The sequence below is a fragment of the Equus caballus genome, chromosome 1, assembly GCF_041296265.1.
Source record: "Equus caballus isolate H_3958 breed thoroughbred chromosome 1, TB-T2T, whole genome shotgun sequence".
In the NCBI taxonomy this organism is placed as follows: Eukaryota; Metazoa; Chordata; class Mammalia; order Perissodactyla; family Equidae; genus Equus; species Equus caballus.
The window spans coordinates 67,566,421-67,706,527 of record NC_091684.1 but is presented as its reverse complement, the minus strand read 5'-3'; the positions used below and the strand labels follow the sequence as shown (position 1 = coordinate 67,706,527).

General features: G+C 39.8%; 3 protein-coding genes, 1 long non-coding RNA gene and 1 pseudogene across 11 annotated transcripts; 3 read left to right on the top strand and 2 right to left on the bottom strand.

Annotated features, from left to right (window-relative positions):
- Positions 1-57,309: 57,309 nt before the first annotated feature.
- Positions 57,310-79,091, bottom strand: LOC102150428 (cytoplasmic polyadenylated homeobox-like protein 2). 2 transcript variants are annotated; one of them, XM_014733209.3, is made up of 3 exons: positions 78,505-79,091; positions 62,188-62,384; positions 57,310-59,612 (listed from the first exon to the last, which is right to left on the bottom strand). In XM_014733209.3, the coding sequence occupies exons 1-3, from the start codon at positions 78,536-78,538 to the stop codon at positions 58,722-58,724; spliced, it is 1,122 nt and encodes a 373-aa protein (XP_014588695.2). In that variant the 5' UTR covers positions 78,539-79,091; the 3' UTR covers positions 57,310-58,721. The 2 variants fall into 2 exon arrangements, with proteins under 2 accessions (XP_014588695.2, XP_005602642.2); XM_005602585.4 differs by having other exon boundaries at positions 78,875-79,076.
- A 53-nt stretch (positions 79,092-79,144) lies between these two features.
- TMEM254 (transmembrane protein 254) lies at positions 79,145-87,839 on the top strand. 3 transcript variants are annotated; one of them, XM_001503153.6, is made up of 4 exons: positions 79,145-79,278; positions 81,580-81,683; positions 81,861-81,920; positions 85,511-87,839. In XM_001503153.6, exons 1-4 carry the CDS (start codon positions 79,189-79,191, stop codon positions 85,629-85,631), a joined length of 375 nt encoding a protein of 124 aa, XP_001503203.2. In that variant the 5' UTR covers positions 79,145-79,188; the 3' UTR covers positions 85,632-87,839. The 3 variants fall into 3 exon arrangements, with proteins under 3 accessions (XP_001503203.2, XP_070120102.1, XP_070120108.1); XM_070264001.1 differs by having other exon boundaries at positions 79,273-79,630; XM_070264007.1 differs by lacking the exon at positions 79,145-79,278 and adding an exon at positions 79,397-79,574.
- LOC102151008 (uncharacterized) lies at positions 82,680-129,573 on the bottom strand. Its single transcript, XR_011437640.1, has 3 exons — positions 125,258-129,573; positions 114,979-115,164; positions 82,680-83,762 (listed from the first exon to the last, which is right to left on the bottom strand). It is a non-coding gene; the product is annotated as an uncharacterized lncRNA (long non-coding RNA).
- On the top strand, positions 109,343-110,447 carry LOC100073026 (small ribosomal subunit protein eS1-like; annotated as a pseudogene).
- PLAC9 (placenta associated 9) lies at positions 121,222-133,667 on the top strand. Of its 5 annotated transcripts, none has more exons than XM_001503144.7 (4): positions 121,222-121,534; positions 130,870-130,967; positions 132,242-132,365; positions 132,904-133,667. In XM_001503144.7, the coding sequence occupies exons 1-4, from the start codon at positions 121,471-121,473 to the stop codon at positions 132,942-132,944; spliced, it is 327 nt and encodes a 108-aa protein (XP_001503194.3). In that variant the 5' UTR covers positions 121,222-121,470; the 3' UTR covers positions 132,945-133,667. The 5 variants fall into 5 exon arrangements, with proteins under 5 accessions (XP_001503194.3, XP_014588696.2, XP_005602582.2 ...); XM_014733210.3 differs by having other exon boundaries at positions 132,242-132,378; XM_005602525.4 differs by having other exon boundaries at positions 121,225-121,534; positions 133,183-133,667.
- The last annotated feature ends 6,440 nt before the right edge of the window (positions 133,668-140,107 follow it).

The following is a 140,107-nucleotide window of genomic DNA, read 5'->3' as shown; positions in this document are numbered from 1 at the left end:
GTCCTTGGGGGTGATGTCAAATACCTAGGCTGGTTAGCCTTCACAGTCCTTGCCAGGCAGTTTGAGATTTATAATAGAAATAACTTTAGGTGGTGGATTGAGTCAAAGAGGTAAAGCACATGTTGCACAACCCAGGAAAACATTTTTAAGAAAGATTTGATTTTCCTGCCTTCTGATATCTGAAAATGATTTTGTATAAAAAATCATTTTGTGTTGGTGTTTATTTCTAGTTCACATTACTGTTTGGAGAAGCAAGCAGGCTCCTGCTTTTCATTTGCATGATGGCCAGTTTCCACTACTTGAGCCTCTGTTGAAGTCATAAATTTATAATGATTTATGAATTATAGTAGTTCAACAATAGAAACTGTCCATTTTTCTATTACACTTTCAAATAGAAAACATTGGTAAGATGGGAAAACTTTAATTATAATGGCTTAAAAAATGTTCAGATTATCTTTAAATTTCTTTAAATTTCTAAAATTTAAAACTCATAGATGATTCATACATTATTACTGTTTTCAAAGCTTTCATCACATTTTTTAAAGCCTTACTTTCCTTTTAATATGTATATTTATTTTCTTTAAAGCAGCTATTCCCCAGCCTGTGACTTTGGAGATATATCCATAAACCAATACAGCAGCAGGGTTATTGAGTCAGCTTTGGGTCTCAAGAGTTGCTTCAGATGTACACGTTTGTGAATTTTATTGTATTTGTAGAATACAGTTTTTGTTTAAAGACATAGTTCCATCTGTTTCTCAAGACTGCTTTTCAGATAGAGTGAAATATCCCAGGATGACTGCTTCTAATTGTGTCAGTTGCACTTGACACATAACTGCACAAATAAACAATGTACGCTTTTGGTTGTGCATTAACTTACATGTACAACCTTTGGCATCTGTGTTCACAAATGCATGTTTTTGCAAATCACCTTTCTTTATAAATGACAATAATTGAAGTTAAGGACACAAAGAAACTTGCATTTGTAGTCCAGAATTTTAAGTGGTCCATAATACGATGTATGGAAATTGGAAATGTGAAGGACAGTTTTGTATATTTATTACTAACTCAGATGATTAAAATGAAAACAATTTTTTAAACAACAAAATCACAATGTTTTGGGGTTTGGCTTTTTTTTAAGAATTGAAAACTATTACCCAAAAGCATCGTCATGTTATAGATTCCTCACATAACACTCATCATCTCACAGGGTCCTAAACCAGTTACTAGATATGAGTGCTATAGGGCCCACCCATCTTTTTCTCAAATGGTTGTGTCAACATTTGATGAAATATACAGCCTCAGCTGACAATAACAGAAAATACTTGAGTTTCTATGTTAAGATACAACTCTTTTAGCCCTTTTCCACCCATAAAGAGGTATAAATCCACTGTCACTTTACTAATTTTTATTTGAAAATACAGACAATCCTCCACTTTAAACGGTTTGACTTACAAGTTTTCCTCTTTATGATGGTGTGAAAGCGATACACCTTCAGTAGAAATGGTGCTCAGAAGTTTGAATGTTGATCTTTTTCCAGGCCAACGGGATGTGCACGATCCTGCCTCGCGATGCTGGCAGTGCAGGGAGCCTCAGCTCTCAGTCCCTCCGGCGATCACGAGGGTGGACAGCCGAGACGCTGCAACCACTCTGACCCCAGTCACCCGTTTTGTTTCCCACTTTCAGTGCAGTATTCAATCAGTTACAAGAGATACTTGACACTGTATTATCCAGCAGGCTTGTGTGAGACGCTTCTGTCTGACTGTGAGTGTCACTGTAGGCGAGGCTAAGCTGGGACATTTGCTAGGTTTGATGTACCGAATGTATTTTTGACTTAGGATGTTTTCAACTTAAGATGTTTTATTGAGACATAACCCCATCGTAAGTTGAGGAAGATCTGTACTGCAAAGTTGGAAGTAATTTCTAATAACTAGATTTTTTTTTTAATCTATACAAGCTATTGAGTAGGTAAAAAGGAGTTTGTCCTGACCCTTTCATTTTCAGAATAATAGCATTTTGCCTTAACTTTCTTATAATATCTTTAAATATTAAATATTTCAAGTAATAATATTGTCAGCATGTTTGTTGTGTTTAGGTTTGGTGTAAAAGCACTTTTCATTCCTTGATTAATTGTATGCAGTTCAAAAATCTTTAATCAGTGATCTCTATCAAAAAAAATATTTTTGAGGAAGATTAGCCCTCAGCTAACTACTGCCAGTCCTCCTCTTTTTGCTGAGGAAGGCTGGCCCTGAGGTAACATCCGTGCCCATCTTCCTCTACTTTATATGTGGGATGCCTACCACAGCATGGCGTGCCAAGTGGTGCCATGTCCGCACCCGGGATCCGAACCAGCAAACCCCGGGTGGCCGAGAAGCGGAACGTGCAAACTTAACCCCTGCACCACCGGGCCGGCCCCTCAAAAAATATTTTAAAGTTCTGTAACATCCTTGTTTTGTTATCCATTGGTTGCTGAAATTGCTGTTCATTTAAGTATTTTCCACAAAATAGTTTAGAAAACAGTCACTATTCAAATTACCAGTATGCAAGCCTAAACGATAGCCTTGATCCCACACTGCTTTGTCAAGGTCTTGTGCCTCAGAGAAGCTCTAAACGCAATTATTTAACCTGACTCTTCTCAAGGAAGATGTGAAAGAGGGTACTTCTACTCTTTGTTTTCCATGTGGAAATGTTTTTATTACCAGAAAAATAAAGTGACTCCTTCGTGCTTTTTTAAAAAAAGTCATAGAATATAAAAAAGTGTAAAGAAAAAGGTCTAAACCACTCTACCAAATCTCGACACCAGCCTAAAATATGCTTTCAGTCTATGGAAAGGGTACAAGATTAGGTATTAGGAACTGGTGGTGTGACTTGAAGTAAATTCTAGATTTCAGAGATGCCCATGTTTAAATGAAAATTAAAAGGCACGTTTCAAAGTGAAATAGAAAAGATCTGGATTATTGATCATGTTAGGTTATGTATATATCTGTTCAGTTAGCATGAATAATTTGGTGCTGGCAAGTTTTAAATAAAAGGAAGATAAAATTACCTGTTAGTCTTTTGTTAACCTTATCTATTTTGTAATGTTAATCAGGAGTCTGCAAAAATAACTTATGTTTTACATATAATTTACCTGTGATGTGTGGAGAGCTTATTGCTTTCTCTCACATCCATTATAGATGTTCTTTTAATTTAGCTCCTTAAAGTATTTAGAATAAGGCAACAGTGAAGATCATTTAAGACAGAATAAAAAATAATGGAGATGGTAGAAATGTTTTTCTTAAATTGCAGCCAGTTATCTTTGTCCTCTCGTTACCCTCTTCACAAGCTTTCCATGGCTTTCATTGCCTTTAACCCAAACTCTGTCACAGTGTGCAAAGCCCTTTATGAAATGTCTCTCCTTAACTTCCCTTGCCCTTCAGGAACTTCTTTAAATTCCTCAAATGTGTGTGTGTGTTTTTGCCTCCAGTCCTTCATGTTCCCTCTGAACTGTTCCTTCAGATTTCACTTTAATATCATTTCTGTTGAACTCGATTGGATGCCCTGTGACTCCTCCAGTGCAGCATTTACCACACTCTGGTGGTTGCTTGATGGCTGGTCTCTTTTGTGCTCCATCTTATCTCCTAATGAGAGGACCCTTGGGTGTTTTCCTCACCATTGCATTCCTAGCATCTAGTGCAGTATCTGATCTCATTAAATATTTGCTGAATAACTGGATATATGAAAGGAGAGTTACAGGGACCATTAAAAAGGTAAAACAGGAAAGTATTCATTGCATTTTGCAATAAAGGCATTAATGACCTTAGCAATAGTAATTGCAACATCAGAAGAAAATGGCAGTACCAAGAGTTTGTATAATGCAAAAATTGCTGGTATTTTTAAGAAAAAGTGGAATGTGGTGGCTACCATTTTTTACATTTTGTCCTCATATGCAGAGAGAGCCCTGGTGCCAGGAATTCACATTTCTCTTATCTTTTGGGCTGGAGACTCTCCAGCTAGAATAATCAGGGAAGAAAGTCCTAGTTAAAGTTGGTGTTTCTGTTAGATGCATTCATTGTGAGCAAAGTCCTCTGGTGGGAGAGTTCATTTACTGGGGAGGATCAGGAAAGGCTTCATGGAGGCCGTAATGATTAAGCTGAACCTCAGAGGTCAGGAGGACTTTAACAGAGGTGGATGAGCAAGACGGCAATATATTTAGTTTGTATCAGGAGAATGGTGTCCGCTTCTGTTCTGCCACTAGCTCTATTCTCAGGCATGTCCTGTGACACTTAATCTGGATCTGTTTTCTCATCCTGAAAATGAAGCAATAAATAAAGTTTTAAGCTATTAATGTTCTTTAATTCTAGATAGGGAGACTGGAATGTTGGAAGAAATGCCCAGTGGTTCAGTTTGGCAGAGCCTAAAGAGAGAAACAGCAGAAGAGTAAGTATGGAAAGGCCTTACTGCATTATTTACTATCTTGTACTAACTTGCAAGACTTTCAAAATATTTAAGCAACTAATTTGTACACTCACCCCACCATCAGCTCTTAGTGCATCTTGTGACGGTAGTGTGAGATTAATTAGAAACATGTCTGATATCAGCAGTCAATTATGAAGTATTTAAGGACTGTAGCCAAATAGTCTTCATCTGTCTCCAACAGCATGGTCTTGTACACAATAGGCACTTAAAATGTATGTGTTGAGTAGATAGTGAATAGATAAATGAGGGTTTATTTGGGTACGGGTTTGGGTTCGGGTTAGGGTTCGGGTTGGGGTTCGGGTGAGTGTTCGGGGTTAGGGTTCGGGTTCGGGTTAGGGTTCGGGTTCAGGCTAGGGCTAGGGCTAGGGTCAGGGTCAGGCCTAGGGCTGGGGTTGGGGTCGGGGCTGGGGTTGGGGCTGGGGTCGGGGTCAGGGTTGGGGTTAGGGTTAAGGGTTAGGGTTGTGGTTGGGGCTAGGGCTAGGGCTGGGGTTAGGGCTAGGGGTTAGAGCTAGGGCTAGGGGTTAGGGCTAGGGCTAGGGGTTAGGGCTAGTGCTAGGGCTAGGGCTAGGCCTAGGGCTTAGGGTTAGGGCCAGGGCTGGGCTGTGGCTAGGGTTAGGGGTTATGGTTAGGGCTAGGGTTAGGATTAGGGCTAGGCCTAAGGCTAGGGTTAGGTCTATGGCTAGGGTTAGGGTTAGGGCTAGGGCTAGGGTTAGCCTTAGGGCTAGGATATGTTTAGGGTTACTGCTATGTTAGGGTTAGTGTTAGGACTAGGGTTAGCGTTAGGGTCAGGCTTAGGTTAGAGTTCAGGTTCGGTTTCGGGTCCGGGTCAGATTCTAATTTAGGGTTAGGGTTTACGGTTAGGCTTAGGGTTTAGGGTTAGGGTTATTGTTGTGGATAGTGGTTAGGGTTAGGGTCGTGGTTGGGGTTGTGGTTGAGGATAGGTGTTAGTGTTGCCGTTAGGCATTAGTGTTGGGTTTGGTGTTAGGGTGAGCGTTAGCTTTAGGGTTAGGGTCTTGCTTTAGCTCTTTTGGAAGCCGAGAAAGAACTCGCTTTCCACAGTGCTCTTACAGCGAACCGGGAACCTCTCCTACAAAGGCGGCTGAAATGCCGTTTCTTTCCAGCCCCGATCACGCCGCTTTATAACTTCTGCTTCCTCCACATTTCCATCTTGCGAACCCTGCTCTCAACAAATGTCTACTTCTTCCCCTTAAGCAACATGGGCGAAGCCTGAAGGATTGTGTTTCCAAATGCTTAGGAGGAGAGAGACAAGAGTCTTTTAACCACCCACCGTTGTTCACTGGTGGAGACAGTGTCATAAAGCACCTATAGCAGAAAGGCCCCTTTGCCCGCAGCCGTGCCCTACATTCCTCGAGAGCTGGAAGGCACAAAGCACTGCTTCTGTCCCTGAAGGGGAGACAAGCCACAAACCTTCTTGCTTCCAGCTCTTTAGGAAAATGAGAAAGAACTTGCTTACCACAGTTCTCTTACAGCGTACCGGGAACCTCTCCTACAAAGGCGGCTGAAACGCCGTTTCTTTCCAGCCCTGATCTCGCCGCTTTAGAACTTCTGCTTCTGCCACATTTCCATCTTGCCAAAGCTGCTCACAACAAACGCCTACATCTCCCCTTAAGCAATGGGGACGAGACCCGGATCATGGTACTTTCACATGCTCACTAGCAGAGGGACAAGACACTTTTAACCAGCCGGCCTAGTGCACTGGTGGAGAGACTGTCAGAAAGCACCTATGGAAGAAAGGCAACTTCGCTGTCAGCCATGCTGTACATTGCTCTAGAGGTGGAAGGCACAATGCACTGCTTCTGTCCCTGAAAGGGAGACAAGCAGCAAACCTTCTTGCTTCCAGCTCTTTAGGAAGCGGAGAAAGAACTAGCTTTCCACAGTGCTCTTACAGCATACCGGGAACCTCTCCTACAAAGGTGGCTGAAATGCTGTTTCTTTCCAGCCCTGATCACGCCGCTTTACGACTTCTACTTCTGCCACATTTCCCTCTTGCCAACGGTGCTCACAACAAATGCCTACCTCTTCCCATTAAGCAAGGTGGCCGAGGCTTGAACGATTGTGTTTCCAAATGGTTAGGAGGAGACACAAGAGGCTTTTAACAACCCACCGTTGTTCACTGGTGGAGACAGTATCAGAAAGCACCTATATCAGAAAGGCCCCTTTGCCCTCAGCCGTGCCCTACATTACTGTAGAGCTGGAAGTCACAAAGTACTGCTTCTGTCCCTGAAGGGGAGACAAGCCACAAACCATCTTGCTTCCAGCTCTTTAGGAAGCTGAGAAAGAACTAGCTTTCCACAGTGCTCTTACAGCGTACCAGGAACCTCTCCTACAAAGGCAGCTGAAATGCCGTTTCTTTCCAGCCCTGATCTCGCCGCTTTAGAACTTCTGCTTCTGCCACATTTCCATCTTGCCAAAGCTGCTCAGACCAAATGCCTACATCTTCCCCATAAGCAACGGGGCCGAGGCCCACATCATTGTGCGTCCACATGCTTACCAGGAGACAGACAAGAGGCTTTTAACCTGCCGGCCCAGTGCACTGGTGGAGAGATTGTCTGAAAGCACCTATGGAAGAAAGGCAACTTCGCTGTCAGCCGTGCCCTACATTGCTCTAGAGGTAGAAGGCACAAGACACGGCCTCCAGCCCTCAAGGGTAGACAAGCCACAAACCGTCTTGCTTGCAGCTCTTTGGGAAGCTGGGAAACAACTCGCTCTCCACAGTGCTCTTACAGCCTACCGGGAACCTCTCCTACAAAGGGCTGTGAAACAAAATTTCTTTCCAGCCCTGATCTCGCCACATTAGAACTTCTGCTCTCAGCCGTGTCCTACATTGCTCTAGAGGTGGAAGCCACAAAGCATGGCCTCCATCCCTCAAAAGGAGACAAACCACAAACTGTCTTGCTTCCAGCTCTTTGGGAAACTGAGAAACAACTTGCTTTCCACAGTGCTCTTACAGTGTACCGGGAACCTCTTCTGCAACGGCAACTGGAACACCATTTCTTTCCAGCCCTGATCTCACCGCTGTAGAACTTCTGCTTCTGCCACACTTCCATCTTGCCAACCCTGCTCTCAACAAATGCCTACCCCTTCCCCTTCAGCAACACGGCCGAGGCCTGAAGGATTGCATTTCCAAATGCTTAGGAAGAGAGAGACAAGAGCCTTTTAACCACTCACCTTTGTTCATTGGTGGAGACAGTGTCAGAAAGCACATATAGAAGAAAGGCAACTTCGCTCTCAGCCATGCCCTACATTGCTCTAGAGGTGGAAGGCACAAGGCACTGCCTGCAGCCCTCCATTGGAGACAAGCCACAAGCTGTCTTGCTTCCAGCTCTTTAGGAAGCTGAGAAAGAACTCACTTTCCACAGTGCTTTACAGTGTCATGTGATTAAAAAGGGAGCATAAATGTGGTTTTTTTCCAGCTTCTGAATCACAGCTATCACGCTGCTGCTTGTGCCACATTTCCATCCTGCTAACCCTGCTCAGACGAAATGCCTACATCTTCCTGTTTGGCAACAGGGCCAAGGCCAGAATGTTGGTGCTTCCACATGCTTAGGAGGAGCGAAGCAATATGCATTTAACAAACAGCCCTTGTGCATTGGTAGAGAGAATCTCCCTCTCCCTCACAGAGAAGAACACTTTCTCCCAGCAGGGCAAATCAGCAGCAGGAGGGAAACCATCTCACAGGCGACCTAACAAATCACTGTAGAGCCAAGACACGTTGTGTCTTGCTTGCTATCCATGAGATCACAAGCAGGAGAAACACTCTTGCTTTTGGCTCTTGGAAAGACTGGATGAACTCCTGCAGCATTGCAGTTGCTTTCCTTCAGGGAAGCATCCCTGGCAAAGAGCAACTGAATTGTCCACAGGTAGTCAGAAAGCACCTATCTCGAAAGGCACATTTGCTGTCAGCTGTGCCCAACATTGGTTTAGAGCTGGGATGCACCAAGCATTCCATCCATCGCTCAAGATAAAAAAAAAAGCCACAAATTGTCTTGCTTCCAGGTCTTTAGGAAGCTGAGAAAGAACTCTCTTTCCACAGTGCTCTTACAGAGTCATCTGATTGAAAAGGCAGCAGAAACGCGGTTTCTTTCCAGCTTCTGAATCACAGCTATCACCCTAATGCTTCAGGCACATTTCTATCTTGCTAACTGTGCTCAAATGAAATGCCTACATCTTCCCCTCAAGGAATGGGGTCGATGCCAGAACGTTGGTGCGCCCACATGCTTAGGAGGAGTGATAAAATATGCTTTTAACAAACAGCACTTGTGCAGCGGCAGAGAGAATCTCCCTCACAGAGAATAACACTTCCTCCCAGCAGGGCTAATCATCAGCCAGAAGGAAGCCGTGTCCTAGGCGACCTAACAAAGCAGTGTAGAGCCAAGAAACAATGTGTCCTGCTTGCTCTGGGTGAGATCACGAGCAGGAGAAATTCTCTTGTTTCTGGCTCTTCCCAAAACCTGGATGAACTCCTGCAATATTGCAATTGGTTTTGTTCAGGGAATCGCTCCCCGGCAAAGAGCAACCAAAATGTCCACAGGCAGTCAGAAAACACCTGTCTCAAAAGGCACATTTGCTGTCAGGCATGCCCTTCATTGCTATAGAGCTGGGACGCTCAAAAGCATTCCATCCATCCCTCAAGATAAAACAAGCCACAAACTGTCTTGCTTCCAGCTTTCTAGGAAACTGAGAAAGAACTCCCCTTCCACAGTGTTCTTACAGCGTACAGGCAACATCTGGTTCAAAAGGCAGCAGAAACATAGTTTCTTTTCAGATTCTGAATCATGGCTATTGTGCTACTGCTTGTGCCATATTTCCATCTTGCTAACCCTGCTCAGACGAAATGCCTACATTTTGCCCTTTAGCAACAAGGCTGAGGCCAGAACACTGGTGCTTCCATATGCTTATGAGGAGCGAAACAATATGCTTTTAACAAAGAGCCCTTGTACACTGGCAGAGAGAATCTCCCTCATCTAGAAGAACTCTCCTTCTCAGCAGGGCAAAACAGCAGCCAGAGGCTAACCATGTCACAGGCCAACTAACAAAGCAGTGTACAGCCAAGACAAAATGTGTTTTGCTTGCTCTCCATTAGATCACAAGCAGGAGAAACACACATGCTTCTGGCTCTTAGCAAGGCCTGGATGAACTCCTGCATGATTGCAGTTGGTTTCCTTCATGGAGGCGCTCCCCATCAAAGAGCAACCAAAATGTCCAGAGGCAGTCAGAAAGCACCTATCTCAAAAGGCACATTTGCTGTCTGCCACCCCAAATCTTGGTGTAGAGCTGGGACGCACAAAGCATTCCCTCCGTCCCTCAAGATAAGACAAGACACAAACCGTCTTGCTTTCAGCTCTTTTGGAAGCTGAGAAAGAACTCGCTTTCCACAGTGCTCTTAGAGCTTCCCGGCAACGTACCAAATGAATATTACCTTCAAACGATGAAAGAATTTTGTGCTGAACTCTGCTTGCAAATAGTTTTTCAGGAACATTTCCATATAAGACATCGACCATTTCACTTCATGCATAACAGAGTATTTATTACCTGCATTCAATGAAAGAACACTGTTTTGAAATCAGCTTGCTTTTAGGTGTTATGTAACATCTTCATATAAGTCATTTCAAGAATTTGGGTATATCATACTGAACAGCTACCACTTTCATACAATGAAAGAACATCATAGGTAGCTGTTTAGGAACATTTTCATGAAAGACTTATCATACACGTCACTGCAGGCATGACACAATATCCATTCATTCAATGAAAAACACTATTGTGAAACCAGCTTTCTTGTAGCTGATTGGCAACATCTTCAGATAAGGCCTTTGTACTTTCAGTATATGCCATACAGAATGGCTAATACTCAGACATCACTTTCCTAAAATTAAAGAACGCTGTGCTGAATCCACCTTGCAGGTAGCTGTTGAGGAACATCTTCATGTAAGACTTATAAAACATTCACTATAGCCATGACAGAATATAAGATATATTTACTCAAATGACAATGTGGTGAAACTAGATTGCTTGTATCTGTTTGGAAATATCTTTATATAAGGCTCTTCACATAAGTGTATGCCATAAAGAATGGCTATCAGGGGCCAGTCTGGTGGTGCATTATGACAATGAAAGAACACTGTGCTGAACACAGCTCACAGGTAGCTCTTTAAGAATATCTTCATATAAGATTTATCTAACTTTTCACTATAGCCATGACATGATATCTATGACATTCATTCAAAGAAATAACACTATGTTGAAAAAGCTTGCTTGTAGCTATTTAGGAACATCCTCGTATAAGACATCAAATATTTCTCTTGAGGCATGACAGAATATATTGCTTGTAGCTGTTTAGGAACATCTTCAAATAAGTCCTATCGAGCATTTCACTACAGGTGTGACAGAATATCTATAACATTCACTTACTGAGAGGACACTGTGGTGAAACCAGCTTCCTTTCAGCTGTTAAGGAACATCTTCATGTAAGTTTTTTCTAGCATTTCAGTATGTGCCATACAGGACTGTTATACTTTCTTACAATGAAAAAACATTGTACTTAACTCAGCTTACAGGTAGACTTCTAGGAACATTTTCATATAAGGCTGAAAATTTCACATGTGTGAGAGAATATCTATTACATTAATTCAATGAAAGATCATTATTGTGAAACCAGCTTGCTTGTAGCTCTTTAGCAACATATTCATATAAGAGTTTTCTGACATTTCAGTATATGCCATACAGAGCAACTATCACTTTATTATAATGAGAAATCAGTGCACTGATCCCAGCTTGCAGGTAGCTGTAGAAACATTTTCATATATGACATAAAACATTTCACTTCAGCTATTGGAAAATATCTATAAGGTTATTCAATGAAAGAACACTGTGATGTAACCATGTTGCTTGCAGCTGTTTGGGATGATCCTCATATAAGGCTTTTCAAACATTGCAAGCATGTGCCATTCAGAAAGATTATCACTTCCATAAAATCAAAGAACATTTTTAGGAACCTAGCTTGTGGGTAGCAGTTTAGAAATATCTTTGTATAAGTTTTAACAAATATTGCACTACACTCACGCCAGAATAACTGTAATATTGATTCAAAGAAAGATCACTGAGCTGAACCCTTGCTTGCCATCTGTTAAGGAACATCTTCTTAAAATACTATGAAACATTTCATTACAGATGTGACAGAATATCCATAAGATTCATTCACTGAAGGAACTCTGTGTTGAAATGAGTGTGCTTGTAGCCATTTAGGGACATCTTCATATAAACCATTTCAAACATTACAGCACATGCCCTATCAACTGGCTAACAATTTCTAAGAATAAAAGAACACTGTACTAAACGCAACTTGCAGGTAGCTCTTTAGGAACATGTTCATATAAGACAAACATTTCACTACAGGTAGGAGGAATACCTATGACATTCATTCACTGAAAGAAAACTGTGGCGAAACCATGTTACTTCCAGGCATTAAGGATCATTTTCATATTAGTGGATTCAAGCATTTAGGTATAGGCCTTACTGAATGAAATCCCTTCAAATAACGTAGGAATATTGTACAGATCCCAACTTGATAGTAGCTGTTTTGGAACACCTTTATAACACATTATAAATTTCACTGCAGGTGTGACAGAATATCCATTGCACTCATTCAAAGAAAGAAAAATAATGTAAAGCCAGCTTTTTTGTAGCTGGTTAGGAACATCTTGATATAAGACTTTTCTAATATTTAAGCATATGCCATACAAAATGGCTATCGCTGTCTTACAATGAAAGAACACTGTACTGAACCCAGCTGCAGGCAGCTGTTTAGGAACATCTTCATATAAGACTTATTAAACATTTCACTACAGGCATGACAGACTATCTATAACACTCGTTCACTGAAAGAACACTGTGGTGAAGCCAGATTACTTCTGGCTGCTTAGGAATGTCTTCGTATAAGGCTCTTCAAACACTTCATTATGCCTACAGAATGGCTATCACTTCCATATCCAGAAAGAACGTTCTGATGAAACCAGTAGCTCTTTATGAGCATTTCATTTATGTCTTATCAAACGTTTCTCTACAGCCGCAACATGATATCCGTAACATTCATTCAAGGAAACCACACTATGTTGAAAAAGCTTGCTTGTAGCTGTTCAGGAACACTCTCACATAAGACATCAAATAGTTCTCTTGAGGCATGACAGAATACGTATAAAATTCATTTTCTGAATGAACACTGTGGTGAAAACACCTTGCTTGCAGCTGTTTAGGGGAATCTTCAAATAAGTCCTATCAAACATTTCACTACGGGCATGATGGAATACCTATAACATTCACTCATTGAAAGAATGCTGTGGTGAAACCAACTTCCTTGTAGCTTTTAAGGAACATCTTCATGTAAGTCTTTTCTAGCATTTCAGTATGAGCCATAGAGAACAGCTATACTTTCTTAAAATGAAAAAACATTGTACTTAACTCAGCTTTCAGGTAGACTTATAGTAACATTTTCATGTAAGATTTATTGAAAATTTCACAACATGTGCGACAGAATGTCTATTACATTAATTCAATGAAAGATCACTATTGTGAAACCAGCTTGCTTGTATCTCTTTAGAAATACACTCATATAAGTCTTTTCTGACATTTCAGTGTATGCCATACAAAGTAACTATCACTTTATTACAATGAAAAGTCAGTGTGCTGATCCCAGCTTGCAGGTAGCTGTAGGAACATTTTCATATATGATATAAAACATTTCACTACAGCTATAGGAGAATATATATAAGGTTTATTAAATGAAAGAACACTGTGGTGTAACCAGATTGCTTGTAGCTATTTAGGAGTATCTTCATACAAGTCTTTTCAAACATTTCAGTGTATTCCATCCAGAATGGTTATCACTTCCATAAAATGAAAGAACAATGTTAAGAACCCAGCTGGAAAGTTGTTTTTTAGAAATATCTTTTTATAAGTCTTAACAAATATTGCACTATGGTCATGACAGAATAATTTTAATATTCACTCAAGGAAAGAAGGATGAGCTGAACCCTTGTTTCCTAGTATCTGTTTAGGAAGAACTTCATAAAATACTTAAAAAATTACACTACAGACTTGAAAAATATCCATAAGATTCATACACTAAAGGAACTCTGGTGAAACAAATGTGCTTACAGCTGTTTAGGGGCATATTCACATAAGACATTTCAAACATTTCAGTATATGCCCTACAGATGACCTATCAATTACTAACAATGTGAGAACACTGTTCTAAGCCCAGTTTGCAGGTAGCTGTTTAGGAACATGTTCATATAAGACTTAAACATTTCATTGCATGTGGGACAGAATATATATAGCATTTGTTCACTGAGAGAAAACTGTGGTGAAACCATCTTACTTGCAGCCATTAAGGATCATCTTCATATTAGTCATTATAACCATTTCAATATTTGCTGTTCTGATTGAATATGAGTTTCAAACAATGAAAGAAACACTGTGCTGATTCCAGCTTGCAAGTAGCTCTTTAGGAACATATTCATGTAAGTTTTAACTAACACTTCACTACAAGTGTCACAGAATATCTGCAATATTGTTTCACTGAAAGAACTCTGTGGTGAAAGCATCTTGAAGCTATTATTAGGAACATTTGTATTTAAGACATTTCTCACATTTCAGTATATGCCATAATGAATGGGTATCATTTTCCTACAATGAAAGAACACTGTGCTAAATACAGCTCACAGATAGCTACCTAGGAACGTTTTTACATAAGACTTATCAAACATTTTACAATAGTCGTGACAGAATATACATAACATTCAGTCACTGAAAGAAAACTGTGGAGAAACAATCTTGCTTGTATATATTTAGAAACTTCTTCATGTTCACCATTTCAAGCGTTTCCATATAAGACATACTGAATGAATATCACTTTGAGACAATGATATAATGTGCTGAACCCAGATTGCAGGCAGCTGTTTAGGAACCTTTTCATAAGAGACTTATCATACATTTCACTACAAAGTATCTATTACATCCATTCAATGAAAGAACACTATTGTGAAGCCAGATTGCTGGTAGCTAATTAGGAACATCTTGATATAAGGCTTTTCTAATATTTCAGTTTATGCCAAACAGAATGACTATCATTTTCTTAAAATGAAATAACACTGTGTTGAACTCATCTTGCAGGAAGCCATTTAGGATTTCTTCATACAAAACACCAAACATGTCACTACTGCTCTGACAGAATCTCTGTAAGATTCATTCACTGAGGAACACACTCTGGTGAAACCAGATTGCTCATAAGTTTGTAGGAATATCTTTATATAAGGCTATTCAAACACATCATATGCTATACAGAATGATTATCACTTCCATTAAATTAAAGAACATTGTGATGCAACCAGCTAGCACATGCTATTTATGAACATTTTGTGTGTGTCTTATCAAACGTTTCTCTGCAGTCACAATGTGATAATTATTACATTCATTCAATGAAGTACTGTGTTGAAAAAGCTTGCTTGTGGCTGTTTAGAAACATCTTCATGTAAGTGTTCATGCAAGTCTTATCAAACATTTCACTACAGGCATGACAGAATATCTATAACATTCAATGTCTGTAAGAACACTGTTGTGAAACCATTTTGCTTGTAGCTACTTAGGGACATCTTCATAAAACTTATCCAGCATTTCACTACAGGTGTGATAGACTATCTATAACATTCATTCACTGAAAGAACATTGTGTTGAAAACACCTAGCAAGTAGCTCTTAAGGAACATCTTCACATATGACATTTCAAACATTTCAGTATATGCCACATGGAACAGCTATCACTTTCTTACAATGAAAGAGCATTGTGCTTAATCAAGCCAACAGGTAGCTGTTTAGGGATATTTTCACATAAATCATATCAAACATTTGACTACAGATGTGACAATGTCTATAACATTTGTTATCTGAAAGAAAATTATGCAAAAACCATCTTCTTTTCACTGTTTAGGAACATCTGCACATAATACACTTCAAATACTTAAGTATATTCCACAAAGAGCGACTATCATTTTCACAAAATGAAAGAACACATGCTGAATCCAGTTTATAGGTAGCTGTTTAGGAACATCATATAAGATATCAAATATTTCACCACAGATGTGACAATATCTAGAACATTCATTCACTGAAAGAACACTGTGAAGAAACCATCTTGCTTGTTAGCTGTTTAAGAATATAAATAAAAGGCTCTTCAAACATGTCACTTTATGCCATACAGAATGGCTATCATCTCCATAGCCAGAAAAGAACACTGTGATGAACCCAGCTTGCAAGTAATTGTTTATTAATACTTTGTTCAAGTCTTATCAGACATTTGCCTACAGTCATGACAGGATATCTTTAATGTTTATTCAATGTAATAACACTATATTTAAAAAAATTTCCTTGTAGCTGTTTAGAAACATCTTCATGTAAGACTTATTAAACATTCCTTTGCAGGAATGACAGAATCTCTAAACATTCACTCATTGAATGAACACAGGGATGAAAGCAGTTTTCTTGTAACTGTTGAGGAACACCTTCATATAAAGCTTTTCAAGCATTTCAGTATATGGCATACAGCATGGCTATACCCTTCTTACAAGGAAAGAAGGTTGTGTTTAATAGCTTTCAGGTAGATTATTAGGAGTATTTTTATATAAGACCTATTGAACATTTAACTAGAGGCATGACAGAATATCTATTACATCCATTCAATGAAAGAACACTATGGTGAAAGTGGCTTGGTTTTACTGTTAAGGAAGATCTTCATTTAAGTCCTTTTCAGCATTTCTGTATATGCCATACTAAATGGCTGTCACTATCTTATGATGAAATTATGCTGTCCTGAACACATCTTGTTGGATTCTATTTAGGAACATCTTCATATAAGACCTTTCTAACATTTAAGTATATGCCATACAGAATGGCTCTCACTTACTTACAATTAAAGGACTCTGTGCTGAACCCAGCTTGCTGGTGGCTGTTTGAAACCTCTTCCTATAAGACTTATGAAACATTGCACTATAAGCATGACAGGATATGTATTATACTTATTTAATAAAAGAAAGTTATTTTTATTCTAGTTTGGTTTTAGCTGAATAGGAACACCTTCATATAAGGCTTTTATAATATTTCAGCATGGACAATTCTGAAGGGCTATCACTTTATTAAAATGAAAGAGCACTGTGCTTGACCCAGCTTATGGGTAGCTGTTTAGGGACATCTTCATAAAAGACTTATCAAGCACTTCACTACAAATGTGACAGAATATCTATAACATTAATTCATTGAAAGAACACAGTGGCTTTAACAGTTGTCCCAAAGCAGCAGAATACACATTCTTCTCAAGTGCACATAGAACATTGTCAAGGATAGACCATATGTGGGAAAATAAAGCAAATCTCAAGAAATTTAAGAAGACTGAAATCATATCAAGCATCTTTTCCAACCACAATGCTATGAAACTAGAAATCACCTACAAGAAAAAGGCTGGGACAGTCACAAGTAACTGGAGACTAAACAACATGCTATTTAACCATTGGATCAATGAAGAAATCAAAAGAGAAATTAAAAAATACCAATAGACAAATGAAAATGAAAATAAAACATACCAACTCTAATGGGATGCAGGAAGAGCAGTTCTAAAAGGGAAATATATAGCAATACAGGCCTACCTCAAGAAATTTTAAACAACTCAAATATGTAACCTTAAACCACATCTAGAAGAACTAGGAGAAGAAGGACAAACAAAGCTCAAGAAAGCAGGAGATAAATAATAAAAATTAGACCAGAAATAAGTGAAATAAATAAACAGTAGAAAGTATAAATGAAACTGAGTTGGTTCTTTGAGAAGATAAACAAAATAGACAAACTTTAGTCAGACTCACTAAGGAAAAAATAAATAGGGTCAAATAACATTAGAAATGAAAAAGGAGAAGTTACAGTGGCTACCACAGAAATACAAGGAATTATAAGAGTATGCTATGAAAAAACTAGTGTGCCAACAAATTGGACAACCTAGATGAAATGGATAAATTCTTAGACTCATACCACCTCCCAGAACAAAATCAAGAAGAAATAGAGAATCTGAATAGACCAATCACAAGGAAAGGGATTGAAACAGTAATAATAATAAAAAAAACCTCCCAGGGCCAGCCCCATGGCCTAGTGGTTAAGTTTGGCTTAACCACTGTGGCAGCTCAGCTTTGGTTCCAGGGTGCAGACCTACACCACTAAACCACTCATTGGCAGCCATGCTCTCATGGTGAACCACATGCAAAATAAAGGAAGATTGGCACTAATGTTAGTTCAGGGCAATTCTTCCTCATGAAAACAAGTCCTCCCATAAAACAAAAGTCCAAGGCCAGATGGCTTCTTTGGAGAATTTGACTAGACAATCAAGTAAGGTTTAATACCTATCCATAGCAAACTTTTCCAAAAAGTTAAAGAAGACAGAACACTCCCTAACTCATTCTATGAGGTCAACATTACCATGATACCAAAACCAGAAAAGGACAACACAAATAAGGAAAATTACAGGCCAATATCACTCATTAACGTTGAGGCAAAAATCCTCAACAAAATATTGATGAACTGAATATAGCAATACATTAAAAGGACCATACATCGTGATTAGGTGGGACTTATATCAGGGATGCAGGGATGGTTCAACATCCTCAAATCAATCAGTGTGATACATCATATTAACAAAATAAGAAATAAAAATTACATGATCACCTCAACAGATGCAAAATAGCATTTGACAAGACCCAACTTCCATTTACAACAAAAACTCTCAAGAAAATGCACATAGAAGGAAAGTACCTCAACATAATAAAGGCCATATATGACAAACCTACAGCCAACATCATACTCAATGGGGAAAAAACTGAAAGCCATCCCTCTGAGAAGAGGAACAAGACACGGATGTCCATTCTTCCCACTTCTATTCGAGATAGTACTAGAGGTTTTGGCCAGAGCAATTAGGAAAGAAAAAGAAATAAAAGGTATCCAAATTGGAAAGGAAGAAGTGAAACTCTCATTGTTTGTGGATGACAAGTTTCTATATATAGAAAACCCTAAAGAATCATTCAGAAAACTATTAGAACTAATCAATAACTACAGCAAAGTTGCAGGGTACAAAACCAACTTTCAAAAATCAGTTACATTTCTATACTCTAACAACTAACTGGCAGAGAGAAGTAAAGAATAAAATCCTATTTACAATCACAACGAAAAGAAAAAGTATCTAGGAATAAATTTAACTAAAGAGATGAAAGATCTATACACTGAAAACTATATGGCATTATTCAAAAACATCAAAGAGGACTTAAAGAAATGGAAAGAAATTCCATGCTTATGGATTGGAAGAGTAAACACAATTAAAATGTCCATATTACTTAAAGCAATTACAGATTCAATGCAATCCTAATCAGAACTGCAATGACATTCTTCATGGAAACAGAACAGAGGATCCTAAAATTTATATGTAAAAACAAAAGACCCCGAATAGACAAAGGAATCCTGAGAAAAAGGTCAAAGATGGAGGCATCACAATCGCCGACCTCAATATGTACTGCAATGCTATAGTAATCAAAGCAACATGGTACTGGCACACAAGCAGACACAGAGATCAAAGGAACAGAATTGGAAGCCCAGAAGCAAAACTACATATCAACACAAAGCTAATATTCAACAAAGGAGCCAAGAACATACAATGGAGAAAGCAAAGTCTCTTCAATAAATGGTCTTGGTAAAACTGGACAGCCACATGCAAAAGAATGAAATTAGACCACTGTCTTGCACCATACTGAAAAATTAACTCCAAGTGGATTAAAGACTTGAATGTTAGACCTGAAACCGTACAACTGCTGGAAGAAAATGTAGGCTGTACACTCTTTGACATCAGTCTTAGCAGCATTTTCTTGAATTTCATGTCTACTCAGACAAGGGAAACAAAAGGAAAAACTAACAAATGGAACAACATCAGACTAAAATACTTCTGTAAGGCAAAGGAAATTATGAACAAAATGAAAAGACAGCCCACCAAAAGGGAGGAAATATTTGTAAATCATATATCCAACATGGTACTAATTTCCAAAATATATAAAGAACTCATTCAACTCAACAACAAAAAGATCAAACAATCCTATCAAAAAATGGGCAGAGGATATGAACAGATATTTTTCCAAAGAAGATATACAGATAGCCAACAGGCACATGAAAAGATGTTCAACATCACTAATTATCAGGGAAATGCAAATCAAAACTACAATAAGATACTGCCTTACACCAGTCAGAATGGCTAAAATTACCAAGACAAAGCATAGCAAATGTTAGAGAGGATGTGGAGAAAAGGGAACTCTCATACACTGCTGGTGGCAATGCAAACTGGCTCAGCCACTAAGGAAAAGAGTGTAGAGATTTCTCAAACAATTAAAAATATGAATGCCATACAATCCAGATATCCCATTGCTGGGTACTTATCAAACAACTTTAAATCAACAACTCAAAGAGATCTGTGTATCCCTATATATTCATTGCAGCATTATTCACAATATCCAAGACAAGGAAGCAACCCATATGCCCACCAACTGGTGAATGGATAAAGAGGACATGGAGTACATATATAAAATGGAATACTGCTCATCCATAAAAAAATCAATATCATTTCGTTTGCAACAACATGTATGGTCCTAGATGGTATTACATTAAGCAAAATAAGCCAGACAGAGAAGGCAAAAACCATATGATTTCTCTCATTTGTGGAAGATAAACAAACATATGGATAAAGAGAACAGAGCAGCGGTTACGAGAGACAAAAGGCACTGTGGGGAGGGTGAAAGGGATAAAGGGCCACATATGTATGGTGATGGATAAAAATAAGACTTTGGTGGTGAACACGATGCAGTCTACAGAAACTGATCAACAATAATATACACCCAAAATTACACAATGTTATAAACCATTATAACCCAAATATAATAATTTTAAAAAATACTATTTGTTAAACTGAAACGCAATAAATTTACCTTATTTCAAAAAAAAATAGAACACTATGATGAAACAAGATTTTGTAGCTCTTTATGAACATTTGCATATAAGACATCAAAAATTTCCCTACTGATCTGACAGAATATCTATAACACTCATTCAGTGAAAGAACACTGTGGTGAACTATCTCATTTGCAGCTGTTTAGGAACATCTTCAAATAAGTCATTTCAAACTTTTCAGGCTGTGCCGTACATAAAAGCTATCACTTTTTCTTTAAAATGAAAGAACACTGTTCTGAACCTAGCTTGCCAGTACCTATTCACAAACTTCTTTAAAAACTTATTAAACATTTCACTACAAGAATGACAGAATTACATATAACATTCATTAAATGAAAGAACACTATTGTGAAGCCAGCTTGCTTGTACCTCTTTAGGAACGTCTTCATATAACACTTAAACATTTCCCTACAGACATGACAGAATATCAGTAACATTCATTCACTCACAGAACACAGTGGTGATACTGGCTGGTTTGTACCTGTTAAGGAAAATCTCCATTTAAGCCTTTCAAGCTTTTCAGTATATGTTGTACAGAATGACTATCATTCTCTTGCAATGAAAGAACACCGTGCTGACACCAGAATATCTACAACATTCATTCACTGAAACAACATTGTAGTGAAACTTTCTTGTAGTTGTTTATGAACATGTTCATACAAGACAGTTCAAACAAATGTATATGCTGTACAGAATGGCTATCAAATTCTTACTGTGGAAGAACACTATTCTGAACCAAGGTAGCAGGTAGCTATTTATGATCATCTTTATATGACTTAGCAAACATTTCGCTAGAGACATAACAGATTATCTATAACCTTCTTTCACTGAGAGAACACTATAGTGAAACCATCTTGCCTGTAGCTGTTTAGGAATATCTTCCTATAAAACATTTCAGACTTTTCAGTATAAGCCTCACAGAAAGACTATCGCATTCTTACAGTGTAAGTACACTGTGGTTAAGCCAGTTTGCTTGCTGCTCTTCAGGAACATCTTAATAAAACACAACAAATAATTGACTACAGGCATGAAAGAATATCTAACATCCATTCACTGAAATGACACTGGTCAAATCATGTTGATTGTAGCTGTTTAGAAACATCTTCTTATAAGACATTTCAAACATTTCTGCATATGCCTTACAAAATAGTTATCATTTTCTTACAATGAAAAAACACATTGGTGAACCATCTTGCTTGGAGCTGTACAAGAAGTTCTTCATAGAAGATAGCTCACACATTTCAGTATATTCCCTGCAGAATAGATGTTACTTTCTTACCTTGATTGTACACGCTGGCTGACAAATCTTAAGTAGATGTGTAAGAAAATCTTCATATAAGATGTATGAAACATTTCACATAGGCAGCACAGAATATTTACAACATTCATTCATTGAAAGAGCATGCTGTTTAACTGTCTTTGTTGTAGCTATTTCAGAATATCTTCATATAAGACTTACCAACATTTCACTAAAGGTATGAGAGAATTTCTATAACATTTATTCAATGAAATAACACTGTGGTTAAACCATCCTACTCATGGCTGTTTAGGAACATCTTCTTAGGAGACAATTCAAATATTTCAGTATAAGCCTTACAGAATGCCTATCACTTTGTAGGAATGAAAGAACACTGGAGTGAAAACATCTTGCTAGAGGCTGCTTAGGGTCATCTTCATATAAGAAGTTTCATACATTTCAATAGCTGCCTTTCACAACGGTTATCATTTTCTTAGAATGAAAGATCATTGTGGTGAAACCATCATGCTCATAGCTGTTTACGTACGTTTTCATATAAGACTTATCAAACATTTCAATCTATGCATGAATGAATATCTGTAACATTCATTCACTAAAATAACACTTTGATGAAACCATCCTGCTTGTAGCTGTGTAGGAACACTTTATTGTGAGGCAATTCGAATATTTCAGTATATGCCTTATAGAATGACTATCATTTTCTTACAATGAAAGAACAGTCGTGAAAATATCTTGCTTGAAGTTGCTTAGGAACATTTTCATACAAGACATTTCAGTACATTCCTTACACATCAGCTATCACTTTCTTACAATGAAAGAACACTACAATTAAACCACCTTGCTTTTATCTGTTAGGAACATCTTCATACAAGATCTGTCAAACATTTCACTATAGGTGGGACAGAATATCTATTACATTGATTCATTGAAAGAATACTCTGGTTAAACCGTATAGCTTGTAGCTGTTTAGGAACATATTCCTATAAGACATTTAAATCATTTCAGTATATGCTTTAAAAAATGGCTATTACTTTCTTAAACTGAAAAAACACTGTGTGAAACCATTTTGCTTGTAGTTGTTTAGAAACATCTTCATAAAAGAGACTTCAAACAGTTATTATATGCCTTACAGAATGGCTATCACTTTCTTACACTGAAAGAACACTCTGGTTAAACCGTCTTGCTTGTGACTGTTTAGGAACATTTTCATATGAAATCACTACAGACATGAGGGAATATCTATAACATTCATTCACTGAAAGAATATTGTGATTAAATGATCTTGTTTGGAGCTGTTTATGAACATGTTCATATGACATAAAACATTTCATTACAGAACTGAGAAAATATCTACAGCATACATTCACTGAAAGTACACATTTTAAACCATCTTCCTTGTAGGTCTTTAGGAAAATCTTCATACAAGACATCAAACATTTTACTACAGGCATGAGAGAATATCAATAACATTCATTCACTGAAAGAACACTGTGGTTAAACTATTCTCGTAGCTGTTTGGGAACATCTTCTCATAAGACAGTTCAAACAATTCCATATATGCCTACAGAACAACTATCACTCTCTTACAGTAAAGCAACACTGTGGCAAAACAATATAGCTTGTAACTGTTTAAGGAAATCTTAATATAAGACATTTTGAACCCATCAGTAAATGCCTTACATACAGGTATCATTTTTTTTTACAATGAAATAACTTCTCAGTTAAACAGTCTTGTTTATGGCTGTTCAGGAAAAAAAAATCATATGACTTATCAAACATGTCACTACAATTATGAGAGAATATCTGTAACATTCATTCACTGAAAGATCATTGTGGCTAAACAATATTGCTTGTAGCTGTTTAGGAACATCTTAAGAGAAATTTCAAATATTTCAGTATATGACTACAGAACAGCTATTACTTTTGTAAATGAAAGGATGCTGTGATGAAACCAATATCTGGTAGCTTCTTAGAAACATCTTTATAGAGGACAGCATCAAGATGGTGACATAGGAGGACTCTGAATTCACCTCTTCCCATGGACAGAATAAATTTACAACTACTCTTGGAACAATTATTATTAAGAGAGAACAGAAAACTGGCTAAATCAAAATTCCAGTGAGATACTACCTCACACCCATCAGAATGGCTATAATTAAGAAGTCTTGGAGAGGATGTGGGGAAAATGGAACTCTCATACACTACTGGTGGGAATACAAACCGGTGCAGTCACTATGAAGAACAGTATGGACATTCCTCAGAAACTTAAGAATAGAACTTCTATACAATCCAGCTATTCCACTTATGGGTATTTATCCAAAGGACATAAAAACATGAATGAATAAAGATATATGCACCCTATGTTCACTTCAGCATTATTCACAATAGCCAAGACTCGAAAAAACACTTAGTGACCATCAAGGGATGAATAGATAAAGAAGATGTGGTCTACGTACACAATGGAATACTACCCAGCCATAAAAAAGGGTGAAATATGGTGATTTGTGACAACATGGATGTGCCTTGAGGGTATTATACTAAGTGAAATAAGACAGAGGGAGAAAGTGAAATACCATATGATCTCACTCATTAATAGAAGATAAAAACAACAACAAAGTAACATAGAGACAGAGATTGCATTGATGGTTACCAGAGGGTGAAGGGAGGGAGGAAGGTGAAAGGGATGATTAGGCACACGTGTATCATGGTGGATTGTAGGCAGTCTTTGGGTTATGAGCATGATGTAATCTACACAGAAATTCAAATATAGTGTTGAACAACCAAAGTTTGTATAATGTTATAGACCAATGTTACCACAGTAAAAAACAAAGATGAACCAAAATTGAATAAATAAATAAAAAGAAACTCTTTATATGAGAATTATCAACATTTCACTACAGCAGTGAGAGAATATAACATTCATTCACTGAAACCACACGGGTTAAACCATGTTGCTTGCATTTGTTTAAAAATATCTTCTTAAAACACATTTTTAAAACTTCAATATATGCCTTGTGGAATGGCTATCATGTTTTCACAATGAAGGAACACTATGGTGAAACCACGTTGCTCAAAGTTGTTTAAGAACAACTTCACATAAGTAATTTCAAACATTTCTTTACAGGCCTGAGGGAATATCTGTAATATTCATTCACTGAAAGAACAATGTGATTAATCCATCCTCCTTGTAGCTGTTCAGGAGCTACTTCTTATGAGACAATTCAAACACTTCAGTGTAGTCTGGAAAAAAGGCTATCAGCTTCTTACAGTAAAAGAACACTGTGGTGGAATCATCTTGCTTGAAGCTGTTTACCAACATGTTCATATAAGATACTTCAAAATTTCAGTATACGCCTTTCAGAGCAGCCTTCATTTTCTTAGATTGAAAGGAAACTTTGGTGAAATCTTGTTGCTTGTAGCTCTTTAGGAACATTTTCATATAAGACTTATCACACATTTCAACATATGCATGAGAGAATATCTATAACATTCATTAACTGAAAAAACACTGTGGCTAAGACTTCCTGTTTGTAGTCATTTGGGAACATTTTCTTAGAGACAACTCAAACATTGCATTACATGCCTTATAGAATGACTGTTACTTTCGTACAATGAAAGATCACTGTCATGAAAACATCTTGCTTTAAGTTGCTTAGTAACATTTTTATTTAAGACATTTCAAATATTTCAGTGTAGACCTTACAGAGTGGTTGTCACTTTCTCAAAATGAAAGAACACTGTGGAGAAACCATCTTGCTTGTAGCCGTTTAAACACATCTTTATATAAGACTTATCAAACTTTTCACTACAGATGTGAGAGAGTGTAACATTCATTCACCAAAAAAATACTGTGATTAAACAACATTGCTGGGAGCTGTTTAGGAACATATTCTAATAAAACATTTCAAATATTTCCGTGTATGTGGTACAGAATGGCTGTCACTTTCTTACAATGAAAGAACACTGTGATGAATCTATCTTGATTGTTGCTGTTTAGGAATATCTTCACTTAAGGCATTTAAAACACTGAGTAAACGCCTTACAGAGCAGGTTTCCATTTCTTTCAGTGAAAGAACACTGTGGTTAAACCATCTTGCACATAGCTGTTTAGGAACATCTTCATATAGGACTTATCAAACACTTCACTATAGGCAGGGTGGAATATCTGTAAAATTCCTTCACTGAAAGATAAAACTTTGGTTAAACCATCTTGCTTGCAGCTGTTTAGGAACAGCTCCCTATAAGACCTATCAAACTTTTCATTACAGGTATTAGAGAATATATATAACACTCATTTACATAAAGAGCCTTGTGTTTAAAAACCATCTTCTTGTAGCTTTTTAGGAAGCTCTTCGTGTAAGCATTATGAAATATTTCAGTGCATTTGTGAGAATATGTCATAACACTCTCACTGAAAGAACACTATGGTTAAACCATCTTGCTTGGAGCTGTTTAGGAACATCTTCATATAAGAGTTGCAAAACATTTCAATACAGGATTGAGAGAATATCTGTAACATTCTTTCACCGAAAGTACATGTGTTTAAACAATTTTCATTGTAGGTGTTTAGGAACATCTTTGTACAAGACTTTTCAAACATTTTACTACATGCATGATAGAATATCAATAACATTCATTCAATGCTAGAACACTGTGGTTAAACCATGCTACTTGTAGTTTTAGGAACATCTCATAAAACATTTCAAACATTTCTGTATGTGCCTTATAGAACACCTAACACTTTCTTACATTGAAGAAACACTGTGGTTAAACCAGGTTTATTTTAGCTGTTTGGGAACATCTTCTTATAAGACATTTTTTAAATTTCAGAATATATCTACCGAATGGATCTTTCTTTCATGAATGTTAGAACACTGTGGTGAAACCATCTTACTTGTAACTGCTGAAAAACATCTTCATATAAGACATCAAACATTTCACTACAGATGTGAGAGAATGTAACATTCATTCACTAAGAGAACACTGTGGTTAAACAATGTTGCCGGTACTGTTTAGGAACATATTCTAATAAGACATTTCAAATATTTCAGGATATGCCTTACAGAACGGATATCACTTTCTTACAATGAAGGAACAGTGCGGTGGCTCAATATTGCTTGTAAGTGTTTAGGGACATCATAATATAAGATATTTCAAACATTTCAGTAAATGCTTTACAAAGCCCCTGTCAGTTTCTTACAATGAAAGAACACCAAGGTTAAACCATCTTGCTTGTAGCTGTTTAGGAATATTTCCATTGTAAGACTTATCAAACATTGCACTATAGGCATGAGACCATATCTATAACATCCATTCACTGACATAGTACTTTGATTAAACCATCATGCTTGTAGCTGTTTAGAAACATCTTCTTATAAGACAATTCAAACACAGCAGTTTATGCCTTATTGAACGACTATCACCTTCTTACAAAGAAGGAACACTGCTGTGAAAACATCTTGCTGGAAGCTGCTGAGGAAAGTCTTCATATGAGACATTTCAAACATTTAAGTATATGCCTTGCAGAGTGGCTGCCACTTTCTTACAATGAAAGAACACTGTGGCAAACCACCTTGCTTGTAGCTGTTTAGGAACATCTTCTGATAAGACATTTTTATCATTTCAGTATCTGACTTACAAAAAGGTATAACTTTTCTTTTGCTTTTACTGTACTTTTTAAAACTGAGGTTATATTAGTTTATAACATTTAAATTTCAGGTGTACATCTGTATATTTTGATTTTGTGTATATTACTTCATCTTCACCACTCAAAGATGAATTACAATCCATCAGCATACACACATGCCCAGTGATCTCTTCCTCCCTCCACCCTTCCCCTCTGATAACCAACAATCTAATCTCTGTATCTGTGTTTGGTTGATGTTGCTATTGTTGTTTTTATCTTCTATTTATAAGCAAGGTCATATGGTGTTGGACTTTCTCCCTGTGACTTATTTCACTTAGCATAATACCTTAAAGGTCCATCCATGTTGTCACAAAAGGCCACATTTTATCATTTTTTATGGCTCCATAGTATTCTACTGTGTATCTATACCACATCTTCTATATCCATACGTCCCTTGATGGGCACTTAGGGTGTTTCCAAGTCTTGGATATTGTGAATAATGCTGCAATGAACATAGGGTGCATCTATCTTTACACATTCATGTTTTCCTATTCTTTGGATAAATATCCAGCAGTGGAATAGCTGGATCATATGGTACTTCTATTCTTAATTTTTTGAGGAATCTCCATGATGTTTTCCATAGTCACTACACCAGCTTGCATTTCCATCAGCAATGTAGGATACTTCCCTTTACCTACATCTTCTCCAAGACTTGTCATTTCTTCTCTTGTTAATTATAGCCATTCTGATGGACATGAAGTGATATTTCATCGTAGTTTTGATGTGCATTTCCCTAATAATTACTAATGTTGAACAACTTTTCATGTTTCTGTTGGCCATCTGGATATCTTCTTTGGAAAACTGTCTTTTCAGATCTTCTCCCATTTTTAATTGGGATGTTAGTTTTTTTGTTGTTGAGATGTATGAGTTCATTGGATATTTTGGATATTAACCCCTTATCAGATATATGGTTTATAAATGTCTTCTCCCAGTTGTTAGGTTGTGTTTTTGTTTTGTTGATGGTTTCCATTGCTGTGGAGAAGCTTTTTAGTTTTATTTGGTCCCATTTGTTTATTGTTTCTAGTGTTTCCCTTGCCTTGTCATACATGGTTCTTGAAATTTACTGATAAGACCAAAGTCTAAGAGCATACTGCTTATGTTTTCTTCTAGAAGTCTTATGATTCCAGTCTTACAGTCAAGTCTTTAATCCACTTTGAGTTAATTTTTGTGTATGGGGTAAGATAATGGTCTAGTTTTATTCTTTTCATGTGGCTGCCCAGTTTTCCCAACACCATTTATTGAAGAAACTTTCCTTTCTCCATGGTGTGTTCTCTGCTCCGTTGTCAAAAATTCACTGTTCATAGATGAGTGGTTTTATTTCTGGGCTTTCAATTCTGTTCCATTGATCTGTGTGTCTGTTTTTGTGCCAGTGCCATGCAGTTTTGATTACTAAGGCTTTGTAGTGTATTCTTAAATCAGGGAGTGTGATGTATCCAGCTTTGTTGTTTTTCTTAGGATTCCCTTGGCTATTCAGGGCCTTTTGTTGTTCCATTTAAATTTTATGACTCTTTGCTCTATTTCTGTGAAAAATGTCATTGTAACTTTGATAAGGATTGCATTGAATCTGTAGATTGCTTTAGGAAGTACGGACATTTTAACTATGTTAATTTTTCCAATTCAAGAGTGTGAAATATCTTTCCATGTCTTTGTGCTTTCTATTTCTTTTGACAAAATTTTACAATTTTCAGTGTACTGGTCTTTCACCTTTTTGGTCAAGTTTATTCCTAGGTATTGCATTCTTTCTGTTGCAATTGTAAATAATATTGTATGCTTAATTTCTCTTTCTACTACTTTATTGTCACTGTATAGAAATGCAACTGATTTTTGTATGTTGATATTGTATCCTGCAAATTGACTGTATTCATTTACTATTTCTGGAAATTTTTGTTGAATTCTTTAGAGTTTTCTATATATAAAATGATGTCATCTGCAAATAGTCATAGTTTCACTTCTTTTCCAATTTGGATTCTTTTTCTTTCTTTTTCTTGACTGATTGCTCCATGTAGGACTGCCAAGGCTATATTAAATAAGAGTGGTGAAAGTGGGCATCCTTATCTGGTTCCTGTTCTTAGATGGATAGTTTTCAGTTTTTCTCCATTGAGAATGATATTAGCCGTGGGTTTGCCATTTATGGCCTTTTTATGTTGACTTGCTTTCCTTCTATACCTATTTTATTCTGAGTTTTTATCATAAATGGATGCTGTATCTTGTTAAATGCTCCCTCTGCATCTATTGAGATGATCATGTGATTTTTGTCTTCCTTTTGTTAATGTGGTGTTTCACTTTGATTGATTTGCAAATGTTGAACCATTTCTGCATTCCTGGAATAAATCCCACTTGATCATTGTGTATGACCTTTTTAATGTATTGTTACATTCAATTTGCTAGTATTTTGTTGAGGATTTTTGCATCAATGTTCATCAGTGATATTGGCCTGTAATTTTCTTTTTTTGTGTTGTTCTTGTCTGGTTTTGGTAGTAAGGTAACGTTGGCCTTGTAGAATGAGTTAAGAAGATTCTCGTCCTCTTATTTTTTGAAAGAGCTGGAAATTGATAGGTATTATGTCTTCTTTTAATGTTTGGTAGAATTCACCAGGGAAGCCATGTATTCCTGGACTTTCATTTTCTGGGAGGTTTTTGATTACAGTTTCCATCCCTTACAGGTGGTTGGTCTATTCAAATTTTCCATTTCTGCTTGATTCAGTTTTGAAACGTTGTATGATTTTAAGAAGTTATCTATTATTTCTAGTTTATCCAATTTATTGGTGTATAGCTTTTCATATACTCATAATCTTTTATATTTCTGAGGTTTTCATTGTAATTTTCTCCTCTTTCATGTCTGATTTTATTTATTTGAGCATTCTCTCTTATTTTTATGATGATTCTGACTAAGGATTTGTCAATTTTGTTTACCTTTTCAAAGAACCAGCTCTTATTTTCATTGATTCTTTTCTATTGTTCTTTAGCCTTTATTTTATTTGTTTCTGCTCTTATTTTTATTATTTACTTCCTTCTACTGCTTTTGGGCTTTGCTTGTTCTTCTTTTTCCAGTCCTGTTATGTGCACTGTTAGATTTTTTGAGATTTTTCTTGTTTGTTTAGGTAGGCTTGCATTGCTATAAACTTCCCTCTTAGAACCACTTTTGCTGTATCCCATAAATTTTGGCAAGTTGTATTTTCATTTTTATTTGTCTCCAGGTATTTTTTTATTTCTCCTTTGATCATATCATTATTCAGTAGCATTTTGGTTAATCTCCACATTTTTGTGGTTTTTCCAATTTTCTTCCTGTAGTTGATTTCTAGGTTCATACCATTGTGGTCAGAAAGGATGCTTGGTATTATTTCAATCTTCTTAAATTTATTCAAACATTTTATGGCCTAAGATGTGATCTATACTGGAGAAAGTTCTATGTCCATTTGAAAAGAATGTGGGTTCTGTGGGTTTTGGATAGAATGTTCCATATATACCTACTAAGTCCATCTGGTTTAATGTTTCATTTAAGGCCAAAGTTTCATGATTGATTTTCTGTTTGGATGATCTATCCTTTGATGTAGGTGGAGTATTAAAGTCCTTTAAAATTATTTCGTTGTTGTCTATTTCTCCTTATTTATGCTAATAATTACTTTATATATTTAGGTGCTCTTATGTTGGATGCATAGACATTTACCTGTGTTGTATCCTCTTGTTGGATTGTTCCCTTTATCATTACATAGTGCCCTTCTTTGTCTCTTGTTACAGTTTTTGTTTTAAAGTCTCTTTTGTCTGAGATAAGTATTGCTACCCCAGCTTTCTTTTCATTGCAATTTGCATGGAGTATCTTTTTCCATCCCTCACTTTCAGTTTATGAGTGTCTTTAGGTCTGAAGTGTGTCTCTTGTGTGCAGCATATATATAGGTCTTGTTTTTTATCCAATCAGCCACCCTATGTCTTTGATGGTAGCATTTAGTCTATTGACATTTAAAGTACCTATTTATAAGTATGTACTTATTGCCATTGTGTTACTTTTTTTCTGGGTGTTTTAGTTATTCTCTGTTCCGCTCTTCTTCTCTTGCTCTCTTCCCTTATGGTTTGATGGATTTATTTAGTATTATGTTGGCTTCCTTTCTCTAAATTTTTTGTGTATTTATTATAGGTTTCTGGTTTGTGATTACCATGAGGTTCATATATAATAATATATGTATATATAGCCATCTATATAATGTTGATGGTCTCTTAAGTTTGACCTCTTGCTAAAAGCTCTACTTTTTACTCCCTTTCTCCTACATTTTATATTTTTGCTATCATATTTAACCCCTTTTTTGTGCATGTGTATCTGTTATCCTCTTATCATGGAAATAATTTTAGCAATCTTGTCTTTTGACCTTCATGTTCACTTCATAGGTGGTTGATCTGCTACCTGTATTGTATATATGCCTTTAACAATGATTTTCTTGTTTGGTTTTGTTGATAAATTTTTTTATTCCTATCTGTGGTTTTTGTCTTTTCCACTTAAATAAGTCCCTTTAGCATTTCTTGTAAGACTGGCTTATTGATATTAAACTCGTTTAGTTTTGGCTTGTCTGGAAAACTCTTTATCTCTCCCTCCATTCTGAATGATAACCTTGCCAGGTAGAGTATTCTTGTGTAGGCTTTTTCCTTTAAGCACTTTAAATAAATCACATCACTCCCTTCTAGCCTGTAAGGTTTCTGCTGAGAAGTCAGTGGATAGACTTACGGGATTTCCTTTCTATGTAACTTATTGCCTTTCTCTTGCAGCTTTTAGGATTTTCTCTTTGTCTTTAGTTCTTGTCATTTTGATTATCATTTGTCTTGGTGTGGTCCTCTTTGGGTTCTTCTTGTTTGGTGCTCTCTGTGTTTCCTGTCTCTGGATGTCTGTTTCCTTCCTTAGGTAGGAGGGTTCAGCAATTATTTCTTTGAATGGCTTCTCTACCTCTTTGTCTCTCTTCTTCTCCTTCTGAGACACCTAATAAAGAAGTTATTGCACTTGATGTTGTCCCAGATGTCCCTTAGACTGTCCTCATTCTTTTTCTTTTTTCTGTTCAGCTTGGGTGATTTCCTCTGGTCTTTCACCCAGCTCACTGATCTGTTCTTTTGTATTATCTATTCTGCTATTGATATCCTCTAGTGAATTTTTCCTTTCCTTTATTTTATTCTTTAGTTCTAGTTGGTTCTTTCTTATATTTTCCAATACTTTGTTCAATTTTTCACTATGTTCTTCTATTCCTCTTCCAAGATTAGTGAGCATCCTTATCATGATTAGTTTGTACTTTTTATCAAGTAAGTTATTTGTCTCTGTTTCATTTAGTTCTTTTTCAGAGGATTTGTCCTGTTCCATATTTGGAAGATATTCTTTTGTCTCCTTATTTTGCCTATTTCTCTGTGCTTATATCTATGTTTTAGGTATATCTGCTATGTCTCCCAATCTTAGAGAATTGGCTTTATGTAAGAGATTCCTTATGAAACCAAGAAACATGCTTCCCTGTCATTACCTATTCCAGTGTTCCAAATGTGTCCCCTGTGTGGGCTGTATGTGTCCTGTTGTGGCAGGGTGGCTCTTACTGCAGGTGTATAGGAAGGCTACTCTGTCCCTGGCTAGCTGGTTGTAAGGCTCAGCTGCATGTGACTTCTATGGTCCCTTCAGTCACTTTATTGGGCAGGGGATACCAGAATTGTTGGCTGAAAAGTCTAATATGACAATCCTCCTGCAGTTTTTCTGTTAAATAAGGAGGTATCCAGCACGGCTGGTTGCTAGGCTCAGGGACTCACACTTGCTGTAGGCATCTACCCTGCAAGGCTGTTGTCAGCTCTCTCAGGAGAGTAGCTGGGTGGCACTGGTCCCTGGTGTGGCAGCAAACAATTGTTTCAGGCATTGGAGGTGGGGCAGATCCCCTATGTGGTTATTTGAAAAGCACAAGTTTGCTGCAGCTGACAAGCCCCACCACCCTTGGGCCCATCCAACCCATCTACACAGTCCTGCCCTGAGTGCACACCCACCACACTGATGTGGACCCACTTACCCTGCTGCAGAGTTCCCACACACTCAGACACCCCAGGCCCACCCCTCATGCACTCTCTGTCCCATGAAGGCAGACCCATCCTCCCCACTGCAATGAGACCACACATCCCACATATGCAGGCCCACAAGGGCTTGCTGGTCATGGGGCTCACCCCTAGGGAGGGCTACCTGCCCTGAGTAAGCTGGATTAAAACAGTGCTCTAGTGGTCAGGGAAAACTCCTAACATGCCAGTAACTCCAATGATGTCTGCCAGTATCTGTGTTAGTATGCCTATTATAGGTCACAATCATGGCTGCTGCCAATGTCTCAGTCCCTGTGGAGGTGGTCCCAGCTGCCTCCTTCTTCCTTGAGATGCACCCAGGGCCTATCATGTGAGTCTCTTTGCACCAAAGAGCTGAGCATCTTTCTTTCTGGTGATTTTGTGTTACTTTATGAAATGAGTAAATTTTTCATGGGCTTGTTAGGAGCAGGATTTTCTTTCTCTTATGTTCCATAGCTCTTCAGGGGGTATTCATCATTGTTTTTAAGAGCCAGCAAAGCCAGATACTATGACATTCATCTCGGTGGTGCTGAGTTCAAAAGCTACTTATTGTGGTTTAGCTCTCTGTGCTCAGATACCCTCTCCTCAAGGGAAAGCTTTGGACCTTAAGATTGCAATTGACTATGAAGCACCATGACCAGAATGTGTTTTTTTCTTCCCCAGAAAGATATTTCTTGATCTTTCACCTTAGTTAGCACTGTCCCTTGTTGTAGGGGTTCTTTTTCTCCAGTTTCCAGTCGTCAAGTGTACTTGTGCCAAGGGTAACTGTAAATTTATTTGGTTCATGGGAGGAGGTGAATTCAGAGTCCTGCTATGCCACCATTGTCTCAGCATTCCCCTGATAAGTCACATATGAAGATTTTTCTAAATATTTACCTTCGAGCTGGGTTCAGCACAGAGTAATTTCATTGTAAGAAAGTGTGTTCTGTAAGGCATAACATGAAATGTTTGAAAAGTCTTATAAGAAGATGTTCCTAAACAGCTACAAGCAAGAAGGTTTAACCACAGTGTTCTCTCAGTGAATGAAAGATATAGATAACCATCACACCTGTAGTAAAATCGTTGCTAGCTCTTATATGAAGATGTTCTTAAACACCTAGAAGCAAGATGGTTTAACCAGTGTTCTTTCAGTGAATGAGTGTTACAGTTATTCAGTCACACCTGTAGTGAAATGTTTATCATCTTATATGAAGATGTTCCTAAACAGCTACCAAGATATGTTCTGCAGCATTCTTTCCTTGTAAGAATGTGACAGCCATTCTCCACAACATATACAGAAATACTTGAAAAGTCATACAAGATGTTCCTAAAGAGCCACAATCAAGATGGTTTAACCACAGTGTTATTTCAGTTAATGAATGTTATAGACATTCTATCCTGCCTCTGGTGAAATTTTTGATGGCTTACACGAAGGTGTTTCTAAACAGACACCTTCAAGCTGGGGTCAGTCAGTGTTCTTTCATTGTAAGAAATGATAGCCATTCTGTAAGATCTAACCAGAAATGTTTGAAATGTCTCATAATAACATGTTCCTAAGAATCTATAAGCAACGTGCTTTAACCACAGTATTGCATCGGTGAAAAATGTTATATATATATTGTCATACCTGTAGTGAAATGTTTGATAAACCTTATGCAAGGATCTTCCTAAACTGCTAACTAGCAAGATCGTTTAACCAATGGATATTTTCAGTGAATAAACATTCTAGGTATTCTGTAATTCCTATGGAGAATACTTGATAAGTTGTATATGAGGATTTTCCTAAATAGCTATCTACAAGTTGGATTCAACACAGTGTTAATTCCATGTAAGAAATTGATAGCCTTTCCTTAAGGCCTAATCTGAAATGTTTCTAACATCTTCTATGAAGGTTCTCCTAAACAGCTACAAGCAAGATGGTTAACCTCTGTGATTTTTCAGTTAATGAATATTATAGATAATCTATCCCACCAGTAGTAAAATTATGTTATGTTCTATGAAGATATTTCTAAAGAGCTACCTTTTAGCTTCATTCAGCACAGTGTTCTTTCATTCTAAGAAAGTGATAGGCATTCTCTAAGGCCTAACCTGAAATATTTGAAAAGTCTTTCAAGAATATATTCCTCAGCATCTACAAGTAAGATCATTTAGCCACAATATTCTTGCAGTGATTGAATGTTATAGATATTCCCTCATTCCCGTAGTGAAATGTTTTATGTGAAGATGTTTCAAAACAGTTACAAGTAAGAATGTTTAACTACTGTGTTCTTTCAGTGAAAGAATGTTACTTATCTTATGTATTATCTTATGCTTGATGTGAAATATTTGATAAGTCTTATAAGAAGATGTTCCTAAACAGCTACCTGCAAGCTGGCATTCAGCGCAGTTTATTTCCCTGTAAGAAAGATCATTCTGTATGCCCCATGTAACAAAAGCTTGAAATTTCTTGTAAGAAAATGTACCTAAAGAACTACAAACAAGATGGTTCTCCACAGTGTTATTTCAGTGAATGAAAGTTATAGATATTCCTTCATGCTTGTAGTGAAGTTTACTATGTCTTATATGAACATTGCCTAAATAGCTACCAGCAAGATGGTATCATCAGAGTGTTCATTCATTGAAAGAAAGTGAAGCCATTCTGTTTGGCATATACTGAAATGTTTGAAAAGCCCATATGAAGATGTTCCAAAAGCACCAAGGAAAATGGTTTAAACAAGGTGTCTTTTCAGTGAATGAATGTTATAGATATTCTTTCACACGTACTGAAATGTCTGATAGGTCTTATAGGAAGATGTTCCTAAATACCTACAAGAAAGATGGTTTAACCACAGTCTTCTTTCACTGAATGAATGGTATAGATACTCTATCCTGCCAATAGTGAAATGTTTGTTAAGTCTTATATGAAGATTTTTTCTTTTTGAGGAAGATTAGCCGTGAACTAACTACTGCCAACCCTCCTCTTTTTGCTGAGGAAGACAGGCCCTAAGCTAACATCTGTGCCCATATTCCTCCACCTTATGTGTGGGACACCTACCACAGCATGGTTTTCCAAGTGGTGCCATGTCCACAACTGAGATCCAAACCTGTGAACCCCAGGCTGCTGAGATGTGGAATGTGTGCACTTAACCACTGCACCACCAGGCCAGCCCCTATGAAGATGTTTCTAAACAGCTACAAGTAAGATGGTTTAACAGATTTCTTTCCCTGAATGAAAGTTAAAATATTCTCTCCTGCCAGTAGTGAAATGTTTGATAAGTCATAAATTAAGACATTCCTAAGCAGCTACATGCAAGATGGTTGAAGTACAGTGTTCTTACAGTGAATGAATATTATATTCTGTCATGCGTGTAACGAAATTTTTGATAAGTCTTAAACGAAGATATTCTTAAACAACTACCTGAAAGTGGAATTCAGCACAGTGTGTTTCCCTGTAAGAAAGTGATAACTGTCCTGTACAGCATTTACTGAATGTTGGAAATGTCTTGTAAGAAAATGTACTTAAAAGGGCTACAAGCAAGATGGTGTAACCAACATATATTTCTGTGAATGAATGTTATAAGTATTCTGATCTGCCTATAGTGGAATGTTTGATAAGCCTTATAAGAAGATGATTCTGGACAACTTACCTTCAACCTGGGTCAGCACAGTGTTCATTCATTGTAAGAAATCGATAGCTGTTCTCTAAGGCGTAAACTTAAATGTTTGAAATGTCTTATAAGAAGATGACCCTAAAGAGCTACAAGCAAGATGTTTAAACAGTGTTCTTTCAGTGAATGAAAGTTATAGATATTCCCTCACATTTGTAGTAAAATGTTTGATAAGTTTTATGTGAAGAAGTTCCTAAATAGATACCAGCAAGCTGGGTTCATCACAGAGTTCTTTCATTGTAAGAAAGTGATAGCCTTTAAGGACTAACCTGAAAAGTTTGAAATGTCTTATAAGATGTTCCTAAACAGGTATAAGGAATATGGTCTCACCATAGTGTTCTTTCAGTGAGTGAATGTAATAGTCTGTCACATCTGTAGTGAAATATTTGATAAGTTTTATAAGATGTCCCTAAATGTCTACATGCAAACTGGGTTCAGCAGAATGTAGTTCCTATAAAGAAAGTAATAGCATCATGAATGGCATATGCTGAAATGCGTAAAATGTCTTGTAAGAAAATGTACCTAAAGAGCTCCAAGCAAGATGGTTTAACCACAGTGTTATTTCAGTGAATGAGTGTTATAGATATTCTGTCCTACCTGCAGTGAAATGTATGATAAGTCTTATGTGAAGACGTTTCTAAACAGCTACATTCAAGCTGGGATCAGCACCTTGTTCTTTAACGTAAGAAAGTGATCAGTTTTCCCAAAGCCCTAATCTAAAACTCTTGAAAAGCCTTATAAGAAGATGTTCCTAAACAGCTACAAGTAAGATGCTCTAACCACAGTGTTCTTTCAGTGAATGGAAGGTGCAGATATTTCCTCACAGCTGTAGTAAAATATTTGATAAATCCCCTATAAAAGTGTTCTTAAACAGCTATGTGCAAGCTGGTTCAGCAAGCTGTTCTTTCCTCATAAGAAAATAATAGCCATTCTGTTCAGCATATACACAAATGATTGAAAAATCTTGTATGAAAATGTTCCTTAAGAGCTACAACATAGAGAGTTGGACTACAGTGTTATTTCAGTGCTTGAATATTATAGATATTCTATCACAGTTGTGGTGAAATATTTGAAAATCTTACATGAAGATTTTTCTAAACAACTACCTTCAAGCTGGATTTTCATAGTGTACTTTCATTGTACAAAAGTGATAGGCATTATCTAAGGCATAACCTGAAATTTTTGAAAGGTCTTACAGGAAGATGTTCCTAAGCAGCAACAAGCAAGATGGTTTCAACACGTCTTCTTTCAGTGAATGATAGTTACAAATATTCCCTCAGGCCTGTGGTGAAATGTGTTTGATAAGCCTCACATGAAGCTGTTCCTAAAGAGCTACAAACTGGATGGTTATCTACAGTGTTCTGTCAGTGAATGATGTTACAGAAACTCAGTGACACTTGTAGTGAAATGTTTCTTATGTCTTACATGAAGATGTTCCTAAGCAGCCACCTGCAAGCTTGGTTCAGCACATGATCTTTCCTTGTAAGAATATGATAGCCATTCTGTACAGCATATACTGAAATCTTTGAAAATCTTATAGGAGGATGTTTCTACAGCTACAAGTAAGATTGTTTAACTACAGTGTTCCTTTAGTAAATAAATTTATAGACATTCTCTCCAGCCTGCAGTGAAAAGTTTGATAAATGTTGTATGAGGCTGTTTCTAAATGACTACCATCAAGCTAGTTTCAGCACAGTGATCATTTATTGTAAGAGTGTGATAGGTGTTCCATAAAGCATAACTTGAAATGTTTGAAAGGTCTTAAAAGATGTTCCTAAATAGCTACAATCAAGACAGTTTAACAGCAGTGTTATTGCAGTGAATGTATGTTATAGATATTCTGTTACAACTGTAGTGAATTCTTTGATTAAGTCTTATATGAAGGTGTTTCTAAGTAGCCAGCTTCAGGTGGGTTCAGAACAGTGTTCTTTCATTGTAATGAAGTCATAGTCATTTTATAAGGTATAATCTGAAATAATTCAAAAATCTTATAAGAAGATGTCTTATAGAGCTGTAAGCAAGAAGGTTTAACCAAAGTATTCTTTCAGTGAATGAAAGTTATAGATATTCACTCATGCAATAGTGAATTTTTTGATGTCTTATATGAAGATTTACTAAACAGATGCAAGAAAAATGCTTTAAGCACCATGCTCTTTCAGTGAATGAAAGTTATACATATTCTGACACGCCCATAGTGAAAAGTTTGATAAGTCTCACATGAAGATGTTCCTAAACAACTATGTGCACTCTGGGTCAGCACAGTGTTTTCCTTGCAATAAAGTGAAAGTCATTCTATAAGGCATATGCTGAAATATTTGAAATATCTTCTAATAAAATGTACCTAAACTGCTACAAGCACATTGGTTTAGCCACAGTGTTGTTTCAGTGAAAGATTATTATAGATATTCTCTCACACCAATAGTGAAATGTTTGATAATTCTTATATGGTGTTCCTAAAGAGCTACAATCAAGACCGTTTAACACAGTGTACTTTCACTGTAAGAAAGTGACAGATGTCTTTAGGGCATATAAGGAAATGTTTGGAATGTTTTGTATTAAAATGTTCCTAAACATCTACAAGCAAGATGGTTCACCACAGTGTTCTTTCACTGTAAGAAAATTACAGTCATTATGTAAGACATATACTGAAATGTTTGAAATGTCTTACATGAAAATGTTCCTAAATAGCTTCAAACAACATGGTTTAACCACAGTGTTCTTTCTCTGAATGAATGTTATACACATTATGTCAAACATTTCAGGTTAGGCCTTACAGAACAGCTATCAATTTCTTACAATGAAAAAGCATTGTGCTGAAAGCAGCTTGAAGGTAGCTGTTTACAAATGGTTACACATAAGAGTTAGCAAACATTTCACAACAAGCAGGACAGAATATATTTAACGTTCATTTAATGAAACAATAATATGGTTGAAATATCTTTTTTTAGCTCTTTAGGAACATCTTATATTAAGACTTTTCAAACTTTTCAGTAGATGCCATACAGAATGGCTATCACTTTCTTACAACAAAAGAAGACTTGGGTGAAACTATGTTGCTTGTAGGTGTTTAGGAACGTCATCAGAGAAGGCTTACATACAGTTCAGTACACCCCTTACAGAATGAATGTCACTTTCTCACAATTAAAGGATGCTGTGGATAAATGACCTTGTAGCTGTTTAGTAACATCATGATGTAACACTTCACTATTGGTGTGAAGGAATATCTATAACTTTCATTCACTTAAAGAACACTGGAGTTAAAAAATTTTGTAACTGCTTAGGAAAATCTTCTTATAAGAATTCTGAAAGATTTCGGTTATGCTTTGCAGAACCCTATCAATTTCTTGCAATGAAAGAACACCATTCTGAATCCATTTTAAATGTAGCTATTTAGAATCATCTTCATATAAGACTGTTCAACATTTCATTACAGGGGTAACACAGTTTCTATAAAATTAATTCATTGAAATAACAGCATAATTAAACCATCTTGCTTGTAGCTGTTTATGGATGTTTTCTTACAAGACTTCTCAAACATTTCACTACAGGCATCAGGGAATATCTATAACATTCATTCTCTGAAATAACACTGTGGGTAAACCATCTTGCTTGTGCTGTTTAGGAACATCTTACAAGATATTTCAAACATTTCAGCTTAGACCTTACAAAATGCTGATCACTTTTATACATTGAAAGAATACTGTGCTTAAGCCATCTTGAATTTAGCTGTTTAGGAACATCTTCACATAAGACTTATCAACAACTCACTGCATGTGTGAAAGAATATCTATTACATTCATACACTGAACCAAGACTGTGGTTAAACCATCTTGCTTGTAGTACTCTGGGATGATCTTTTTATGACTTTGTAAACATTCCAGTATATGCCACACAAACAGCTATCACTGTCTCACAGGGAAAGTACGCTATTGTGAGCCCAGTCTGCACATAACTTTTTAGGAATATACAAATGCAGGTTAAAAAACTTGTCACTACAGGCATGACAGAACACTTACAATGTTCATTCACTGAAAGAACATTGTGTTTAAATTGTCTTGCTTGTATTTGTTTAGGAATATTTTCTTATAAGACTTTTCAAACATTTCAGCTTATACCTTACAGAATGCCTCTCTTTCTTACAATGAAAGAACACTGTACTGAACCAGGCTTGAAGACAGCTGTTTAGAAACATCTTCATATAACTCTTAATGAACATTTCACTACAGGCAGGACAGACTATCTTAACATTCAATGATGAAATAACACTCTGGTTAAGCCATTTTGCTTGGAGCTCTTTAGGAACATCTTCATATATGACTTTTCAAACTTTTGACTATATGCCAAACAGAATGGCTAACAAGTCCTGACAAGGAAAGAACACTGTGCTGAACCAAGCTTTCAGGTAGCTGTTTAGAAATATCTTGATATAATACTTAACAAACATATCAATAAAGCTGTGGAAGAATATTTATAGTGTTCATTCACTGGAAGAACACTGTAGTTAAGCCATCTTGCTTGTAGCTTTCTAGGAAAATCTTTGTATAAAACATTTCAGACATTTTAGCTTAGGCCTGACAGACTGCCTATAACTCCCTTATAATCAAAGAACACTGTGCTGAACCCAGCTTGCAGATACCTGTTAAGGAACATTCACATATAAGAGCTAACAAACAAGTCACTCCCTGCATGACAGAATATCCATAACATTCTTTCACTGAAAGAACACTGTAGTAAACCATCTTACTTCTAGCTCTTCAGAAACATCTTCTAATATGAGTTTCAAACATCTCAGTATATTCTGAACACAATGGCTATCACTTTCTTACAAGGAAAGAAACACTGTGTTGAACCTAGCTTGCACATAGCTGTTTAGGAACATTACCAAACATTTCATTACAGGTGGGACAGATATCTATAACATTCATTCTGTGAAATCACACTGTGGTTAAACCAACTTGTTTGCAGCTGTTTAGAAACATCTTCCTCTATGGGTTTCCAAACAATTTAGAATATGCTGCACAGGATGGTATCACATTCTTACAATGAAAGAACACTGTGGTGAACCCAGCTTGCAGGTAGCTATTCAGGAACATGTTCATATCAGGCTTAACAAACATATCAGTACAGGTATGACAGAGTGTCTATAACATTCATTCACTGGAAGAACACTGCAGTTAAACCATCTTGCCTGTAGATCACTAGGAACAGCTTCTTATAAGACTTTCAGACATTTCAGTATATGTTATGCAGAACGACTATTACTTTATCACAAGGAAAGATCACTTTTCTAAACCCAGCTTGCAAGTAATTATTTAGGAAAATCTTCATATAAGACAACAAACATCACAACCAGTGTGACAGAATATCTATAATGTTCATTCAGGGTAATAAGCCAGTGGTTAATCCATCTCGGTTGTAGCTGTTTAGGAACATCTTCTTACAAGACTTTTCAAGCATTTTAGCTAAGGCCTCACATAACACTGATCATTTTCTTACAAAGAAAGAATATTGTGCTGTACCTAACTTTCAGGAACATCTTCTGATAAAGGTTTTCAAAGATTTTATTATATGGTTTAAAGAATGGTGATGACATCCTTATAATGAAATAACACTGTGGTGAACTAAGCTTTCAGGTAGCTATTTAAGAACATCCTCATATAAGCCTTAAAAAACATACCACTCCAGTTGTGACGTAATGTCTATAACGTTCAATCAAGGAAAGAAAACTGTGGTTAATCTGTCTTGCTTACAGCCATTTAGGAACGTCTTCATATAAGACAGATCAAACATTTCACTAAAAGCATGAGGGAATATCTATGAATTTCATTCACTTAAAGAACACAGGGGATAAAGAATCGTGCTTCTAGTTCTTTAGGAACATCTTCTATAAGACTTTTCAGCAGATGGCGTCAAGATGGTGGCATGGGCAGACTCTGAACTCACCTCCTCCCATGGACAGAATGAATTTACAACTACTCTTTGAACAATTACCCCTAAGAAAGAACTGAAAACTGGATAAAAAGAACCACCACAACAAGGGATGGTGCTGATGGCAGTGGAAGAGGCAGAAATTCCTTTCTAGAGAGGAAAAAAGCCATCTTATAGCCACGATTATTCGTGGCTAGCTGGACACAACCTTAAGGTACAAAGCCTTCCATACAGGAGTGGTGAATCTGAGCAAGGGAGCATTACCACAATAAACAGCTTTTGGACTCGGCACAACTGAGGCAAGTGTCCTAATACCTGGAATACTTTTGTTGGCTATTAACTAAAATGAGGAGTATCCCCAGAAACACTATCAGACACAAAGGGAGAAAAAGAGCCCATGCACCAATTCACCCTCTTCAGAAAGCTACCTAAAATCACCAGAAGGAAGGTGCACTATCCTTTGGTGAAAAGAGACTCACCTGATAGACTCTGGGAGCATCTCAATGAGAGGCAAGACCCCTGCAGGGACTTAGACATTGGTGGTAACCATTATTCTGGTCTACTTCAGGTGTGTTGAGACAGACACTGGCAGATACCATTGGAGTTCTTCCTCTGACCTGTTAGTGCAGGAGTCTGCCCCCCACCCCCACCAGACCACCAATTTAGTCCAGCTTAACCAGGGCAGGCAGCCTGCAAAGAGCAAGAACTTAGACAACTTGTGGGTCCACATAGGTGGGGTGACTGATACAGATGCTACCAGGTGAGTGGATCTGCCTCTGTGGGGCAGGATGTGTGTGAGGGGAAGGCCTGCATTTGTGGAGCATGTGGGAATTCTGCAGTGGGGCAATTGAGTCCACTTGAGTGAATCTGGACACACACTTAGGGCAGGACTCTGTTGACAGGGTGTGTGGCCCTGTGGGTGGTGAGGACTGTCAGCTGCAGCAGACTTGTGCTTCTCAAACAGCCACATAGGGGATTGGCCCCATCTTCAAAGGCCTGAAAAACTGGGCGCTCCAATACCTGTGCTAGGCCCACTCACCTACAACCCTGAGACAGCTGACAACAGCCTTGCCGGCAGCAGGCCTGCAGCAATTGTAAGGTACTGAGCCTAGCAACCAGCCATACTGATGGCCTACTCACTTAGAAAAACTGAAACAGGAATGTGCTATTAGTCCTTGCAGCCAACTATGCTGGAGCTTCCCATGCCTGATAAAGTGACTGAAAGGACCATAACAGCTAAATGCAGCTAAGCATTACAACCAGCATGCCAGGGGGACAGCCTACACTCCCTGGGCACCTGTAGCAAGAGCAACCCTGCTATAACAGAAGGACATATGTAGCCCACACAGAGACATCCAGAAAGAGTTGGAACTGGTGATGAGAGGGAAGCAAACTGCTGGGCCTCATAAGGAATCTTGTACATAAGTCCATCTCTCCAAGATTGGGAGGTGTAGCTGACATACCTAATACATAGATATAAGCACAGAGAAATAGGCAAAATGAGGAGACAAAGGAATATGTTCCATGTAAGGGAACAGGACAAAACCTCAGAAAAAGAACTAAATGAAACAGAGAAAAACAATCTAAGTGAAAAAGAGTTCGAGCAAAGAGTAATAAGATGTTCAGATGCTCACTGAGCTTGGGAGAACAATGGATGGATTTAGTGAGAACTTCAACAAGAATTGGCAAATATGAAAAAGAAGAAATCAGAAATTAAAAATGCAACACTGGAAATGAAAAATTCACTTGTGGGACTCAAAAGCAGAGTAAATAATACAGAAGAATGGATCAGCTGGATGAAAGACTAGAAGAAATCACCCAAGCAGAACAGATAAAAGAAAAAAGAATTAAAAATAATAAGCACATTATAAGGGACCTCTGGAACAAGACCAAGTGCTCTTACATCTGTGCTACAGGTGTCCCAGAAGAAGAATATGGAGACAAAGGGGAAGAGAATCTATTTGAAGAAATAATACCTGAAAACTTTCCTAACCTAAGGAAGGAAGCAGACATTCAGGTACAGAGAGCACCAAACAAGATAAACCCAAAGAGGCCCACACCAAGACACATTATACTTAAAATGTCCTCTAATTAAACATAACGAGAGAATCCTAAAAGCCACAAGAGAAAGGCAACAAGTTATGTACGAAGGAAACCACATAAGGTTGCCTGCTGACTATTCACCAGAAGCTTTACAGGCTAGAAGGGAATAGAGTGATATATTTAAAGTGCTGAAAGGAAAACACCTGCAGCCAAGACTACTCTCCCTAGCAAGGTTATCATTAGGATGGAAGGAGAGATAAAGTGTTCCCCAGACAATCAAAAACTAAGGGAGTTTATCACCAAGAAACCAGATTTACAAGAAATGCTAATGGAACTTAAGTGGAAAACAGAAGACCATAAGTAGGAATAGGAAAATTATCAAAAAAAGCAGTAAAATCACTGGTAAAGGCAAATATACAAGAAAGATCAACCACCTATGAAGCTAATATGGTCAAAAGACAAAAATACTAAAATTATCTATTTCCACGATAAGAGGGCAATGGATATACAGGAACAAAAAAGAGGTTAGATATGATATCAAAAACATAAAATGTGGAAGGAGAGGAGTAAAGGAGTAGAGCTTAGCAACAGATCAAACTTAAAAGACTATCAACTTAATATAGGTTGTTACATACATAGGTTATTTTATATGAACCACATGGTAATCACAAAACAGAAACTAATAATAAATACAAAAAAAATAAGAGAAAGGAACCCCAACATAATAAAAAAAAAAAAAAAAGAAAGCCATCAAACCACAGAGAACAGAGCAAGAGAAGAAGAAAGGAACAGATTAGAACTACTAAAACACCCTGGAAAAATTAACAAAATGGCAATAAACACATTCTTACCAAGAGCTACTATAAATGTCAATGGAGTAAATGCTCCACTCAAAAAGCATAGGGTGGCCAATTGGATAAAAAAACAAGACCCATATATATGCTGCATACAACAGACATACTTCAGACCTAAAGACACTCATAAACTGAAAGTGAAGGGATGGAAAAAGATACTCCATGCAAATGGCAAATGAAACAAAGCTGGGGTAGCAATAGTTATCTCAGAAAAAAGAAACTAAAACAAAAACTGTAACAGGAGACAAAGAAAGGCACTACATGATGATAAAGGGAACAATGCAACAAGAGGATATAACACATAAATATATCTGCAACCAACATGGGAGAACCTCCATATATAAAGCAGTTAATAAAAGACATAAAATGAGAAATAGCAACACAATAATAATAGGGGACTTGAACACACTACTTACACCAATGGATAGATCACCCAAACAGAAGATCAATAAGGAAACAGTGATCTTAAATGACACATTAGACCAATGGATTTAGTAGATATATACAGAACATTCCATCCAAAAACTGCAGAATACACATTCTTTTCAAATGCACATTGGACATTCTCCATAATATATCACATATTAGGCCACAAAACAAGTTTCAACAAACTTAAGAAGATTGAAATAATACCAAGCATCTCTTCTGACTACAACAGTATGAAACTAGAAATCAACTAAAGGGAGAAAATTGGAAAAGCCACAAAAATGTGGAGATTAAACAAAATGCTACTGAATAACGATTGAGTCCATGAAGAAATCAAAAAGTACTTGACAAATGAAAATGAAAATACGACATGTCAAAATTTATGGGATACATCAAAAGTGGTTCTAAGAGGGAAGTTTATAGCAATATAGGCTTACCTCAACAAACAAGAAAATCTCAAATAAACAATCTAACAGTGCATCTAACAGCCCTGGAAAGAGAAGAACAAAGATCAAAATCAGTAGAAGGAAAGATATAACAAAAATAAGAGGAGAAATAAATGAAATAGAGTCTTAAAAATGGGGGGGGGAATCAATGAAACTAAGATCTAGTTTTTTGAAAACAAAATTGACAAACCTTTAGCTAGACTCACCAAGAAAAAAAGAGAGAAAACTTAAACTCAGAAATGAAAGAGGAGAAATTACAATGGATACATCACAAATACAAGATTGTAAGAGAATACTACAGAAAGCTATATGCCAACAAATTGAATGTTCTAGAAAAAATGGATAAATTCTTAGAATCGTGAAACCTTACAAAACTTAATCAAGAAGAAATAGAGAATTCGAATAGACCAATCACCAATAAGGAGATGGAAACAGAAATCAAAAAAGTCCCCCAAAATGAATTCCAGGACTAGGCATCTTCCCTGGTGAATTCTACCAAACATTCAAAGAGACACAATACCTATCCTTCTCAAACTCTTCCAAAAAATTGAAGAGGAGGGGAGGCTTCCTAATTCATTCTATGAAGCCAACATTACCCCGATACCAAAACCAGGCAAGGACAACACAAAAAAAGAAAATGATAGGGCAATATCACTGATGAACATCAATGCAAAAATTCTTAACAAAATCCTTTCAAATCGAATACAACAATACATTAAAAATATCATACACTGTGATCAAGTGGGACTTATTTCAGGGATGCAGGGATGGTTCAACATTGGCAAATGCATCAACGTGATACACCACATTAACAGAATGAAGAATAAACTCTCATGATTATCTCAATAGATGAGGAGAAAATATTTGAAAGATACAGCCTCCATTTACAATAAAAACCTTGAATAAAATGGGTATAGAAAGTACCTCAACATAATAAAAGCCATATATGACAAACCCACAGCTAATATCATTCCCAATGGTGAATAACTTAAAGCTATCCCTCTAAGAACAGGAGTTAGACAAGGATGCCCACTTTCACCACTCTTACTTAACATAATTTGGAAGTTCTAGCCAGAGCAATCAAGCAAGAAAAGGAAATAAAAGTGATCCATATTGGAAAGGAAGAAGTAAAACTGTCACTATTTGCAGATGATATGATTTTATATAAAGAAAACCCTAAAGAATCCACCAAAACGCTTTAGAAATAATAAATGGGAAAATAGTAAAGTTGAAGGGTAAAAAATCAACATAAAAATCAGTTGTGTTTCTATACACTAACAATGAAGTAGCAGAAAGAGAAATTAAGAAAACAATCCCATTTACAATTCCAACAAAAAGAATAAACTACCTAGGAATAAATTTAACTAAACAAATGAAAGACCTATACACTGAAAATTGTAAAACATTGTCAAAAGAAATAGAAGAAGACACTAAGAAATGGAAAGATATTCCGTGCTCTTGGAATGGGAAAATTTAACATAGATAAAATGTCTATACTCCCTAAAGCAATCTACAGATACAATGTAATCTCTATCAAAGTTCCAAAGACATTTTTCACTGAAATAGAAACAAGAATCCTAAAATATATATGGAACAACAAAAGACATCGAATAGCCAAAGGATTCCTGAGAAAAAAGAACAAAGCTGGAGGTGTCACACTCCCTGATTTCAAATTATACTACAAAGCCATAGTAACCAAAACAGTATGGTACTGGCACAAAAACAGACACACGGATCAATGGAACAGAATTGAGAGCCCAGAAGTAAACCCACACATTTATGGACAGCTAGTACTCGACAAGGGAGCCAAGAGCATACGATGGAGAAAGGAGAATCTCTTCAATAAATCGTGGTGGGAAAACTGGACAGCCACATGCAAAGGAATGAAAGTAGACCATTCCCTTACACCATGCACAAAAATCAACTCAAAATGGATTAAAGTCTTGAATGTAAGACCCAAAACCATGAAGCTTCTAGAAGAAAACATGGGCAGTATGCTCTTTGACATCGGTCTGAGCAGCATATTTTCAAGTCCCATGTCTGACCAGGCAAGGGAAACAAAAGAAAAAATGAATGAATGGGACTACATCAAACTAAAAAGCTTCTGTACAGCAAAGGAAACCATCAACAAAACGAAAAGACAACCTAACAATTGGGAGAAGATATTTGCAAACCATATATCAGATAAGGGGTTAATATCCAAAATATACAAAGAACTCATACAGCTTAACAAAAAAAGAACCCCAACAATCCAATTAGAAAATGGGCAAAAGATCTGAACAGAGATTTCTCCAAAGAAGATATACCAATGGCCAACAGGCATATGAAAAGATGCTCAACATCATAAGCTATCAGGGAAATGCAAATCAAAACTACAATGAGGTTATCACCTGACACTGGTCAGAATGGCTATAATTAACAAGACAGGAAACAACAAGTGTTGGAGAGGATGTGGAGAGAAGGGAACCCTTGTTCACTGCTGGTGGCAGTGCAAACTGGTGCAGCCACTATGGAAAGCAGTATGGAGTATCCTCAGAAAATTAAGGATAGATCTCCCATATGATCCAGCTATTCCACTGCTGGGTATTTATCCAAAGAACTTGAAAACACAAAAGCATAAAGATACTTGCACCCCTATGTTCATTGCGGCATTGTACACAATCTCCAAGACTTGGAAGCAACCTAGGTGCCCATCAAGGGATGAATGGATAAAGAAGATGTGGTATATATACACGATGGACTACTACTCAGCCATAAGAAATGACGAAATCCAGCCATTTGTGACAACATGGATGGACCTTGAGGGTGTTAGGCGAAATGAAATAAGTCAGAGGGAGAAAGTCAAATACCATATGATCTCACTCATAAGTAGAAGATAAAAACGACAAAAAAAAAAAAAAACATCGCATTGGAGATTGGACTGGTGGTTACCATTTGGGAAGGGGGGGAGGGCAAAAGGGGTGATTAGGGTCACATGTGAGGGGATGCACTATAATTAGTGTTCGGGTGGTGAACATGATGTAATGTATACAGAATTCGAAAAATGATGTACATCTGAAAAAAATAAAAATTAAAAATTAAAAAAAAACAAAAATAAATTTAAAAAAAATTTTTAATTGTTAAAATGGTAAATTTTATATTATGTATTTCTTACCACAATTAAAAGTTTTAAAAAAAAACCAAATAAGCAAAGATGCAACCTTTATACTTCCAAGTGGTTTATGTTCCTTCTTGCCCCCAAACATGATGTGTCTCTCATTCATCCACCTTAAATCACACTGATTCTGCATCAAAGGAAAGGAGGCATGGATCAAGATTGTGAGAATGATGCTTTCCTCCTACTAAAGCAGAGGCCCTGATGAGCTTTGCAGCATGTGGAGCAGAGCTTGAAAATCTTCACTGAGAGGTTGTTCAGGTCACAAATGGTCCTCTGCTGATAGATATGGATTCAGAAAGATTGTCTTTTCCTGAAAATGTGGTTGACAAGAGTTGATGTAAAATGCTTGAGGTTTCTACAGAGAGCTAGTGTGGTTGGTCAAATGGACAAGATGGCTCTTCAGGTAGCTGGCCCTGCTGCTTCAGAAAAGTGTCTCAGTGTGTCCAGGCAGCTGAAGCATCCCATCATAGGTTTCCCATTCAGCAATCACAGACTGGAATGACTCATTCCAACGCTGCATAAAGAGAGATATGTTTCACGGACCCAGATCATGCAACTGTCACTGAGGACTGTCAGGGTCATGCTGAGGGGAGTCTTGGAAGGACAGAGCTGCCATGCCAGTGTGCTCATGCTCCCAGTATTTTCCTTGATATGGGGGCTAGAGAGGAGGGTGAGTAGGTGAAGGATGCCCCTCACTGTTGGTCCTGTTGACAAGTCACTCATAAGTGTCTGAGGAAGGTGAGAGTTCCCTCCTCCCTTCACAGCCTGAGAGGGCTGGACCACCATGGCCTCCAGTTACTGGCCCACATGGCCCCCAGAAAAAATCCAAGGAACAAAAGATGTGTGGAGTGGATAAAGAGTCAGTACAGGTGATTGTTTGCTGATGAAATAATTGAGCATAGGAAAGTGATGAGAGCTGCCTGGGGCAGTGTGCAGGTTGCTTTGCTCCAGCTGAACAGCCAGATAAGGTCTCCTACTTGGGGTCTTTCTGCCAGGAAATTCACAGCTTCACTTCTACTCTGCCCTGGGTGCTGAGCTCTTTGGTTCTGAAACCATATCTAGGACGGATAAAGGGAGATACGGATATCAGAGCATTCAGCTCTATCTTTCCTGAATACAGGAGAGGTAGATGGCCATGCATGTTGGCCTAATCTCAGGGGGGATTCTATCTATACCTTTCTTCTGGTCTTTGAAAACTAGGTACAAATTCAGGGTAACTACTGAGACCTGGGTAGGAGTGGATCCTACATTTATTGGCTGGAATTATGGGCCTTTCACACTCTGCCCAGGAACTCTCTTTCTCTTCATTTCCTGGAAATCTATACCTTAATATCAATCACCTTATGAGTTCTAGGGCAAATATTTAGATATGCACCTCTTCTTTCCTACCCATAATACTCCAAGTCCTCAAGTATATATGCATTCCTCGGAACCTTTTGTCTGTTTGCTAATGGCTGCAACCCAAATGGAAATCACCTAATCTGGCTCAGAGGTTATCCCTTGTTCAGTCATGGGTTGAAATTCATGCCTCTAGCCCATGTGTATAGTTGATATGTATACAAGCACATCTATTATGGATGGAGGTCATGACAAAGGTAGCCACTGAATACAGATGGAAAAGAAAAATGGATCTAGAATCAGCCCAGGCTGGATCAGGAACGGAGCTCTCCTGACCAGCTTGAGTTTCATAGATAAGAACACAGGGCTTCTGAATGCATGTTCAATTAGAATCCTAGGTTCTTTGATCCAAATGAGAGTTTCCATCTTGATTTACCCAAGCACCTGCTTCATAATTCACAAACATTTAACATACATGAAACCACTATCCTCATGACTTATGTAGAACAGTAGTTGTCCAGTAGGGGTCACTGTGCACCCATCCCCACCCCAGGTCATTGGCAATGACCCTAGATGCTTACAATTAGGAGAGGGGTGGGGTCAGGGCCTCTACTGGTGTCTAGTGCCTAGGGATCCAGGATGCTGATGAACATCCTCCCACACAGGAAAGCCCTCACAACAGAGAACTAATTAGCCAAACATGATAGTACTGCCGGGGTTTGGAAGCCCTGCCACAGAGTATGTTCTCAAAATAAGTATCAACTTTCACTTTTTTCCACTTTTTGTCCTACTATTGGTTCTAAATGCATATGCTCCTGCCAATTTGATTTGAAAATATGTCCTTTTTCCAGACTCAAACTCACAATGTCAGGTGTTTCCCATTATATATTTTTACGCTAGATCACTGGGATAACCCCAAATAGCCCTCATTTCTTCATCAACATCTCAGGGGGCATACCACTTCTAGAGAGGACAAAATTGTGTGCCACAGACAACTTATCCGAATTCTGGGTTCTGGAATGTCTGTTTGTCTAGCTAGTTCTTCCCTGGTGCTGATACCAGGAAATCAATTCCTCTCAAAGGCTTGAACAAGTTGGTGATCCAGTGATGGATGTCTCCTTTTGTCTGGCTTCTTTTGGTAAGCATTGTAAAGGAAAACTCGAGAAGAAAAAAGGGCTTTTAGGCGATCTTTCACATTTAACCTCAAAACAGAGATTTCTAAATATCATTCTGACAACCTTCACTCCCTCTTATTTCCCCGAGGAATTCATCAACAACTCTTGGCCCTTGGATAAAATCCCTGAGGTGACAGAAGAGCAGGACACTGCACTGCTTAGCAACAGCAGAAACAAAGTCCAAAGGCTTTCTTGCTAAGAACCTGCCTTTCCCAGCAAACAGTGGGATGATGTTTATATCTTTGACACTAGGATGCCCCAACCATACTATTATTTTTTCCTGTTCTGTGCAGTTGTTTGCAGAAAATTTGGGCACAACATGCAGAGTTGTTTATCCTCTCAAGGAGATCTATTACTGAACTGTATTTGGACTGCTGACTTCTTACCATGAGTCCTAAGATGAGGCTTATCCCATCCTTGGGTTTGATAGTCTCCTAAGGAGCATTCAGATCTCAGCCATCTCTATCTAAGCTGTGGTTTTCAAACCAAATCTAAGTGGGAAAAGAAGGTGTGAGTCATGTCACTCAGTCTATATCACTCCAAACATTGATCCAATTGAACAACGCTGGTTTGGCATCTGCTGGTGGAGTATTATCCATAAGAGAAAGGCAACGTATTATTCTAGGAATGTTATTATCTCAAATATTAGCAAGAAGTTCAGGACAGCACTCGATCCACACTCAAATTAGCATGTCTTCTATGATCATTCTCATAGTATCCAAAGTAAATTTCCCTCGTTCAAAACACTGCTATGTCTCCTCAAAGAAATCCCTCTCTCTGTCTTTCTGTCTCTCTCTCTCTCTGACAGCCAAATCTCTCTGACAGGTGTTTCCACATGAATCACTTTCATTACCAGAGTTTGAGTAAATACTGTCTTCCCTATCCAGAACAGATACATAGAGAGATAAGAAAAATTTCTTCTTTTCAGCATCCTCCAAGACTGAGGTCATTCTAGCCAATTGTTAACCTGAGACTACATAATGCATACAAAACCCTGAACTCATTTATCTCTAAAAAGACATTTTTACTTATCTTCATCAGTTTAAATACTGCTTCACCTGGTATAATTATATACATCTATCTCTTTAATGATTAGGAGAAATTCATCACAACAGCAGTTGTTTCATTTTTACATCAACAATTTTATTCAAAATAATTCAATACAGAACTTTACTTCCAACACTCTTTTGTGTATGAATCACATTTCAGACATTAACTAAAGATTAGCCTATGAATTGGCAATTTCCATGAATTCTTACTCCACAGTTTTCTCTAAATTATATGTTACTGTTTTGCTGTATTTAATCCAATAACTAAAGGCACCATATCATTATCATACTGATCCAATTCTGTACTATATTCTGTAAATCTCAAAATTTGCTTTCATTATCTCCTATGCAGAAAGCCTGAGCCAGTACATCATCCTTCCCCCATCAGTGAATACACACAACCAATATTTCCACTGTTAGTAAAAGTTATAAACAGAATTCTGTATTTGTGTTATTTTTCCATTATACAACAGGAAAAATTTCTTGGCAAAATACCTGATATAAGAGAATTGCTCAAAAATGTTTAGCCTAGCTTTTCTTGTTACTTTGACTCTGAGAGAGAATGAAATAGAAATTAATGCCAACCGTTATTCTAGGTTCTAGAATGTCAATTTCTTTGGTCAGTTGTTCCCTGGTAGCTATTCCAGGATAAGCATTCTGTTCAAACCATGATTGGAGGATATCCTTTTCACTGTGGTTCAAAACAAGCCTCCTTTGTTGGGCTCTCTTTGTAGTGAGCCTGATGAAAACAAAAAAGGGATAGGGAGCATGAAGGATTGTGGTGGGAGCACATAGTTTTTGTTTATTCCAGGTTGAAAGTCTGTACATTCAATGATGACTATATATTTTTACTTTAGGGACACAGATTAAGCCATGCTACTATGGACACAAATAGGTATAAATATATATTTTAGAAAGGATGATAATCAATGATCGAAGTATACAAAGCAAGAGTTTACAGAACATCCATGACATTACCTGCAAAGAAAATAGGAAGGAACAGAACCTAGGAAAATTCCTGAAACTAAATGAAACAATATCATGAAAAAATTAAAAGTTTGAATAAAATCATAAAGGTGGTACTGTGGAATAAATGACATATTTTGATAAAATTAAATATATAATGTTAGGAATTCCTTGTGTTTTGTCCAACTAAAATGTTAACTTTAACACTTCAGGTAAACAACTCATGTGTGGTACCCCTGGTTGCCATCTTAAACTTGAAATTACAGTAAGACTTTTCAAAAAACACCGTCCTTGGATCCAGTTTATCACTGGGTCTCCTCCAAAAACATATCCCTCCAATCATGGTGATAATTTAAACTTTCATAAACTCTGGAAAATAAATTAGGCTTTTGTTATTATAAAAGAAAACAGTGAAGAGGTTGATGGGAACTTATCACTTGAAATGCTGATCAAATCCATATTGGGAGAGTCACCTAGCTTCCACAGAGACTGCTGGCCAATTTAGCAAATCCCAGAGACACAGGATTTATCAAGACCTAGGGTGGCCCACCTATTTCTTAAATATCTTTCTATTTAATCATTTCATTAAATATTTAATGCCTTTACAAAGGATTTCAAAGCAATCAGATTAAGAGGAAGTGAAAGTAAAGATTACAGTAGGTAATTTTGCATCTATCATAATGCCTTTCCAAATATGACTTTGGTTCTGTGCTCTCTAGTTTATACATATATAAACATGTTGTTCTTTACTATGTTCAAGTTCTCTTGTTTCTTAATTATCTTGGCTCGGCCATTTTATTTTATGTTGGATAGGCTTTTTTTTTTGTGAGGAAGATTGGCCCTGAGCTAACATCTGTTGCCAACCTTCCTCTTTTTGCTTGAGGAAGATTATCCCTGAACTAAGGTCTGTGCCAGTCTCCCTCTATTTTGTATGTCGGATGCCACCACAGCATGGCTTGATGAGCAGTGTATAGGTCCGTGCCTGCAATCCAAAACTGCGAACCGCAGACTGCTGAAGCAGAGCACGTGAACTTAACTGCTACACCACCAGGCCAGGCCCTGGAGAGGCCTTGTAATTTGTGCAGCGTTCATGCATTCTCCACAGATTTTTTTGATCAGATCTTTTCTATTGAAAGCAGGTGTGTCATTTTTCAGCTGAGAACATTTTCAGTGAGAGACAGACAATGCCCCAAAGAGGTCAGGGTGTGGTTCTGAGAGGCAACTTTATCCACCATTCAAGAACTTTACAATGCTTTTTGCTAAATATTTTCAATGAGAAAGAAGTATTTGCTTATTTTGCAACTGCAATTCAAATATTTATTATAGAGTATAATGTAGAAAGAAATGAATAAACCTTTGTGCAAATGTTTGCTCCCCAATTCTTTCTTTCCATCTATCTGTCTTTGTCTAGGCGATTATAAAACTCAGTTTGACTTCCAAAAATTGCAGAATGGACATGCTGATAGGCAGACAATCTTCATGGGACTTTTCCTTGGGGTGTACCTCAAAAACTGTGTTGGTTTCTCCTATTCTTGAGGAAATGAAAGGAATATTCTGTTCATTCTGTAACTATCTCCCATCTCTTACTACAATAGTAATTGCCACTCAGTGTAGTTTCTGCCATGTCAACCACTGTTGTGATGGGCTACCAAGGACTTGAAGTGAATTAAGATATAGGATCCAGATGCAGCACTTGTAAGGAGATAAAAATACCTGTGGTATTTCCTATAGGAATTCATTTTGACCACATCTTATCTGAGACAAGTAATAACACACTTTAAGAGGTTTAATACTCTTTTCACCCAAAAACTTTGCATACAGCTACCAGCCATTTGACCTCCACCCATGCCCCAGCCAAGAGAGGTATCAAAGGTACAGTTTGGCTCCTGCCTGCCTGGAACACATGAAGGCTTTTAAGGAGAGGCCCCTCAGTGACTGGGGACTATCTGAATCCCCACAGCAGTCTCCCCTCTGTAGCTGGCCAGTTGCCTGACACTCTTCTTTTCTTCTTCAACCTTGGTTCTCCACTGGAGCTGGTTGGGGAGCAACAGGACTGCACCTGACTCCCTGGGAAACTCTTCAGGGGTACAAAGTCCTTTGTTTAGGGCCAGCCACAAATTCCTGACTCCTGACTTGCACAAAGTACAAACTGGCCAGGCCAAGGAATGAGTCCCAACTCTCCAGCAAGAAACAGCACTTGGACCCTCTTCAGAGCCTAAGATCTGACCTAGACTGCTAACGAGTAAATCCCAACTCCCCTTTCCAGGTGCTAAATCCTGCTCCAGAGGCAAAGGGGAGGCTTTTTGCACCTGAGGATTCCTCTCCACTTTAACAGATGTTCCCCTGGAGGAGACTGTCAACTGATGGGAATGGACCAGACCTGACAGAGGCCTTCATGGGCAAGGTGACAAGATGTAATCCACTGCACAGGTCTGCATCCTGAGGCTTCTCTGGGCTGGCCTGGCCGGGTCTTTCCAAACCTCTGCCAAAGAAAAAAGGAAAGAATAAAAAGTACAAATATAAATTGTAAAATGCAATATACATTACTACATATGCTCCAGGCACATCAGTTAAGAGGATATTTCCAATGACTTTATAGCAATAAATTTGAGAACAGAGATGAAATGGACATATTCTTGGAAAAGTTCAACTTGGCAAAAATGACTCAAGGAGAAATGGTTGTCCTATGATCATTTAAAATATGGAATTAGTAGTCAAAAATCTTCCCATAAAGAAAACATCAGACTCAGACGGATTGACTAGAAAATTCATTTAATGAAGGAATAAGTTTTTACACAAGATTTTAGAGAATAGTGAGAGAGGTAGCAAACCTAATTCATTCCAAGGCTGGTTTAACATGATCCAGACCCCTAAAGATAGTGCCAGTAAAGAAAATGATTAGAGGCCCACTCCTTTGTGAACATAGATGCTATGATTGTAATCAAAATATTGGAAACTACAACCCAAAAATACGTAAGAAGGATACATCATGACATAGTTGGGTTATTCCAAAAACATGACATTCTTTGATATAAGAAAAATCTATTTAAATCACCACAGGAACAAGTTACAAGAGAAAAAAAATTATATAATTGCAATCAATGAAAAAACATTTAAGTGCTTCAAAATCCATAGAGAGGGAAGAAATAAAGAAACTGAACAAATTAGAAATAAGTGGACTCCTTTTGCAGAAATTGATAATATGCAGTATAGTAAATGCCACATACTAAATATGAAACTGGGAAATACTGACAACGATGTCACCTCTCACTCTGCTGATTCAATGTATTACTGCAGTTTTCAGCCAACACAGTAAAAGGAAAATAGAATAAGGATTGTATAGAAATACAGGTGCCATTACTGGCAGATGAGGTAATTGTGTACATATGAAATAATGTAGCATTCAGATGCTCAACTGGGTACTCTCAGATCTTGTGACATCTGCTTTATGCACATCCACAGGAGACTTGGTCACAACACTCTGGGTTCCCAGGCAGCAGCTCTCAGGTAAGGGGGATGGTGGGGGCTGCACACCTGACCCAGCACAGGATCCTCCTGGGGCTCTTCAAAGGGCAACAGCTGGGCCTGCAGCTCCACTGAAGTTCTTGCCTTAAGTGGGGAAAACTTGGGTGGCCTCAACAAAGGGGCTGCCTTTTAGATGTATGGAGACCTGGCTGATGTTTGGATGTCTCTCACAGTAGGGCTTCAGTGAGGCTGCTGCAGGACATATGGCTACTGCGGTGGCTCCATGGTGTAGGAACATGGCAGTAGCAGCCTCATAGGCCTCTCATCCAAAGGCTGCTGCAGTGGGGTCCTTCGGATTCTTGTTGGCTATCTCCCCTCTGAGGGGCAGACAATATCTGAAACAGGTACTGTGCAAGGGCCTCTTTCTTCTGAAGCACAAATTGCTTTGGATTTGGCAACTGCTGTTTGCTGGTTGTCTTGCTATGTTTGTGTTTGTTGGTTTTGTGCTCCATCCTCTAGCCCAGCCCTAGAGGGCACTATAAGCTGTATGATCAGGGGCTAAAACACTGGTGGACACTGCTGCCCAACCAGAAGGGATCAACAGCTCATGGAGCTTTCCTCAAGACAGTGTTTATGTTCAGACTCTGGAGAGGTGTTCGCCTTGATCTGCTGTGTGGATTACTATTGAATGTTATATGGTTATTATTTCCTGTGGCCACAATCTCGATCCCAGCAGTGGACCTTTGCAGACCCCTCATCCCAAAGATGATGCATTTCAGAATGGGATTCCTCGGCAGCTCCTTGACGCATACCTTGCCCAAGAGGCATTGGCCGAGACTTGACCACCATTTGTAGAGGTGTATGCTGCAGCTGAGAACACAGGGGCTCTCCATTAGTTTGAGAAAACCCCCTCTGCTCTTGTGATGGAAGGGAAGGCACCTGCTGCCCTAAATCCCCACAACTCAGGTGCATTAGATACTGAGCCTGGAAGAGCAGATTCTCTTGATAATCCTGAAGCTGTTGAGGCTGCTGTAAAGGACATCTGCAACCATTAGCCTGCTGTCCTTGAAATAGTGAGTGATGACAATGGGCCTTCTTCTCCTGTTGCTGTTGCCTCTCTCCCTGCACAGTAGAAATATGGTGCAGAATGAAGGGCCTTGCATGCTGGCTTTCTTCTTTCTCAGGCCCATCCCTCTCAAAATACTGCACAGAAGATGTAGGAGGATGAAAAAAGAGTGCTGATTTGTAGCTGGAAAATGGATAGGCAGGACAAAGTTTACTTCTCGTATCACCTTGATACTCCAAAGTACAGCTTGGTTCCTTTACAATGCCTGGGACCATAGTGTCACCTGGGCCATCCTGTTGACTGGGAATTTCCTGTGTCTCTAGAGAAGAATAGCCAGCTCTCCCCAGTACAGCCTCCTCAGTAGAAGAGAGGTTGTGCTCAGTGGTGTAGTTGGGAGATTCTGCCTGAGTATCCTGGAGGCTTAAACATGAACGACCTTGAATAGGGAATTCATGTAGTTTCCAAATAGCAAACATTCTGTGTCTCTCTCTGGGTGGCAGTCGGGCTCTTTTATTCTGGAACCAGTTCTAAAGAGAAAAAAAGAGTAGTGTTTTATCAAATTGACTTATCTGGTTATATTCCTCAGTATATTTCCATAATGTAGGAGAGAATTTTGTAGTTAAGCCTAGTCTCAGCATTATCACTGACTTTCCTCCTGACCTTGTACTCAAAAATAAAGGCAATCTTCCCTGGGGCTACACGTGTGATTATGGAAGTCATACAGTACACAATTCCAAAACTCCAACCACCTTCAAAGTCTGCACTGGCCCTTCTGTACATTCAAACCTAAGCCTTTCAAAATCTGCCCCTAATCTGTTTGCAATCCTGTGTTTAGACAGAACCTACTCCCAGCTGTTCCCTAAATACACTGAATTTCTCCCACAACGTTAATTTACTCAAGCTGCTGCATAAGAATGAATTCATGGCTCAATGTATTCTAAATCATGTTCTTAAATTCATTGTTTTCAAACGTTATACATAAGCAAGAGTTTAAGTCATAACTTTACTGTATTTTATACGTGTCTCTAAGCATTTCATTTTAACACTTCTAGTCTCCATTGTTCATCCTCCCTAAAATGAGGATAATTATACATGCCAACCCATAATCCCCAGGACACTGGGTGAGCTGGAAATGATAAAATGCTTTTGCAGACAATCCATCCTAATAAGCCAGGGTTGCTGTAGACAGTTAGAGTCATGCAGCCTAAGCAACAGTACCTGGGGGCCTTTTGCCATCTGCTCACTCCTGGAACTGCCCTCTGGCTCCAAGTTCAGAATAGCTTTAGGCCATTAGTATCACTAAAGCTAAACGGATCTCTGATCCCCTCATGATGATTGTTTAAAACAAAATTCTGACTGTGCACAGTGACCCTGACACCTCCAAACACACTTTCTCATTTTTTCCTCACAACTCCACAACATAGATAATTTTACAGAAAGCTGAGTTACAAGAGTCAGTTTGTCAGAGATTATAGGGCCAGTTTGAATGTCGATTTCACGAAGACCCAACCAGAAAACAAGTGCTCACTTTCCCTAGTCTAGCAGCCTGCCCTGATCCTCCCCCAACTGTGTTTGCTTCCTGATCACATCATGGACACTCTCTCTAAGCACATGCAGCTCAATTCAGTGCAAGGCAATTTGAATGGCCATATCTGTGAACTTCATGTTATAAAACTGTCCCTGTGACATGTTTGGAGGATTAAAAAAAAAAAGACTAAAAAACAGTTTGAACTTGAGAAACCCAGTGGTCATGAATCCAGAAATGTAAAGAAAATACAGTATAAAAATGTTTTAAGTATTTGACCAGTCTCTATTGTTTCCTGGCTGTTACCTTTTTCAGAGTTTCTACTTAGTTATATGAAATCATTAACTTGTATTTTTCTTGAAATGTTTCCAACTCATGAAACTCTTATAATATGATGACATAATTACTTACATAGTATTTGCCTATACTTTTATCCTCCAAAGCTACTCTTGCATTCCCTTTCTTATTTCCACCAAGATAATTTCCTCCTATTGTCAAACAACCAATAAATTCAAAGATCTATGGACAATTACAGGACAAAGAGAAATAAGAAAATCTTCCTAATTGTGTGTATGGCACAAAAAGTACAGCTCTAATAAAATTTCATGGAGCTATTATCAATCATTTCTAAAAACAATCATATGAGAGATTCCCTGGACAAAATTTGGTTCACACAACAAATGGTTATGAAGCACCTGCTATAGCTGTGATGTATTGTGCCAAGTGATGGGACACTATTGAGCCAAGTCCTTTCTCTTGCACTTCAGACTTGGATATCCAACTATTTACTTACTATTTCCACTTGGAGGTTTAATTGGCATACTGAACTTAATATGTCCAAAGTAAAGCTCCTAATGCCTCTAGCATAAAACCACTCTATTCCAGGCCTCCCTATCTTAAAGGCAACTCTAATCTTCCACTTGCTTAGGCCAAAATTTTGGATCCCTCTTTATTGGATATACAGTGAGAAGATGCAAAGACCTCTCAGCAAACTATTGGCTCTACCTTCAAAATAATAGTTCTCTAGGTGCCAGCCCAGTGGTGCAGCAGTTAAATCCACACATTCTGCTTTGTTGGCCTGGGATCCACTGGTTCAGATCCTGGGTGCAGACCTATGCACTGCTTGTCAAGCCATGCTGTGGCAGGCGTCCCACATATAAAGTAGAGGAAGATGGGCACCGATGTTAGCTCAGGGTCAATCTTCCTCAGCAAAAAGAGGAGGATTGGTGGCAGATGTTAGCTCAAGGCTAATCTTCCTCAAAAGTAATAATAATAATAATAGTTCTTTATACTTCTACAGTCAGCAACCTAATCCAAACCATCATTGTCCTTATCCTAGATAATTACAGCAGAATCTTAACTGGTCTCTGCTTCCAAACTTGATCCACAATAGTCTATTTTCCATAAAACACATACATAACATATTCATGCCCACATTGACATAAATAAGAAAAGTGACAAGATGTCAACACTTTGTTCTGTGTGATGAAACACTATGAAACTTTTTCAGAATTCTTTACATTTTATATTTGTCAGTAAAAGATATATGAATGCAAAGACTTGAATATTTCATTTACATCAATTATATATACTTGACAACGCAGTTGTTTGGCCAGTTCTTTTCGAGTGGTAAAATCAGGGTAAGGAGTCTCTTCAAATGTCTGATTAAGAATGTACGATTCATCCGTAGTAAATTTATGTCGTTGTTTTCCCTTTCCTCCTCTCCATTTTGTTCCTTTAACTTCCTTATGACCATCTTCTTCGACTGGAGATCCTGAAAAATATATAAATGGAAAGGGAAATGCATCGAGGAATACTGATAGTATCTAGAAAAAGAAAAGACTGTTCACTGACTAACCATTCATAAAAGATTTTTAAAAAGTGGAACCCCACCTCACACCTATTTACAATAATAATATTACTAATAGGTTAAAGGCCTATCTTTAAAATTATGAGGAGAAAATGAGATTTATGACCTCTAAGGTAGGGAATCAACTCAACAGCACTAGCAACAAGGGTAGGGAAGGATTTCTTTAGTTTAATAAGAAGTCACACATTATAAAAGAAAAGGCTGATGAAAAAATGCTCAGCCTCATTAGTAATTGAAGAAATACAAATAAACCAGCTCACACCCATCTGATAACCAACTTAAATGTATGGGACTAGAGTAGGGGAAGAATGATAAAGATTAAAGAAAATAGGAAATCAGAAGCAGGGTTGGTATAAGTATAAATTCTTAGAACCACCTTGGAAGTAATTTTATTATATACAATCAAATTGAAAATGCACATATCCTTCAACACAGCAATCAAAGGACACTTGAAAACAGTAGGAAGGTTTTGTAGTGAGGTTACATGAATGGTAAAAACAAGAACAAAACAAAAAAACAAGGTTTAACTATACACTGTCTATGAGAGACTCATTTTGGACCTAAGGACACATATAGGCCAAAGAGTGAAAAGATGGAAGAAGACATCCCATGCAAATAGTAACCAAAAGAAAGCACAGGTGGCTATACTAATATCAGGCAAAATATACTTCAAGTCACAACTGTTATGAGACTAAGACATTATATAATGACAAAAGGATCAATTTACCAAAGAGATACAATAATTTTAAGTATGACAGACCAAACCTCAGACCTCTCAAATATATGAAGCCAACATTAACAAAATTGAAGGTAGAAATAGTGAACAACATAATAATAGTAGGAACATCAATGCCCCACTTTCTATGATGGATAAAACAACCAAACAGAAGATCAATAAGGAAATAGAGGACTTGAACAAAAGTATAGACTAATTAGACATACCAGACATATACAGAACACCCCACCTAAATGCAGAATATACATTCTTCTCAAGTGCACATGAAACATTTTCTAGAAGAGACCATACATTAGGCCACAAAAGCAGTCTTAAAAAATTCAATATTGAAATCACACAAAGTATATTTCCAATTACAGTGGAATGAAATTAGAAATTAATAGCCAAAAGGAAGCTGAAAATCTACCCATCTGTAGAAATCAATCAACATACCCTAGAACAATCAATGGGTCAAACAAGTCACCATGGAAATTAGAAAATACCTTATGACAAGTGAAAATAAAAAACATAACACCAAAACTTATGGGATGCAGTGAAAGCAGTGCTAAGAGAGAATTTTTTAGCTGTAAGTGAGTGCGTTAAAAAATATATCAAATCAACAACCTAACCTTAGACCTCAAGGGATTAGAAAAAGAACAAACTAAATCCAAATAGAAGACAGAAGGATATAATAAAGATTAAAGATTTTTAAAAATGGAGAATAAAGGGGCCGGCCCCATGTCCCAAGTGGTTAAGTTTGAGTGCTCTGCTTTGGCAGCCCAGGGTTTTGCCAGTTCAGATCCCGGGGGTGGACATGGCACCACTTGTCAGGCCATGCTGAGGTGGCATCCCACATGCCACAACTAGAAGGACCCACAACTAAAAATACACAACTATGTACTGGGGGGCTTTGGGGAGAAAAAGGAAAAATAAAATTTTTTTAAAAAGTAGAGAATAGAAAAAAACTGAAAAGATCAACAAAACTAGCAGTTGGTTTTTCTAAAGGATCAACAAAATAGATAGATCCTTGTCTACATTAAGTAAGAAAGATTCAAATAAAAATCAGAAATGGGAGCATCACACCTAATACCATGGAAATAAAAATGAGTACAAGAGAATACTACGAACAATTGTGAAACCAAGAATGAAAAAGTTAAAAAATCTCCCCTAGAGCAGAAAACTTTGAGATAAGCTTTGCTAACTCCAGCTTTGCATAATCAACTATTGTTTAAAACTAACCAGATTTTGATGTCCCTCCTTAGTAAAGGAAGGAGCTGTCTTTCCCAGGAACTCAAGACCCAGATGTCAAGATTCAGCTTCATAAGGCCAAATGTAGGCTGAAGATGAAAACTAAACAGAAAAGTCCAGTCAAGGGAAAAGAAATTCAGTCTTCAAGGCCAAATGCAGGCTGATGAGAAGGTACCAACCAGCAATGCATTATGCTCCCGCTACCCCTACTTAACACTCCAGCACATGCTCTCCCTTTCCTACCTAAAACCCCAGATAAAAACCCCTCCCTTTTTCCCTTTAAGAAGGTGAATCTGAGTTCTAACTCCCATGTCCTTGTCTGACTGCCTTTCAATAGTAAACCTCTTTCCTTGCCACAAGCCTGACATTTCGCTTATTGTGCCTACAATGCAACAGGTAAATGAACCTGCATTTGTGTTTCATAACAACTGTATACCAACATATTTGATAACCTAGAAGAAATGGAAAAATTTCTGAAAACAATCTACCAAGACTAAATCATGCAGAAAAAGAAAATCTGAACAGACTAATAACAAGAAGACTGACTCAGTAATCAAAAACCTCCCAGTAAAGAAAAGCGTAGGACAAGATGGCTTCACTGGAGAATTCTACCAAACATTTTGAGAAAAATTAATGCCAATCCTTCTCAAATACTTCCAAAACATTGAAGAGAAGAGAATACTTCCAAACTCATTTTATGAGTTTTACCCTCCATTATCCTGATAACAAAGGTAGACAAAAATATCATAAGAAAACTACAGAACAATATCTCTGATAAATATTGATACAAAAATCCTTAACAAAATACTAGCAAACCAAATTCAACAGCACATTAAAGTGTTTATACATCATGACCAAGTGGGATTTATACCTGCAATGCAAGGATGGTTTAACATACAAAAATTTCAATGTAACATACCATATTAACAAAAAGCACAAAAACCATATTATCATCTTAATTGATGCAGAAAAAGCACTGGACAATTTTCAACATCCATTCAGGATAAAAACACTCAACAAACTAGGAACAGAAAGAAAGTACCTCAACATAATAAAAGCCATTTTTGAAAGACCCACAGCAAATATAATACTCAGTGGTGAAAGACTGAAAGCCATTCCCAAAGCACTTGCTTGGAGGACTTCACATCCTACAGGCACTGTGATTGAGCCATCATTGCTTTGGAGTCTCTCTGTTGCAGATTTTTGCCTCGAGACAGAGATGGTGATGGGAGCAGTGGACTCCTGGGTCCACCATACATAGTTCAGGAGCCTCTGACAAATGAGTCACATATTATTCATTGAGCACAACACCAAAAGATATAAGACACAGTTGGAGCAGACCACAGAGCCTTCTCTCCTCAGTTAAGGTTCTTCTAGAAAAAAAATCAAAGCCAGAACACTGATATTTTGTGATATCTACCTTCTCAAAGAACAAGAGTGTCAAGTCTCTTTCATACCCCAAGCTTGGAAAGTTCCAAGTTATTTTGAATTGCACAGAATATCAAATCATTTGGGAACCAGGGGGGAAAAAAATCCCAGGACCACTTCAGCAATTCTTCCAGGATAGCTCTTTAGGTTTGGGAAGGTTTTTTTTTAACTTTTTACCCTGTTAACTTTTAAACATGCATGAAAAGTAAGAGAGAAGAGAGTAATGAACCTGATGATCCTATCACTGACTCAAATAAATGGCACTACATAGCCAGTCTTATTTCATCCACTCACCTCCTTGACACCCCTTCCCATTACTCTGAAGTGAATCCCAGACATACTGTTTCACCCAAAACTACTTCAATATATATCTCTAAAATATAAGAAATATTTTTTATAATGAGTTCCATATGTTGGATATTTATTTAGGTTTGTTCTCATTTCTCTTTTTTATTCCAGTTTTATTGAGATACAATTGACAAGATATCCCTTTTAATGTAATCAAAACTTCATTTTCAAATACCTGAGCCTCTCAGAAAGTCCTAGCACCCAATTCCACTGTTCGGCAACCACAGACAATTACATCAGTGACATGAGCTGTCCTCAGCCTATAAACCTGCACTTTTAAAAAATGAAAGCTCAATCCCTCGGAAAGCACTAGTACATCAGGTAGGCTGCCTCCCACCAAAGAAACTCACTGTTGGAAGACATGTTGAATCTCTAGTCCAGGGTCTTTTGGAGTGACAAAGTGATGAGCTCTGGAGCAGCAATAATATAGCCCTGAGGTGCCCACCCTAGACACACCTTAGACACAGCCCTAGACATGGCTCCACCCTAGGTGGGGCTCCACCCCAGATACACCCCTGGATCACCTTACCTAATCCACCTCTTCAAAACCTGGCTTCCATTCATTGAGCACCAACTGAATCCAATTTTCTTATTTATCTTTGTAATACCCTGACAAAGTAGGTACTATTTTACCCCCAATTAGTCTTAGAGGACACCAGGGACAGAGAGATTTAGACCATAGAGGAAGCCTCTGACCCAGACAGTCTGATCTCTGACCTCATGCTTGTCACTATCATCCTATTATGTTATAGACTGCAGGATGTGTGAGTATGGAAGGCTTGTCAGGCTCACAGAGGATCCACATTGCTTGATATATCATTCGACTAAGGAATACTGAGATTGGGAGCAGAAGAGACCAGAGACTAATATTGAATAAGGATTACAGACATTAGATCATTTGCTAATTCATCTTATCCTTGAAACAGTCCTTGAGATAACCAAACCCTCCATTTTACAGATGAGGAAACTGCAGGCCATTGGAGTTTTCTTCACAACTCTAGGACTTTTTACCTTCCCAAATGTGTGGGAGAAGGTTTTTGTATACTCCAGGTCTGAAAAACATAACACATGCTTGACAGTTCTTTCATATTAATTCATCTGAATTCAGAGGGATCCACATGTGCCCCTTTCTATTTAAAAAAATTGCTACAAATTTATGTGACAAACCCAAAGAATTGATCTCTCACACATTATATTACTTAAGTCTTGTAATAGCCCTACGTGGATATATATTACTCATACCTGTGATACATATGAGGACACTGAAGCCCAGAGAGATGAGCTAAATTGCCTGAGGTCAAACTCTAAGAAGAGGAAAATGCCTAGAGGAACATAAAGCAGGTGGAACTAAGGTTTAATTAGGCATGTTAATGGCAGAGGCGCAGGCAGAGGGAAAGCCCGTGTTTCTGACTGGATTTCAACATAGATCACACCTTACCAACAAATGAAGATAAAGCACAAGGAAGAGACTTGGTGGGCAGATGAAATCATGGGAGGTCATGTTAATGAGTTATGACTGTAGATGGGTCCTCTGCTGTCTGCTTGGGGTCAGAGGCACTGATAGCCAAGCCAGTGCATTTGGGCAGTACCAGGTACTCTGAGGTAGTTGAGGGGAATATTTTGGGAACTGGAAGTGTTGGAGGAGTTTGGAGGCTAAGAGAGCAGAGCAAACCAAGATAAGGTTGGACCTAAACTGATTTCTCTGCTTTTTTTTTTCTTCCCAGTAATTCAAAGTTCAAATCAGCTATTCTTGGCTGTATTTTTTCTCTCAGTACCTTGAATTCACACTAGGTGGTGACCTTCCCTGTGCCTCCTCCATCAAGCTGCTTCCAAAATACATTCTGCCAGACACGTTCACTTCCTTGCTTCAGGTTCTTTCCCTAACTCCAGTCAGTCCTGCCTCTGGTCCCATTCCATCATTCAGATGTCACTGACAAAGGTCAACAAATCAGCCTCTAAATTGCCTAATAGTATAGTTAAACTTCCTCCCTAAGGCATCAAACATCGTTGGCCAATCCTTTTTTTCTTGAAAACTCTCTTACTTCAGATTCTTTATATTGATAAATAAATGGCAAGCAATAGGATATTGGAGTATATGAGGAAGCCATTTGGTGCAAAACTAATTTGGCCTAACCTTGTTTTTTCCCAAAAGGGCCTGAGGTGGCCATTGAGCATACATTGTATATCTGCTTTAAGCATCGGCTATGTCCCAAAGACAAGAAAAAATGCCCTTGAGATAAAGATGCACCTCCTGGTGCATTGGCATTTCCTTAAGGATAAGCATCTCTCCCTAGACTAGGAATTGATTGCTGCACCCACTTGTCACCACCCAGCTCAAGACAACATACCTGCTACTTTCTGTGTCCACCAGTCATGACAGGGCAATCTCATCACTATTGTAAAAGGGGCATTTCAATCATATTGATGTGGATTAAGGCTGCCCCAGCTAGAGAAGCCCAAGGTGACCTGGCCTACATGCCAAACTATACGACCCAGTGGACTTTTTTTATGGTATGAATTAGGACCGCCCCAGGGAGAGAAGCCCAGGGCATCCTCACCTACATGCCGATCTATATGGCCAGATTCGTATCTAAAGTTATATGACCGCACAATAACCAGACCCCATCTGCACTGAAATCATTTAATGACTTTTTACATCATCTTTTCTTTTCTCCAGTAAAAATAAGTCACGTACCCATGCCTTATAAAATTAGCCCTAACCCTCAACTCGGGGCAGCAGCAGGAGCTCTGACCGCCCGTGGGTCCTGTCCCCACGCACCAGCTCTGCCTGCCCATGGGTCCTGTCCCCATGCCAGCGGGGGGAGCAGCTGCTCTGCCTGCCCATGGGTCCTGTCCCCATGCCAGCGGGGGCAGCAGAAGCGGCAGCAGCAGGAGCTCTGACCGCCCGTGGGTCCTGTCCCCACACACCAGCTCTGCCTGCCCATGGGTCCTGTCCCCATGCCAGCGGGGACAGCAGAAGCGGCGGCAGCAGAAGCTCTGACTGCCCATGGGCCCTGTCCCCATGCTATTCCACACTATTCTCTAAATAAAAGAGCACTACTGCCAGATCTTGAGAGTCTAAGAAATCTTTCTTTCGACTCCTCAGCTCACTGACCCCGCATCAATATGACACATATTTTCTGGTGGTACACAACCAACTCTGTGCACACCTACTTCTGTGGAGTGTGATGAGGGTTTTTAGGCTGCTTAATTTTAAAATGGTTTATGATGAGGATTTTAGGCTGGTTACTTTTAAAACTACAGATGAGAAGCAGGATCCGAGGACTGAAATTTTGCTTGCCCTTTTGAGAGACATTTGCGTTTGTGAAGGAAGGGGAGATGACCTTGTAGGGACCTGAAATTGGCCACCCCAGGATATGTCTCTTTGGCATCGGGATTGTTTGGGGCTGATTGCTTTCTATAAACTGGGACAAGGAAGGAGGCTCTGGGGAATGGAACTTGCCCTTGTTGGGACACATTTACATTTGTAAGGTAAATCTCTATCTGTAAAAGGTGCCTCCCTCTCTGTACCAGGAAGAAGAAGAGAGATGACCTCATCCCTAGAAACTCTTAATGGGGAAGGCAAGAACTTAAGTTGGTTACTGTCTGGCAATCTCATGTAACTGATGTAGGGTGGTGGCTTCTGACCTTTACTTAATCCGATTTGATTCTTGTCTAAAAGTCATGGGATCACCCAATGACCAGACCCCACCTGCACTGATACCATTTTAACTTTTTTTCATGTTCTTTCCTTTGTCTTCATAAAGAGATGACTCACATACCTATGCCTTAAATTTAGCCCTAACCCTCAACTCGGGGCAGCAGCAGGAGCTCTGACTGCCCGTGGGTCCTGTCCCCACACACCAGCTCTGCCTGCCCATGGATCCTGTCCCCATGCCAGCGGGGGCAGCAGCAGCCACTCGGCCTGCCCATGGGCTCTGTCCCCATGCCAGCGGGGCAGCAGAAGCGGCGGCAGCAGAAGCTCTGACTGCCCATGGGTCCTGTCCCCATGCTATTCCACACTATTCTCTAAATAAAAGAGCACTACTGCCAGATCTTGAGAGTCTAAGAAATCTTTCTTTCGACTCCTCAGCTCACCGACCCCGCATCAGAGTGCGCCATTCCTTTGTGGAAGGACTCTCCTGGGCTATATGGCCCTCAAATTCTGGCTCATAATAAACTCACCCCAATTTTGATTTATAGATTGGTTATGGATTATTTGCATCAACAATATTAAGCTTGGCTTCAAGGAATATCCACTTGAGTCCTTTATGCTTTTTAAAAATACCTCATAACGTGAGAGCCCAACGTAGACCAGGTCCTGTGTATTGAGCCCTGTGACACAGCTGTGCAAAAGCACAAATGCAGTCTCTGCTCTCAGAGAAGCAACATTAGGGTGAACTTTTAGAAGTACTTAACTCCCAATTGTCACCTGCAAGGAAAAGCCAGAACTTACTAGAATGCCTAATAAGGAGTTTCATGACCTGGCCACTACTTCCCTTTCAGCCTTGCCTTTGAGACTCTGTGACTTCCTGCAAACTCTTAGCTCCAACAGGCTAGGCCACTTCCAGGTACTGAGATACTCTCCGCCCTCCTGGCCTGTACATTTTGACAAATAAAAATGGCAAGCAATAGGATATATTGGAGTATATGAGGAAGCCATTTGGTATAAACCTAATTCACCCTGACTTCTTTTTTTTCCTCCAAAATGGCCTGACTGGCTATTGAGAACGCATTGCATATCTGCTTAGACATTTCCTATGGCCAGAACAAAGGCCCTTGAGATAAAGATGCAACTTCCCCCCACATTAGCATTCTTCCTTAGGCTAGGAACTGATTGCTGCACTCACCTCCCAGCTCACCTGTGACCACCCAGCTGGAGACAACAGACTGCCACCCTGCTGTGTTCACTGAGACAGAAGACCTACCTGCTATTTCCATCAATCGCTGTGCCGACAGAGCAGTCTCGCGACTATTGTAAAAGGGACATTCCAATCATATGTGAAACATCCTCTTTGAGGGTATATAATGACCCTGTATACCCCCCCCAACTCTTTGGAGTGTTCTGTTCCTTTGTGGAAAGACTCTCCCGGGTTATAATCCTCAGATTTAAGCTCAGAATAAACTCACCCAAATTTTCATTTATAGATTGGTTATGGATTATTTTCGTCGACAATCTGCTTCAGGTGCTGCAAAGAAAAGTCCCAGGTGACATTAGAAGAAAATACTTTAACCAAAAGCAAGTTGATCAACATGGCAATTTGATTAAAATAATCATCTGGTTAAAAAGAAAAAGGCAGCAATAACAAGTGATTTAAGAATTTGGTGCTCTGTAATTTTGTTTTCCTTAAGTGTTTTCCTCTGGGTTTTTCCCTGCCTGCAGAATTTGGGGATGTTTCCTCTACTTTTTGCATCCAGTGAATTTTTAATTCATTTTCCCCATTGTTTTTGTGATGTTAAAATTTAAACCATAAATGCACAAAAATGTGGTTAGTCCTCAGTTTGCCTACTGCAAAAATATAACATTTGCCTTCTACACAGATGTTGGAAACAGAATATTTCATTCATTCACTTATTAAATAAATATTTCTGAGCCCCTCCCGTGTGCCACAATTGTTCTATTTAGCGATTAGCAATAATGTGTTTGTTATACCAAAGTTTGGGTCATTTTTTCATTGTTTTTATTTAAACAAAGCCTTTGGCTTCACCTTTAAGTGATACTTTTCTTTCTGTTTTTCAATGTACATGCTCAAAGGGAAATTATTCAGCATTGTGGACAGATTTTTGGGACCTCTCTCCATAGTATAATAGGTAAATCTAGCAAGCAAATTGCATGGGCTTTAAGTCAGTACAATAACGTCTGTGCTGCACTGTGAAACAGCTGTGCAGGCCATCTTCAGCCTGTGTTAAAATGACCTTGCAACCCCACACCTCATGACTGAAGATGCCAGCTGGACAGATCCACAACAGGAAAAGAGAAAGGGGTACCTCACTCTCACATCTCCCAGCTGCATCTTAGAGATTGAGGGAATAATTAATGACCCTGGTCCTTGCCTCCCTCCCCACATAGATAATGTCAGTATCTCTGAACTTGTTTGATATATAATCAAGACATTCTTGTTTATGTTACCTTTATTATATAATCTAGAGAAAAGCCGCGATGTGCTCTATCCCTTTTGTTAAGATATGTGAACTCTAGTTGTAAGGGGTTTTTTTCCTCTTCCCTGCATGTACACTGTTTGTGAAAGAGACATAAGCCTGCACTTAATCTCATACCCCTCAGAGCAGTTCCATCAGAGCACTCTCTTGAACTGTTTTCCTGGGGTCTGAACTCCTCATGCTGATTATTGAATAAACTCCTTCTCTAATATCACCTAGACTCTTTATTTCAGGCAACAGTAGTTTCACTTCCTTCCATCCCTTACCCTATGCTGAAATGTTGGTTATTCATGAGGAGAAGTTGATCTCTGTCTATGCAATGTGCCACAGTATTCCAAGAGGAAGAGTAAAATTATTCACACAGGCTTAAGGATGCCTGGGAGGGTTAACCACAAGTCCACAAGCCTAGTGCAAGTAAACTGAGAACAGGCCAAATGTCCTGATGGGGTTCAAAGCAGGCTGCCCCAGCATATGCCACTCTGTTATGCAGATTATTTTGAGCTGAAGACAATAAAGATTCAGAAGACTCAGGAAGAACATTTCACCTTCCCCCAAACTGCCTAAAAGGATTTAACATAGAAGGCCTGATCCAGGAAGCAGCTAATACCATGAGATAACTATAGTATAATGGAAAATAGGTGTGATAAGAAAGGCACCAATAAGCTCATCTTATCAAAATTCTGTCTCTTGGGCCACATTCTCTATAGGGGGCCCAGCAAACAGATGTCTAACAAACATTTGCTTTCCATTTCCATGTGAATTGTCTTCCTCCCCTTTGAAGTCCCAAACTGATACCCCCAACATCCTCCTTTGCCTTTAGCTGAAGATGATATTTAAGGTGACACCTTTGGCCATTCTGGCAAGTTGTTCAGTTTTCCTGGGTTTCTCCCATGTACATGTTATTAAACTTTGTTTTACTTCCTCCTGCTAACCTGCCTTTTTAATGTTTTTTTAAAAGATTTTATTTTTCCTTTTTCTCCCCAAAGCCCCCTGGTACATAGTTGTATACTTCTAGTTGTGGGTCCTTCTAGTTGTGGCATGTGGGACGCCACCTCAGCATGGCTTTATGAGCAGTGCCACGTCCACATCTAGGATCTGAACCAGAAAACCCTGGGCCACCCCAACAGAGCACGCAAACTTAACCACTTGGACAGGGGGCCGGCCCCCTGCCTTTTAAATTTTTTGACCAGCCATAAGAACCAGAGGGAAATGGGTATGGGGGAATTCTCCCTAACCCCCTACAGGCTCTATGGGGACCCCCAAACTGTTACTGGCTACAAACATAGGTTCTTTACCCACCACACAAGAGGGGACAAATAAAAACTGGAATGCCAGGCTTATGGCAAGGAAAGGATTCTATTTTGGGTAACGTCAAGCTGGGAGTTGAGACTGAGCCCTCAAATTCATCTTGTTTTATCTCATCGCCCCAAAAGATCAGAGGCAAGGGGTTTTTAAAGGTTGCAAGGAATGTGTCTGTTTGTGGGTGGGGGGAGTCAGTGGCCTTGCTGGTTGGAGCTTTCTCACCAGCCTGCATTCAGCCTCAGGAAGCTGTTTGCAGGGAGGAGAAAGAGATGACAAGGAATGCAGGTGGCTGTCCTTGGTTGTCTGCCTCAATCAGTGATGGCGGATTCTGGTGCCAGGAAGCCAGGGAGTAAGCAGGGAATAAGTGCTTTGCTTTTAACCCCATATATGCTTGGTTTAATGTAGGGAAACTGATATCAGGGCCAGTATCAAAACTAGCCCTAGAAGTCAACACCTGGATTTGTGGGAGGAAAATAAAAGTCTAAAGCCATATGTAATCCTAACTAGTACAATACGCTATCTGAAAACTTGGCTCAGAAATCCTTAAAAATTCCAAAGTTCAACAAAACAGGAAATGACATGTTAAAAGATTCACAAAATATCAATATAAACAGAAAAGTTACTCCATGACCAAAAGTAAACATGCCTGACAAAGCTATATAACATACCTATTGAAGTATTAAAGCTACACTCCATAAATCTGGTGAATTTGGCAAACTGACAATTCAAATTCGCTTTGAGCACTTTGGGTTTTGTTGAGATGATTTTATGTAAATTGCCCATTCAATGAATTGTATTTTCTCAAACTGAATTTTATCCATTTGCTTGCCTCCTCCTCCCATATCACAGCACTCAGTTCATGGAAGTATAAACAATAGTAAGAACAACAGCTAACATTTATTGAAGATTTGCTTTATGCCACTTCTAAACTAACCATTTCCCAAATACACATAATAAATCAGTGTCCTATAGGCCAAAATCCTGCACAAAATCTGATTATCATCATCGTCATCATCAACCATCATCATTGTTTGAATTTGAAGATTTTTAGGCAGGACAAACCCACCTTGGTTTCCCCAGAGTTTCACCACACCAAATTGGATCATCCCTATCCCTTTCATTCATTTGTTAATTTAATGCCCTGAGGACATTTCTGTTTGCAACCCATGAATGTAGGATCTCATACCTTAAGGTCAAATGGTCAGTTGTATTAAAATATTAAGTTATGCTGCCTCTAGTAAATCCCTATTGATTTGCCTGTCATCAGAACTACACTGTACCCAACCTGAAGCCTGGACTGTATTTGTCTTATTCACAGCTGTATCTCCAGGACCTAGCACTGCACCTGACACTAAATGAGTCCTCAGAAGGACTGACTGAATATTTGAGTGAATGACACAACCTTTTCTCCATTCACATTATACTTTGTCAACCTTTCATCTTTCCTAGTTTCCCTGATTCCAATTTAACTCCATCCAACGTACACCAGACATTTTCCCCTCACTGATTAAAAAAAATAAAATTGGGGGGCCAGCCCCATGGCGTAGTGATTAAGTTCACTATGCTACACTTCTGCATGCCAGGTTCGCAGGATCCCCAGTGCAGACCTACACCACTTGTCAGGCATGCTGTGGCGGCAACCCACATACAAAATAGAGGAAGACTGGCACAGATGTTAACTCAGGGCTAATCTTCCTTGAGCAAAAAAAAAAAAAGTTTTTACTGACTTACCTTGGCTAAGGGATCAAATCAAAACTACTTAGTTTGATACCTAATGACATTCATGATCAGGACCCTACCCACCTTGCGAGCCTCAACTCCCTTCACTCAACTTCACAATGTTCCCACATTGTTCCTTCTTGCAACAACAAATTGCTCTTAATTTTCTGGACACAATGCTGTATCCAAATTCCCATAAATTTGTTTAGATTGCTCTCCCTTCCTCACTCCCCCATGATCCTGGAAAACTGGGTTGCTATATTAGCACATGCCCATCCTACACTACAGCAATCTCATCAGAAATCCCCTAGGGGTACTATTATCTCTGGACGTCATGATACGGCATTATTGGTATACTTGTGTTGGGGGAGGGTAGAGTTTAAAATATTTTTTCCCAAATAGATAACGAATCATCATAAAATAATTTAATGAATAGTTCATTCTTTCTTCCTTAATTTGAAATGCTACCTTTATCATAAATGCTTGTGTATATGTCAGATCTCTGGAGTATCATTTTCCACTGATTTATTTGATTTACATATCAAATATCAAATGTTTTTAATTATTATAGCTCTTTATAGTGTGTCTCTATACCTGGTAGACCAAGCTTATAGGAAAAAACTATCTTTTTTTGCTTTATTTTGCACATCCCAAATTATCATTAAGGTTGAACGTCTTTTCATGTTTCTTGGCCATTCAAGTCTTCTCTTTAACAGATGTCCAATTCATATCCTTCACTCATTTGCCTATTATATATATTGAAGAATTTCTTCTTCCAGGTCCTTCAATGTTACTTATGGTGCCTTTCATAAGAACAAAGTTTTTCATTTAGATGCAGTTAAATTTTTTATCTTGCCCTCTATGGCTTTTCATTTTCATATCTTGCTAAAGAGTTTCTTTCCCCTCTCTCAAAGGTTGTAAAACTCTTCTCCCATATTTTCTTCATTGTTTTCAATGTTTAGGTCATTAATCCATCCAGAGGGGAAAGAAAGAGATAAAGTGTAAAAGGGTAAGAGATTTCTTTGCCAACCCAGAGGGGATGGCAATATAGGATACAGAATTTAGTTGGGGGGCCAGCCCCATGGCTGAGTGGTTAAGTTCATGTGCTCCACTTCGATGGCCCAGGGTTTCAACAGTTCAGATCCTGGGCATGGACCTAGCACCGCTCACCAAGCCATGCTGAGGCAGCATCCCACACAGCAGCACCAGAAGCACCCACAACAAGAATATACAACTATGTACTGGGAGGACTTTGGGGAGGAAAAAAAAGAAGACTGGCAACAGATGTTAGCTCAGGTGCCAATCTTTAAAAAGAAAACAAAAGAATTTAGCCACCTCTGTCACGTGTGGAGAGGGTAACTTAGGTAGAAGAGAGGAACCCCCTCCGAATTTCCAGTTGACTGTGAGTTCCTTGTGGATTGACATAAACTACTCATATCTGAGTAAAGATCTTCTGGTACCTTCTGAACTCCTTATATGTGCATGACAGCCTAACCATAAAAGAGAAATACTGAAAAATAGTCTAAAATTAGAGAAGTTCTTGAAAAGTTTTGTTAAAGGCTTAATCAGCAGTGTACTTGAGGAGAGTTACCCTGTCATTTGTAGGACAAATTCGATAAATGGATTGCATGTGGGTTGTTGAAGTAGTAGAACGTAGGAAGGAATGACCCAGGGAGGCAACAGAAATTAAACCACAGTTTAATTCAGAGGATGAGATATCATGTTAATCAATAGAACACTTGACAGCAGACTAGATATGAGAGCAGCCCAAGGGGGGAATCTGGGTACCTGGAAGAAGGAAGATGCTATTAAAATAAATAGGGGAGCCTTGGTGAGGACTGACTTGGTGGATAACAACAGTGGACTTGTCTTTGAGGTGTGGTGCGATACTTAGTGAAAGTTACCAGCAGGAAAGTGAGAGAGGCTAAGGCTGGAGAGATTGTTTTAAAAATATCCAGATAGAGGTGAAATTGAATCTCAAAGATACTATAAACACAGAGAGAAGACAATAGGGAAAACCTGTATCTAGGGGACAGGTAAAAGGAAAGCTGAGAAAACAGGTATTCAGAGAGGGAGAACCAAGAGGGTGACAAATAAAAATGACAAGCAATAGGATATATTGGAGTATATGAGGAAGCCATTTGGTATAAACCTAATTCACCCTGACTTCTTTTTTTTTCCTCCAAAAGGGCCTGACTGGCTATTGAGAACGCATTGCATATCTGCTTAGACATTTCCTATGGCCAGAACAAAGGCCCTTGAGATAAAGGTGTGACTTCCCCCCCCCAACATTGGCATTTCCTTAGGGATAAGCATCTTTCCTTAGGCGAGGAACTGATTGCTGCACTCACCTCCCAGCTCACCTGTGACCACCCAGCTGGAGAGAACAGACTGCCACCCTGCTGTGTTCATTGAGACAGCAGACCTACTTGCTATTTCCATCAATCGCTGTGCCGACAGAGCAGTCTCACGACTATTGTAAAAGGGACATTTCAATCCTATGTGAAACATCCTCTTTGAGGGTATATAACCACCCTTATACCCCCACTTCTTTGGAGTGCTCTGTTCCTTTGTGGAAAGACTCTCCCGGGTTATAATCCTCAGATTTAAGCTCAGAATAAACTCACCCAAATTTTCATTTATAGATTGGATATGGATTATTTTCGTCGACAAGGGTGATATGATGAAGAAAGATCATGACTAAGACAAGCTGTTTAGCACTGGTAACCCTGATAGTGACAGGCACTGTGGTTTACCTGGGAAAAGGATTTTGTCACATATTCTGGAATTCATTAAGACATAACCGAATATACTCATGTAAAAACTAAGGAAACAGAACCTTAGCTGTTTCCATGTCAACTGAAGAAGTTCTGGAAATGTGCCACACCTCATATACCATGGTCCTTAAGAGGACCAGAGCATTCGGCTACCACTGGCTTCCAATATCCCTACCCACTTGCAGGACTTTAGGCACCTCTCTGTGCTGTCTCCTCTTCTTTCAAATGAAGGACAATAGTCTACTGCATAGAGTTGTTTAACAGTACTTTAAACAATGTCTTGAACGTAGTAAGCACTCGATAAATATGAGCTATTGTTTTCACTCACTTTTAAGGTCCCGGTGAAATGGTCTTCCTCTCATGAAGTCTGAGAACACACTTCTGTCTGATATGTCTCCCACTGCGCACTGATGACATAGTGCTTAGCACAGGCTCGGCACACACGTCGAAGGCTCAGTAATATTAATAATAACCAAAACTTATAAAGCACTAGGGGCCAAACACTTTTGTGAGTGTAATACACGCATAACTCATTTAATCGACCCAAAGCCCCGGGGTAGAGAAATCAAGGCACAGACAAAAAGTTAATGGCAGAGCCAGGACTTAACCCGGGTGTCTATCCCACAGCCCCTGTTCATAACTGCTGTGTCCTAGGGTTCGATACTTCACTAATGAAGAAGCATGGCATGATTTCTCACCGAGCATGGCAGAGCTGAAGTTCAAAAATTAGACTCATGGTTATTAGAGGCGGAAAGCACCATCTATTCCAACATCTTTTTCTTAAACCCAGGAAAGTGACACTGAGAGAGGGGTCTCCCCTGCAAGATGACCAGGGCACCAGACCAGAGCTCTGCAAGATTCGCTCCCCAAAGTTCCGAATCCTTAGACCTTCACCTTCCCGGAGGGAAGTGGAGAAGGAAGGGCGGTCGCCGAGGCCCCGCCCCGGGTCCTGCCTCCAACCTCCAGCGGAGCAGTGCGCCCCGGCAGCGCCTTCCGGGGATGTGCTGCAACGATGGAGAAGGCCGCCGGCGACGAGGCGTACTTCCAGAGGAGCAGTCTGTTCTGGCTCACCGTCATCACCCTCTCCTTTGGCTATTACACCGTAAGGGCAACGGCCTAGCGTAAGATCCGCGCCTGCGGGCGAGGAGAGTCCGCGCAGGCACATTCCGGCTCTCAGGGGCTTTGAGCCAAGTGAAAGGGGTGCAGGCCGACAGGAAGACGCAGGCGCACTCCTCTGCCCCTGCCCGTCGCCGGGGCTCGAGGTCCTGAGAAACCGGCTATTCAGGCTTTCCCTCTATGGGGGCGGGGACGGCTTCCCACCCCATGACTCAGCGTCTAGCTCTTTCAAGATGGTGGTGGCGAAGTCAGAGGGCAGCAGAGCTGCTACGGCCTATTTCCGTACGTCCAGAGCCTTGCCCTCGCTGGTCACGGTCGTGGGGCTGGGATATTTTGCGGTGAGGTATAGGGCGGGACGGGGCATCTATTTTGGCCTGCCAGGCCCTCGTACAGCGGAGCGGGGCGGGGCGGGGGGGGACGGGGAAGCTGTGGAAGGGAGGTCTTGCGCTTGCGTGCCCGGTGGTTGCCTAGGTTACTGGCGTAAGCGGAAGTTAGGTTGGCTCTTTGGACGGTTTCTGCTTTAAGAGTGTTCATGCCTTTGCGTCCTCGCACATCCACGGTTGCTAGACTAAACTGAGTGTGAGGAGAGCTGACGGAGGGGGAATCCAAGTTGGCAGACTCCCGTAGGCCTACCAAGTCAGGATAGGGCTTCCGACGCAGAATGCTTGAGGCAGTTAGAATTGCTTGGAAAATGGGAATAGACCTAAGGGATGGGTAGGATAGTTGTTAAGAAGGGATAGAAAGGATAAAAATATATGGCATAGATATGGAATCAAGAAGACTGAGGATGTCTACTAGAAGAGGAGCGACTTTTGTCTTGAGTTCCTTTAAAGGGTAACGGGATAGATGCCTGGAAAAGTAGGTTGTGGACTAAGTTGGTATAATTTTGAAGGAAGGCAAAGCTATTTGGATATTGCTCAGGAGATTGTGGTGATTGGGGATTAGAAGTGTGTTTGTCCATGTGTGTGGTGATGAATTGAAATTAGTCTTTGGGTGGTGAAGATGATGTAAGCTACACAGAAATCGAAATATATGACGATGTACGCTTGAAATTTATATAATGTTATAAATCAGTGTTACTGCAATAAAAAAAGAAAAGGAAAAAAGTAAAAGAAGTGTGTTTGTCGTGTCCACAGTGTTGATTATTGACAAATCTGACCACCTTTGTCCTGATTTCCCCATACGTAAAATGGAGGTATTGAACTGAAAACTCTTGAAGGTGCATTTCTGTTCTGTGATTCTGCATCTCTGACTAGTTAGAATACAGATGGAGGAAAGCTTTGGGGACTTCAAATTGGGATATTTTGGAACTGGCAGGTGCTGCTCCTTCTAGTCCCCTTGCTTTTGGAGGATGCAGTGATTTTTCATGCTTTATTTATATTTTGGATGTGTAACAACATGATAGGAGAGGCAGTACTGCTCCTGGCTGAGATCTGAATGGGACAATAAATTTTGGGCCTGTTGGCACATAATTGTTCTCAGAAAAGCCTAAGCTGGCAGAGATTACAACACAGAGACTGAGGGAAAGCTGATGAGATTACAAAAAGCTTATGTGATTAAGTAGTTGCTATTAGCACTTCACAAACCTGATCTCACTTATTTGCCAACTTTGTGCAGGATCATTCCCAATTTTAGAGGTAGAAAAAGTGAAATAAGATAAAGGGATTTTAAATTAAACTGGGGTTTCGGGGGCCGGCCCGGTGGCATAGTGGTTAAGTTAGTGCCCTCCGCTTGGCAGCCTAGAAGTTCTCTGGCCCAGATCCCAGGTGAGGACCTACACACCACTCATCAGCGATGCTGTGGCAGCATGCCATATACAAAGTAGAGGACGATTGGCATGGATGTTAGCTCAGTGCCAATCTTCCTCAAGCACAAAGGAAGATTGACAACAGATTTGAACTCAGGGCCAATCTTCCTCACCAAAAAAACCCACAGGCGTTTGGCTCAAGGCATGGTTTCTGCAGTAAAAAAGCTAGCCAGGGCACATAAACTCTTAAAATGTGTTAATAAACTGTATAAAATAATGTTTTTGGTGGAATTCATTAAGAAGTCATCCAACTTGGACATTGAGTCTGATAACCATCTAGTTTCCTCAGCATAAATCTCCCACTAGAATAGTGTTTAGAAAATAGAAGTAGAGAGTGGAAGCCCAGGTGACTTAATTCAGAGTTTCTTTGGTCTATAGTTGTTCTTGTGGAATCAGAATTATTTCCTAGCCTCTCTCAGAAGGGAACATTTGCTGATTTCAGTGACCTAATAGGTATTGTGTGCCTCTGGTTCTTTTCAGTGGGTTGTCTTCTGGCCTCAGAGTATTCCTTACCAGAACCTAGGGCCCCTGGGCCCCTTCACTCAGTACTTGGTGGACCATCATCACGCCCTCCTGCGTAACGGGTAAGGACAGCTGCGGAAATGGGGTGTGGACACTGCAGCTCCGGTCTCACTGTACACCAGGAAGGCCTGCAGTTGCCTTTAGATATTTAAGAGTAGTGCTAGTTCACATTAAAGCACCTTTCTTTTTGAGGTTTCTGTGATAACCATCACCTTAAACTAGGCTGACTTTTGTTTCAGGTATTGGCTTGCCTGGCTGATTCACGTGGGAGAGTCCTTGTGTGCCGTGGTATTATGCAAGTAAGTGTTTTTAATAGGTCTTTGTCACTTTTCTCTTGGTATCTAAGTTGAGAGTAGCCACATTTAAATAATTCATACATTTGTAGGCTGAGAGCACTCTCAGGGTAGAGTTGAATCCCCACACCTAATACTGAGCCTAGCTTAGAGGGAGTATTCAGTAAACATTTAATTAATGAATTCATTTCATTTGTGTTAGCTAATCAATTATTTCATTACTTAATTTGATGATTTTTGTATTTTTTTTTAAATTCTCTGTATAGCCCCAACTAGAACAAAAGATTAGGAGGCTACCTTCTAGTTTGAAGAGGGGCTAAATTATTGACTTAGGCTGATGATGCCCCATTCTAGTTTCACAACAGAATCACCTGACGAGCTTTTTCAAAATGCTTATGTCTACACGTCTGGTTTCCAGACCCAGAGATCCTAAGCTGGTAGGCCTGACTTCGGGCATGAGAATTTGTTATTTTTTCAAGCTTCGCAGATAATTCTGGGTTGCAATGCAAGTTAAAAGCCCCTTGACTAAACCCTACTCAACAGATGTCAGTGTAAGTCAATACTATGTGACAGTAATAGAAAAGATTCTCTTTACATTTGTACTTATGTAAGCATATACAGAAAGTATAATGTAATGAAAGAGATGGCTATAGTAATGCCAGACTGCTTTGCAGTTAACTTTGTTTCTGGTCAAGATTAACTGCCACCTGTGTTATTGTTGTATTACCTCTAAAAGTGGAAAATAAGATACTTTATTACCACTACTTTTTAATAATAGAAATAATATTTATTGGGTGCACCCTATGCCAGACACCACTAAGTGCTTTAAATAGATTATCTTCTGGTTTATTAAACAAGCTGGAGTTTTTGGGAGAGGAGCAGAGAGAAACTTTATTTTTTCTCACTCCTCTCCAAGTAAACTCATTCTGTGGATTATTTTCTGCCTCCCTCCCAGCCCTGCATGAAATCAGAAGCAGCACTATAGATTTTCCAGTCACTATCTGATATTATCCAGTCTAGTACAGTCTATTTATTAAAACTATAAACTTTTATCTAATTCAAAATAGCTCTTCTCATCCAGCTGGGGATCAAGAGCCTGTTGTGGGGAAAACAGTGTAGTTAGTGCCTTCTCTTATTCCACCTTTTTGCCATATTCACTAGCAACAGCTGCTTGTGCCCCTTGGGCTGGTAGGAGCAGTTAGGGAAAACAGGGCACAGTGTGCCTTGTGATCAGCAGTGAGGTGCTGTGGATGTTGCATACCCAGTGTTGGCTCTTTCTCTCCAGAGGGTCCCTGGTGGATCTTTGAAAAACCACCCATCACTGGGGATCTCCTTTGTGCAGTTCCCATGACGATTCCTTCAGGTGCCTCCTCCAGCATGCCAGTCGCAGTTTGCTCTCAGGAACTATGATTAGGGGGGAATTTCCCTTTTATTGAGAATTTTTCTGCCGTTCAGTTAGGTCTTTAGGCCCACCCGTTGCCAGCGCCCTTCCACAAGATCTGTATGGCTCACGATAACAGCTTCCTTATCCCTCCAGTGGGATAAAATCTGCAAGTGCATGCGGTTCCCAGTGCATGCACTTTAATTGCCTACCAGCCTTTAATCTTTTGAATCAAATATAAATCCCTTCCCCCAAATTGCAGGGGACTTGTGTCAAGCTCTCCAGTTGGTTCTACTGAAGCTGTTCTTTGGGCTTGATTTGTGATAGGAAATGCCACAGCACTAGCACCTCTTTCCACTGGCCTCTTCAGCCTCTCGGTGAAACCACAGCTTGGAGGTGTGTGGTCCAGCCCTTCCACTGACAGTGTTGGAGTACTTGACACCTATTTTGTCGTTGGCATTTGAAACCTGTAATGAAAACAGAAAGAATCAAATTTAACATCCTGCCATGCCATTCTTTGAAGGGTGGAGGGAGAACAGGCATAGAGAGGTTAGGTCACCACTATTGTGTTCTTGAAATCATTTGTTTATGGTCTAACGTTGCAGTGTATCATTGGTCACTATAAATCAGAATAAATATTCCTTCTGAATAATGAATTAATGAGCAAGTGTAAGTGAATGAATCAATATATGAAGACATGCAGGACATTTGTGTAGGACAGTTGGTGAATTCCTTTTAACCAGAGATAAGATTGGACTCTATGTTCTACTTTATAGACACCATAATATGTGTACGTATAAATATAAACTCTTCCATAACTTTTTCCTCGTCGTACATGCCTATTTTTCCATGTCTAGACCTATAAATTTACTTTATTCGTTTTATTAGTGCATAGTATTCTATTCTATGTATATGCCTTAATGTATTTAACAAATCTCCCTCATGATGGACTTTTAAGTCTCTGGTTTTTTTACTGTTATAAATAGTACTGCATAAACATAAATGTCTCATACATCCCGGCCCACTTTGGTATATCATTTTTTTATTGTTTGGTGGTAGAATGTATGAATATAGTCGATTTTTATCTGTTGACCTTACACCCAGTGACCTTGCTAAATTCACTTATTAAGTATAATAGTTCATCTATAGATTCTTTTTAATTTTCTAGGTACACAATTGTGTCCAGAAGTAAAGACAGTTTTATTTCTTCTTTTCAATTTTATATACCTTTTATTCCTGTTTCTTCCCTTATTGCCCTGCCCACTACCTCCAGCACAGTGTTGACCAGAAGTGGTGATAGTAGGCATCCTTGCCTTGTTCCTGATCAAAGGGAAAGCTTTCAACATTTTGCATCATGTCTTTTCTAGAATTATGTAGATTTCTTCTATCAGAATGAAGACGTTCTATTCCATTTCTATGTTTGCTGAGAACTTGTGTTAAGAATGGATGTGGAAATTTATCAAATGCTTCTTCTGCTTTTATTAAGATGATCATGTGATTTTTCTCCTTTAATCTGTTGGTGTGGAAAATTATATCATTTTTACATAGATTGTTTCTAAATTTTGTTTTAAATTAAAATTCATCCACATGAGACTTAATTATATACAAATGAGACTGTAGCAAGCCATTCACTTCTTTTGGGATATTTTCTTTTAAGCTTTGTTTTAAGCCGTTTGGTTTGAATGACTGTATAAACAGGTGTTTATTATTACTATGTGCCAGGCCCTTTACTAAGCACTTTGTGTATGTTATCTTATAAATCATCTCAAAACTTTGGTGAGATAAATACATTATTCCTGTTTTTCAGACAAGGAAACCGATTCTGAGAGAGAGTGAGTGACTTGCCCAAGGTCACAGCTGGTAATTGGCCAGTTACATCTGGTCTATCTTCAAAACACTTGCTCTGAAGCCATATCAGTGCTTTTTGACCCTATCCCCTCATCAGAATCACGTGGGAAGCAGTTCTATAACACCATGCCCTAGGCAGTAGCCAGACTGCTTCTCAGGGAAGAGTGAGTGTACCCTCCTAAATGCACAAGAAAAATGAAAATAAATGAACTAAGTATTCAAGTTAAGAAGCTGGAGGAAAATGGCAAAATAAACCCAATGAAAGTCGGTAGAAGGAATAAGTTTTTTAAAAAATAGAAGATAATAACTCCTATGAAACCACAACATTAAAATTCTGGTGGTTAAACTTTTCTTTTTCTTTTTTTAGGTCTAAAGGCATCACAGATGGTCGAGCTCAACTACTCTGGTTCTTACAGACGTTCCTCTTTGGGATAGCATCTCTCTCCATCTTGATTGCTTACAGACCAAAACACCAAAAACAAACTTAAAGAAGATATCCAAAAGCTTTCTCTTCCCTTTGATATTCAACCCCACCTTTTTTAAGGGGTGTTGTGTTTTTCTCAAACTTTCTACTTTCTAGAAAGTTAAGACCCTCTAGTTATTCATTATTCTTTCATACATTCTGGTTGAGCTTGAGCAGATAATAGGAAAAGACTTTAACTTTCCAATTCTGCAGACTGACCTGTTTGGCAGAGGACTTCTAGCTACCTTCTTGAGGTCCTTGGCTGTGTTGGTGCTCTCCCTATCGTCTGGTTTAAGCCAGGCACTAAATTTGCCTGTTGGCATACCTTTGCTCCCACCTTCTGATTAAAACACCTTACCCTTACCAGCACCATCTTTGTTCTCCTTTCGCAAAATCTTTTCCACCTTTCTGGAACAAGATAGAGTGATACTTCCACAACACATCAATTCCACATGCTTTACTAGGCACCTGTGAATCAAGATCTTATTCTTGCAAACTTCTATTTCTCACACAACCAAGAAAGATAAGGAAAATAAACAAGTGCCTGGAATGGGGCAGGCTGAGCGATTACATAGAGGCAAAGAGGACCTGCTGAGAACCAGGAGGAGAGGACTGGGGAATGCCTTCCTGATCCTTCCAGCCAGAAGTGATCCTGGCCGCCACATGGCCCCACGGAGACAGTGCTCTGTAGTGTGCAGGGGTCTAATGGCCACCACTAGATTGCTCCTTCAAGTCAGGACCACATCTTAGACAGCTTTATTTTTCTTTTAGCACCTGTCCCGTTGCCTTGCACACAGGTATTCTGTCAGTGTTTATTGAACAAAGGAGGGAAACTCTGATTTCACTTTCCACTTGTTGAGTATCATTCCAATTTGTGTGTGAAAAGTTTAGAACCCATTCAGTGCACCCTCAAAGAAAAGCACAGGACTGCTTTTGACTGTAGTCTCACCATTCTGTGGGTCCCCTGATATTCCTATGTCTTTCGCACTTTCCTATTCTGGGTCACTTTCTCCAGGCTCTCTAGATGTCTCCCTCCAGCTCTGGCTTACTCAAATACAAACATTCCTTTTCTAAAGATTCTAGCCCATGGCTTATCCAGCTAGTTACTACTACTCCTATTCACCTGGTTGTACCTTATGACTGACTGGTAGGGGCAGGAGGGTCATTGACTGTGTCCCCTGACCCTGGTAGAATGACTCTGTCACCTCTAGAAGCCATTAGGGCTTCTTTCCTGGAGGACTACCTTCTTGTTCTCTAGGCACTAGACCTTATTTTCCTTCCATGATACAGTAGGGCATATTATTTGTTTTAAGCAAGCATTTGTCAGAAACAGCCCTTTCCTCCAAAGAAAGGCCCCAAGTAAAAGCACAACAACAAAAGATTACGGACTAATGAATTGTTTCTGGTGGAGATCAATTTCTGCAAATTAATGTCGGTCTTTCCCTCTGTTTCTCTTATGATTAAGGGGTTGCTTTTTGGTAAAGAAAAAGATTTTTGATCATAGAGTTAAACATCATGGAACTCCAACCCAGATTTTTTAGAAGCAATGGTCCTCTTCAAAGAGAAATAATGAGGATAATATTAATGGTGCCAGAAACAATATGGCAGATTAGTGAGCGAAATGGACTAACTTGAATAAAATGCTGTGAATTTCTTCAGAAATGTTTCTCCAATCAAATGCTTTTTTTGTATGTCAGGTTTGATAGATTGTCACATGCTTGATTGTACTTTTTCTCAAATAGGCTCTATTATGGAACTGTTTGTACAGTTCAGGGATTTTTTTTTCACTGATAAGAAATACAGATGCCCTAGTTGTAGGGCATATGTTCCTCATTATGTTTACAGAGACGCCCATAGCGCATTTGACTTCTCCATGCACTGAGTCATGGGTGGACGTGAGTGTCTCCTTTCATTGTAGGATTGTCCTCTTGTTTTATGTTTCACTCAGCATTTGATACAGTCTACACACCAAGTGAGAGTAGTATTCTTTTTTTAAGTGCCAAAAGTATAAAATCCTCTAATCCTGTTTGGAGTATTATCATGGCTTAGAGCAAAAAAGGATCTTAGTGAGCAAATGGTGCAGGTCATTCATTTTATAGACCCATAAACTGCATCCCATCAAGGTGAGGTAACAACACCACACAAAAATAATTGAGTGTCCTGTTCTCCCCTGCCTCAGCAGAGGAGCTTAGAAGTAAGTCTGTGAAGCAAAAAATAAACAGAAAAATGGTGACATCTTGGCTTTGTTTTGCAGTCATAGTAGTGACATGGGAGAAACATCTTTATGTTGAATTTGGATGAGAAAAGGCCAGAGGCTCTTGGTGGAAGCAACTATGGAGGGCAAACAAACTAAACTTTTCTTACCCACCCCCTACCCCGACCCCGAAATATCAAAAGCATGTATAGTTTTGGTAGGACAAAAAAGAAAGAACCAATTAGGAAAAAAAAAAAAGAGAGAATGACCTCACAACCTAGTAACAGGCCAGATTTATAAACTATTTCCTGCATTCAACATGTTATGACTTCATGCAATCCAATATAAACATTTTATAAGTCATGGTTTTAAAACAAGTCTTGAGTTTAAGAGGTTATACTCCAGATGTGTAAAGAGGTTCTTTGGCAAAACAACTTGCTATCTGAGAGCCCTTATGTGTTTACATATAGGCTCTGAAAACAGAGAAGTTAGAGAACCTGCCATTGAGGTTAGAGAACAGAGTGCAATCCCATTGTTATCTTTGCATGGGCCCTTGCTGGAGCCTTGTTAATTAAAGCTCTTAGTTTAGCAGCCTGGCTTGTAAATATTTATCCTTCCCTTTCTTATCAGCACAGACCAAAAAATGCTAGTAGGACAGCTGAGTAACATATTGTTAAGTCTTTGAGACCCTTCTCTCTACAAGACTCCTTGACCACATCAAATTGGAAATTTTGGTTTCCCTTTCATCAAGGTTGGACAATGAGAGTGTATAATTATCATTTCACATTTCTCTTTATGAAGAGGAGATCTGTACTGATTTCACAGTGGACATTTGAAAGTCCTATTTTAAATACTGTGTTTGCAATTTCTATCAACAAACATTTAAGATGGCTCCTAACCTTTTGTAATAGGTTTGAGTATACCCATTGCCTCATTTCTGTTTGTAGTAAGTCATAAAGTTGGATTAGGGAATATACCTTTGGCATACTAATACTGTTCAGGGAAATAATCGTGAAAGAACTTTTACTTTTCTCTTGTACCAACACGTTGCACAGGATGTTGCTAGTAAATAAAAATTACTCAATAAAAATTGCCACTCTTGACATTGCTGTAAATGAAAGAGAAATGGCATCTATAGTATAAAGCAGTGAAGTGTTCCTTAAACCTCAAGCATGTAGGGCCCACTCATAACTTTAGTCATGTCTACACTGCACCTGAATTCACTTTTTAAAAAACCTTCCTAAGCAAGAATAACTGAAATGCCAGGCTTGGTTTGTTCGTTATATATTCCTCTAATACATATGAGAAGAGAATAAAGCATAATTATTACCTAAAATCACCATGCATACTAATGATATGTTCAGCACGCTACTAGTAATTAGAAAGTATCACAGTACTCACTGAGACTGAAGTGCGGAGTTTAACCTGGCTCTAACTACAGGATTTTTGTCACCGTCCTGGACCTCAGTTTAAACTCATCATTAAAAAGAATATAAGTAATTTTACATTGTGGCTGGGGTGAAAATAGAATGGTAAATTTAAATGAAATCATCTAGGTAAAGCAACTTTTTACACTATAACGCATTAAACAAGAGTATAGTTTTATTGGAAGGCTGGCTGAGGATGCATCCTGCACTTCTTAAACTTGACCATGCAAATGCATCACGTGAGATCTTGTGAAAGTGCAGATTCTGATTCAGTGAGTGTAGAGCATGTCCAAGTTTTCACATGTCTAGTAGGCTCCCTGGTCGTGTTAAAGCTGCTGATCTGCAGATCACTTTGAATAGCAAGATTTTTAGAGAAAATTTAGAACTAGAAATAAAACAATTCAACTCTGATTTCATGAGGCTTTGGGTTGATTTCTATGCATGCCAACATGTTTTTGTAAGAAAAACAGCTAAACACCCTCACTGGGAGCTCAGCACTTGGAGTCCTGACATAATCAGCAAAGAGCACTGTTGCAGTGCTAAAAATGCTGATGAAATTAGCCAATTGGCATATCTGCATACTCCCCCTCCTTGAGGATAAAAGTTTGGAATTGAGGCCTTTTGAAAATAAAAAACCCAATACTTTTCAAACATTTTGTTCTAGACACTGACATAAAATATGCAAAACCCACAACAATTCTGTGAGGTAACAGTTATGCCCATTTTATAGTTGAAGACCCTGAGGGGATCTCTGCTCAGATGGCTCACTAGCTCAGGCCACTGACTGCGTCTTCCAAGATCAACCCTGAAAAAACAGTCAACGCACAAGAGAAGCATGGATTCCTAAAACCGAGGAAAAATTAGGGAATCTCCCCTAGACAAGACTACTAGAATTGGTGTGGAGTGGGGAGGGGTGGCCATGGCCTTGGGCAGCAGGGAGAACTAGCTTGGAGGAGAACTTTTTACCTTCCGTTTCTGTCTCTCCCTCAAGTTGCCTTAAGACAGACAGTCATCTCTCTCTGACCCTTCAGCACAGAAGTAGGTAATAACAGTGCCCATGGCAGTGTCTGTCAATATTAGCAACACAAAACCCTCACTGGGAGACAGGGGAAAGTTCATGAAAATAGACACAGGCGTTCACTCCACCATGCTCCCAACCAAATCACCAGGATTGTGGATTATGTTGTTATTTCTTCCTAAAGGTTTAAAAGAGAAAATCTCAGGTAGAAGACTGACTGGTGGAATGGCGTCAGTTTTCATGAAGGGTTCTGTGGTTCCTGGATTCTCATCTTTAAATCTCTGATTCCAATATATAGTTAAGGCCAATTCTAATTGGTTTTAACCCTCCCCCAATGCATAGTAGCAGGCATGCTAGTTGATGCCTGAAGGGAAAATGAGCTCACAAACCAAATAACCAGACAGCTAAGGATGACACATATACACCGAGCCACACATACCATCTGAAACAAAAGCTCTGGAACAGAAAGACCTGGAATCTAAAGATGTTCCTTAAGTAGGAGACAAGGCATTATTAAAAGAAGATATTAGCAACATGAAATAAGAACAAGAAATCATAAAAAAGAAGTAAGTGAAAATATTAGACATGAAAAATAAAATAGTTGAAATAAAAACATCTAATAAGTGAAAACAGAGCAAGTGAAATAGAATGAATATAGTTGAAGAAAGAATTTGTGGACACAAGATTGTGGAAGTCTCACAGTAGGAAAACACAAAAAATATAAAATATGAAAGAAAAGCTTAGAAATGTGGATGATAAATATAGAAATACCAATGCCTGGGCAATAGTTCCAAATGTAGAGAAAAGTAAAAATGCAGCAGAGAAGATATTTGAGGAAATAGTGGAGATAAATTTCCCCTAAATAACCTTATTCGAAAGGGCTCATAAAGGGGCAGAGAACAGAGATCAGGAAAAATCCGTTCCTAGGAATAACAATAAAATTTGAGAATAATGACAAAGAGAAAAGTCTAAAAGCTTCCAGAGAGAAAGAGCAGATCACCTCCAAAGAAATGACAATGAGATGGATATCAAACAGCTACATTGGATGCTAGAAGACAGTGGAATAGTAGTTTAAAAATATTGAGGAAAAATAACTTTGTAGAATTTTATATTCAGCCAAATTATCGTTCAAATAGGAGAAAGTCATAGAAAATTCCCTGTATCCAAGGGCACAGAATGCTTGCCACACAAAGACCCACATTGAAAACACCTTTGAATGAAGTCCTTAAATAATGAAAAAAGTCAGGCAGTGCTGCAAGAGATATGGGGGAGGAAAGGGGAGAGAGTCATGAAAGAAAAATAAAAGGAGATAATGTTTTCAAAATAACCCCAAATTTAAATTATATATGTTCTAGAAAATTTCCATGATAGCATGTGTGTGTGCATGTGTGTATGGGGGAGGGAGGCAGTAGGATGAGTTAACTGGGCATGAGGGTAAGTTGAAACTGACAAGTAGAAATGGCAAGCAATAGGATATATTGGAATATATGAGGAAGTCATTTGGTGTAAACCTAATTCGGCCTGACTTTGAGTTTCCAAAAAGGCCTGAGATGGCGATTGAGCATGCATCGTATATCTGCTTTAAACATTTCCTATGGCAAGAACAAATGGCCTTAAGATAAAGGTGCAACTTCCCCCCACATTGGCATTTCCTTAAGGACAAGCATCTTTCCTTAGGCTAAGAACTGACTGCTGCGCCTGCCTGTGACCATCCAGCTTATCTGTGACCACCCAGCTCGAGACAACAGACCTGCCACCCTGCTGTGTCCATCAATCGCTGTGCTGACTGAGCAGTCTCGCAACTATTGTAAAAGGGACATTTCAGTCATATGTGAAACATCCTCTTTGGGGGTATATAACCACTCTGCACACCCCACTTCACGGTCCTCACATTTTAGCTCAGAATAAACTCTCTCCCAAATTTTCATTTATAGATTGGTTATGGATTATTTTCATCCACTAAACAGTTGCTGCCTTAGGAGGAAATATAGATACTAATAAATTTTAAAAAGCAATCAGGATGAACAAACATGAAGTGATGAATTAGGTGTGTGAAAGATGACGTGAGTGGAGCCATATTAAAACAGAGCCAGAGCAGCCATTTCAGAGGAATTGCCTTGCAACACTTGTTTTCTTTATCTTCCAAACTAGACCAAACCACCAACATTCCAAGAAGTGAGTAAGGACAAGAATATCCTGTTTGTAAGGACTGATGAAACTGGATTTTGCTGATGACCAATCATTAACCAAACAAGTCTGGCCTTTTGCCTGATGATCATACCGCAAGCCAATCTCTGAAGTACAAAGCTAGCCTTACCTTATCTAGCACAAATGAACTCTTCTTTAATACAGCTCCTCTCATCCTCCCTTTTCCCCATAAAAACCCTAAGCCCCTCTCCTGTAATTAGGACAGTATTTGGGTTTCTACCTGAATCTGTGCTCCTTGAATTGCAATTCTTTGATCCCAAAATAAACATCTCACTGCCTCTCATTTCGGCTCTTTATTTTTAGGTTAACAGGCACAACTGCCAAAAGAACAAAAATAGGATATGTAATTGTTTTTATTTGAAAATTTTCAAACATTCAGAAAAGTCACAGAGAAGAGGTTAGAGGACATCCACATACCCTTCACCTCCCAGGTTCACCAGTTAACATTTTGCCACATTTGCCTTATCACTCTCTTTTTCTCTCTCCCTATATAACTTTTTCTTTTTTCCCCCAAATCATTTGAGAGCAGTTGCTGGCACCATGACACTTCATCTTCAGTGTGCATCTCCTAAGAACACAGGTGTTGTGTTACACAACCCCCACATAAGTATTACACTCAGGACATTTAACATTATCTTATACAGTTCAGATTCAAATTTCTCCCATTGTGCTGATAATGTCTTTAGAAGCCTTTGGACTGCAGTAGTGGGGAAGTCCAGGATCCCATCCAGGATCACACACAGCATTTAGTGATCAAGTCTCTTTGGTTTCCTTTAATCTAGAAGGGTTCCCTTGCCTTTTTTGTTTTGGTTTTTACCTTTAATTACTGACATTTTTTAAAAGCCCAGGCCATTTATGTTGCAGAATGGCCCTCAATTTTGTCTGCTTCCTCATGATCAGACTGAAGTTAAACACACTAGTAAGAGTAGAGCCAGATGACGCTATGTCCTTTTCAGTGCATCACATCAAGAGCCACGATGTTTGTCCCATTATTAATGATCCTAAATTTCATCACTTGGTAAGCTGGTGTTCAACAGTTTTCTCCACTTTAAAGGTATCTCCTGAGGCCGGCCCCGGGGCCCAGTGGTTAAGTTCGCGAGCTCCGCTGCAGGCAGCCCAGTGTTTCGTCAGTTCGAATCCTGGGCGCGGACATGGCGCCGCTCCTCGAGCCACTCTGAGGCAGCGTCCCAAGTGCCACAAACTAGAAGGACCCACAACTAAGAAGATACAACTATATACCGGGGAGCTTTGGGGAGAAAAAGGGAAAAAAAAGGATATCAAAAAAAAATTACAGATATCTCCCCTCCCTTTGAATTAATAAGAGATCTGAGGAGTTATACTACAATACCACATGACCACATGTTCCCCACCAATTGTTGAAGCATCCATTGATGATTCTTGTCTCAAACAATTTTTACCACGATGTTTGTAAACTGGTGATTTTCCTATTTCTATCACTTCTTCTACATTTATCAGTTGGCATTTTTCTGCATAGAAGAGTTTTCTTCCTTCTCCTATTTTCATTTATGGGTTTGTTTAGTATTGGAGGTATCATTATGAACTTATGAATTCTTTTTTATTCAATGTGTTATAAATTGTTTCTAAGTTCATTTATTTTGCTGCTAAAATTTGGCCAATGGGAGCCCCTTCAAGGTGATTTCTGCGTTCTTTTGAAATGCTCTCATCAGTTTTTTAGTATTTTCAACAAGCTGTAATTTTTCTATGCTAGGCCTAGAATCAGCCTATTCTCCAAGCAGTTTGGCTTTCTTGCATTGAAGAAAGGTGTTTAGAAACCAAGATCTGGTTTTTTTCTTGCTGCCAAGGGTGTCCTTGCTTTAGAACCATTCAGTGGACAGAGCTAAGGACATAGATTTTTTTTTTTTAAATCATGAATTCATACTGATACCTTGTAATTCCAATTCTTTGCAACAGGGTTTTTCCTTTCCTTGTGTCTCCTCTCACAAGGAGAACTCTAGTTCAAATATCAATGTATTTACTTAATCACTCAGTCCTACAACACACACAAAATAGTTTTAGAATAGCTGACTTGTCAGCCAATATTCCTACGAAGAACAAACTTTCTTGGCAGTCCTTTTGATCCGTACAATGTATGTCATAGGAGTTATATTTTTGCCTCCTTGTGAATATGCCATAGTTGGTGTTCAGTTAGGTTTTAAGTTCATTTGCTAATTTGTATTCAATTTTCGGGTTTCCTTTTTCCCCATCCTTGTTAACGTTCTTATGTTCTTTAATATATAAGACATCAATAGGGTTCAAAAGGCAAAACTACATAAGAAGTATAATTGAAGAAGTCTCATTCCCTCCTCTATCTCTTCCAGCCCAATCCTACCCACTCTCTATAGGTAACTGTAGGAGGAAAAGCTAAAAATAAAATCTCTTGCCAACCCAGAAATCCTTTCCACAAATGGAGAAAAGAAAGAAAGCAGTTTTATTATTTAATAAGCACTAAACCAGACTATGATGTGCCTCCCAGGCAATCTGCTAACAAGATTGCAAAGACAGAAAGAAATCTCACCCTTCTAGATAGGCAAGCAGATAAGATCCATTACATACATGTTCTCAAGATAAACGATAACTAGTTTTCACGTAAGGGGACATGACAGCACCAGTTGCTGTACATTTTTTCATAGTTCTTCCTAAATTCACCTAGTAAGTAGGATGACCACCTGTATTACCTTCATCCTAAGGAAAGATAAAATTTCTCTCTCTAATGACAAGCAGGTAGCTACAGCTTGGTGCAAGGCAGTAGGCTCAATTCTCACGGTGTCAAGGTGATAGGGCCACTGTCTCCCTGGATATTTACATTTCTAAGCAATAGCTCCCAAGCCTTTAAGAAAACATTCCTGGGTGGTAACATCATCAAGAGGCTTATTTAGCTTTTACATAAGGTTTATATACATATCAAAGAGATGGGGAAAGGACTCATAAATATAGTTTACTCATAAATACAGTCATAAATACAATTACATTGTTATATATTATATATTTATTATATTATACATTCATAAATGCAATTACATGTTATATATATAGTTACATATTGTATATTTACTATATTAATTATACACTCATAAATACAGTTTCTCAAGGAAATGCTCCAAGAAAAGAGAAAGAGGAAAAGATCTCCTTCCCTTTGGGCAAGAGGGAAAATTCAATCTTATTTTTATTTACGCTTATGTAACAAATATCATTAATTCCCAGTTTATCATTTCTGTGTGTAATTTTTCGAATAAAAGTAAAGACATATAAATATTATTATTTCACTTTTTTCCTAGGTGTCAAGTCTTGTAATAGATGCCCACCATGGAGTACATTCCCCAGACAAAATGGGCAAAAGTTCTTTCACAACACACCTGGTGTGCTATTTCAGGTGCCTTGGGGCCAGCCCCATGACCAAGTGATTAAGTTTGTGCGCCCCACTTCAGCTGCCCCAGGTTTTACTGGTTCGGATCCTGGGCACAGACATGGCACTGCTTATCAAGCCATGCTGAGGTGGCGTCCCACATAGCAGAGCCAGAAGGACCTACAACTAGAATATACAACAATGTACTTGGGGGCTCTAGGGCAAAGAAGAAGAAAAAAAGAAGATTGGCACCAGATGTTAGCTCAGGTGCCAATCTTCAAAAAAAAAATAAAAAATATATATTTCAGGTGCCCATCTCTGGGATAGTGGTATATCACGTTAAGAACCAAAGTTTGAAGAACTTCCCACTTTCTAACTCTCTAGAGGCCTCTAAAAATCTCTGTGAACTGGAATTATTCACCCTGATACAACCTCAGAAACCCTGAGTTGAATTAATTTACCTTACCTTTCCTGTTACTGGAAGATGAAATCACCCAAAAAAGACAAGATCTGATAAAGACAAAGCTCCCTAAGAGGGAATCTTGCAAGAAGTTTAGTTCCAGAGGGAAAAGTAACAGCATAGCAACCCTCTGAGAGAACTGATAAATAACAAGCCGCAATTCAATCTTTTGTTGTTATTGTCGTAGTTTCCACTTAAGAGCAAAAAGGCAGCAGGATGTAGTAGAACAAGGTCCTGGCCTTTTGAGTGACACTGTGTTCAAATTGTTACCCACTGCTTACTAGCTCCATCACCTTGGGTAAATGTCATCATCTCTTTGAGTCTCAGCAACTACTCTCCTCTTGTTTTGTTTGCTTCCTTTTATCCCCCTTCCACTACAGTCCCTCCTCCCAGGCAACAATTCCAATGTGTTTGCTGTGCATGTATTCTTGCACAATGTACACTGTTGTTTTGTGAGCATGTATTTTTAATTTACATGAATAATATTTTGATATATATGACTTAAAGACCCAATCATGTTGCAATATGTCAATTGCTACTAAACTTTGGCATCTTGAAAAGGATTCCAAGGACAGTGTGAGTTTGGTAACTTAATCTGATTTTCATTTAATTCTTGACAATTTGCCAACAAGAGCTGAGTTGTCCACATTCCATGCTGCTCCCTTGGAGGGGGAAAAACATCTGTCTCTAAGACAGCATGAGAGCCAACTGGAACCCACGAGGTTTATGAACAAGACAGATAACAATAGAAAAAGAAAGTCCAGGCTGGCCAACTAGCATAGCTAATCTTGGACACCTCCACAAATCTATCTTAATTTTGCTCTACTTAGCCAGAATTGCATCAAACTACACAGGATATGAGATGAAACCATGTTTGTGGTTCACTTGTAATCAGAATGCTGGAAGGGACTGCAGAAATCTTAAGATAAACACCCCACACACATACACACCTCTTTACACTGGGAGAAACTGAGCACCTACAAATGAACGTAACCACCAATGTCACACAGCCAGTGTGGTGGCAGACCTAGGTCCCCACCTCCTCAATATTTCACCAAGCTCCCTCTCAGTAGTGTTGCACAAAACATCCAAAGTAATGTTCTCCACAGCATGCTTCACCTCCCAAATATCTTGTAAATATTATCCAAGAATGATGCATTAAGAGTAAGAATAGTTTCCATCGTTAGCTGCCATAAGCCCCTACATCCAGTTCATGTTGCTGGCACCTGCCTTTGACACTGTATCCATAGCAATGCACAAATATTGTAAACACTCTGCAGACTAGGGGTTTTTTTGCCAGGGTTAATCGTGAAGCAATAATACGTTGCACATGTACACAGAATTGGGGTATTTACAGCATTTATGAAGCTTTAACATCTGCACAGCCAGTTTGCCAGGCTTATGTTGTGGGTATTACAAAGTATTTCCTAGGAAACTGAAAATAAATATATTATGAAATTTCAATTTTCAACATGTCAGTAGTGTTGTACTGGCATCCTGTCACACCTGTTGCAAAACACACTGTTGGCCAGAGGCAGGAACTCCTTATGAAATCCCATTACATCCTTTGAATCTGCAGGAATCCCACAGAATGACTTCTATGTTAATGAAAAGAACAAACCTTAACTGAATACTCACTGTGTGCCAGGCATTATGATTAGAGCCTTGCTTGCATCTTTTCATTTAATCCTCACCTTAACCCCTAGGAGGTGGGCACTGCCATTCTATTTTCCTAATTTAAAAATTGAGGCCTAATGAAATTAAGTAGCTTGTTAACAATCAGAGCTAGTGAGTGGTAGAACCAGGAATCAAACCTGTATCCCTGTGACTCTAAATCCTGTGTTTGTAACGTGTATTCATGGCCTATTGGTTGTAAATTACAGATGTGACCATAGTATAAAATCATTCCCTGGATTCAATATATTCACAGTGAAATACATTGCTCTGTGAAATAGGTATTTAAAACAGACTCCACCATCTAATTCCCTTTATAGAAATTATTCCATTTCTACTTCAAGCAAGGGATTCATTTGAAATGCCTCTTTGAAATGGCATCTATTAAGAAAAGACATTTCCATCTGAACACGAGTCTGAGCAAGGACTGTCCAGAGCAGCCCCCTCTGAAGCCACTGAGGAACTGTGCAGCAGAGACTCAGGCCGGGAAAAGATCCCAGTGATGCCTTCTGATTTCTCACCACAACTAGTTAATTCAAGAGCCATTTGCAACAATATGGATGGACCTTGAGGGTATTATGTTAAGCAAAATAAGCCAGACAGAGAAAGACGAATACTGCATGAATTCACTCACATGTGGAAGATAAACACACACATGGACAAGGAGAACAGATTAGTGGTTACCAGACAGGAAGGGAGTGGGTGGAGGGTGAAGGGGTACGGGGGCTCATATGTATGGTGATGGATAAAACCCAGACTATCCGTGGTAAACACAGTGCAATCTATACAGAAACTGACATACAATAATGTATACCTGAAATTTGCATAATGTTATAAGCCAATATGACCTCAATAAAATAACTTTTTTCAAAAAAGGAGGAGGGGCCAGCTCAGGAACACAGAGCTGGCCAGGCTGCCCTCTCTGTGAGGCATCATCCAAGGTCGTGTCAGCAGCACGGAGGGCTTCTGGGGGTGGGCAGGGCCAGGCCCCTCTCCTGAGCATGGACATATGCCATTCTTCCATAGTCACTGTGGGGAAGAGAGCTCCAAGCAATTCAGCTGTAACTCTTTCTCCAGACTAGGTGGAGCGGGTTAGTAAATGGATATCAGCCTTCAGGGGGCCTGTGAGCCCGAGACCAGGCATCTTCAAGTGGGGTCAAGGTGGAGGTTAAGGGGCCACTGGGATTAGAGAAGGCTGGGCTGAGCCCAGGAGCAGAGTAGAGTTGAATCAGCCCTGTGACTGTGGGGTGGAGGAGGAGGATTGTCTTACAGAATGTAGCAAGGAGAATTTGGCCTTCATCACTTAGAAGTTCTAAAATGGAGGTTCTCATCATGGGTTCCACGGATGGGTCAGTGAACCTTCAATATTGTCTGGGATTAGGACTGGCCAGGTGGCATAGTGGTTAAGTTTGGCACTCCACTTTGGTAGCCTGTGGTTCGCAGGTTTGGATCCTGGGTGTGGACCTACACACCACTCATCAAACCATGCTGTGGCCACGTCCCACATACAAAATAGAGGAAGATGGACGCAGATGTTAGCTCAGGGACCATCTTCCTCACCAAAAAAAAAAAAAAAGTGTGTGTGTGTGTGTGTGTGTGTATATATATATATATATATTTTTATATATATATAATCTGGGATCCAAAGAGGCCCTGCAAACAGACAGCCTGGGGCCTCCAGGAACTGTTCTTTGGGGAGTGTGGGGGGCGTTGGTGGATGCAGTACCAAGGCTCTCAGATGCATTAAGGAAAATGGACTTAGTGAGCAAGAGCAGAAGGCAGAAGAGGGTAGCAGCTGCCACTTAACTAGCCATGCAATCTTGAGCAAATCATTCCACCTCTTGAACTTGGGTTTCCTCATGAAGCAGTTACACTTGATGATTTATAAGTTTCCAGCTTTAAAATTCCAAAAAATTCCAGAAGCACTATCTACTAGTGATAGACAATTTACTGGGAGAAGTAGTGAGTTCCCTGTCACTGGAAGTGGGACGCCTGCCACAGCATAGCTTGCCAAGTGGTGCCATATCTGCACCCGGGATCCGAACTGGTGAACCCCGGGCCACTGAGAAGTGGAACGTACGCACTTAACCGCTGTGCCACCGGGCCAGCCCCTACAAACTACATTTATACCTGTGTCAGAAACACGCAAACCCACTCCCCCATTTAAGCTTTACAACATACAAATTTCTCAATATATTTTAAGTTTTTAAGAAATAAAATCTGCAGACTGGTAGGAACACTTTAGAATTCTCCATTCATCTACCCTGTAGTCCTAGGGAATTAAGTTAAAAGCAAAATTGTTCCAGGGCAAAGATACTTGCATAGGCCTTTTTTTTCTTTATTTCTTTGTTCCTTCTTAGTCAAGTTCAGTGGTTTTCAAATTTGTGCTGCAACATTCTCAATTTAATTGTGATTTGAACGGTGTCCAAGGACTATGTAACTTTAGGCCATACTCAGGGCTCAAGGCACAGTCTGGAGCATGTTCACACTTAAGAGCAAGCTTTGGAGTCCAGGGTGACCTCGGGCAGGTTTCTTATCCATTCTCAATCCCTTTTCTAAAATGGAAGTGATGACAGGGGCTCCTTCACAGAAAACGTTTGAAAGGGGAATTCGTGACCCCTGGGCCTCTCCACCCTGCTCTCTGGCACCCACTACACTTCTCACTTCACCCTCAGCTGTAGTTAGAACTAGTCATCAGCATCATCTCCCATTGGCATCGTGGTCACCTTCACATTCAGGGACTGTGCCTTGTGCTGCAAAGCTGAGTCCCAAAGCCCTGTTCACTTTCTCGCTGGACCAGGGACACTCAGAGTTTAGGAGGCAGTGCCAAGCCCCTCCTGCTCCTTATGCTCAGTACATTTTCTATGCGTCTCCCCAGCTGGGCCTCCTCTGCTCACCTATTCTCCCTCTAAGTCCTGCTTCCTCATCGGCTCCCCTCTCCACTTCATTGCTGCTAACCTACTGCCTAAACCTGGGCAAGGCCCTTTCTGTGGGCCTCAATTTCCTTTTCTGGACAAAGATGAGCTTGGCTGCCACAAGAATTACTGTTACTGCTATCACAAATGTATCCTGTGCTTGCTGTGAAACACCAAATAGTTCAACAATGAGAAATGTCTAACATGAAGTTCCCCATTATCCCAGTACCCTCACTCTCAACCTAACCCTTGTGTAGAAAAGCAATTACACTTTAGCAGTTGAATGTGCACTTTTCTAGATATCGGCTATATATATAAAAATAGGTATGAATGAAAGAGTGTATAATATACATGCATACATACTCATAGACATACTTTTGTTTATGAATGGGATTGTATTACACACACTCTTCTGCAACTTGCTTCCTTTATTCAATGATAAGTCTAGCAAGTAATTTCCTGCTGGTATACATAGATATAGTTCATTCATTTTAACATCTGCTTAGTATACCACATACCATTTTTATACACTTGTTTCATTATGTATGGAGTAGATTCTTTTTTTTTTTCTTTTTTTTCTTTTTTATTAATGTTATGATAGATTACAACCTTGTGAGATTTCAGTTGTACATTTTTGTTAGTCATGTTGTGGGTACACCACTTCCCCCTCCGTACCCTCCCCCCACCCCCCCTTTTCCCTGGTAACCACCGATCAGATCTCCTTCTCAATATACTAATTTCCACCTATGAGTGGAGTCATATAGAGTTCGTCTTTCTCTGACTGACTTATTTCGCTTAACATAATGCCCTCGAGGTCCATCCACGTTGTTGTGAATGGGCCAATTTTGTCTTTTTTTATGGCTGAGTAGTATTCCATTGTGTATATATACCACATCTTCTTTATCCAATCATCAGTTTCTGGGCATGTAGGCTGGTTCCACGTCTTGGCTATTGTAAATAATGCTGCGATGAACATAGGGGTGCAACGGACTCTTGAGATATCTGATATCAGGTTCTTAGGATAGATACCCAGTAATGGGATGGCTGGGTCATAGGGTATTTCTACTTTTAACTTTTTGAGAAATCTCCATACTGTTTTCCATAGTGGCTGTACCAGTTTGCATTCCCACCAACAGTGTATGAGGGTTCCTCTTTCTCCACAACCTCTCCAACATTTGTCGTTCTTGGTTTTGGATGTTTTTGCCAATCTAACGGGGGTAAGGTGATATCTTAGTGTAGTTTTGATTTGCATTTCCCTGATGATTAGCGATGATGAACATCTTTTCATGTGTCTATTGGCCATATTCATATCTTCTTTTGAGAAATGTCTGTTCATGTCCTCTGCCCATTTTTTGATCGGGTTGTTTGTTTTTTTGTTGTTAAGCAGTGTGAGTTCTTTGTATATTATGGAGATTAACCCTTTGTCGGATAAGTGGCTTGTAAATATTTTTTCCCAATTAGTGGGCTGTTTTTTTGTTTCAATCCTGTTTTCCCTTGCCTTGAAGAAGCTCTTTAGTCTGATGAAGTCCCATTTGTTTATTCTTTCTATTGTTTCCCTCAACTGAGGAGTTACAGTGTCCGAAAAGATTCTTTTGAAACTGATGTCAAAGAGTGTACTGCCTATATTCTCTTCCAAAAGACTTATTGTCTCAGGCCTAATCTTTAGGTCTTTGATCCATTTTGAGTTTATTTTTGTGTGTGGTGAAAAAGAATGGTCAATTTTCAATCTTTTGCATGTGGCTGTCCAGTTTTCCCAGCACCATTTGTTGAAGAGACTTTCTTTTCTCCATTGTAGGCCCTCTGCTCCTTTGTCGAAGATTAGCTGTCCATAGATGTGTGGTTTTATCTCTGGGCTTTCAATCCTGTTCCATTGATCTGTGGACCTGTTTTTGTACCAGTACCATGCTGTTTTGATCACTGTAGCTTTGTAGTATGTTTTGAAATCGGTGATTGTGATTCCGCCAGCTTTGTTTTTCTTGCTCAGGATTGCTTTAGCAATTCGCGGTCTTTTGTTCCCCCATATGAATTTTAGGATTGTTTGTTCAATTTCTGTGAAGAATGTTCTTGGGATTCTGATTGGGATAGCATTGAATCTGTATATTGCTTTAGGTAGTATGGACATTTTAACTATGTTTATTCTTCCAATCCATGTGCAAGGAATGTTTTTCCATCCCTTTATGTCATCACCTATTTCTTTCAAGAAAGTCTTGTAGTTTTCATTGTATAGATCCTTCACTTCCTTGGTTAAGTTTATCCCAAGGTATTTTATTCTTTTCGTTGCGATTGTGAATGGGATAGAGTTCTTGAGTTCTTTTTCTGTTAGTTTATTGTTAGTGTATAGAAATGCTACTGATTTATGCACGTTAATTTTATACCCTGCTACTTTGCTGTAGTTGTTGATTATTTCTAATAGTTTTTCTGTGGATTCTTTGGGGTTTTCTATGTATAAGATCATGTCGTCTGCAAACAACGAGAGTTTTACTTCTTCGTTACCTATTTGGATTCCTTTTATTTCTTTTTCCTGCCGAATTGCTCTGGCCAGCACCTCCAGTACTATGTTGAATAGGAGTGGTGAAAGTGGGCACCCTTGTCTTGTTCCTGTCCTCAGAGGGATGGCTTTCAGCTTTTGTCCATTGAGTATGATGTTGGCTGTGGGTCTATCATATATGGCCTTTATTATGTTGAGGTTCTTTCCTTCTATACCCATTTTACTGAGGGTTTTTATCATAAATGGGTGTTGGATCTTGTCGAATGCTTTCTCTGCATCTATTGAGATGATCATGAGGTTTTTGTTTTTCATTTTGTTGATGTAGTGTATCACGTAGATTGACTTGCGGATGTTGAACCATCCCTGTGTCCCTGGTATAAATCCCACTTGATCATGGTGTATAATCTTTTTGATGTATTGCTGTAATCGGTTTGCCAAAATTTTGTTGAGGATTTTTGCATCTATGTTCATCAGTGATATCGGCCTGTAGTTCTCCTTCTTTGTGTTGTCCTTGTCAGGTTTGGGGATCAGAGTGATGTTGGCTCATAGAATGTGTTAGGGAGTTCTCCATCTTTCTCAATTTTCTGGAACAGTTTGAGGAGAATAGGTATTAAGTCTTCTTTGAATGTTTGGTAGAATTCTCCAGAGAAGCCGTCTGGTCCTGGACTCTTGTTTTTGGGGAGGTTTTTGATTACTGTTTCTATTTCCTTACTTGTGATTGGTCTATTCAGATTCTCCATTTCTTCCTGATTCAGTTTGGGGAGATTGTAGGAGTCTAGGAATTTGTCCATTTCTTCCAGGTTGTTCAATTTGTTGGCATATAGTTTTTCATAGTATTCTCTTATGATCTCTTGTATTTCATTGGTATCTGTTGTGATTTCTCCTCTGTCATTCCTGATTTTATTAATTTGCGATTTCTCTCTTCTTTTCTTGGTGAGTCTGGCTAGGGGTTTGTCAATTTTGTTAATTCTTTCAAAGAATCAACTCTTTGTTTCATTGATCCTTTCTATTGTCTTTTTTGTTTCAATATCGTTTATTTCTGCTCTTATTTTTATTATTTCCCTCCTTCTACTGACTCTGGGCTTTGTTTGTTCTTCTTTTTCTAGTTCTGCTAGGTGTCGTTTGAGGTTGCTTACGTGAGCTTTTTCTTGTTTAGTGAGGTGTGCCTGTATTGCGATGAATTTCCCTCTTAGGACTGCTTTTGCTGCATCCCAAATGATTTGGTATGTCATGTTCTCATTTTCATTTGTCTCCAGATAATATTTGATTTCTTCTTTAATTTCTTCAATGATCCATTGTTTGTTGAGAAGCGTGTTGTTTAGTCTCCACATTTTTGCACCTTTCTCTGCTTTTTTCTTGTAGTTGATTTCAGTTTAATAGCGTTATGATCAGAAAAGATGCTTGATATTATTTCAACTCTCTTGTATTTATTGATGTTTGCTTTGGTTCCCAAAATATGGTCAATCCTTGAGAATGTTCCATGTGCACTTGAGAAGAATGTGTAACCTGCTGTTTTTGGATGAAGTGTTCTATATATATCTATTAAGTCCATCTGGTCTAATTTTTCATTTAATTCTATTATTTCCTTGTTGATTTTCTGTCTGGATGTTCTGTCCATTGGTGTTAATGGTGTGTTGAGGTCCCCTACTATTATTGTATTGTTGTTGATGTCTTCTTTTAGTTCTATTAAGAGTTGCTTTACAAATTTTGGTGCTCCTGTGTTGGGTGCGTATATATTTATAAGTGTTATGTCTTCTTGGTGGAGAGTCCCTTTTATCATTATATACTGTCCCTCTTTATCTTTCTTTATCTGTTTTGCTTTGAAATCTACCTTGTCTGATATTAGTATAGCGACACCTGCTTTCTTTTGTTCATTATTAGCTTGGAGTATTGTTCTCCATCCCTTCACTCTGAGTCTGTGTTTGTCTTTGGGGCTGAGGTGTGTTTCCTGGAGGCAGCATATTGTTGGATCTTGTTCTTTGATCCATCCTGCCACTCTGTGTCTTTTGATTGGGGAGTTCAATCCATTTACATTTAGAGTGATTATTGAGACGTGGGGGCCTACCACTACCATTTTGTGTCTTGTTTTCCGGTTTTCTTCAGTTTCCTTTGTTTCTCGTCCCATGGTTTAATCTGTTCTGATGTAGAGCTGCTTCTCTCTGTTGTTGTCCTTCTACTTATCTCCTCTGCTCTTGGTTTTGTAGCCCCTTTCCTTTTTTGGATTTTTCAGGAATGAGGGTTTTCCTGAGGATTTCCTGAAGAGGAGGTTTTGTGGCAATGAACTCCCTTAATTTTTGTTTATCTGGGAAAGTTTTTATTTCTCCTTCGTATTTGAAGGATATTTTCGCTGGGTAGAGAATTCTCGGCTGTAGATTTTTGTCCTTCAGATTTTTGAATATATCATTCCACTCTCTTCTAGCCTGTAAAGTTTCTGCTGAGAAATCTGCTGATAGCCTGATGGGGGTTCCTTTGTAGGTTAGTTTCTTTTGCCTGGCTGTCCTTAATATTTTCTCCTTGTCGTTGACTTTTGCTAGCTTCACTACTATATGCCATGGAGTTGGTCTTCTTGCATTGATAAAGTTTGGAGATCTATTGGCTTCTGTCACCTGAAGATCCATCTCCCTCACCAGATTTGGGAAGTTCTCAGCCATTATTTCTTTGAATAGGTTTTCTGCCCCTTTCTCCTTCTCTTCTCCCTCTGGTATACCTATAATCCTTACGTTGCGTCTCCTAATTGTGTCTGATAATTCTCGGAGAGTTTCTTCATTTCTTTTAAGTCTTGCTTCTCTCTCCTCCTCTGCCTGCAACAATTCTATATTGCCATCTTCCAAATTGCTAATTCTTTCCTCCATATTATCGGCCCTACTGTTCAGAGCATCTAGATTTTTCTTAATCTCCTCTATTGTGTTCTTCATTTCCAATATTTCTGTTTGGTTCTTCTTTATCGTATCAAACTCTTTTGTGACATAGCTCCTGAACTCGTTGAGTTGACGGTCAGAATTCTCTCTTAACTCATTGAGAATCTTAATGATGGCTGTTTTGAAGTCATCATTTAGGTTATATATCTCATTTTCTTTGGGATTGTTTTCTGTGTATTTGTTACTTTCTTTCTGTTCTGGAGATTTAATGTATTTTTTCATATTGCTTGATGTTGTTGATTTGTGCCTCCGCATGGAGATAGAGTTTAGTTGCTCCTTTCACTTGTTTCAGCTGCTGCAGTGGGGGGAGAAGCTGTTTATACTTCACCAACCAGGAACCCTGTCCATAGTTGCTAACTGGGCCTGGGCCCCTCTTCGTAGCCACAGTGGCCCTTTGGATTCCCTCCTCTGCCGTGGGGGCCGTCACAGGGGGGCTTCAGGCTGCAGGTGCCTACTGTTGCAGCCCACCTAGATGTGCTCTCTCCTTGGGGTCTGCAACGGTGTTATGGGCTTTTCCAGCGGCCAGGGGTGGGATCACTTATATTTGTCGCTCCGTTGCTGTCGGCACCCACCGAATCTCACTTGTCCTCTATGGGTCGCAGGAGAGCTATTGCCATCTTCTACAGTCTGTGGTTAGTACACCTAGCTATGCTGCTTTTGCCCTGGGGTCTTCCAGCCTTGTGGCTGGCGGCTGGGTGCCTTCTACTGGTGCTGTGCAGAGGCTTTCCCTAAGGCTGCTGTGAGCCTGTAGGGTTTCCCCCTAGGCTACTAAGCTGGGTCTCTGGAACTCTCTCCAGCCCCAGTCCTCTCCGAGATCTCCAGCAATCCCTAGTCTCACGGGGCGGGCAACGGCAGCTGGGGGTCGCCCCGCCCTCTGGGCTTCGCTCCGGGCCTCTCCCGGGAGCCCTGAATGCTGGGCGTGGCCCCTCTGCTAATGGCAGACAGAGAGTTTTGTCTGCTGCCTGGCGGAACTCATGGAGTAGATTCTTGGAAGGGAAATTGCAAAGTCAAAGGGCATCACATTGAAAATTATTGTAGACATTGGCAAATGGCCCTCCACAAAGGCTGTACAAACTTACATTCCTACCAACAGTATATGAGACTTAGATCATGGAAAGGTGGAGCAGTCAGGAGAACCAAATTTGAGGTGACAGGTCAGTAGTAGAGCCTGAAAGGAGGAACCTCAGCCCAGAGGACTGGGAGAAAGTCTACTTCTGCAGGCTGAGGATGGGCAGAATAGAGAGCACCCCAGGGTCGCTCACAGTGACATAGTATTGGTTACTTAAGAACCCAAGGTGGGAGGATGCTTCATGCTATTGGGAAGAGAGAACCAGGACCTTTACCTCAATTCTATCACAGGAGGATCACAGCCCTTTGGTTCTTAATCTCTTTTGGATTATGGACCTCTTTTAGGATTTGATAATCCTAAATCCCTGAGTGTGCACACATACTCACACAAATGCACCTGCAATTTTGCGTATAATTTTGAAGAGCTAACTGAAAATCTCAAAGTATTAGACATCATGTACAAAGCCTGGACTAGCCTTCTGAAGGATGAGATACCATGTAGTCATTCTATTCCTCCCAAACAAGGCCATCAAAAGGCTAGTAGTCCTAGCTATCCCATCAGCCAATCAGGTTCATAAGTGAGTCCACCTGAGATCAGAGGAGACCAACAGAAAAACCACCCAGCTGAGCCCAGCACAAACTGATAACTTGCAGAATCATGCACTAAATAATAGCTTGTGGTTTAAAGCCTTTAGGGGCAGGGCCGGCCAGAGGAGGCAAGCTGTCCCAGGCCACAGTCACCCGCCCCTCTGCTCGCTGCAGCCCTGCGCTCCCACCATGCCCTCCTGGTGCTGCAAGGCGCTGATGGGGAGTCATCTCCATCTGCTCAGGGGGCTGGTTTGGCGGGCAGTGGGCACTGCGGCATCAGGGATGGAGAACGGCACATCACCATCTTTGGGGAAGTCAGCAATTGCTCCTGTGAATCGGATCCAAGTAACGACTTCTGATAATTGTGTGGTAATTTTCTCAAAAATATCTCATTCTTACTGTACAATGGCAAAAAAAACTTTTCCATTACACAAATGTTAATTATAAAGTGGTAGAATTGGACATACTTGAATATGGAAGCCAGTTTCAAGATGTTCTTTACAAAATGACTGGTGAAAGAACTGTGCCAAGAATATTTGTCAATGTAACTTTTATTGGAGTTGCAACTGACACTGATAAGCTCCGCAAAGAAGGGAAATTGTGTCCACTAGTTCATCAGTGTTCTTTCTTTTAAAAAAGTAAGAAGAATTTTAGTGTTGTAGATTCTCATAACTTTGCTAGTAAAATGTCAGTTATTTAAAGTGATAATGTCTTTTAAATGTTTGAGGATGTTTTCAATATGTGAATTATCTTCATGAAAAAGTTGTAGAAATAATGAACAATAAATCACTGTAGAAACCTCAAAAAAAAAAAAGCATTAAGTTTGGGGACGGTTTATTATACAGGAAAAGCTAACTGATACAATCTCCATGAAGAAAACTTGGAAATGCTATTGGGGGACACCAAAGAAGACTTGAACAAGTGGAAAGACATACCATGCTCTTGGACAGGAAGAATCAAGATCATGGAGATAGCAATTTTCTCTAAGTTATTTTATAAATTAAATAAGCTACAAATGAAATACTTTTATAATCAAATGAGCTGATTCCAAAGTTCATATAGAAAAATAAAGTCAAGAAGAACCAGGAAAAAAAATCAAAAACAGAAGAAGAGGAACTATACCAATCAGATATTACAGCATATTATAAAGCTTCAGTAATGAAAAGAGGATAGAACTGGTCATGAATAACCAACATAACAAATAAACAGAATAGATAGTCCAGAAACAGACCTAAATATATGGAGGAATTTTGTATGGTTCCTAAGCAAATTTTAAAATCAGTATAGGAAAAAAAAGTTGTGTAATTAATGTTTCTGGGGAAACTAGATAGTCATCTGGAAAAATATAAAATTTGTATGAGTCACATTTACCTCAAGATTCAAATGTAGCCCTTTAGGCTCTCTGAGTAGCACCATGGCAATCAGCAAGAACAAGCACTTTAAGAAAGGTACCAAAAAGGGAGCCAAGAAGAAAGTAGTTGATCCAATTTTTAAGAAAGATTTGTATGATGTGAAAGCACCAGCTATGTTCATATGAGAAATAGTGGGGGCCCAGCCTGAGGGTGCAACCATTCACATGTGCCACTTCAGTGGCCCAGGGTTTGCCAGTTTGGATCCCAGGTGCACACCTAGCACTGCTTGGCAAGCCATGCTGTGGCAGGCGGCCCACATATAAAGTAGAGGATGATGGCCACAGATGTTAGCTCAGGGCCAGTCTTCCTCAGCAAAAAGAGGAGGATTGGTGGCAGATGTTAGCTCAGGGCTAATAGTCCTTTAAAAATATACATAAAATATATATATATAAAATAAAATATATATAAATAAATAATAAACAAATATAAAAATATATTTTAAAAAATATATATAAGAAATATTAGTAAAACTAGTCATGAGAACTCAAGGGACCAAAATCACACCTGACGGCCTCAAGGGTTGTGTGTTTGAAGTGAGCCCTGTTGATCTGCAGAATGATCAAGCTGCACTTAGAAAATTCAAGCTAATAACTGAGGATGTTCAGGGCAAAAACTGTCTATCTAATTTCCATGGTGTGGATCTTACTTATGACAGAATGTGCTCTATGGTCAAAAAACGGCAGACCATGATTGAAGCTCTCTTGTTGATATCAAGACTACCAATGGTTATTTGCCTCGTCTTCTCTGTGTTGGTTTTACTAAAAAACACAACAATCAGATTCAGTAGACCTCTTATGCTCAGCACCAACAGGCGTGCCAAATCTGGAAGAAGATGATGGAAGTCATGACCCAAGAGGTACAGACAGATGACTTGAAAGAAGTAGTCAGTAAACTGATTCCAGACAGCATTGGAAAGACACAGAAAAGGCTTGCCAATCTATTTATCCACTCCATGATGTCTTAGTTGGAAAAGTAAAAATGCTGAAGAAGCCCAAGTTTGAACTGGGAAAAGTCATGGAGTTTCATGGAGAAGGTTGTGGAAAAGCTACTGGGGATGAGACAGGTGCTAAAGATGAATGCAAGCCACCAGCCCAAGAATCTGTTTAAAATTCAGACTTTTAATGGTGATAAATAAAAAATCCTATTTGTGGAGAAAAAAAGATTCAAATGTTAAAAACCCTGAAAACATGAAGTATTAGAAAAAAAATGGGTATATATACTTTTAAACCTTGTAGTAGGAAAGGTTGGTCTACAACATAAAACACAAATGTCATTAAAAAAGTATTAACAGAAATGCTGGTAAATTTTACTACAAAAAATTTAAAATTTATGTTAATAAAAAAATTTATGTTAAAACAATTGTAAGAAGACTGAAAAGACAATCATGAAACTGGAATAAATATACGCAACTCATATCGCAGACAAAAGTGAAGTTCTCTAATATATAAAGAACTTCCACAATTCAATAAGAAAAAGCCTAATAACACAATAGAAAAAAGAGTAAATGATATGAACATCTAGGTCGCAGAAAAGGAAATACAAATAGTTTGTGATATTTTAAAAGATATTAAACCTCACTCATATTAAAAGAAATGCAAATTAAAACAGTACTCAGAGAACAATTTTCCACCTATCATGTTGAGAAAAATATTCAACTTTTCTAACACACTTGGAGCTTGTGTGAGGAAAAAGGCATTTTTATACACTGCTGATGAGTGTATATTAAACCACCTCTGTAAGGCAATTTGTCATTATCAATCAAAATGTAAATGCACATAACCTTTGACCTAGGAATAAAGATATATTCTGATGCATGGAAGTAATGTATGGACAAGATTTTTCATTGCAGCATTATTTGCCATAGCATATAATAAAATTTTATGCAGCTTTAAAAGAAACTGCATGAGGAAGTTCTTTTATGTACTGATATGGAAAGATCTCTAAAATACAAGTAGACACAAATAAGGAGTACAAATGCTAATATTTGTGATAGAACAGGAGGTGTATGTGTGTGTATATATATCCACATTTATTTGCTTATATGTGAATAAAATAACTCTTGAAACTTGCACATTAATTATTTGTATGATAGGAGTATACATTTTAATTCTACTTTGGTATGCTTTTTCCTAAACTTATGCATGTTTACTGATCAAATAGGCTAGCAGTACTTTTACATACTGTTTAAATTTATAAATGCAAATTTGTTTTAACAAAGTTGAACTGTTATGCTGATGAATTTTATTTCAAAAGTTTAATACATTTTGTCGTTTATCAGCTTGAAGATATTTTCCAGGATCTTTAAGTAACTTAAGAGCTTGGACTGATTAATTTAATTGATGGATATTCACTGGGTACTTAATTTTTTTTTTTTTTTGAAATTAGCACCTGAGCTAACAACTGTTGCCAGTCTTCTGGGGTTTTTCTTCTTCTTCTTCTTCTTCTCCCCAAAGCCCCCCAGTACATAGTTGTTATTCTAGTGGTAGGTCCTTCTGGTTGTATTATGTGGGACACCACCTCAGCATGGCCTGTTGAGCTATGCCATGTCTGCACCTAGGATCTGACTGGCAAAACCCTGGGCTGCCAAAGTGGACCGTGCAAACTTAAACACTCAGCCACAGCACCAGCCCCTGGATAATTTCTAAGCAAAGTGGAATACTGAAACATGCATACCGAGCATAATTTAACTTTATATACTTTTGCTCCTTTTTTTACGTCTACAGAGAGCCTATATCTCTGGGTCTGTTAATGAACATGTTCATTTTTGTCAAAGAAGTTTTACTATACAGGACACATATAGCTGCAGAAATTTGTGAACTCTGCTAGTCTGCTAAAATGCTAATGGGTGGACAGTTCACAGTCACAAGCATCCATCCTCTGGTTTCTCTGTGAAATAGAGAATTAAATCATGTTTATTTTATAATCACTATTTATAAATCACTTAACACATGTTTATTTTATATCTGTTTTACAGTCATGATTTTATCTTTTTTTTTTAATGTACCTTTTAATAGCACACAGGACAGAAGCCCTATTCATTATAATTCTTCACAAAAATGGAAGCCTTAGAGTTAATTCTTGCCCTTAATCTTAGATGAGAAAACCTGGAAGGCAGTAACTGGAAGATCAGAGATGGTGTTAACCTTCAACAACCCTAATCTTATCCCTCCTACTCACCCTTCTAGTCGAGCGGGCCTAAATAATCTTTTCCCACCCTACACCACCAGGTGGGGCTGGATCAAGGGTCCTAGCCCTGGAAGGCTAATACCAAACACGCATAGTCTGGAAGGAACCAGGAGGGTGAGGGAGCCAGATTAGATTATTGAAGGTTAATACCAGTTTACATGATCTTTCAATTAGGATTAAGGGAAAGAATTAAATTCTAATGCCTAAGGTTTAGTGGTGGGTCCTGTTGTATTCAGTTAATGGGTTGCTGCAGCAGCTGAGGGGAAATGAAGATAACATGAAGTTTAGAGCTAGGAGATAGAGATTTTTTTTAAACTTTTTATTGAAGTATAACATGTATACATCTTAAGAATTGAGCACACCTGTGTAACCAGCGCCCAGATCAAATTGCAGAACATTACCAGCATCTGAGAAGCCCCCTCATTTTTCTCAGTCACCACCCACCCGCAGCACACACAAAAGTCACTCAATACTGAGTTCTCACAACATGGATTAATTTTGCCTGTGTTTGTACTTCATATAAATTGAATCACACAGATTTTTTTTGCGAAAATTTCTTTCATTAATTGTATTTTTCCAAGATTCATCCATATTGTTGCATCTAGTGGTAGATCCATTCATTATCTAGTCTGCTGTCAATACGAATTTGGGTAGTTTCCATTTTAGGACTATTATGATAGTACAGCTGTGAACATTCCTGTCCATATCTTCTTATGCCATGCATTTCTCTTAAGTATATACCTGGGAGTGGAATTGCTAGGTCATATTTATTTCTATATCTATCAGTTTGTATATATATATAAAAAACGATGAATTCATGCTGATACCGCTGATTCCAATCTAACACAACAGGGCTCATTTTACCCTCTCCCCTTTCCTCATTTGCAATTCCTTTCTTCAACAGTGAGAAACGTAGCTCCCATTAAATATAATATATTTTCTTATTTGCACAATCCTAGAATGCCCATAAAAAGAACTGCTAACCCATATTCCCCAGCTCTGTCTGCTGACAGGGCTTAGAAGCAATGACGCCTCAGTGCAATGAACACACTCAGCACCCAGATCTTCATTTCTAGATGTCATTCTCCAAGAAAAGGAACCAGGGTTCCTTGGAGAAATGACTGAGTCTAGGGAGGGGGCAATGAAAATACAAGATGAGCCTGAAACATCTTGTGGTGTCAGAAAGTAAGGAAGTGCTCAAAATAGAATGGGAGTATTTCAAAAGGACGCAGGAGCCAACTTGAAGATGCTCCTAATGACCATATGTGGGACAATTTGAGCAACAAAACAAAAAATGTTAGTAATGGATTATAATCTGTAGAATAAAATAAATATCAATGAGTTAATACTGGAATAAATAACTGAATAAATAAATAGGAGGGAAGGTACAGCTCATCCTTACAACTGAATTTCAATTAATAAATGGAGAAGGAATTATGCAAATAGAAAATCACCTTTGGAAAATCAAAGGTAATACATATTGCAGACAAGAATCATCAGTGAATGCTAGAATTAGGTAGTTGAAAGTAATGATAAAAAGATTTGTATAGTCTCAAAGTATCTCCCCAAACAATACTTATTAATTACAAAAAGGAAAGCAGTAATTTTATAGCGGAGAACCCTAGCAGACATCATCTTTACCACATCATCTTTCAAAGTGAACATCACCAGTAATGAGACACAGCAATATCACATGTGCCTTCTGATATGATGCACTGGGAACGACACAACATCACTTTTGTGGGATGCTCACCAAAAATGGATAACTTCAACCTCATCATGAGAAAACATCAGACAAATACAAGTTGAGGGACACTCTGCAAAAATAATTGGCCAGTACTCTTCAAAACTGTCAAGGTCACGAAAGACAAAAATAATTGGCCTGGACTCTTAAAAACTGTCAAAGTTATGAGAGAAAAAAAAAAAGACTGAGGAGTTGTTCTACATTAAAGAGTCCTTAAAGAGACATGACAATTGAACGCAGTGTGGGATCCTGGATTACATCCTGGACCAGAAAAAGAACATTAGTGGGAGAACTGGCCATATCTGAATAAAGTCTGTAGATTCTTTAACAGTAGTATATTAATGCTAATTTCCTGACTTCGATAATTCTCCTGTAGTTATGTAAGATGTTATACTTGGGGAAGCTGGTAAAGAGTATTCAAGAACTTGCTGTATTATTTTTGTAAGTCTAAAATTACTTCAAAGAAAAAAGATTTTTAAAAAAGAAGAAGGGGGTGGGGCATGATTGTGTCGTGCTTCAGCCAAAAACCCTGCAAGCACCTCTGCCTACGGCTTAAAGACTGACTCTCCTGAGAGTGGCCTTCAAGGCCCTCAATAACCTGGCCAAACATTCCCCCAGAGCTATTGCCCTTCACTCTCCTATCACCCGCCCACACCCCACCAATCTCCACAGCACGCAGTACACACTGCTTAGAAAAACCCTACTCACGTTCAAAGACCTCCTGCACAGGACCTTGACTGTGCACCCGCTTCAGGAAGCAGAGGGAGCTTCTGGCTCTTCCTGGGTCAGCAGCTGACTTTCCTGACTCCCTGGAAATCTTGAACTCCCTCTAAGGGCCTCTGCAGGCCAGTCAGGCATTGCTGACACCCTTTCTACCCTCAGGAAACTCGCAACCTGCAAATGAATAAGAAAGGAAACAATAGTGACAGGCTCAGGACAGCTCAAGGAGGCAGGTCAGAGAAAGGCAAGGGAATCACATCTTCTGCTGTGAAGTAGGTGTTCTTCTTACTCCCTCTTTGCTAGTGAGGGAATTGAAGCTCAGAGAGGTGACCCGCCTAAGGCTACACAACCAGTAAGGTAGAGCCAGGTTTGAACTCAATTCCCTGCTCCCCTGGCTGAGGAATTCAACTCTCAAATGCTTTGAATAGTCAGCCAAGCAGGGTCCTCAGACAGCTTACATTTTACCCCAACTCCAACCTCAAGGAGCAAAATGAGATCTTCCTAGAGAACACTGCAGACAAAGTTCTCAAAGAGCTGAGGGACATGCCAACTGACTCCCTACCCACCAAGCCCACAGAGGATCCTGGAATCATGGATGAACTTGTTCTCAGGAAATGTCAATGGCTTTTACAATGAACTAAATTGACATGAGCTATGTGAATCTCTGCAAAAATATCCCAAAGCTGAGCAGGTGGGATACCTTGCTAGACACCATTTGGCCGGCTTCCTCCACATTTAAATGTGGATTCATCACTTCAAAAGACACTGGTTGGGAAACTGCTGTTGCAAAGCTCTGGGTGAACCAGCAAACCCACCTGGTAGAGCGGCAGCGGCGATTAACTGAGCGACAGAGCGTGCTTGACACCAGTGCTTGACACCAAGTCAGAAGCAACGAATGTTGGCTATTAGGACTACAATTATTGATATTATAGTTGTTCATATCAAACCTCTACCCTCCCCACACACTTCACTTCTCCCTGTACCCAGCAGGTTTTCCCATCTTCCTATATCTCCCTCCCTACCGGGGAGAATTCGGGACTGCATGCAAGACAGGGAGTATATTTTATTTTTTTAAAAGAAAGCACTTCTTAAATTTCAACTTGTCAAGACCCCTGCCCCACTCAGCTTTCCATCTCCCAACAGAGACCTCCATACCCACACCCCACTGCTTCACTTTCTCTGACCATAACTTACGTGGCCCGGGGCTAGTGGTCCCCCTCCATCTCTGTGGAGAGGAGGTGACCCGGCCCACCCAGCATGGTCTTGCCTGTGCCAAGACAAGAAGAAAAGGAGGCTTTGTGTGGCTCTGACCCCTCTGGCTACTGAGGCCCTTCCAGTTAGGCTGTCACTCTTCCCTGATCTCTACCCCTAAAGAGACGGCCAGCCCCTATTTCTTGTTTCCCTTGGCCCCTTGCCTTAGGCCTGGGCTAGGAAAGCAAGACTCCCCACCATTTGTCCCCTCAGCACAGCTAGGGTGGGAGGCCGGTGTGCATCCTGTAGCATTGCCTGTGGAGGCACGGGCACTCTGGAGGCAAATCTCCACATTTCTGAATGGCATCTGTGTGACCTTGGATCACCTCCTAACTTCACCGAGCCTCACACTGTGTTCACTGTGGATCTTGATGTTACCTGCCAGAGCATTAGATGAAAGAGAAGCTCTGCACATTTCGGTGCTTCATTTATGAGGTGGTTATGGGTGGTCTCCCCCTAGCCGCTCTGAGGACTTGCCACTCTGAGCCCCCAAATACCCCCTTTGCCCTCTTCTCACCTTCACCTCCCTCCAGATTCCCTCACCATCTAGTTACACCTCTGGGGCCTGAGAGTCAAGAGGTCTGATAATGCAAGAGTACGGATTTCAGAAGCACATCTACCTGGTTTTCAAGCTGAGATTCGCCACCCTCTGACCTTGATCAAATACATCTTATTTGACAAATGAGATAAGGATACCTACCAGATAGGTTTATTGACGCAAGGATTAAATGAACAACACGTATATGGCCTTAGCACAATACCAGTTTCAAAGAAGTGTAGCAGTAATAATACATAACAGTGTTTATTGTCATTAGTCCCAGCTGGCTGCCAACTTGCTTCGAGGCCTGGCATATGGTTGGCATATTTCCTAGTTCCTGACAATGACACCAGTTTCTCTTATTTTTAATTTCATGGGTCATTTTTAGAGAATGTTGAAAGGAGGACATTAGCAAACTGGGTCCTTATTAACATCTGGAAGTTTTCCTTTACCTGTTTGGGCTGGCTTCTATTGGTATGAGGAAATAAATTGATTTCCAAACACTTATCCTAAATCCAGCCAATTTATGGAGTAATTCAAGTAGTTCTTCTAGTTCTAAGATTTCCTAAGAAAGCAATTTAATCTTCTACTGATAACCATAATTTGTCTCCTTCCCCATAACTCTTCATTTGTGCTTTATTGCATTGATCAGATCATGGATAATGAACAATTGTGATGGTATCATCTTTACTTCATTCCTGGCTTAATGAAGAATGCCTCTCTCTTTTCTCCTGTATGTACATGTGAACTATTTGTTTAAGATAAAGGTAATTATATTGTTAAGGAAATCTCCCTTTATTTCCTTTATTTCTAACTCTTAGAGTTTGTTGTTTTTAAGCAGGTACGGCTGCTTAATTTCATCAGTATTTATTCAAATAAGGTTATTTTATTTTTGTTCTTTGACCTTATGACAGACATGATGGCTAAAGACTTTTCTGGAACTCCACTTGGGAATGAATAGCTAACCAATAATTTATTTTATGTTCAAATTAGTGGATAAAGAATGGACTATGCAACAAGGAGCATTAGAATATTTAGACGTCCACTGGGGGAAAAATTTTGTTTGAACTTTTCCTCTCAATCCCATAAAAAATTCTAGATGGATTAGAGATTATACCATTAAAAAAACTTAAAACTATTTGAAGAAAATATTGGAAAATATTTTTATGGCCTTGATGTGAGAAATCATAAGCAGTGTGTAAAATCTAGAAGCCATAAAAGAAGACATTGAGAGATTTTGCTACCCAAACATCCAAAACTTTTGTACGATGAAAGGCACCACAAAGAAAATTAAAGACAATGGAAAAATGAAAGAAAACATTGCCAACATATACAACAAGCATTGGATTACTAATCAGAATATGTAAAGAAAAGAGGAAAAAATATTTGAGTAAAGCTCAACTTCACTCATAATAAATAGCATGTAAATAAAAACAAGAAAGTAACATTTTTCCTCATCAAATTGTCAAAATTTTAAAAGATAAACACCCAGTGTTGGGGAATGTACATGGCTGCTAGATCTACAACTTCAGGTCTCCCACTCCAGAAGCATTTTATGTAAATAGCACCCCTGCAGGACAACATGGACTACAATGTGATGGGTGTGTCTTGGAGCAGTGCTCTGAGTGCCAGGCCCCTCCTAGGGACTTAGTGAGGTTTTTGTCTACCCAGCAAAACATAAAAGGCTCTCTGACTCAATGATTCCTCTTCCAGGAATCTAGTCTTTCAGAAATACATGAGTATGTAATATGTATATAAAGATATATGCAAAAGGATGTTCATTAAAGCATGCTTTATATTGGAGAAGACAGGAAACAAACTATATGTCCATCAATAGGGGATTGTCTGGACAAATAATGGTGCACACATTCATGAGATATTTTGGAACTCTTAAAAAGAACCAGATGGATTTAAGTGTATTAACATAGAATGATCTTGGAGATTTGATGTTATGACTGTGATAAGCATTAATGTGAAAGCAAATCCCCAAAATATCTATTATTCAATCCCAGGTATATACAATGGTGTCTGAATACGTATTAGATAGATAGGGCATGCATAGACAAGGAACTGGAAGAGTCCACCAAGCTGAGGGGACTAGACTGGAATCACTGGGCAGGAGGAGTTAGTGATAGGGAGGAGTTTCATGTTTTACTCTGTTTGCTGTATTACTTTGTGACTCTACCACAATATGAAAGTATTGTATATGTGTTGTGTTTATTGCAAATTCAAAATATTAGGTGGCCTGCTCGTTCTGAGCTTCAAGAATCCCTGTGGGTCTGGCTATTCTTTGACAACTTCCCACCTGGGTAAACTACCAAGGACTGTCCTACTACCCAGTGTGAGAAATTCTTTTTTTATTATTATTTTATAGAGGTCGCATTGGCTTATAACATTGTGTAAATTTCAAGAGTACATAACTATATTTCAGTTTCTGTATAGACTGCATTATATTCACCACCAATAGTCTAGTTTTTATCCATCATCACACATGTGTACCCCTTTATCCCTTTCGCCCCCCCCCCCTCCTCCTTCCCCTCTGGTAACCACTAATCTGTTCTCCTTATCTATGCGTTTGTTTTCTTCCACATATGAGTGAAATCATTTGGTATTTGTCTTTCTCTGTCTGGCTTATTTTGCTTAGCATAATACCCTCAAGGTCCACCCATGTTGTTGCAAATGGCACAATTTTGTCTTATTTATGGCTGAGTACTACTCCATTGTGTATATATACCACATCTTATTTATCCATTCGTCCATTGATGGGCACTTGGGTTGCTACCACATCTTGGCTATTGTGAAAAATGCTGTGATGAACATAGGGATGCTTGGCATTCCTGAAATAAACACTTTTTCTGAGCTAGCTCATCTGGGCATCCTAATCTCCATGAGAGCTTTTTAAAAATTTAGATCCAACTTTCTGCCCAAGATCTGCTGACTCAGAACCGGAATTTCTGTGCCCAAGGCTATTACCTGGAGGAGGAAGTGAGAATTTAGGATTACTGGATAGTGTGGTGACTGTACTGGACAATTGCATAGCCACAGTGAGGAACAGAGAAGGCAGAGGGGCAGCCTTAATCTGCCAGGACTCCAGTTAACCTAATGGGGACCCTTGATGGATAAAGACATGCTCGTGGGTTTGCTGGTGAAGACGCTCTGCTTACAGCCAGGTGAGGCACTCAGGCTCTGCAGCACAGACGTCGGGGCTGCAGCTCTTGCTTTTTCTTTTCACTAAAACTTAACTTTTTTTACACTTGTTGGGTGGGGTGTCCCATGGGTGAGGATTCGACTATTGTGTTCTAAACTGGAAGGAGGTGGGGACGATTTGAAGTTCACTGAAAAACCCACCCAGCTCTTCTTCTGATCTTGCTTAGAATGGAAAATACAACCCGGCTCTCAGGGACCTAGTATATATTATTATCTAAGGGCTGGTCTGCAGAGACAGCAAAACTGGATTCAAATCCTGACTCCACATTATACCAGCTGTGTGACTATTGGCAACATTCTTAACATCCCTGAGCCTCAATTTCTTGATCTGCAAAATGGATGTAATGATGTGCCCCTCATGGAGTTGCAGTGAAGATCAGAGAAGTGGTGTATGTAGAAGTAAGTCCATCACAGCTTAGCTACTGTTTATTAATATTATGGTGGCTAATAGACTGTGAGCTCCTGGAGGGCAGACATATGTGAACATGAGAATTATTTCCTTTCCTCCCACCTGCAGAGGTTACCTAACAACTATCTAGTACAGAGATTAAGTATTTGCTGAACACTCTGATTCTGATTCTGATTTAGTTAGGGCCTGGGCCTTTCATTGCCTTTGAGCCATTTTAGAAGTCGGCAAACTGTAATAGCAATGCAACATAATTCTTGTCTATAGATATGCAGATAATTCCTGTTATAGGTTCAATTAATTCTCCTCCCTCCCTGTGTGGAAGAAGCCAGTTTTACCTCCTTTGGCACATTCGTGTCAATATTCCAGCTCTGTCTGTTTGTAGGACTGGTTGTCACCTCTTACTGGTTCCCTCATTAATGGTGAGTTAAAATCTTCAGCACATGCTCGTTTTATATCTGAATGAAAGTCATGATTTTACCTTTTTTTTGTAAAGTATCTTTTAACATTACTATTACTCCTTTAGCAAAATAATAAGTTTCTATAGAAGGCAGACACCACTTTTGAGTCTACTGCTCAGGGCCAGGCGCTGTCACAGGCGGACAGAGAAAAGCTTCCATGCTCCAAGCAGTCAGTGTTCAGATCCTGTGCCACAGCTGTCGGTGACACAGAGGAAGGCGCTTCTCTCTAAGCTTCAGTCTGCCCATCTATGAAACGGGCTCACAACCAGTACCTGGGCCCCGGGACCCGTCGCCTAGAACCCACTCCCTCACCCCTCTCTCTCCCCTTCTGCGCCCCCACCCCGGGAGGCGCGGGGAACTCAGAGGGCGGCTCCCTCCTGTGCAGGCGCCCAGGCTAACACGTTGGCCCCTCCGCCTGCGGGGTGTTTAGGCTCGGCGCTGCCCGCACGTTGCGGAGGGGGCCTCTGGAGGGGGCTGGTTCGCTCAAGCCAGAAAGCCGGGAGCCGCCCAGGAATTTTGGCTAGGACTGAGAGCATTTCCTCCTGGGCGGGCCCGGCGCGATCCTGGGGAGAGCAGCTGGGGGCAGACGCTGCGCTGCGCTCGGCTGGGCCGGCACCATGCGGTCCCTGCTCTGCGCGCTGGCCGGGCTCGCCCTGCTCCGCGCCGCGGGCGCCTTTGTCGGTGAGTGGGACCCGGGTGCCGGGTGAGGGCGAGGGCGAGGGTAGGGGAGAGCTGCGCCGAGCGAGGTAGGATGAGCAAGAGAGATGAAGGGAGGGAGGGTGGAGAGGGGGGAAGATGGAAACAGAGCCAGATGGAGAGAAAGCTGGAGAAAGAGATGCAGAGAGGGGGAGAGAGAGAGAGAAAGAGAAAACAGAAAAAGAAAGAGAAAAAGGCAGATGGGCAGAGAGAATTAGAGAGAAAGGAGAAAGAGAAGAATAAAGAGAGAAAGGGAGAGGCTGAGAGAAAGAGACTTTGGAAGTAAACAGATGGGTATGAACTATGAAGGAGGAAAGATAGAAAAAGGAGTTTGAGAAGCAAAAGGTACAACCAGGAAAGAAATAGAGGAACTAACCTGGCAAGAAAAAGAAGGGAAGGGGAGGAGAGAGAAGGAGGATATTGAGGAAAAGAGAAAGATTTGAGAGAGACTTAGAGTGGAGAAACCCGATGCCCAAGGAGAGAGAGGAAGGGACAAGGATCACAGGGTGGGAGGTCAAGTCTACAGGGTGGGGCAGCCCCCCAGGCCAGCTTCATCCAGAAGGCCTGCAGAGGCGTCCAGGCCTGGTTTTACTGGGCATTGCCGGGGAAGCTAAGCTTCCACAGTCGGATGACCCAGGCCTGGCCTAGCACAGCCAGCCAGTCAGGAACCAGGCAGGCGGGCCCAGGAGAAAGGCCACTGGGTCACCTGCCAGGAGGCCTAGGGGGGTTCTGCTGTCTGGGGGAGGAGGCAAGTCTCCAGGCTTCCGGAGAGCTTCCCTGAGCCCCTGAGTTGCCTTGGGTGGGTGGGTGGGAACAGGGTACAGGAGAGAGAGGTCCTCTGGGTGCTCCCCTGGCTGGGATCCTTGCCTTGCACTCTCTTCCCTCCCTTCTGCTGACAGCAGTCTTAGTGCTGCCCCTTCACAGGTGAGGCTCAGACAGGATGGCTGCAGATGTACTTACGGTACACACAAGTGCTCATTCCACCCCCACCCCCAAGACTCTGCACAGCACTTTAGAGTTTACAAGCCACATTCCCATTTACCCAGCATCTCGTGCAGGCCCCAGCCAGAGACCACTGGTGCTCATCCCAACTGTGCAGGCGAGAGGAAGGCTGAGGTCTCCCCAAGCATCCAGGCCTTCTGCCCTCTCAGTCAGCCCCTTGCCCCCAGCCAGGCTGCCCCTCATCAACCTGGAGTCACCCAGCTGAAGTGTCTATGTTAAGATGGAGCCCCCCTCACCTGTGCCCAGTCCCTTTTGGGGCACAGTGAACTGTGGGAGTAAGCTCTCAGGGAAAGGATTGAGGCCAGTGCTGAGCGACCTTGGATGTCACTTCACTTCTCGGAGGCTGTTTCGTCCTCTGTAAGTTGGGGAGAATAATACTCACCCCACAGGGCTGACTTCAAGGATTGGATGAGAAGGAAAGGGCCCAGCATGGAACACGTCTCAACACATAGCCTCCTTCTCTTGTCCCCTCAGACAGCTCCACTGATCTCTCTGACTCTCAGTTTCTCCACGTGTTAGGGAGGACCAACAACCACTTCCTCACAGCCTGTGAAGAGTAGCTGGGATGATGCCCAGCACAGATCCAGGCCCATAGAGCATGAGCTTCCCTTTTGCTCCCTCTCCCTTACCCTCCTCCTGGAGTCCCCAGCTCCAGGAGCTGAGGGGACAAAGCTTCATCTGTGCTCCCCTAGAGGGAGGAGCTGGCTGCTACCCACAAGTGGCTCTTCGTGGCCCCTTGGCCACAGATGGTATATACACTTTAATTTAAAACTGTTTTTAAACATTTTCTTTCTGATTATGCTTGCTCATTGCTACACATTAAGAAAAAAAAGAGGAAGTATAAACATACTAATGTAATTTCACATTGAGGTCACACATTTTTGTGTATAACCTTTCAGACTTCAGATAATATACCGTTGTTTTTCTTAAATTTTGATTATGAAATCTTTTGGATAGAAGAGCAGAATAGTATAATGAAGCCCCATGTACCTATCACCCCTCTTCAAAAAGGGTCTATTCATCTACAATTCCCACCCTCCCTCCTCTCCCTCAGATTGTTTTAGAGGAAATTCCAGGCATCATATATTTTCATCTATAAATATTTCCTTATGTATCTCTAAAAGATAAATAATCTTTTAATAAGCATAACTGCAGTACCATTATCACACCCTAAAAATGAACAATAATTCCTTAGCATTATCAAATGTGCAATCAGAGTTCAAGTATCCCTAATTGTGTCATATGTTTTTATATTTGGTTTGTTTGATCCAAATAAGGTGCGTGCATTGCTTTTGTTTGATATGTCTAAGTTTCTTTTAATATGTAAGTTCTCTTTTCCCCTTTTTTTAAAAAAATTTATTTGTTGAAGAAACTGGGTAATTTGTCCTGTAAAGTTTTCCACAATTAGATTTGAGCTGATTACATCCCCTAGGTGACATTTAAATGTTCTTCTCTCCCCTGTATTGCTTATAGATCTAGAAGCTTGATCTAATTCCAGTTAGATTTTTTTTTTTTGCAAGAATGGTCTTTATTGCTTTAATTCGCATTTCTTTGATTATTCCTTAAGTTAGACTTTTCCTTCAAATGCATATTGGTCATTTCTACTAATCTGTGCAAATTGTCTTAGACATTTTAATTTTGGTATTGGGATTTTTCATATTGATTTGCAAAAGCTCTTTATGTATTGCATGAAGCAAACTGTTTTGTGTTACTTGTACAGACTTTTTTTTAAGTTAAGGCTTCAGCTAAGTCCCTTTCCTATTTTGCTGTCAGAGGGATCTGAAGGCCTAGAGCCTGGTCCTTTTAACCAGTGTAACCATTCTCACCCATGCCTTGGGGCCCATCAGGGAAGCTCTCACTGTCCACTGCTGCTGCAAGTCCCCGTGGACGTCTGTCCTGTATTGGAATTCTGCTTTTTACTTTGGGTGAAAGGGGAAGATGCTGAAGGGCTGTGGTGAGGATCACAGCATTTCTGTTTACAAAAATGGATGTTGTGGGGAATGAACCACCCAAAGATAATTTGACCCAAGGCACACTATTTGGGTTCTTATAGGGCCTCCAGACAGCTGCAAAGGTGTCATGTGTGCAGGTCCCCTTTGCCCATACCTGTCCAGATCCTTATTTACAGAGCAGGCAGCTGAGACCCCAAGATGGGAAGCCCTTAACTTATACAAGTTCACATGATTGCCAGGACACAGTATAGACAGTGTCTAGCAGGTATATTTAAATTCTGTCCCCACCACCTCCTACCTGTGAAATCTTGGGCATGTTACTCAAAGATCATGTGAGATCTTTGGTTTTCTAATCTGTAAAAAAGGAGGTACTGAGCTCACGGATCAAATTAAATGAGATCATGTCAGCACGCAACAAAAAGCCTAGCATGTAATTAGTGATCACAAATCAAAAGTAACTTTGAATATAGAGGATGGTTATGCCTATTCTCAAGGTGAAGAAACCAAGGATCCAGCAAGTGGGATTGGCTTGTAACAGAGCCCAGAAAGCCAGGTCAGCACTCAGCCCTTTGTGCACTTGTTGCAGGAGCCCCTGCCAAGCATCCCTTGGATCCCTGCATGGGATTAGTCCTAGAGCAGACACTTCCCCATCTTGGGGAGACCTGATCACAGTGATCTAGCAAGGAGCACTGGCTCCATGTGGAGAGTCGGCGCCCTTGGGGGCTTTCACTGCCTTGCTCAGTCTTCAGCTCACCTGGTAAATGCTTTCCATGGTGTTTGCACATCACTTGGCAATTCCAAGGCATCTTCAAGGGTAGGATCCCCTTTGATCAGCACAGCAGTCCCTCAAGGTAGACAGGGCAGAGCAGGTCCCTCACAGACGAGGAAGCTGAGTGAGAGGCAGAGAGCACAGTCAGTAAGCAGTGGAGTTGGGACTGCGTCTCCCACTCCCAGTCTTGTGTTCTTTCACAGCACGTGGAGAGAGGTTTATCCTGGATGGCTGTTTAGACCTTCTCAGTATTGTGGAATTTTGGAGTGTTCTAGTAGTACATTTTAACCCAGTGGATTAAAAAAACAGTATTCCAAGATAGAAGGAATCTGGATTCTATACAGACTCAAGGAGCTGCCTGCCAGCCCTGACCACCAGCCAGTCTACCTCTGAACCAATACATGAGAAAGAAATAAAAAACGTCTGTAATCGAGGGGAGTTCTTTGTACAACTGTCTGGTTTGTATCCTAAGAAAAATACTAACTTAACCAGATACTGAATGTATTGGAAGGACATTGGTAAGCTCTCAGACTGGTCAGCTGGGCTCAAATCCACATCTGGAAAATGACGCGAGACTGAGGGAGATAGGACTTGTCTCTAACAGAATGGAACAAAACGAAACAAAAATGTGCCTCAGAATCTGAGCTCTCTCTTTGGGGGCTCGAGGGTCTCTCTCCTGTTTCAGCCAGAGCATTTCCACAGATTGGAGTTCTTCATATAATTGTTTAAAAATAGTATTCTTCTAGTTAAAAAAACAAAAAACAACAACAAAAAAAACACTGATAGTTTTGAATAAATCATAAATTTTAATACAAATATTGAATGTGGTAAAGTTTATTATTCTCTTATATTGAATGTGGTCAAATATAATTAACCCCAAAGTGACAATTGTTCCTGGTGGAATAGATTATGTCTTTGATGATTCAGGAGGCACAGCAGCACGCCTCAGGGTCACCACCGAGAAAGTATTTGTCATCATCCAGCATGGCAGAAATCATTTGAGTTGTAGGCACCTTCTTAGTGTTTGGGTCCCAAATACAAAAGGTCTTCTATGCCTATGAGTGGGAGGGGGCCGTACTTCCCACCTCTGAGGACCAGGACGCAGTGGCCATGTCTCTTTAACTAGAGAAGTTATCCCAGCACCTCCACCTGGGCCTCTGGGCTCTAGCACCTCTGCCTGGGCCTCTGGCTTCCACCAGCAGCCTGCTCTCCCTAGTGCACAATGTTCCACCCATGGCTGCCATCCAGGGTGCACACAGGCCCTGAACGGGAGGCAGGCCAGGGAAAACAACCCAGCATCCAAGAAAGTCCATTTCCCAACTGGCCAGGGCACGGAGGGTGGGAGCAAAGGAAGGAAGGAACACAGAAACCACAGCTTTGGCTGCTCAAGGGTGGTCATGGTAATCCTTCAGCTTTCCCCACTCCTACTATTGTTTGAGCTTTCCAAAAGTCCCGTAAAGCAGGCATTATTGTGTGTGTGTGTGTGTGTGTGTGTGTGTGTGTGACACCCAGGTCTTGCCTTGCTGGAGCTTCTGGCCTAAGAAGAAACTTGTCTTTGACTCATCCCAGTTCTGTCCTTGTAGCTAATTTTTGAGGCCTCTCAGTAGGCTTTGAAAGATAGCAGAATTGTGAACTACATGTGGGTGGCAGTGTCTCGAGCCTACCCCACCCTGTATTACAGAGGAGGCAGCAGAGCCTCAGGGAGAAGGAAGTTTCCACAGGCCTCCACCAATTAGTGGCCAAGCCAGGCTGAGAACAGTGTCTCCAGTGTATTTTCTGCCGTCATGAGTTGAGGTCAATGCCATGAGGATATGTGTAGGGGAGGGAGCAGCAGTGCAGGATGGTTGTGGGGTCCCTGGTCCTGCCCCCAGCTTTCTCTCTCAGATGAGCTTGTCAGGAGGACTGGATGAGCTCATGGACAGTTGTGCAGTGGAGCGCAGGGCACAGTTCTGTCCAGATGTAAAGGATTAGTGCTGTGTGATGTGGAGCGCAACCTCAGCCCAGACTTTTCCCTGGAGGGGTTTTGGAGCCAAGTTAGACCTCATCGAAGAATGTAGAGAACAGGATGTTTTGGGCCAATGGAGAGGAGCAGATTCATGTCATTCGTGACTTACAAAGCTGGCAGATCCCCACTTGGCCGGCAAGGTCACATTGCTTGCTCTTGGCCTAAGCTGGGGGAGCTTTGAGGGGAAAAGCGTAGTTTAGAGAGGGTAGTGAGGCTCAGGGGAAAAGTTTGGCCAAAGGCCCCTGGGCGGAGCCTGCAAAGGGTATGTGTGAACACAGATCCATGTTGAGACAGACCCCCATCTTCTCAGACAGCCCTCCCTGTGAGTGAGAACAACTCTTCCTGCCTTCTCCATCTTTCCTCTCCAGGCTGAGCACCCCTGTTCTTTCAGCTGAGAGAAATGAGTCAAAATTTGGAGTCCCTTCGCCATGGCACCTCTACACCTGCTCCTGTCTGTCAAAGGCCTTCTCACAATGTATGGCCCAGAATGGAGCATAGCCCTCCAAGTGGGGTCTCTCAGATCACCACCCTCCCTTGTCCTGAACATTTTATATCAATGCATGCAGCCCATGATGACTTCTGCTTTTTGCTAACAATCCTATCAGACAACTGGCTTTTGTTATAGATATTTCAAACCATATATACAAAGATAGAGAGAATAATGATTCCATGTCCCCCATTACCCAATTTTAACAATTACCAATCTTGGCCAATCTTATTTGCTCTATGTACCTACCCATGCCTCCTCCCACTCCCAGGCCTGGATTATTTTGAAGTAAATCCAGGACATCATAGCGTTTCATCTGTAAATATTTTAGTATAGATCTCTAAAAGACTCCCTTTTAAAAAAAAAAACCAAAGTGCCATTATAATGTCCCCTTCCTTCCCCAAAGTCAACAAGAAGCCCATTGTCTTTTGAAGAGGCTTTTCTAAGTTCAGTGGAGGGAAATAATGAAAAGGAGAATGTAAAAAAACAAATTGTTCTCCACAAAAGATGCTTAGAGTGGAAGGAAGTTTTGTCCCTGCTCTGGGTTCTCACCCCTGAGTGGAAGAGCTAGGATCTAGAGAATCGCAGGGCAGGGGGACTCTGGCAGAGTTCCAGAAGGCCAGATTGCTCAAGTGAAGTCAGGAGAAGGCCAGGGTGCTTGGGGTCCAGTCATTTACTGATTGTGTGACCTTGGGCAAGTTACTCAACCTCTCAGAGTGACACATCATCACCAGCAAAATGGATCACCATCTCTGTCCTTACCTTAAGACCTGCCACCCTTCTGGGCAACTTTATATGTCACTTTGAGCAAACCAACCAATACCAAGGCCTTACAGTTACAAGAATTTTGCATCTAGAAAGATTGAACCCAATAAGTCTTACCTCCATTCTGCTTCAGATGTCCGCATCCATGGCTACAATCTTGATACTGTCACTATGAGGTTGCTCCATCTCGAAAAGCTAAAACTGCAGTATCCATTACCACTGTTCCTTCTGTTACCTCCATCATCTCATCACTTCTCCCAACTTAGTGGCCCTCCAATTGGCCTCCTTTCCTTCCTTATCCAAGCTAAGCTCCAGAGCTCATCCCCTTAAACCATTGCTGGTCAAATCAATGCTTTTGTGCTCTTACCCTCCACCACACTCATCCTGCAGACTCTCAGGTTTTAGCTCCATCCAGCCATCTGTCTTTGCTGCTCTACACCCAGCCTGCCAAGCTGCTAGGGGAGGAATAGCACTTCCAAAGTTCCTCACTGATGTCAGGTCATCCCGCACAGTCCTATACTGCCTCCTGTTCCCTTCATCCCCTTTTGGAGCCATCTCTTTATTCAAGCCCCCAACCCAGTGGTGTGCTGATAAACTGGCTCTGAAAAAAAAGAAAAAGACACTTGCCAGTTTTTATGGTGTAAATGCTCTCACCAAGACTCCCATTTTAGTGGCTGTATTTAACAACCCACGCACAGAATTTCTGAAAATTTAACAACTAGCTCTCCTCCTTCCTAACTCTCCATGAATTTTCAGCAGATGAAGCCCCTCTTACTTTACAGAGTGAATAGAGGCCATCAGGTGGGAAGTCACTCAACTTTTTGGACCTTAGAGATCTTGGAGCAGAACTTTTTTACCCAGTTTTGCTGCATTCTCTCTCTCTTCCTTCCATGTTTTTCCTATACCCCCACCATCATTTCTGGATTCCTTGGCCTCTCATCCCTTCAGGAAATGCATTCCTTCAGTTCTCCAGTCTTCTTCCTGTTCCTCAGGCTATAAGCATGGTTGTGTTTCTTCACTGCTTAAAAAACCAGAAATGACAACAATAAACACTTGTGTGGACCTTGTGATGTGATCTCCCTTGTTTCACAGCCAAGCTTCATGAAAACATTTTCCTTCTCATCCCACTGCAGTCTAAACTTTGCTTTCTTCCACAACTCCACTAAAAGTGCTGGGGTAGAATTTAGCAGTGACTTTGCTGTTGCTATGTTTTTTGGTCCTTATCTTTCTAGACCTCCCTGCTGCTTTAGGCCGCGTTGGCTGCTTCATCCTCTGTAAAGCTCTTTGCTTCTCTTTGTTTCTGAGACAGCATCCTCCTTCCAAGATTCTTGGAGGTTCTTCAAGGTTCCAGCCAACTCTGATGCCCTGCCAGCATCTCAGAGCCACCAACTCTGAAACCTGAGTTCGGGACCAGGGCTCTAAGACTTCTGGTGTGAGGGTTGGTGGTGCCAGGAAGAACCAGGGAAGAACCAACGTAGGGAGAAAAATGATGAGTCAAGAGTTGAACAGGTTGAACTTCAGATTCTCTGCTTACCAGCTGTGTGACTTTGGACGTATCATTTCATCCCTCTGTGAATCGATTTCCTTACATGTAAATTGGGGATAATAATAGGCCGTTGTAGAGGTTGACTGAGTTAACACATTTGTTTAGCCCACTATGTGGTACATAGTAAGCACTCATCAAATGTCGATAGTGCTAACTGGTCACCAATGTCAATGCTACTACTAGAATATTTCCTTACTCTCTATTCCTCCTGCTACTGCTTCCTTTCGTCACTTCTTACTTTATTACTGCAGTAACTTTCCTTCTTCAAAGACAAATCCCTCCAATTCACTCCCTGTATTTTAAAAACTCATATATGACTATGTCACTCTTCTGTTAAAATAACCCCCAAAACAAGCATCATGATTGGTTTATTAGGGCCTCTGGCTTCATTTCTAAGACCCACCTCTCCAGTCTCATCTCCCACCCACCCTGTACTTTGCAGCCACTCCAAACTCCCTGAGGGTTTATACACTGAGCCATGCTATTTCATGCCTCCCTATCTTTGCACATGCCATTCTCCCTGGCTGAGACCTTTCCTCCCTTCCTTACCTTACCCAGTTCAGGCAGCAGCTCCTTGAGGAAGCCCACCTGGGTCTCCAGGTGACCATGGCCATAGAGATAAGGGAGTGATTAGGGGAGCCCCACACTCACACCCTGACCCACACTGAGCCTTCCTTTGCTTCTCTTTGTGATGTTTTCAGGACCCACCTCACTTGAGCCCAGTGCTTTACAGGAGTCTCCAGTGTTACAGGGAAACTGAGGGCCCCACAGTGACAAGACTTGTTTTCCCACAGCTGCGGAACCCCTCATCCCCTCCCACGGAGACCTAGCTCGGAGCCCCAGGTGTGACAGACACCTGGCTGTCCACAGCCGTTTACACGTCATAGAGGAGGTAATAAGGGTGACCGGGGAGGACATGCAGCTTTAGGACCACCTGCCAGGCTGCAGGCTTTATAGGGCTGAGGCCAACCTTCCTTTGGAAAATCGGGGAAATCTAGGCCAATCCTGCTTTCTGGCCACCATGTTAACCATCTCCCTGCCCTACCTCGGTTGTTAAGCTGACCAGCCACCAACAGAGCTGCCTCTTCTGGGGCTCTTGCTCATACCAAGCCAGAGATCTCCACACAATTACTGGAGAAGTGGAAATTCATTCCCTTAGTGTTGTTATATAGCCACGGTTTGTAACCTGTGGTCCCCAAACTTGTGCGGGTGAAAATTCCAGTTTATTTCATAAAACTTTAACTGAAATTTAGCATTCCCATTCATTCTAAATGCAGACAACAAACCGTAGTAGTAATTACAGCACCGTGACTTTGTCATTGATAGAAATCAGGTAATTTCTTCCAATTATAGTTTTTATGAATATCTCAACATATCATTCATTCTCATAAGTATGTCAAAATTATGGTGGCTGTTAGATCTGATGCTAGATCATGTTATGTAGTGAGTTAAATTTTTTACCTCAAAAATTTAATTTTGGGATAAAAACTAGACTACTGGTGGTGAACACGATAGTCTATACAGAAACTGAAATATCATAATGTACACCTGAAAGTTACACAATTACAAGCCACTATGACCTCAATAAAATAACTTTTAAATATTTTAACTTTTAATATTTGAATAATACTTTGATGCAATGGCTGTTCTTATAAATCCTATATTTTATTTTTTCAGTTAAAGCATTTTCTGAGAAGGGGTCTGTAGGTTTCATCAGACTGCTAATGGGGTTCATTCACAAAAAAAGTTAAGAACCCCGAATAAAGAAAATTTCCAAATCCCAAACCTGTCATTTGGCAGGGTTGCCACCTGGGGGCAGGGCAACAAAAGGAATGTTAGCTCGCAGTGACAAAGTCCTGAAAGGGAAAAGGGGATCTCAGACTCCCTCCAGGCCAAACCTGTAAAACTGCAGAGTGCCAGAGTGACCTTAGAGAGAGAGCTCCTAGGATTTTTGTCATCGGGGGAACTGGAAGGTAGGTAGGGGCAAAACCTGAATGAGGAGGTCCCAGGTTGCCTGTCACTCAGTTCTGTCCCCACTGCACCCCAGTGGTCCTCCAGGTGCTCCTTAGGATGTGGCTGATTAAGCGGGACTTGGCACCACTCTTGTCCTCCACTCACCCTGCCCCTCCCCCACCCCCACCCGGCTCCCATCTCTCCTTGCTCTAGATGGTGGAGAAGACGGTGGAGCACCTGGAGGCAGAAGTGAAAGGCCTGCTGGGTCAGCTGGAGGAGCTGGCCTGGAACCTGCCCCCAGGACCCTTCAACCTGACCCCTGACCTCTTTGGAGAGGGTGAGCAGCTCAGGTAGCAGAGACTATAGCGTCTGGGGCTGGGCAAGCAGGATAGGGATGGCTGATCCACCACACAGGTGTAGCCCTGACAAGCTAGGAGCGGCTCCAGCTCCACCTGGGACAGAAGTGGGAAAGCATCCACCTCACCTCACCCTAAGTGTTCTCTGCCCCTACCCCCACCCTGGAGGTTGCCACAGCCACAGCTCGGGGCTCCTGGAAGAGCTGGCCCCATTCACCTGAGGGCCACTCTCAGCATCACCCTGACACAGAGCAGCTGTGTCCTCTGCTGGCCCTTTTCATGCCTCAAACCTCCTTGGCTCCTTTCATCTCCCTTCCAAGGAACCAATTCTGTGGCAGCATAACACCCTCTCAGGGAAGACTGGCATCCTCTGATCAGGCAGTGGAGGGATTGCCACCCTGCTCCCTCCTGGAGCCCTGTGTTTCCTGGAACAGGAGTTCCCTGGGGACTGGGAGGGGCAGTAAGGAAGCCTTCAGCACCCTCTGCTTGCCCACTCCAAGGCTACTCCCTTTCTTTCAGATCCCTCCTGGGCACGGGAGGCGGAGGAGCCCGGCAGCTGATGTGATGTACCTGTCAGACAGCTTTCCTCTGAGAACAGAGCCGTGCATTCTGGCCTTCCTTCCTCAGCTTTGTACACAATAAAAGCTACTTCTTTGGTCCCCTCTGTGTCTCTGTCAGTGACCTCTATAGCTACAGCCCCTTCTCCATCTACTTTCATGCCCTTAGGCCCACATTCACCTGCAGGCTCAGACCTGGGAGCCCCTGGTGAGTCTGTGCTTCTGCTCTCCTTATTTATAGGAGCTGATGGGGCACAGAGATAAGGCCAAGAATCCTACGGTGACACAGGATAAGGGCCCTTTGAGTAGCCTTCCTGCTCAAAACATGGCCACAGATGAACAGCAGCGGCATCACCTGGGAGCTTATCAGAAATGCAGAATTCGGGACACACCTTGGCCTCCTGAATCAAAATCTACTTTTTAATGAGATCCCCAGAGGATTCATGGGCACATTAAAGTTTTTTTAAAAAAATTTCTATGTAAAATTCACATAATATAAAATCCAAAATTTTAACCATTTTAAACTACAAATTCAGTCACTTCAAAATGTTGTGCAATCACTACTCTCTAATTCCAGAACATTATCATCATCCCCAAAAGAAACCCTGTACCTATTAAGCAGGTATTTCCCATTCCCTCTCCCACCATCCTTTGGAAACCAGTAGTATTTCTGTCTCTATGGACTTGCCTATTCTGGACATTTCATATAAATTGAATTATACAATATGTGGTCTTTTGTGTCTGACTCTTTTTTCACTTAGCGTAGAGTTTTCAAGGTTCTCTCATGTTGTAATGTGTATCAGTACTCTGTTCCCTTTTATGGCTGAATGATATTCCATTGTATAGATGAACCACATTTTATTCACCTATTCAATTGATGGACATTTGAGTTGTTTGCACTTTTTGGATATTATGAATAATACTGCTATGAACATTTGCATATAAGCTTTTGTGTGGATATACGTTTTCATTTCTCTTGGGTCTATAACTAGGGCTGGAATTGCTGAGTCAACTGATAACTGTGTCTAAGTTTTGGAGGAACCACCAGACTGTTTTTGCACAGCAGCTGTACCACTTTACAGTCCCACCAGCAATGAACACACAGGGTTTCAGTTTTTCCACATCCTCACCAACATCAGTCTTTTTGATTATAGCCATCATACTAGGTGTGAAGTCATATCTCATTGTGGCTTTAAGTTGCATTTACCTAATGACTAGCGATGCTGAGCATCTTTTCATGTGTTTGTTGGCCATTTGTATATATTTGTTGGAGAAATGTCTGTTCAAGTCTTTTGCCCATTTTTAAAATTGGGTTCTTTTTCTTGGTGAATTGTAAGAGTTCTTTATGTATCATGGATACTAGGCTTCTATCAGAGGATTTGCAAATATTTTCTCTCATTCTGTGGGTTGTGTCTTTACTTTCTTGATAATGTCTTTTGAAACACAGAAGTTTTAATTTTGATGAAGTCCTTTGATGAAGAATTTATCTATTTTTTGTTGTTGCTTGTGCTTTTGGTAGCATATCTAAGAATCCATTGCCAAATCCAAGGTGATAACTATTCCTATGTTTTCTTCTAAGATTTTACTAGTTTTAGCTCTTACATTTAGTTCTTTGATCTATTTTGAGTTAATTTTTGTATATGATGTGAGGTAAGGATCCAACTTTATCCCTTAGTTTGTGGAGATCCAGCTGTCCCTGCACTATTTGTTGAAGAGAAAATTATTTCCCAATTGAATGGTCCTGGCACCCTTGTCAAAAGTCAGTTGAGCATAGATGTTTAGGTTTACTTCTCAATTTTATCCCATGGGTCTATATGTCTATCTGTATGCCAGTATCACAGTTTGAATTACTGTAGCTTTGTTTGTAGTTTTGAAGTAAAGAAGTATGGGTTCCCTGACTTTTTTGTCTTTTTCTAAGACTCTTTTGGCTATTTGGGGACCAGTCCCTTGCAATTCCATGTGAATTTTAGAATCAGCTTGTCTATACCTGCAAAAAGACAGTTGGAATTTTGATAGGGACTGGATTGAATCTGCAGATCAATTTGCAGAGTACTGCCATCTCAACAATACTAAGTCTTCCAATCCATGAGCAGAAGGTATTTTGTATTTTTCAGTGTATAGGTCTTACACCACCTTGGTTAAATTTATCCTTAAGTATTTTATTCTTTTTGATATTATTATAAATGGGATTGTTTTCTTAATTTCATTTTCAGATTGTTCATTGCTAGTGTATAAATATACAACTGATTTTTGTATGTTGATCATGTATCCCCTCCTGCAACTCTGCTGAATTCATTTATTAGCTCTAATAGTTTTTGTGTGGATATTTTAGAATTTTCTATATGTAAGATAATGTCATCTGTGAATAGAAAGAGTTTTAATCCTTACTTTCCAAGTTGAATGCTTTTCTTTCTTTTTCTTTCCTAACTGCCCTGGCTAGAACTTCCAATACAATGTTGAATAGCAGTGGCAAGAGCAGACATCTTTGTCTTGTTCCTGATACTGGGGGAAAGCTTTCATCCTTCCCCATTAAGTATGTCAGCTGTGGCGTTTCATAGATGCCCTTTATTTCAGATTGATAAATTTCCCTTCTAAATTTCTTAGGAATTTTTTTTTTTAATCATGGAAGAGAGTTGGGCTTTCTCAAATGCTTTTTCTGCATCAATTGAGATGATTATTAGGTTTTTATCCCCCTTTATTCAATTAATAGTGTGTATTATAGTGATTGATTTTCATGTATCAAATAATCCTTGTATTCCTTTGATAAATCCCACTTGATCATGGTGAATAATCCTTTTAACATGCTGCTAGATTCAGTTTGCTAGTATTTCACTGGGGATTTTTGCACTTTTTTCGTGATGTCTTTGTCTGGCTTTGGTATCAAGGTAACACTGGTGTCATAAAATGAGTTAGGAAATGTTCTTCCTCAATTTGGGGGGAAGCGTTTAAGGATTGGTGTTACTTCTTTAAATGTTTGATAGATTCACCAGTGAAGCCTTCTGGTACGGGTTTTTCTTTGTTGAGAATTTTTTGATTATTGATGTAATCTTATTATAGGTCTATTGAGATTTTCTATTTCTTCTTGAGTCAGATGTGGGAATTTGTGTTTCTAGGAATTTTCCCATTTCATCTGGGTTATCTAATATGTTGGCTACAATTGTTAACAGTATTTTCTTATAATCTTTTATTTCCAGAAGATTGTTAGTAATGCCCCCACTTTCATTTCTGATTTTAGTAATTGAGTCTCCTCCATCTCTCCGTCTTCCTGTCAATCTAGCTAAAGGTTTGTCAATTTTGTTGATCTTTTTCAAAGAACCATTTTCTTGTTTTATTGATTCTATTGTTTTTCTATTCTCTATTTTGTTTATCTGCCCTCTAATCTTTATTTTCCTTCCTTCTTGTTGCTTTGAGTTTAGTTTGTTCTTCTTTTTCTAATTCCTTAAAGTGGAAGCTTAGGTTATTGATTTGAGATTTTCTTTCTTTTTCGATGTAGGCATTTACAGCTATAAATTTCCTTCTGAGCACTGTTTTCACTGCATCCCATGTTTTAGTATGTTGTACTTCCATTTTCATTAATCTCAAAGTATTTTCTAATTTCTCTTGTGCTATCTTCTTTAACCCATTGGATTCTGTGTTTTGGTTTTTTTAAGTATGTTGTTTACTTTCCACATATCTGTAGAATTTCCAGATTTCCTCCTGTTACCCATTTCTAATTCCATTGTGGTAATAGAAAATACAGTGTATGGTTTCAGTCTTCTAAAATCTATTTAGATTGTTTTGTGGTCTATCTGGAGAATTTTCCTTGTGCACTTGAGAAGAATGTGTATTGCTGTTGTTGGGTAGACTGTTCCATAGACGTCTCTCACGCCTAGTCGGTTTACAGTGTTGTTCAAGTTCTTTCCTTGTTTATCTTTTGTTTAATTGTTCTATCCAATAGGGAAAGTGGGGTGTTGAAGTCTCCATTTTTGTTGAACTTTTTCTCCCTTCAATTCTGTCAGCTTTTGTTTGAAACTTTCTGGGGCTTTAGGTGTATATGTTTTTAATTGTTATATCTTGATGGATTAACCCTTTTATCAGGATATAATGTCCTTTGCCTCTCAATCTCTGCCTGTTAATTGGAGAGTTTATTCCACTTATATTTAAGGTAATTACTAATAAGTAAAGACTTGTACTGTTTTGCAATTTGTTTTCTATGTCATTTATTTCTATAAATAAATTCCTCCATTATTGCCATATTTTGTGTTAGATAGATGTTTTCAAGTATACTGTTTTGATTCCCTTGTTTCTTTTACTGTTTTATTTTCTGGGATTATAGTAACACCTTAATTTATAACAATCCAATTTGAATTAATAGGATGCTTCAACAGTATATAAAAACGTTTTTCCTATATAGCTCCATCATTGGCCTTTATGTTGTTATTGTCACAAATTATATCTTTATACATTTTGTGCTTATCAACATAGAGTTACAATTATTGTTTGGTGTAGTTGTCTTTTATCAAATAGGAAAAAGAGCTACAAACCAAAAAACACACTAATATTGATGTTTATATTTACCTATGTAATTATCTTTACCAATGTTTTTTACTTCTTCCTCTGTATTTGAGTTACTGTCCAGTATCCTTTCATTTCAGCTTGAAGGACTTTCTTTAGCATTTCTCATAGGGCAGGTCTACTAGCAACAAACCATCTCAGCTTTTGTTCACTGAGGAATACCTCAATTTCTCCTTCATTTTTGAAGACTATTTTGCCAGATATAGGATCCTTGGTTGACTTTTTTTTCTTTCAGCACACTGAATACACCACCCCACTGCCTTCTGGCCTCCATGGTTTCTGACAAGAAATCAAATGTTATAATCTTATAGAAGGTCCAGTGAATGTGATGAGTTGGTTCTCTATTGCTGCTTTCAGGATTCCCTCTTTATCTTTTGACCGTTCGGTTATAATGTGTCTCGGTGTGGATCTTTTTATATTATAGTTCACTGAGCTTCTTGGATGTCTAGATTAATGTCTTTCATCAAATTTGATAAGTTTTCAGCCATTGTTTCTTCATATAATTCTACTTTCTCTCTTCTCTCCTGTGACTCCTATCATGCATATGTTGGTACAGTTGATGGTGCCTCACAGGTCTCCTAGGCTCCGTTAATTTTTATTTTTTCTTTTTGCTCCTCAGAATGGGAAATTTCAATTGACCTATTTTGAAGTTTGCCAGTTCGTTCTTCTGCCTTCTCAAATCCACTCTTAAACCCCTCCAGTGAATTTTTCATTTGTTATTGTACTTTTCAACTCCAGGATTTCGATTTGGTTCCTTTTCTAATTTCTCTTTATTGATATTCTCTATTTGATGAGACATCACTCTCCTGGTTTCCTTTAGTTCTTTGAGCTTTTTAAAGACAGTTGATTTAAAGTCTTTGTTTGGTAACTCCAATATCTGATCTTTCCTCAGTTTGTATTAACAGATTTCTTGTTTTCCTGTGTATGGATCAAACTTCCTTCTTTGCATGGTTCATAACTTTTGTTGAAAACTGGGCATTTTGACATTATAATGTGACAACTCCAGAAATCAGATTCTTCCCTTCCCCAGAATTTGTTGTAGTTTTAGTGACTTCTAAAGTTGGTATTCTTTGTTAAGGGTGGCCATTGAAGTCTCTGTTCAGTTAGGTAAGTGGTCACTAATGATTCAACAAATTTCCTTAAACTCCTGGAACCAAAAAACCCCCCAAAAATCTCTTTGGTCTTTGCAGATGTGTTGTGTGTGTTGGGCACATCTACTGACAATGAGCCAGGCAGCCTGTGACTCTGCCTTAACTTCCTGTTTGTGCAGAACCTGAAGGTCAGCCAGAGGCAAGAGCTTAGGGCTTTCTCAAGGCTTTTCTGAAAAGCATCCACCCAGCCCTGAACATGTGTGTGAGAACCAGGACCAGGATGAACACAGGTGGTCCTCAAGTGTGTAGACCAGGGATCTTAAAGGCTTGCAGGGGCCAAATAGGTAACATGCGCTTGGTGGAAGACAATAGGGAGTGGTGGGGCCTGTGGCAAAATGGAGAGCACACGTCTAAAGGGGACAGCTGCAATCTGGCTCCAGCAGCAACTGCTGTGCAGGAATGCTGGGCCAGTGTTGCCAGAATTTCTGGGTTTTCAAGAGAAACCAGAATTCCAGGTTTTTTAAAATACAAAATCTCTCAATGTTTAAATGTTGACAACAAATCCAAATGTCTAAAAAGACTCTTTGGAGACCAAAGTAAATGCATGTACAGGTTAAATACTGCCTGCTGGACAGCAGTTTGAAACCTATGGTATAGACAACAGGGCAAAGTAATATCACAATACATTTACAGTCACATTAGAGCAGGTTGAATCTAGGCCCTGGCACAGCTCAGGAGGCCTGCCAGTAGCAGCCTGAGTTCATGGCAAGTTGTGCAATGCCAAGCAGTGCATCCCACCATGCAGTTCCCACCTGATGCCCAAGGGCAAGGGGTCTGCCCCAGGGGAGGAGCACCTCAGCCAAGCATGCTGGGTCTTGGTCAAGAGGCTCCAGGCATGGAAACTGGGACAGAGCTGAAGTGATGAGCAGGGCCTGTTATCGATTCCAGTGCCCACATCAGCCTCCTCTGGTGAGGAAGGCAGGTCTAGGTAGACCAGGTTGGTGTCTAGCTCATGGCTGCTGTATGCCCCTTGCATCATCTCCTCCTCTATGTTCAGATAGCAGTGAGGAGTCCAGCAGTACCCACAAGCAGATGTCTACTTTGGAGACAAGCCACTCCCTAGGGCCCTGCCAGGGCTCAGCAGGCTTGATCTCAACCCTAGTCTCTAGAGTCTCGCCTTTCTAAACTTTCAACACTGCAGATCACAAAAGGAGTGAGTGGAGACCCCTGACCAGCAAGGCAAGCTCTGGGCTTCTGGACGTGAGATAGTGATTTCTAGAAATGCTTCCCCTTTTGGACTCACCCCCTCCTACCACCACCAACCAAGAGACAAAAGGCTGGGTGGGGACCACACCCAGGAGCACCCTTTCAGACTGAAGGGTCCCTGAGGGAAGGCACTGGTCTTGTGCCTCTCTGAGTTGTCCCCTCTCTCCTCTCTGGCCCCTGGCCATAAGGCCTATCCCAGGAGTCATGCACACCCCCTCTCGCCCATGCCTTTCCTTCAGGACCTGGGTGAAGAGC

Coding starts and splice junctions, on each gene's coding strand:
- LOC102150428 (XM_014733209.3), bottom strand. CDS start 78,538: ATGAGAGGAAGACCATTTCACCGGGACCTTAAAA. Junction 62,385..78,504: donor ATTTCACCGGGACCTTAAAA/GTGAGTGAAAAC, acceptor TATATTTTTCAG/GATCTCCAGTCGAAGAAGAT. Junction 59,613..62,187: donor GTCAAGTATATATAATTGAT/GTAAATGAAATA, acceptor TTTTCTCTTTAG/AACTGGTTCCAGAATAAAAG.
- TMEM254 (XM_070264001.1), top strand. CDS start 79,526: ATGGTGGTGGCGAAGTCAGAGGGCAGCAGAGCTGCTACGGCCTATTTC. Junction 79,631..81,579: donor TGGGGCTGGGATATTTTGCG/GTGAGGTATAGG, acceptor GGTTCTTTTCAG/TGGGTTGTCTTCTGGCCTCA. Junction 81,684..81,860: donor CACGCCCTCCTGCGTAACGG/GTAAGGACAGCT, acceptor CTTTTGTTTCAG/GTATTGGCTTGCCTGGCTGA.
- PLAC9 (XM_014733210.3), top strand. CDS start 121,471: ATGCGGTCCCTGCTCTGCGCGCTGGCCGGGCTCGCCCTGCTCCGCGCC. Junction 130,968..132,241: donor GTTTACACGTCATAGAGGAG/GTAATAAGGGTG, acceptor TCCTTGCTCTAG/ATGGTGGAGAAGACGGTGGA. Junction 132,379..132,903: donor GGAGAGGGTGAGCAGCTCAG/GTAGCAGAGACT, acceptor CCTTTCTTTCAG/ATCCCTCCTGGGCACGGGAG.